At 41.5% G+C, this 144,179-nt stretch overlaps 6 protein-coding genes, 1 long non-coding RNA gene and 1 pseudogene across 10 annotated transcripts; 7 read left to right on the plus strand and 1 right to left on the minus strand.

The window, feature by feature from the left end:
- Window positions 1–25,820: 25,820 nt before the first annotated feature.
- Window positions 25,821–26,781, plus strand: LOC115746248 (annotated as a pseudogene).
- A 2,376-nt stretch (window positions 26,782–29,157) lies between these two features.
- Window positions 29,158–33,406, plus strand: LOC115746250 (transcription factor bHLH61-like). Its single transcript, XM_030681952.2, is given in 6 exon segments — window positions 29,158–29,224; window positions 31,928–32,475; window positions 32,477–32,620; window positions 32,736–32,900; window positions 32,988–33,155; window positions 33,278–33,406. Coding segments are annotated over 6 exon segments (1,179 nt in total). The 3' UTR covers window positions 33,365–33,406.
- A 2,096-nt stretch (window positions 33,407–35,502) lies between these two features.
- Window positions 35,503–70,484, plus strand: LOC115746246 (phosphoglycerate mutase-like protein 1). Of its 3 annotated transcripts, none has more exons than XM_030681949.2 (10): window positions 35,503–35,762; window positions 36,174–36,232; window positions 65,796–65,903; window positions 66,311–66,390; window positions 67,122–67,284; window positions 68,529–68,603; window positions 68,717–68,805; window positions 68,972–69,091; window positions 69,958–70,002; window positions 70,090–70,484. In XM_030681949.2, the coding sequence occupies exons 1-10, from the start codon at window positions 35,597–35,599 to the stop codon at window positions 70,181–70,183; spliced, it is 999 nt and encodes a 332-aa protein (XP_030537809.1). In that variant the 5' UTR covers window positions 35,503–35,596; the 3' UTR covers window positions 70,184–70,484. The 3 variants fall into 3 exon arrangements, with proteins under 3 accessions (XP_030537809.1, XP_048130916.1, XP_030537808.1); XM_048274959.1 differs by having other exon boundaries at window positions 35,718–35,818; XM_030681948.2 differs by lacking the exons at window positions 35,503–35,762; window positions 36,174–36,232 and adding exons at window positions 64,783–65,094; window positions 65,638–65,696.
- On the plus strand, window positions 57,395–58,969 carry LOC115746245 (transcription factor bHLH61-like). Its single transcript, XM_030681947.2, has 4 exons — window positions 57,395–58,066; window positions 58,183–58,347; window positions 58,435–58,602; window positions 58,725–58,969. The coding sequence occupies exons 1-4, from the start codon at window positions 57,395–57,397 to the stop codon at window positions 58,809–58,811; spliced, it is 1,092 nt and encodes a 363-aa protein (XP_030537807.1). The 3' UTR covers window positions 58,812–58,969.
- LOC115746251 lies at window positions 70,289–70,701 on the minus strand. The gene is made up of 2 exons (XR_004016011.2): window positions 70,632–70,701; window positions 70,289–70,564 (listed from the first exon to the last, which is right to left on the minus strand). It is a non-coding gene; the product is annotated as an uncharacterized LOC115746251 (long non-coding RNA).
- Window positions 70,702–76,462: 5,761 nt separating this feature from the next.
- Window positions 76,463–79,305, plus strand: LOC115746242. 2 transcript variants are annotated; one of them, XM_048274958.1, is made up of 3 exons: window positions 76,463–77,922; window positions 78,209–78,337; window positions 78,981–79,305. In XM_048274958.1, exons 1-2 carry the CDS (start codon window positions 76,598–76,600, stop codon window positions 78,312–78,314), a joined length of 1,431 nt encoding a protein of 476 aa, XP_048130915.1. In that variant the 5' UTR covers window positions 76,463–76,597; the 3' UTR covers window positions 78,315–78,337; window positions 78,981–79,305. The 2 variants fall into 2 exon arrangements, with proteins under 2 accessions (XP_048130915.1, XP_030537800.1); XM_030681940.2 differs by lacking the exon at window positions 78,981–79,305 and having other exon boundaries at window positions 78,209–78,471.
- A 4,610-nt stretch (window positions 79,306–83,915) lies between these two features.
- LOC115746244 (pentatricopeptide repeat-containing protein At4g14850-like) lies at window positions 83,916–93,866 on the plus strand. The gene is made up of 16 exons (XM_030681946.2): window positions 83,916–84,558; window positions 85,296–85,358; window positions 85,462–85,533; window positions 85,641–85,748; window positions 85,830–85,904; window positions 86,007–86,060; window positions 86,175–86,300; window positions 86,724–86,813; window positions 87,535–87,657; window positions 88,368–88,487; window positions 88,626–88,742; window positions 89,027–89,083; window positions 89,171–89,245; window positions 89,602–89,700; window positions 90,694–90,999; window positions 91,169–93,866. The coding sequence occupies exons 1-16, from the start codon at window positions 84,400–84,402 to the stop codon at window positions 93,359–93,361; spliced, it is 3,837 nt and encodes a 1,278-aa protein (XP_030537806.2). The 5' UTR covers window positions 83,916–84,399; the 3' UTR covers window positions 93,362–93,866.
- A 44,118-nt stretch (window positions 93,867–137,984) lies between these two features.
- LOC115732076 (oligopeptide transporter 4-like) lies at window positions 137,985–141,413 on the plus strand. Its single transcript, XM_030662744.2, has 6 exons — window positions 137,985–138,532; window positions 138,902–138,999; window positions 139,141–139,722; window positions 139,832–140,084; window positions 140,179–140,361; window positions 140,482–141,413. Exons 1-6 carry the CDS (start codon window positions 138,017–138,019, stop codon window positions 141,106–141,108), a joined length of 2,259 nt encoding a protein of 752 aa, XP_030518604.1. The 5' UTR covers window positions 137,985–138,016; the 3' UTR covers window positions 141,109–141,413.
- The last annotated feature ends 2,766 nt before the right edge of the window (window positions 141,414–144,179 follow it).

Genomic DNA, 144,179 nt, shown 5'->3' on the forward strand with positions numbered 1-144,179 from the left:
TCTCCCAATCTCACAGCACAATATTTCATTTTGTATAGTGTTTTATTTCCCACATTGCTTCGATACAAAATCAGCCCTGTTTTAAGTCTAGTACTCCCATTACTCAATGAGTGATACCGTCCACTCCCGTCTCTTCAGCATCCTCAAAGTCAATCATCGAGCCACACCTTGTCCATCTCTCATACTCCTCTTCTCACTCCCCATGCTTATCGGTTTGGCATGCAATCTGGTCTATCCTTGAATTCTATATTTCCAGGAGAAGGTCATACTCAAATTACTTATGACAATCTAACTCAATTCATGTGAGTCACGCATTACAAAAAAACATATACCAAATATGACCAATGATCATTTAGGAGTGAGTCACAACTTAAGAAGCGAGCCACAGGTCATCATTCATCCTGATTTAAGAAATAAGATTGTTACCAAATTAGCATAATCTAGGTAACACAACTTTTTCTGAGAGGGGAAATACTTTGGTTTCCCTCTTGGTAGGGGACAAGCACAGTCAACATTATTGACTTGTTCCTAGGGTTTCCTCGTTTTTTTTTTTTTTTGGGGGTCAAAAGGGTTTCCTCGTTGGCATGCCCACATAATTCTCTACCCCCACGAACAGAGAGGACCACAAAAGAAGAGCACGCGAAGCTAAAGAGAAACAAAAAAGTCGCATCACGATGCATGTCCCATTGTCCCGTGCAGCGTGGGGTCCTCCTCCTCGCTCATAGTCCGAGGGTCTTCCTATTAAAATTTCCATGCAAGTACGGCCGAGGAAGATGGAGGAAGGAAAGCTACTGCTGTCGCCGTCCTTGGTGCAGAGCGCGGTGCGTGTGCGCGTGTGTGGTCATCTTTCACTGATTCTGCTCCTGGGCGATAAACGTCGTGGAAATTAATGAGAGACAATGTCGCTTTGCAAGAAGAGAGGGACATTCATTCATTCATCCATTCGATGAACAGTTCTCGCAATGAAGAAAACGTTAAGGATCCTGACAGGGCCAGGATCGTGCATGAGCGGTTCAATCTAATTACGGAATGCAGATGCAGTTTCTAGGGTTTTGGGTCTGTGCTGCTGCTACTCGATTCTCATATCATGTCCAAATCAACGCCGCAGACGCATTTACATAGCCTGGCACATCCACGGACGACTGCTGCTGCTAGTTACCTAGCGGTGTCGAAACCGAACTGCTTGTCTGAATCGAACCACAAATCGATCCGAAATTCTCAGGTACTTTAGGTTCGGTTCTCGCGCCATGTTCGGTTATACCTAGAGTATCCTCATCTTTGACATTTCATCTCCTTCCTTCCTTCTCGCGCTATTTGAAAAGTCAACATCTCTCCATTTACATAACGACAGAGAACTCATGAGATAGATCCGATGGGGCAACCGGGTCCGGTCACGGCGGGCGTGTGGAGGTTACCTTCCCGATGGGAGCGCATCGCAGTGGGAAGAAGTCACCAGTCTGCTGAGCACCTGACCTCTAAATGTCGTCGAAACCAGTCAATAATTCCGACACCCCACGCGGGCCCCGCTCTTTGACATTTTAATACGTACGGCGTGCTAAGGCCTTAACCCCCTGCGATGCTGATAGTGATGACGACGGTTTGTGGCCTTTGTGTCCGAATTGTCAACTCCCTTGTTGGAATCATAAACCCGATTATGGTCCCGAAATCTCAACCTAATTACCCCCTTTTCTGCTCGAGTTAGGCAGGGTAAGAAGGCCGAGAGGGGTGGCTTTTGGGTTAACTTTAGTTGTTGTTGTGGCTAAGCACTAATCGATTTCATTATCCTCTTGTGAAGAAACTTGACTTCGTTTGGATTTTGGTCTTGGGAGGTTAGGCTTACTGACCTGTCGCCTGAACTCTTTTTCCTAAAGGGGGTGAATTCTTAATTCCATCCCCTTGTTTGGTTAATGACCTTTAAGATTGCGTGACGCGGATGGGTTATGATACGAAGAGCAATACAAAGAGCACGTAATTAACAAGTAATAATAAGATTGATTTTCATTACATTCAGACGCTGCGTATTTAGAATTCATTAGTTATATTTTTAGTGTCGTTATGAGTTTTGACCCTACTTTGTTACGATTTTCTCGCAACCCACTGCAAATTATTATTATTTTTCCATGTGTTTTGACATGTCAAATGAGCACTCAAGTACCTACCCATGGAAATCACATCCACCGGATTGATTGCATGATGACCGTTGATCTTATAGGATCCACATGCGAGGTTCAAGTAAATCCCACAAAATAATTTTATCCTAAGCTAACCGGTCTAGTAGACTTGGGTCCAAGGGCAAAAATTCCATATATATGCTTGTCGTGACCAAGGTTTAGAATGCATCTCCCTGTCTATGTTCAAGTTTCGAACTCAAGAGAGAGTTAAAAGTACGCACATCATTTCTCTCATCAGTATATTAACTCCAAAGCATGGGTTCACTCCTCCTGTTAAAATAGAAAAATGTGCTCGCATGTTGTAGCAAACATTGGCTTCGACAGCGCCAGAATCCTCAGTGTCATAGATGTAGTTTATTAGAGCATTGGCTTATTGTCTATGGCCTCACTTTATAAGTCGTTTTTTAGTAATCGACTTTAATTTCTTTGGTAGGTATTTTTGATGTCCACAAACAAAGACTAGCAAGAGCCTCTTGGTACAATTTTGATACAACAATAGTAAAAAAGATGGCACAAACTTTTTTGAAGTGTTTGGCAAACTCTTCAGAGTTACAATAACTTTTCAAAAGTTGTTCCACCCATATTTAAAAAAAAAAAAATTGGTAAATTGTTCCACCCAGTTTTAAGGTATTGTAGTTATAAAATATGTATCAACAAATGGATGAGTAATTAGTAATAGAATTATAGAACTTCATAACATAGTTACGATTTGGGTCTAGATCTTGGAACCTACCCACATAGGGTCAGTTCCCAAATTTTGAAACATAGAACCAACCCTGTAGACCCATGTATCAACTCTACCAGAGGAATCGGCCCATTTTTTTTTTTTTTTTTTTTTTTTTTTTTTTGATTTCTTGAAATGAGAAACTTATTCTTTCAAAGCACATATCCATCAACCACAATATTTAGAACTGCGATACCTAGCAACAAAATACCGATACTTAACAGCCCATAAAAGACAAACATGTAAGATAAAATAAATAGAAAAAAGTTCAAAACACACAACATAAAAACATAAACCATTGAACTTCTTTCCTCATTCATTCATAAAAGATAGCTCCAAATTCTAACAAACCCGGGAACAAAATAAACAATAAACATAATTAAAATGGGTTCAGTCCAAGATATCTAGGTCGGTCTGCCGTTCGGTTCAACACCCTGGCGATGGGACTGCATAGTGCATGGTGCCCATTCCTAGTGTTAGGGACTGAGGATTGGACCGTTTCCCTCATGAATTGGACTGCACAGTGCCGATCCTGTTTAGGGTCTACCTTGAACCAGTGCTCCCCTAGTCATGATGCCCAACAGCTACTATATAATCACATTTCTACCAATCCGGCACTTTAGACGATTGACATTATGACATGGTAGATCCTTCTGATTCGCATACTTTCTAACAGGATTTTTAGCTGGACGGTAAATTTTCCTCATCTTTCATCAAATGGAGAATTAACGGACGTGTTATGTATACTTTGTGGAGTTCTTGCCTCTGTATCGTCTTGCAGGGAGACAGATTCCCACAACCCTCATAAATTCATGCTCAGCAATCGCTGCAATCGACAAGGAAAATTCGCAGGAACCAAAGCGTCGCATTACTGCCGGCGTTCAGTAACGCGAGAAGGTTTTGAAAAATGGAGGAACCTGGAGAAGCAAGAACCTTCAGAACGAAGCGGTGCACGCACGCACATGCGAAGGAATCGCGTTTAAAGTAAATGCATCGCAGCGAGGAGCGAAAGTACATCTTTTAGAGTGCCAAGGGAATCACTTGCTTCAGCGGGTGGATCGTCATTTCCCCAAGTGAAGCGCCACTGTGTGCTTTTTAACCCCTAAAAGAGGATAGAAGACTAAAATAATCGATGTTCCTTACGAGTTCTCGTAGTTATTCGTTGGTTCACGATAAGATCGCATGAAACACGGTTTAGACTGCTCAATCAAATCTCACGAAGCGATTCTTGATGTTTCAGTTCAATTCGAGAGTTCAGGAGAAAAACATTCACAAATCGAACAGAATCTTTCTACTTACTCCGCGGATAATTTCGAAAACTTCGATTGTCTGCATGTGATATGGGAAGCAGATAACCCTTGACATGGCTAGCTAGCATCCTAGTCCTACATGCATTGTGGTAAGGAGAACTTTTTAGGCTTAGGGGTTGAAATGAAACCAATACTTGTACCTAGAAATTTCCATATGTCACTTTTTCTTGAAAGATTCTAACATATCATTATCATGTAAGTGTTGCTGATAATGTGTGACATTCGATATTCTAGAAACTCGATAGAAAGGTGTGGATGAGCGATCCATATAGCTACAGGTACATCCCTAAAGTGTAGGCCATGGATTGGAGCAAACATTTGAAATCAGACAAGGGCATGAGGAATGTTTCTTTCCCCTAATCCTTAGCTTCAGCTAAGAAGCCGGGGCATATTCCTCTCGCATTGAATCGAATTCAATGGATTTTCCCATTACATATGCTTCTCGGCCAACACTTGGGTTTCTTTGTCTATACTAGCAAAAACACACACATGTGCCAAAACAGAGATCGCACAAAGATAGTCAACGATGTTCTGTTATTTATGGTTTTTGTGTCGATTTTATGATGATACAAAAATACAGGTCTCCTTAATAGTAAGTACAGGTTATTAAGAAACTTATTTTAGGCAAGTATTCTTATGGTTGAAAACCACCTTGAAGTTAATTTATGCATACGGTAGAAGGCATCTAATTACCGCGATCTCGTTCTTGTAGTATAAATGTTTTTCACTCTGTTTAGCTTGAAGAAAGAAAGAGGAACTCCGCGAATGCGAGAGAGGTTTAAGAGCCTAACACGGCAAATTCAAGAGGTCTAGACGGCAGCTTAGAAGCAAAACCAAATTTATTTCCTACTATTTAACTTGATTAATCTTTGTAGGGTTTATATCAAATAGAAATCAGTTAATGCCCATCAAAGAAAATCAGCATATCCCACTGTTTTTCAAAACATTAAGTAAGCTAGGATTAGGGTTGGGAAGAGACAGATCAAGATCCAAGTTCCCATTTTCTTCCAAACTCCTAAAATATTTGAGAGCACAACAAATTTCTTCCTCCTCCCCCCTCGAAAATCGAGACGATTGAGAGCTCCAAATAACTAATCAGCGACTTTTGTTCAAACCCCCTAATATTAATTTAATACCGCGCCATGATCAGAGCCCACTCGAGTCCAAGCTAGGTAGCTCCAATGTTCTTTATTAACCTAATTAACCCATCATTAAAGAAATAATAATGCAATCATCTGCCGACGATCCTGATGATTTGGCGGCCCTTAATCAAACCTAACTTAAACAAATGATGATTGCCAACCCCAATCATGTTGGCTGAGTCACCATGATTAGAACCCAGGATTAAAATAAGAACCCTAATCTCACATCCGAAGCTCCATGATCTGTGCAGACTGGTCAAGACGTTGATGAATTGTGTGCGCAAGTGATGTTCTGTCCGAAAAGAGATTTTGAGCAGATGGCCTACGTGACATTATTCTAATGGGTCACCAGCAGTTGGTCGTTGCGGTCACATGGATGATGGGCTAATTAATGTTAGGTTTAAATCTGATGCGCTATAGAATTAATTTCTTTTTATGGAAATAAAAATAAGAAGCCTGGCCTTTCTGGTTTAGTTCATTTGTTTCGATATGGAGATAGTGTCTTGCATTATTAAAGCACATGTAATGGGGCTCAATAGAGCTTCCTGGGATCTCTGACAACCTTGTCATGTTTAGTTAACAGACCAGATTAACGTGATGCACAACAAGCAACGTAGTGGGAAGAGACGACCTAAGGAATAACGAATCATACGATTCTTGTTCGTATCTAATCAGAAATTAGTGGGGTCGTAATCTTGTTTATTTATTTGTTTTTAACCTTTCCATGTTATGTACTGTTAGTCTTTTTCTTTTTAATTTTGTTTATATTCATTCAGTGAATTGGCGAGCGTACTTTGAGCCAATGATCGGGCAGCGTTTCAAATGAACATCGTCGTGGGTCGGGTGGCTCCACGAACTCGGACTGGCCCGCCAATTCAGTGGGCGGGCTAGCCCAAGCCCGATCATTGGGTTTTTGACAGGTGGCTTTTCTATTAGTCAAAGGTCGGCCATGTCGTGCGGTTCATGACATAACTTTCCTGAGCATATATCAATCGAAAATAATCGGATATTTCCATAACATTCGCTATTAGTTTGTTCATAGTCAAAGTTACAAAATGTAACGGGCAAAAAGAGTCCTTAGGCCATGTTGTGAAGTGATGCAATTTTCATCGAGCATACATCAATTGAAAATGATCAGATATCTCCAAATTTTTCGCTATTATTTTGTTCATAGTCAAAGTGACACAACATTTAAGGGCGAAGAATTGATCGTACTCACGGGTTGTTGCCCGATAAAGTCAAGGTTTTGGTCGTCATATCAGGTCAAATCCACCTCCGGATTCAGAAGTGATAGAGCGACAGCATTTGCAAGCTTGAAAGCTTGAAGATCGGGAAAAGTTGGAGACATTGTAATCAGGAGGAGAAGAAATATAGGGAGGACGGACATGTCATGGGAGACATTTGTTTCGAATGACTGGGTAACTGCCCAGAGAGAGACCGACCATGACTTGCATATGTCCCATTTGATGCATCCGTTTTCGTTTGAGAGCGATTCTTGCCCCTTGTTTCTCTGATGCTGCGCATGCCTATGGTTAACAATTTATCCACAATTTTACAGAAGGCAACTCACGGGCCGATTATTTAGCAAATTTGGTCGTTCACTCATGTCATGTGAATGACACCTTAGCTTTAAAATGGGTCACCAATAGGTTTGATTCCTTTATTGATAGAAGATCGGGTAGGATCAAATTTCGTTAAACGAGCTCAAATGTATTTGGGCTTCGCTCCTTTCACTACCTCCAAAAAAGAAAAGAAAACGAATTTATTCTTATTGGTTAGACCTGTCAAAATGGATCCAAAACCTATTTAATAGCCCACAAGTATTTAAATGGGCCATAACAAACTTAGCAGGCCAACAAAATGAGTCTACAAAATAAAGAAGCTAAAATAAGTGGATTATAAACTCACTTAATACAACCCCTTTAAAGGCCTTTAGCCTTCATTTTACTTTACTTACTTTCTTTTTTCTTACGAAGACAGCCAGGGTTGTGCCGCTGCCCGGTTGCCGGTCGCCCGCCCCGTCCCCCGCCGATATTTTGCGTGGTCGTATTGATCTATGATCTGCACCTCTGAACTTTTGAACCGAGCAGTGCAGTCGCTCATCACCGAACTACCACCGGATTCACCTATCCTTACCACCTGGGACTGTCGGCCATCAATACCAACCTCTATCATCAACTGCTTTAATATTCACACCTCCACGGCATGGATACGTAAAGAAGCATGACTTGTACGATTCAGCCTCAGAAGATTACATTAGCATAGATGTGCTGTATGATTTGGCAATGGACTGCAATCCAGTTCCTAATCAACTAGCCTATTGTACTCAATAAGAAGGAGCGGAATGTATTTGCTGCGCCTGAAATAGCTAAGTGAGAATACTTTTGATGAAAACAACCACATAATAAGCGGCACAAATAAATCAAACAGGCAGACTTTGTTCATGCATTTCTGGATTCAATTAAAAAGGTTACAGCGTAATCGAGTTAGAAATGCATAGAGCGATTCAAAACGAAGAACCAACAAGAATTAAGGCAGTTCAGATCGAACCGAGCCCGAATCACGGGGAGAATGACTCGGCTTTACTTCAAGAACAAAATTGCAGTGACGTGAGAGGAAAATGCGAACTCAAAGAGAGTTTACCCTTGGGTTGGCGCGCAAGGGAGAGGACCGGAAAGTGAGACGGAGGAACATGGAAGACCTTGCGCCACAATCCAAAAACTAATGCGTCCTAGAAGAGAAGAGAATAGGGAGAATCGTCTAAGGAAAAACCAATGCGCCCAGCGGTCCGATTGCAACCGGGCGGGTGGCGATGGCGATGGCAATGGCGGGCGGGTGGGCAGCGGAGGGGGAACCCTCACCCACGACACTAGACCTCGCCTATGGTCAAACGAGGTCGGGTGGCTCTCGTTTGTCTTAGGAAAAAAAAATCAAAATTTTTAAAAGAAAATAAAAAATTAAAATTTTAAAAAACACATTTTTAAAAAGATAAACAAACAAGAAAATTCAGATTTTTTTTAAATTAGAGAAAAAATCTAAATTTTTTCACAATGATTAGATATGAAAGTGTTTTAATAATATGAGTCGGGTTTGATATAGATCGCATATGGATCGGGTCGGGTGTAGGTCAAGAATTTGCACTGCGCATAAATGGATCATAAATGGGTTAATGCGTCAATTTAGGTCGGACCATTTATGATCCAACCCAACCCACTCGTTTGACAGGTCTAAGACTGATCGGTCCACGTAATTTACACGTAAAGGGTTTTTGTCTTGAAACTCTTCCGGATTCATCGCTGTAACTTTGAGGATAGACTTCACTCTCGATAAGGTTGCTGGCCAAATGAATGGGGTGACCAAGGCAGCTTTGGGAGGAGCTTCCTCTCATCCACGACATCTCTAATCAATCAAAATTAAATTTTTTACGTATGCCGATGAATTTTTTGTATGGGCCCTTCAAGGACACTGAACCAGAAGTGAAGACCATTTTTTAGCATTCAATGTGTATCATTAGCTTTCGTTCGAAAGCTGTTCAGTGCACAGACCAGTTCGTGGGGAAAAAAGTGCTTATCACCAAGGCCCGTGACCGTTGGCCCAATTTACAAATTTACCTCTATCCCAACATGGAAGAGAGGTTAATAGAGTTGCGACCGATCCGATAACTGCCATAACCGGACCGAACTGACCAATTCGGTCCGATTTCGGGAGGCACTGGTGTTGTTCCTAGTTCCTAAAAGCGGAGCCAATGTCTGGGTGGTTTGGTTCCCAATTTCAAGGGGGAACCGAACTGCCCGATCGGACCGATTATGTTTTATTTAACTGTTTATTTTCTAAATGTAAATCTAGTAATCTAAAATTTCACGGACGCCTCCTTTCGGTCTATCCCTGATCGGGTTCTCTTTCTATCATTCGTATGAGAGCTTCATATGATTCAGATAACACACCTGTTCTTCCATCTAAAGCTGACCTAATATTAGACTTCGACAAGATTCATTGGGAACAAATAGGGCAAACAAAAACAGCAAATTGCATAGACAATGTCAAGATGTGAAGAACTGAAGATGTGAACTCTGAGCTCGACCGGTTCCAATGGGCCATGTGGGAGCCGGACTGGCCGGTCTGGTCTCCGATTCCGTAAACTGTGAACGGGCCCTTGATTTTTGGATGGGACCGGATTGGACTGGGAATTAATCACCCCTATTATTCTCTACAATCTATCTAAACATTTTCTCCACTAAAATCTTATAAACTATCCACGCAAATCCGCCAAATCCCATCAAATCCTTGCCCATGAACCCGCCGAGTTGTTGCTTCCTTTTTGAGTCGTGGACGATGATTGCTCTCGCATCACCAATCAATGCAAGACAAGCGCTTTCCCTTGGATGTTTGCTGGGAAAGCTCCCAAGGAGACTCCGTTGCTGAATCCATCTTGGACGAACAAATTGAGGATGGGATCATCAGCTTGTTCACAAATTTGGCGATGAGCCACCGTCCATAGCCGACTACTCGAGCCCCCGTTGCGAGATTCAAAGATGAGCCGCCATCCATGGCCGGCCGTTACTCCACCTCTCTAGATTCGTGGACGAGCTGCCGTCCAGATTTCGAGGAGGCACAACTTCGAATTTGGACCAATGGAGTTGCCGGCCTACTTGGAGTTCGACGTTGAATCGAGCTTTACGACCGGAGGCATAGGCGTTGCGTCTAGGTCGGTCGCTTTGTCGTAGGCTCAATCAAGAAAATATGGTGAAGGTCTATCTTGTCACGTTAGTGATAGGCCACTCTTTTCATCTCTTGCCACACGTGCATACGGGGTTGTCGTGAAGCTCCCAAACGGGTTCCAAAGAAAGCCAGGTTTAGAGGCAATGTCGAGTTGGGAACCAACCATTCTCAATTGGCGCAAGTTTTCCCAAACTCTCGCCTCACACGACATTGAGATTTACATTTTAATTCGATTAGCCCTATGCGAATTCCATATAAGGAGTCACTATTAGCCTATCGATATCTGCTAGAAATCAAGTGACTGTACTTCACTTCCTACGCAATCAGAAATTTAGGATCGGAACTTGATTACACTAATAATCTAACCAGTGCCATTTCAATATCTAAATTTTTTTAAGATGTCCACATAGTCTTTTGACTAAGTTATGAATCCTAAGGTTCTCCTCCCACTAAGTGTTCATGCAATATTCATGTTTATTATGGTACTAAAATGTAACTTAACTAGGGGTGTTAACGGGTTGGGTCTTAGCCAGACCCGAGCCGGTCCGAAATTGAACAGTGCCAAGCTCAACCGGACTCGAACCCTCTTCGGGCGGGGTCGGGTTGGGTCGGTTACTTTTTTTTTTTTAATCAAAATCACTTGACATGTTCGTCAAATGAAAGAATAAAAAAAATTAAAATTAAAATAAGATAAATTAAAAAGAAAACATGGGTAAAAAAAAAAGCTAGAACCCGGCCGGCCCAGTCCTATCCTAATAGTACCAAGCAGGCCTAAAAGGCCTGAAAATTAGGGTGAATTTTCGGACCAGGCAGGATCGGATAGGGTCGGGCCGGCGTGGACTTTTTTGGCACCCCTAAACTTAACCATTCAACTAAAATAGTCAAATCACAACTCGAAAAAAGCAACATAAAGGAATCACAAACAATTGATCAAATGTAATAATGAAAGAAAGAGTAAAAAGTAAATTGTAATAAAATAACCTCATAGAAGTCGAGTAAACGACATAACACGGCTTTGTCATTAAGGTCTAGGATGGCAACCCCAGTAAGCTTGACTGTAGAAAGAAACTATCCTATCTTAAAATGGCTAATGTAGGCTCCCAAAACTTTTGGAGAAACGAGAAACCTCGGGATTGCCAATTTGTCATCCTAAGTCGGGATCCTAATCCGGCTGTAGGATAGTAGGCATTTGTTTTGTCCTTTTCAAGTTTCTCTTAAGTTATGATACTTCCTCACGAATCTTAAATTCAACTAAGCTATTTACCATTATTTTCTATTAGAATTAGATTATGTTTGTTAAACTAAAGCTATTGTATTCATTAGGTTTATTAATCAGCTAAATTGGTTCTAGGCGTTCCTAAACTAAATTAAGGCTCCATTTGTTTCGCGAAAAATACTTTTTAGGAAATAGTTTTTCGGATTTTTGTGGATTTGGTTCGCGAAAAAATAAGCTGGTCAAGAAATACATTTTCCACCTATAAAAAAAATTTCTTCAAAAGTGGGGTCTCATCTATGCTCTCTCAACTCCTTTACATTTTGACCAAAAAAAAAAAAAATCCTTTACATTCATTTTTTTTTTCTGTCGATTAAAAAATCATTCCAATCTTTTTTCAATTTTTTAAAAATATTAGAAAAAATTAATATTTTCCTTTTCTTTTTCTTTCTCTGCCATTCATTAACTAGCCACGGCCGATCGTCGAATCGGCCTCACCAGCATCGAGACCGCCCGCCTCTCTATGGGCGAGTAGCCATGGTAGGTTACTAGCCGTCGCCGTGGCGGGCGATCGGCAGAGAAAAAAAATCACAAATAAATTAAAATAAAGAATAATTTTTTAGTCGAAAAACATAAAAAAAATTTAAAAATTTGAATATTTTGGTAATCTTTTCTAGGAAGATAAATTCCTTGCCAAACGACGGAAATTATTCTCTAGTTCATTTTTAAGTCTTAACCAAACACCAAAAAATATCATCATTTTCCTAGAAAACAACTTTCCGCAAGACATTTTCCAAAGCATCACATTTTCCGTGAAACAAACGAAGCCTAAGAATTCACAATCTAATTGAAAATGAATACGCAATGGAAAATCTCTTGAAGACTTGATCTTCACCAAGGTGATCAACGAGCAAAGGCTTGGCCACGGGCTCTCATGCACCTGGCCTTATTGTATGCCTATTCCTCCAAGACAACATTAGGTTCGAAATCGGGGTCAAATGCACCCCAATTCACTGCGAACACCTCTAAAGCAATTGATGGAGAATAACCCTTGCTCTTGGACCTCCCATTTGCTTCGAATTGGGCCAGTGACGCTCCTTAAGCTTTGAAGTGGTAAACAGTTTACTCGTCGAAAGGACTCAATATCGTCCTTTGGCACTTAAAATGGAAAACTGCCGTTAATCGCCACGCTCTAAGCGCTTATGAATATGATATGATGTGAGTAATTCCTAACAATCATGATTGAGGAGTAATAATAGGGACATGCCCGCTAGTTCGTGCAAAGAGGCCAACATATAATTTTGATGATAGACTCCGAAGGTAAGAAAAAGGTTTAGACGTTAGCCAAAAAAAAACAATTCTCGATTGACGACAAATACTTCTTTTGAATAATTTGGAATACTCAAATATTTTCTTTGACTTATTCCACGAAGGCATGCAAACCACCCTGTCCACGTAAAGGACAGGAATTTTGTTCGTGTAGGAGAACCATAATCTCGAATGAACTTGACATAACGATTATCATAGAAATTACTACATTGAAACTATTGTCACAAACATGCTGATTGATTTCATGATGTGCAGAATCCTTGTAACTGCTAAATGCTCATGCTGCTATATCTGGCAAATTAAAGTCGATGCATATGGATTTATTACTATGATACATGCCCGACAACAAGTAACTATATCGTGCCGATAGAGATTTGAAAGGAATGGAAAGAAACTATAGATAGTTTGAAGATTGTCATGCAAGGCTACGGCTTTGAAATATTTGAAAATGCATAATACTTAACTTTGAAAAATTAGCAAAGTAACATAGCTACGCGAAGTTTACGCACGACAATTACTAAGGCCCCGTTGTATTAATAGAGACGAGAGTGGAAGATGTAAATGCTCTTATTTTCGCGTTTCATTTTCAAATTCCTTTTTTTTTCTTCCTGCATTTGTTAATTTCTCCGAATAATTTCTCTTTCTTTCTTTTTTCCTTCAAAAAAATCCAACGCCCACGTTCTCACCTGCTTTCCCCTGCATTTCACTCTCTTTTTGGGCCTTCAAATCTTGAAATTCAGTCACCACCCCCTGCTTTCCCACTTGAGCGAGCCAGTTTGCACGGAAAATGGGATTTTTTGCCGTGTCTCTAGAGATTGGAAACGAGCGCAAGGAATCTCTTTTGCTGTTTGTTTTCTCTTCTGGGGAATTTGTTCTTGAGACAAAGTAAAGTTCTGATTTTTCTCTGACTACGCATGGGCTCAGAAATCAAGGTTCTTGCTCTTTTTTTTTTGTGGTTATCTTCATTCGGTTCACGTCTCCTGGGAGTTCAACTCTTGTGCACTAACCTGGGACTGAAGTGGTCTTTGCGAAATTTTGTTATTGGGAAAGAGGTGAAGCAGCTGCACCAATCGTGATCGATTGACGTAGAGGAGTGAAAAGGCTCTGCCTGGAGAGAGACAAGATGGTGGTGAGGAAGGTGGGGATGCACGAGGTGGGAAGGACGATCGGAGAAGGGACGTTTGCGAAGGTGAAGTTCGCGCAGAACACCGAAACGGGTGAGAGTGTCGCCATGAAAGTGCTCGATCGCAGCACCATCATCAAACACAAGATGGTGGACCAGGTCTCTATCTCTCTCTCTCCCTCCGGGGTTTCATTTAATTGGGTCTTGAATGGTGAGAAGATGAGGCATCAAGTTTGAAAGTATAAGCTTGTTAGAGATGATCAATCTATTCGGTTGTGCAAATGCTATGTACTTGATAATTGGTATGCGTGTTCTATCAGGATAAATCAGCTTGGAGACTTGGGTTTGCGTTTATTTTTATTTTTATTTTTGGGTCACAGAAGCCAGCATTTCTATTCCATTCAAATCCTCAACTTGGAGAGGCGGAAAACTAACGCTAAAGAGATGATCATTAGCATAATCACTATGACGTCCTTCAAAATTTCATAACCTTGACACCTGACCGATTTGTGCTCTACGGTGTGGAAACTGGCACTGATTAAATCTTACCGTATGCTCTCTCTGAAGATACATAAATCCTACGTTTATTCATTTATGCTGCAGAATTCAATGATTTAAGGGAGGGAGTGGCAAAGCCAACGTACCTTCCCCTGTTCGATATATGATGTGATTGATTTTGCTTGTCATCCACGTGAAAATCCTGTGGCTTGACTCTCGCGTGATTTTAAGCAGTATTTTACCGAAAGTCTTTTGTGGATATACGGTGCAGTGTTTTTCTCTGCAAGGCCATGGAGACATAATTTTCTGTACCTACTTATATTGCTTATTTGGTTACCTAAAGCAGTCCTCTGTAATTGGTGAAAATTTTCTTTTCTTGCACTTCTTCATGATAAATTGTTCAACTGTGCAGATTAAAAGGGAGATATCGATAATGAAACTTGTGCGGTATCCCTTCGTTGTTCGTCTCCACGAGGCATGGGATTTTTTTTTTTTTTTTTGGTCGGACGAGGCATGGGATTCAACTTACTGAGAAAGTGAGAATCTTAGGTGCATGGTGCTTCTCTACACAGCTAATCTGATGCTTTTTTCCGCTATTGGTTTGTGAATTTGCTTTCTAGGTTCTTGCCAGCCGAACCGAGATGTGTCATCTCTTTTTATTTAATGAATGAAAAACTATTGTTTATGTAGGAACAGCAGGCTAATGAGGAAGGTGGGAATGAGGACACGCATCCACTAATCCTTAATGCATTTGACTTAATAATCTTTATCTCAAGGGGTAAACCTTTCATCCATCTTTGATAGGGGTCAGGTACACGATTTAGCTTAATAAAGTATACTATTGAAACATATACATTGCGGCTTGTGGTATAATTTTGTCGATGCTCTTTCGTATACTGGCCTCTTCTCGTAAACTTTGCAGAACTTTGATTCGCTCCATCTTCAACAGGACTCTGTGAAGCATCAAACTCGCTTTATATCGCAGAAGCCTGCAAAGGTGGTTTTATCCATCATGGAAGTTGTTGCACAATCTATGGGTTTCAAGATACATATTGGCAATTACAAGGTACAGATTATAGAAATATGTTGCTTTAATTTTAGCATTGGTTCTTTGCCCTCTTTTTTTTTTTTTTTCTTCATTGACAAATCAGTAGCAACTAATTCTTCTCACTCTCTCCTTCAGTCTCCATATTTTTGAGGTTGCTCCAACTTACTTCATGGTTGATATTCAGAAAGCAGCTTGAGACGCTAACGAGTACGTTAAGGTGTCGTTCATGTTATTTTTAAGTGTTCAATTCTGTACCATTCCTTGTTCCTGTCTTTTGTTTCACCACCATTCGGGAAGCTTATTCACAAGCAGTCCGTAACAACAGAAAAATAGGGGCTAATCGCCCATGACACCCCTCCACTACTTTTGTGTGTGTAACCACCCCACGTTTAGGAGAGAGAGAAGAGAGAAACATGTGTAAGTTCTTTAGTTTGAGAGTTTTTCTCTGTATTTTGCATCAATGGTTTTTGGGGGTCTCGGATCTCTTGTGAAGGGAATCTTGGGTGTGCAATATCTCTGGATTGTGAGAGTTGTATCGTAGAAAGGTTCGCTATTGAGAGTGCGACCCATTGTTTGATGTTTGTTGCGTTGAGAGGTGTGCGTTGTAATTTTTCCTAGTCATCAAAGAGAGTTCCGTGTGATTACCTCGTGGATGTAGACAGGCCAACCTGTCGAACCACGTAAATCTGTGTCTCTCCATCTTTACTTTGTTGCACTTATCTTGTTTATCGTTTTATCCAACGCAAGCATCGATTACGTGTGAAGAATTATATCAAGTGGTATCCATTTCACCATAGTCTAATGATTTCAACCCGGATGTGCCATGTACTTACCGATTGCTCCCACTATTTGTGCAATGTCCGGTCCGGTGTAGACCATGGCAAACATAAGACTCCCTACCGCCGATGCATATGGTACTCGAGCCATCTCTGTCTTCTTTGCTTCTGTGCTAGGATTCTGTTCAGAAGACAATTTACAACCAATAGGAAGTGGGGTATTAACTGGTTTGGCGTTCTGCATATTGAAGCGGAGTATATTACAGCAACGGATGCATGCAAGGAAGGCATTTGGTTAAAGAGATTGCTTGATGAGCTAAGAATCAAACAGAAAGTGATTGCTATTCATTGTGATAGTCAGAGTGCGTTACATTTGGTTGTTAATCCAATTTTTCACTCGCGTACGAAACACATTGATGTCAAGTATCATTTTATTCGTGATGTAGTGGAAGATGGAGTCATCTCTTTGCGGAAGATTCACACAACGACAGCGTAGTAGATGTGTTGACGAAGCCCGTTGCGAGAGAGAAGTTTATATGGTGTAGAACTTCTCTTGAGGTTGCGATTACTGATTGATTGGTGACAATTGGGCAAATCTGAGCTGTTGACGAAGCCCATGCGAGAGAGAAGTTTATATGGTGTAGAACTTCTCTTGGGCTTGTAGTTACCAGTTGATTGGTGACAATTGGGCAAATCTGAGCTGTGAAGCCTATTCGAGAATAGTCTTCAAATGGGGGAATGTAACAACAGAAAAATAAGGGCTAACTGCCCATGACACCCCCAACTACTTTTGTGTGTGTAACTACCCCACGTTTAGGAGAGAGAAGAGGGAAACATGTGTAAGTTTTTTAGTTTGGGAGTTTTCCTCTGTATTTTGCTCTGCGTTTTGCATCAATGGTTTTTGGGGGTCTCAAATCTCTTGTGAAGGGAATCTTGGGTGTGCAATATCTCTAGGTTGTGAGAGTTGTACTGTAGAAAGGTTCGTTATTGAGAGTGCGACTCATTGTTTGGTGTTTGTTACATTGAAAGGTTTGCGTTGTAATTTTTTCTGGTCATCAAAGAGAGTTCCGTGTGATTGCCTCGTGGATGTAGACAGGCCAACCCGTCGAACCACATAAATCTGTATCTCTCCATCTTTACTGTGTTGCACTTGTCTTGTTTATTGTTTTATCCAACGCAAGCATCGATTACGTGTGAAGAATTATATCAACACAGACCTCATCGTGGGCTCGCTCATATGGTTTTACCGACACACCGGCCAATTGTATGGGCAGGCTAGACATAAAACCATCGGTCCATTGGGCTAAGGCGAGGCCTTATATTTGTGGGAAACGAGGTGTTGCGGCCTTAACTATTAGCTCTTGATTGCATTTCTTTACCCAAAAGTGGGAGGTCATGAGCGAGGCAAGAGTTAACAAACGGCTTTGTACGGCGGATTTTCGGTTCATAACTTTTTGTCACTCATCTGCATTTGCAATTCTACAAGAGTTTCTGCGGCAATCTTGAGGACATCATCCGGAAGCCTCCCGGTGAATCGGCGAAATCAAGGATCACTAAGAGCAAAAGCAAGAAGCGCTGAATCTTAAGTTAGAGGATACCGGGCGCCTCTCGGTGACAAGAGTATCGTTCTAATTATTTGAACCAACTGTGCTTGGAGTGACTAGGCCCTCAACATCTTGGAGGTAGTAGTTAGTGTAACTTAAGTGCTCCTGAATCCGCCTGAAACGAAGATCTCTCCTTTTGTTTTCTCGTTTCTTTTTTTAGGGCGGGGGTTGTGTGTATAGTTATATTTTTGTGGAATGGATGCTTTATATCGGTGTATTGATTTGACGCAAGGCACGGCTCTGTTAAGGACCATAGTATTATCCGGAAGCGGCTTGGAATGGGCCAACAGTTTTCTCGATCCGACGGCTTTTCTCTCGGGGAAATTGGAGTTCCCACATTCTCGACCGAAATTTTCGGATGCACAGTAGCGGGGTTAAGATTTATCAAGATTAGATTTCGGAATTTGTGAAGATGCAAAGGGTAATTTCTAAGTAGCATTAACATGCGACACGACACGTTATTTCTAAAACAATAGAGGATTTCGACATGCTGGGACACGTTATATATTAAATATATATTTTTATACATACATTCTTATATAAAAATATTAATGAGTTTTTTATTCTTTTTCTGTTAGGGATTCATGAGAAGGCTTTTTTTTTCCCCTTGACTGATTATATTAATTTTGAGGTAACTTGATATATATTAATTTTGGGCCAGAAACGGGTAAAGAGTTGGGCCGGTTTTAAAGAGACATGGACTAGAAGATGAAAACTTGTCTAGGCCATATGTATTGATTAATAGATTGGAAAAATAGAGACTTGGCCCAAAACCTAAACGGAAACCAGCCCAGCCTGAGCAATGTGGTGGGCTCATGCACGCCTCTTCAGAATTTTTTTTTTTTGTTGGTGATTTCTACTGATTGATTTGACTTTTGATCTTTACATGATTTTATTTGGCATTTTTTAAAAAATTTTTGGATGGGTTAGGACAAGAGAAATTTAAAAAAAAAATTCTGGAAATTTATTTTTGGTTCAAAAATGGACTGGCCAAAGATGTCAAAGTTGATTTTCAAATTTTGTGAATTTTTATTGAATTTTAATAATTAAAAAAAAAAGACTGATAAAGAATCAAGTGTCAATAATATGTTGATCTTTGTTTAATAAGAACCAAAAAACAAAAAATTGGTAGAGACCGGCTCATCTCAAAATAATGCGGGTGATCACGGTTTTTAATGTGCCACTAAATTAGAAGTTGCTATCACAGGATCAAGATTGCAGGGAGAAAAAGTTCTAAATTCCTCACTATCCCAATGTCGCGACCTAAAATTTGAAAACTCTAGGCTAATAGATTATTAAGTTAATTAATTAAATGAATTAACTAATATAACTCGAACTCTCCTAAGTTCATACCAAATCGCAACTTAATAAGCAAAGATTTTTGAATTCGAATCGCCACTAATCGTTTTTGATAGGTCGATTAGAAACCTAAGTAAATTAGCGGGAGAACTAAATTACTTCTACAAGCCAGAGATTCTAAGTCCGGAGACTTGATTACTCTAGATTACTCTAACGCCCTTTCGATACTATTTTTTTTTTCATGAAAATGAATTTTGTCAAGCAACATTAATTGATTTTAACCTAAGTCACAAACGAAGGTTATCATGCGGGTGCACAATCAATCGATGAACATCGAGAAATCAAATAAACATGCATCACAGAATCCAGTGTTTCTTTCTTTTTTTATTTTATTTTTTACGCATGCATATGATATATGAATTCTACACTAAATGATGCAACGTTGTGATGCAAATGCAAAACTAAGCTGGATGACATGCAAATTAAATTGAACTAATGTGCGAGCGATGTTACAATCTAATTAAATCGACTACATGACTTACAAATTAATTGAAGACCTAAACATGCAAATTCTGTATGATCTAGACCTAGCATGCAAATGCCATAGCAAGTTCATTTTATTTTTTTTGTATTTTTGGATTAATGAATGACCGTAAATAAAACTATGCCTAAAGATAATTACCTTGCATATTTTAGGGTTTAAGTTTGCCTAATCCCTAACATATTAAAGATAAATTATTTTAGACATGAAAATCAATTCACATATGCAGATTCTATCCTAAAATGCAAATCTAAATTAACTTATTCTAAAAATTAAACGTGCAAATATCTACGTGATTCTAATTCTAAGATGCAACTTTTATCTAAAATGCAATGCAATATCTTTAGAATTTTAAATATCACGCAAGAGATTATTCATTCTAAAGATATTATGCCAATCGAATCAAGTGGATATATTAACCGATTTTTGAAAATATTTCGCGAATATTTGAGTCAATCTTTAATTCGTAATCCTATGATTAACGATTGAACTCAAATCCTTACTCGTGTGGCAAGTTGCGGATTAGGAGATTTTCCTAATCGATCACATTTTGAAAGATTTTTGATATATTGAGTATTTTGTATATGTTCAAAAGATTTTTCAGATTAACCAGATTATCACCAAGACTCCAAAACAAATCTCAATCAAATCACAATTTTCAAATTTTGCCAAGTACAGGATATATCGCAAGATTTATTTAGAATTTTGGTTTCTAAATTTAACATGCAAATCTTTCAATCAAGGCCATCGAATATTCAATCACGCAAAACAATGTTCGAGATATGCAACCATTACATTTTAAGCACATAATTTCTGAATCAAAGATATGCTACTAGTTTTGGATAATATACTTGGATAATATACTTGACAGTGCAAAATGTGGCATCATTCAAATACAGAGCATGCAACCTAAGCACTAAATCAAGCAAAAACGAGCAACATCTTCGGGATATTAAATCTAGAGATATACTGTTGTTTCCCGAATTTGAAATTTGTCAAACTTGTAGGCGAACTTCGAATTTGCAAACGGCTTGGAGAATGACTCTCGTACGGATCACTTATTTTGTGAAGAAGGTGATTTTGATAACTTATTTTATTTTATTTTTTGTTTTGGTCAGAGATTTTGATAACCTTGACTATGCCAACTATCGCAATCCAGAGTGCAAGTTTATAGTCGACTTACTAACTCGGCTAATCCCTTGAAGTTGGAATTTCTTCTTACCCGTCCCATGATATCTAAGGAGTTTATCAATGGAAGAAGAAAAACCCTACCTTGGTGGCCGATGACTCTTGAAGGTCCGGTGGTGGATTCGCCATTGATTGATGGATGAAGGAAGAGCAACAAAGATTGACAGGAGTTGATGGATGATAGAAGAGCAACAAAGATGAAAAAGATATCTTCAAAGGATGAATGAAAAACAGCGAAGAAAATCCTGGTGAATTGAATTTCAGTACAAAAAGACTAGAAAAGATGCAGACACGGAAAGAAGAGCAATTTCCAAAACCTACAATGAAGAACAAAGATCCTCCACAAAAAAAAAAAAAAAAAGTAAGAAAATCTATGCAAACGTTAACCCCTCTTCCTGTGATCGTACCTCAGCGCGGAGACGAGCAACACCCACATCAGGACGTATTCGATGAGGAACGACCACAATCCCGTGCGCGCCATTTTGCCATAGCCGCACGTCCATCCGACCAGCAGCAACAACAGACTAACAGATGCCCACCCGGCGAATAAAAATGCCAAGATTTTGACAACAGTACTGGGATGGTTGAGCGCAAAATAAACTAGGGTGGGGGAGATAAGAAGTACGGAGAGGACGATGCTTCCGGCCCACGCGGCCTTGCAACATTCGTCAGAGAACCACCAAAGCTGCGCCATGATGTGCTGGTTGAGGGGCATTTAGGTCTCCTCCTTGGTGATCCATCGGCCTCGGTATGACCGATTCTAAATCTCCAACTAGGGTATCTCCTGTTCTTTTGGCCGGCTCTTGAAGGTCTGCTGGTGGATTCGCAGCCATTGATGGATGATGGAAGAGCAATAAAGATGAAAAAGATACCTGCAAAGAATGAATGAAAACAGAGATATAGCCTTTGTAAGTTGTTATAATATCAATTACAATGAATTAGAATCGGATAGGCACGATCCTAATCCTATAGCTATAGAGAGAGAGTGTGTCTATTATTTGAAACCAACGACGATTTCTGCTTTTCTCTAATCCTCTAGAGAGAGAGAGTATCTATTATTTGAAAAACATTATCTACAACAACAACAACAACCAAAACCCAAAAAAAAAAAAAAAAAGGCAAAGAGGTTAAGTTTCTTCCCTTTCGAAAAGTGTTTTTTGCCTCGACAACGGAAGCTTTTATCAAGCATCTAAAAGATAGCTACGAGCTGGCCAAGGGAAAATAGTTCTGAGGAGAGAAGAATGCTGAAATGACCTGGTCACGTAGAGTTGTGATTTCCAACCCAATCGAGAAAGAAAACTTTGATGTTCTGCCGCAGACGAAAGCAGCACCAACGGAGAAGTGGCGATTATCAAGGCTGACAATTTCTCTGAGCACCCCCCCTTCCTTCTCGAACGTGCTCCCCAAATCAAGTGATGAAACCCTCTTGGATCGAATCTCCACCGGGGAATAGAAAGACGACCGCGAGAGCTGAACGAAAGTAGGCTAGAATCGCAATGAGGGACGCGACTGGATCTTCGGGGAAATCGCGGCCAAAGAGGAGGAACCGCGACGGAGATGGAGGCGCGGCGAAGACCGAGGTGACGGTTAAGGTGATAATCTTTCCCCAGTCGAGTGATAAATCATCCACGACTCTCTTCCATGAATGGGCTCTGTTGTGCTTTTGGGCCTGTGGCCATGGCGAAATGACTGGCGTGTGGGCCATTAAATATTGGGCAAGAAACAGAAAAGCCCTCCATCATACCCTCTAATTCATTTTCTTATTGTATGTATTCGCCAATTTATTTATGAGATATGTGCGCTAGAAGTCCTGAAAATTTTCATGAAAGTTAAATTGCCGCATAGATGTTAAGAGTATGCGACGCCACTTGATACAAAGCACATTACAATTCATGTACGCGGTTACTTCGCTTTTTACGGGTAGTCGATTCGAAAAATGTGGCCATCGACCATTAACCTACGGAACGAGCTTATGATAAATCAGCAAGTTCGATCGGGAATTTGAGAGATAGAGAGAGAACTTAAGCAAAGGAAATTCTCTAATGCGCTATACCAAGGAAAGGAAGTTTAGTGGGTGCTGGATACTTAGGAAAAAGTCCAAAAAAAAAATTCTTAAACCCATTGCATTGGTACCAATTCGGTCCTAAACTTTTCAATTTGACTAATTTAGTCCTAGACTTTTTTGCATTGGTATCAATTCAATCCATCAAGCAAATTTTGATCGAAAATCGCTAACATAGAGACCGACAGTGTCACATAGAATAATGCCATGTCGTTTCTCAAAATCCGCCGCCCGAGCTCGGTGGCAGCACTTATGGGTCCGGCTGCAACGGATGGGAAACGCCGTCATAACACCTAGGGTCATCGATGCTACGAACGCTTGGACCACGACCACGACCACGACCACAATCTATTGAACATTGGAGATCCCAACTTTATATAGGTGAAGGAAAAGGTGGAAACGATTAATGCATTTGTGATTGCGATGAGGATTGCGTTATATGTTTGGGAGTTTTGAATTACGTCTTTTGCAACCAAAAAAAAAAAAAAGAATGCTTTTTTTATAACTTCCATAATGAAACCGACCAAAAAAATATCGCAAATCTATTGCATAATTGCATTGATGCCAATTTTGTTCTAAATATTTCAATTGGACTAGTTTCGTCATAAATCTTTTCACATTAGTATCAATTCAACCTATTGGCCGGAAATCGTTGATGTAAGCACTAGCCATCCTATAGGGCATGTCCACTTCAGCATCGATGTGGACTTATTTAACTATTTTTTTAAAAAAATTATTTTTTCTCTTTACCCATAATGGCCATTGGGCGGGGCAAAGCAAGACCGAATTGGTACAAGTGCAAAATGTTTATGAATGAATTGGTACCACTATAATCTCTTTAGGACTTTTTTTTGGTACTTTTCCCGACTTCCATAACCTATGAATGATACAGAAGAGGAAACAATAGCGATACTAACAATAAGTGCCACCTCATATTTGATTGCAATAAGCTAGATTAAATTAAATAATCTAAGATTAAAATATATTCCGGGTTTTAAGCAGGCGGACTTGCGGGCATTGCATGGGACTTTGTGGCACTAGAGGAAAGGCGTCCGGCCGGCCGACATTGGGAGGAAATCTTCCATGTAACATCTTTGCAAAATCATCACCTAATCAATTTTCTTGACTCCCCTATTATTCACGAAAATTTCCTCGACAACCTTTTTTTACAATCTTATCAATAGGCGCTATTTAAACTGCGAAATTTACAAAATCGCCATTTTACAGTAGCCTACAAAATAAGATATAAGATCTAAAACTTTTAAGATCTAAAACCCTAATTTCGAGCCTCCTCTCGTACATTATTCCTTAACGGACCTCCATGGCGACTCCCGTCACCGTCTCGTTAAGACCCTTCATCGAGCTCTTGAGCTTCCCCTTGAGCCCACTGACCTGATGATCATCGTGACGGTCATGATGTTCGCAATGATCTTCTTCTTCTTCTGGCGATGGCGATGAGGAGGAGAAGTTGTAGCTCTTTAGGAAGGCTTGCCTCGCATGCCGGTATTCGTGGCCTCGGCGGTACTCGTACTTGCTGACTACGATTCCTTCGTTGCGGTATCATCGGCTTGGAAACTGTAATCGTGATGGTTGAGCTGATGATGGCGATCATCATCAAATGGTTCACGTTCACTACTTATGCGTGGTTTTGTACTTTGGTGCTTCGCATGACCTTTTTTTGTGTGTGATGATACTAAGGTTCGCTCGATGTGTCATGGCTTTATATGGACTCAAAAAAGGATTAAAAGAGAAAAGCAGAAGAAAAAGGCTGGGTGGTTGTGGAGATTAAGAAAATGAATGTAATAATTAGTGGGCGAACCAAAAAGGAGAATGGGCACTTAGGGCTGTCAGCTTCTGTGGCACCCAACACATATCCACCCCGTAGAAAAGAGAATGTTTCTTAATGTTAACTGATGTTTATTTAGGTTGTTTATTCCGCTCGCTAGTGTGTCATCACTGAATCAAAAAGTCAGAACTCTTCGATCATATTACAATATTACAGTATCATTGACGTCACATTATCATGTGTGATTATTCATGTCTTATCGCACGTGCCATTATGGCGTCATATTGTCAACATGCGATGTCTTCGATACTAAATCACAATTCTGATCAATGTTGCCATTTCTCAAAAGAACATGGTAGAGTGTTAATCCTTCCATATTCGTTATCAAATCTCAGGTTTCAATTAATAGATGACTTCAAAATAACCCCTTTAAGCAACCGCGTTTTCTGCAATGCCTAGTATTTCATGTCCTATCATTCATGCCATACCTAAAGTCGTGTCATTATCGTGTCATGTTGTCAACACGTTGTCTTTTGGTCCGGATCACTGTTTCCATTTGACCGAAAGATGACTTCGAAATGACCACTATAAGCAACCATGTTTTCCATGATGCCTAGTATTTTAGGTTTTCATCATCATATCTGATCATTCATACAATACCGTGATGTTGTATTATTATCGCATCATGTTGTCGATACGCGACCACTTCTGTATTAAATCACAGTTCCGATTATTGTTGCCATTTCATTGAAAGGGTATTGTACAGTGCTAATCCTTTTCTATACATTGCCGAACCTCGGGTTTGAATTGACATGCAGACTTCAAAACGACTCTTTCAAGCAACTATGATATCCTTAATTCCTAGTATTTTAGGTATTCATTGACAATGTATTAATTCAAGAAGTTAATCACCTTAGTCGATGATATGAACACGTAACAAAGCAGACTTTAAGAAGGTTGATATTTGTTACGTATGCGGAAACAACATAACCTCGGATAATGCAGAACTCTCAAAGGCCCTTTCTGTTCTCGGAAGCTCGTGTCCACCGATTGGCTTGTGTCGTAAAGAAAACGAAGCCCATTTAAGATTTGGCCCAATGCTCTCTGCTTCATGGAAATGAAGGGCGATCTCCCCGAGTTCTTATATACATCCACACGCAAGCGAGGGTCAAATAGACGGCGCGCGGCGATCCAGTGGGTAACCCGGTTATATCTAGAATTCGCCAAGAACGGAGAGATTTATTATCACTCGACTTGAAGGTGAGAAGTTACTACTACTAATCGGTCTTTCGAGGTGAAAATTCATATCGAATTAGCTTGGATTCCTTTCTTGAGCCCAAGATATTTGTTGAGAGGAATCTCTACTGGAGGACGTCGCTTTGACTGATTCTGAAAAGCCAAGTTTCTAGTTTGGCGTCTCCTGGCAATTTTGTTGGGTATTTTGATCTGGGGTTTCTCGATATTGCCGAATAAGTCGAGAGCGAAGTTGAGCAAATCTCGTGCTACTTCCAGTCGTGAAAGTTCCAATGCGTGGGCAAGTGAGAAGGTAATTGAGGTATCTGTCGATGGGGGAGCCTTTGTTTTATGAGATCTTGGAGAAACCTGCGACGAGCTGCGTCGTAGGATTGTGCTATGCAATATGGTTCTACATTCAGAAGAAAGGGATTGGTTATTCGCATGTTGGACTGAGCTACGACGGGGCCATGGAAGGGCACTATTGGCGGATAATTACCTCGGCGTTCTCGCACATTAGCGTCTTGCATCTTGTTTTCGATATGAGCGCGCGTTGGAGTCCTGGAGTGGTAGAACAACTGGGGCTTATGGGTCTTGGCGTGGCGTATTAGCTGGAGTACACCCTTGTTCTGGTCATTCTGTCAGGGGTGCTTGTGTTGGGAATTTACCATGTGTTGATTCATCGATTCAAGATAGGAGTCTTTTCGGAGAGTCACGGCTGTTGGGCATTCCTGTGTTGTCTTTGGGGGGATGGCGATTCTTGCTGTGAAGCAGGCCTCGTCGAAGCTCTCGACCTTTTCGAATTCCTTTCACTTCCCATCAGTTTTGCACCTTTCGAGTCCCTAATTTTCACTTCTATCATTGTTCCCCAGGCAAGTTTTCTTGGGCATTTGTTGGGTATGTTGTTGCTTGTGGCGTGGTTCATCTAATGAATAGTTATTGGGCTGTTTCAATGCTGGGATGGGTTGTGCTTGTGTTGATATATAATTTGAAGCGATCCGGGGCCTATGACTAAAATCGCTCGCGTCTGAATTTAACTGTGAAAGGACAAAACATACGCTCGCGTATGAATTTCACAAGCGAAAGTCTTAGTAAAAACAAACGTCATCAACAAAACTCACAGGTCAAATCAAAACCATTCGTAGCAAGCCAAAGCAACCACAGGCCATACAGAGACTTCCTAGCGTACACAAGAGGTGTAGCACATCTTGTTCTACTGTGCATGTGCAGTTCCCTTTCTCAACAGTCGCCATAAAGCCCACCACCACCAAAACCATGATGTCCAGGAACCCCGAGAACCTCCCCGCCCAAATTATTTTGGGCCAACCACGCCAAATGCCCACACCCAGCAGTGCTATGGTAAGAGCTGCCGTCACGATAAGACCAATGACACCATCTTGCACCGCCTTGGTTGGGGCTATCTGGGAGTCATATATCGTCACTCCAGTTGCCACCACTGTCGCCACAAACGTCAGAATGCCCATATCGAGGATGGCGGCGGCGGCGGGGTCGGCGGCGAGCTCATCCATTTGCTCCTTTGTATCATAAAACACCTCTAGCTCTCTATCATCCATGTCTAATGTGGGAGTAGGATCCCGCATATCACAAAAAATTTATCGGTTGTCAATCGGAAAAATGTTTGACCGTGAGTCTTTATTCATTCAAGATAGTGGATCATGTGCAGAATCTCTTTTTTTTTTTTTAAAGGTGCTAAATAGTTAGGTTTTACCTCGAGAATTTTCGGAATTCTTCTGATTTTTTCAACATTTTTTAGATTTCTTTTTATGATTTTTTCATTTTTTTTTTGGGATTTTTTTATTGCTTTCTATTTTTCTTGATTTTTTTTATTGAAATATATTATCCGGACCAGGTCAGGTTGACCCAGCCTAGCCCATATGAGTAGAGGGTCGGCCTAAACCAAAACGACGTAGTTTTGTTTTTGAATTTTGGAATTTCTCAATTTTTTATTCTTTTTATATTTTCCAGCCCATTTTAAGACCGACGCCCCCATATTGTGCCACGTGTCAAGATCATGACCGTCCGATAAGAGAACGAGTATTTAATTTTCAGAAAAAGAATGGACGGTTGTCATAATCGACCTCCTCGAAGGAGACAATTTACTCTTAAGGGGTAAAATTGTCATTTTTAAAAGGAATTGAGAGGCGAAAACTCAAAAATAGGATTGGTCAGTCAAAATGACCCATCTCCAAATTTTTTGGATTTTCTGGAATTTTTTTGGAATTTTTCTTGATTTTTTTTCCATTTTTTTTTAATTTTATGATTTTTCTATTTTTTTGGATTTTTCCAAATCATTTTCGGATTTTTTTTATTTAAAAGAAAAAGTTATCCGGACCGGGTCGGGTTGACCCGGCCCATGCCTCACCGGCGTCCGGCCCGGACTGTACGGGTCCAAGTCGGCCTAGACCAAAACGACGACATTTCACCAATTTTCGAAAAAAATTTCGAAATTTTTTATTCATTTTTCAAATTCTCACCAATTTTTTATCCTACGTCCGTGTTAGGACGCATGGCACGATACCGACCGTGCGATTCAAAAAAAATTTTGGAAAATTTTTATTTTAAGAAAAATATTGACGATATAGATTGCGACGTGTGGCCAAACCTGGACCACACGATCGCAAAAGCTATTTTTTTAGAAAATCATTTTTAATTCGAAAAAATTCATTTTTATTTTTAAAAAGCTAGATTTTGACACGTGGCTTTCGTGAAACCGTCGGATCTTCTTTTGGATTTTTTACAGAGTCGGTTGTAAAAGCCCACTGACGTGGTCGCCACGCGGCTACCACGTCATCACCACGTTGGCGTTGACCAAGTCAACTATCGTTGACCGGTCAACGCATCGTCGGGGAAGACAATCGGCGCCTCGCCGGAGACATGATTCCGACGTCCAAACGGCGGCCAAACTTTGCGATTTTTCTACCAATCGACTCCTCAGTCCATCCTCATCAACATACATCTAATTTCAGCCTCAACTGAGCTAAAACTAACCTAAGAAACTCCGGCCGAAACTATTTTTCCGGCGGAGCTTCATCCTGGCAGTTTCTAACGCGACTTCACTAACCGAAACTATCAATCAACATCACTAGGTTCTATAGGAACTTATCTGATGATCGCGACGCGTCGATTCTATGTGTAATGAGCACAAGAGCTCAAGAGGAGTTTTCGGTTATAGGATTGACTCAGAGGTTTTCACGCAAGAAAAACGCAAACGAAGCATGGAAACAAGAGCAGCAATGTAGAAGGAACGATTTAGCCTAAGAATCTCGAAGAAAAAGTGATCGGATCGAGCTAAACCATTAAAGCCCGAGCTCGGTATCGGCGATGAAGCTTACCTAAACAAAGCTCGAAGGTCTTGGGCGGAGCTCCACTAATGGCCGCGCAAGAGCTCTCTATTTCTCTGATCCCCTCTCAGTCCGTTCGTTCTGTTATCTGTGAAGGTAACTGTGTGAAATTCTAGAAGCCATCAGTCCGTTACCTGGCCCTGGGCGAAAATAACAGAAAGCAAAGAAACGACCCTCCCTCACGTGCACGACGCCGGAGACAAGTGCTATTAGGCACATCGGCGTCGGACGGGATCCGGCGAAGGCGCCGGAGTGCACGTTTGCCCATGGATGTCGTGAATTTCTAGCTTCCTGGATCGCGTGGGTGTGCTGCTCGCGAGAGAGAACCAACGGGGAAGATGACGAACAAAAGTCGGGTGGCTGGGTTGGATTCGCCCAGCTGGGCTTGTGTAGTCACGTGTCGAAAATTTTTATGATACGTGGGAACAATGTTTGTGCAAAACTTCATTACCAAAAGAAAACACATCTCTTAAGGAATTTCGGTTATACACGCCAGTAGTTGATGCAGAGGGTAGTACTATGTTAAGAGATCTAATCTTGGACATAAAAAACGAAACAAGACAATTTTTGTAAAAGAAGAAACCGAGACGTAGAATGGAGAATTCAATGGAGAGCCCCGAGAGGAGGAGGAGGTGTTGGGGTTGTGTGGTTGTGTTTGGGGGGACGTAACTACGCTGGTCTGTCAAATGATTCAACTGTTTCGACCAAAAAAAAAAAAAAGACTAAGTCGTTATATTTGAATTATGTGCAGAGTCAAATGAAAGAGGCAATTGTCACGGGCCGGGAGATTGTGATCGACCCGCGCGCGACTCGGGCTATTCTTTCTAACCTGGATCGCGTAGAGAGAGATGATCGAGAGGGAGAGGCTCTGGGGAGGAATACTTTCTATTTCTTTCTGTGGATGATCAAATGAGAAGGAGGACTCCCCTTTATATAGGAGGGGGCCTCAAATTACAACCGTAGATCTAGATCTCATCTAACGGCCTAGACTTCATCTACCGACTCCCCAACCACCGACAATAAATAGGAAGGTTCCAGAACATTGCCAAATTACCGACTCGCCCGCCCCTGGAAACCTTCTAGAATATTATAGAAAATAGTAGAAAACCCTAGACAAACCCTAGGGACCAAGACACAGCAAGTCTTGGGCATCTCTCGGCCATCCGCACTACCGTTTGGGGCATGAAAACCTCGGCCCGTGTCACAATGCTCATATCACTGCAGTTGGAACTAGGAACACAGGGTTAGAAAAGAATTAATGAGTTCTAGTCATGTAGCAATCTGATTAATTTGATTGTAGTCTATTGACTGGCTTCCATTAGATGGCCCTCGCCAGCTACTAGTTTCGAACTAATGGATGACAATACTACCTCAGTTTTTGTCTTATTTGGTCATCTTTCGTTAGAATTACAGTAATGTGCATGTATCTAAAATAATCTTACACTTTTTAATTTCTACTTTTTCTTAAGTCGCACAAGCTCCACAGTAAAGCGTCATATATTCAGTTAACTCATGATTGTCTTGTAAAGAAATGTCCCTAGTTGCAAAAATTTAACGTGAAATTTTGGAAATGTTGATTTATATTGCAGTGTAAGTTGTGTGAGTAGTGCAGTACATATAACTCCTGTGAAAGTGGCACTCAAATGGCTTATAGCCAGTGGTATGGGCAAGCGTTTGGCACTCTTTTGAAGTAATCTGAATCCTGCCGAATCAGGAAAGTTAAACAGGATCTCATTCCTTGAAGGGCTTTGACATAAGTACATACACAAACAGGCCAATACAGGGCATTATCACATAATGTATAGTTTCAGCATGTGGTGATGTACTTGAGCCCTAATTCATATTTCATGTCCCCATCACATACCCACTTGACTGTTTGGCAAGAGAGATAAGAACGGAAACATGTCATCGTTCCTTCATCCTGGAACAAGAAAACAAAGGATATGCAGTTAATTTGGATGGGGGGATTCTTGTCCTGTCCAGATCAAATAAACTCACAATATATTTGGTATAGTTGTGGTTATATTGCGCTGTTAGCTTTGCGGTCTAGAGCGGCCACTGAATCATTCATGTTTTAAGATGCATTACCTCAAATATGTGCAGTTTCCTGCGAGATGCTATAAGCTGCAACATTTGTGGGAGTGCTGTAGCTGTGAAGAATATACCAGATACTTCATACAAACTGGAACGCTTCTTTTTGCAATTGCAGCTGCCGTCGAAAAATTGTTTCTGTTTTGTGCCAATGTTATAAGGTTGAACGCAATCTGTCATGTTTCTGTTCTAATTATACTAGATAGGACAAAAAAAAAAAAATCGACTGTCATCTTTCGAATTCTTACTTTTGATAATATTCGAGGAAGAGATCAGATTTTGTTTTGTTTATTTGTTGGACTCTTGAGAAATGATAAAATGATGAACTTAGTTTCATCATATCGGCAATGTAATTGGCGCATAAAACATTTTGTCACGGTACACTACGAACTCCAATTTTTCTGCGTTTGGACGAACATATGTGTAGTCAAACTTCTCAGGGAAACAATATGAAATAAACAATGAGTTTGTACGATTCAGATTTCGGTGAAAAGGACATCAAATCACAGATGTGGAATGGGGGAAGAGGGTGTTGGATAGAAGACAGGACTCTCTTTCAATCTCAAGACTTGGCTGCTGATAGATACATATTAATGCCCATACACTTTCAATAAAATCTCATTATTATAACTACAAAGACTGCACTTTTGTACTATATATTTCGCATCGCTGCAATTAGAGTTGGCATTCTCAACACAAATTACATAGGGAGAGAGAGCGAGAGAGAGAAGGAGCTTTGGGGGCATGGCTACTTGGAAGACTTGTTCTTGGCTCATCAAAAGAGAAACCCTCCTTCGGAAGCTAACGTTGCTCCCGTGGAGATGAATGAGCTCTTCTCAAGCGATTGGAATTTTGATTTCTTTGATGATTATCAGATTCCTTCTCCATCCTCCCATTTTCCAAACTATTTTTCTTCACAAGAACCATTGCTCTCTCCTCCTACACACCATCCAGACCAGAACATCTTCACTGAACTTCATCACTATCCACTTAGCATTGAGTCCTTGGCTCACCAACTCCTCAATTCGCCAATCTCGCCCCCGCGGATCACCTGTTTGTCCTATAGCCCGCGCGATGACGTTCAACTTTTCCCAGTTCAAGAAATAACACTTCCCTTGTCCATGACAATGGAGGAAGGAGAAGCCGCATTTCTTCATGCAGATGATTTTAATCAGGCCCTTGGGATGCGAGGAGATTGTGAACCAGAATCGATGGAGTCTCCGAGTAATCAGGTTCCAGGATATTTCGAAGCAGGTCTGCTCGTTGGGGACAAAGAACAATCGAGCTAGCAAGAAGTTGGAGGGACAGCCGTCGAAGAACTTAATGGCCAAGAGGAGGCGAAGGAAGCGGCTCAATGACCGGCTCTCGATGCTCAGATCCATCGTCCCGAAAATCAGCAAGGTGTACAGATATTTTCAGTTTGTTGGGTCATTATCTGATTGCTGAACTTCTTGTGTTGCTGAAAAGTTCTAGTTGGGGTTCTGTTCTCATCCATGTTATATATGTTGTATGCTAGATGGACAGAACATCAATCCTAGGTGACACAATTGACTACATGAAAGAGCTGCTTCAGAAGATCAACCACTTGCAATATCACAGCTTCGGTCCCTATCACTTGAACATAGTGGACATCATAAAAGACATGAAACCCAATGAGATGCTGGTGAGAAATACACCAAAGGTAAATTTTTACCGAAACTTCCTATAATTAGAATCAATCATTTGTCGACAGAATCTAAATATAGAGTTTGGGCCATGTCTTTTTCAGTTCGACGTGGAGAGAAGAGACGTGGAGACGAGGGTCGAGATCTGCTGTGCTGTGAAACCGGGTTTGTTGCTGTTGACAGTGAGCAAATTGGAGGCGTTGGGCCTTGACATTCAGGAGTGTGTCATTAGCTGCTTCAATGACTTTGCCATGCAAGTTTCTTGCTCAGAGGTACTAAAACCAGCAATCATGTGAAGTGAGGATAGCTTTTTCAGCCTCATGCTTTTTCTAGCAGAGTTCCGAGTCATAAAATATTTAAATTTGTAATGTGTTCTTGCATCTGCGGGCAGTAGGAAGTGCAGCAGAGAAATCTCACCAGCACTGGGGATATAAAGCAAGCGCTGTTCAGAAACGCCGGATACGGAGGAAGATGTCTGTAATGATTTGAAGAGAATTAGAAAGTTTCCTGTTTACTAGGCCTTAGATTGAACTCTGCATATAAAATGCTTTTTCTTTATTTTCTCTTGCTGAACTGAGGAATTTCTTGAATTTTACTTCATGTGGGGTTGAAACGTTGACCATCGGGGAGAAAAGTGTTCTCTTCTTTATCTTTTCGTGTCAACCTTCGAGTTAAGTTCAACGAGTCTCGAATTTACGCAAAATGAAAATGCATGGGTCCCATGGTTTAGATTAATCGAGAAATCAAAAGTGAAAATCAATCCAGATAGGTTGTTAAATTATCCCATTCAAATCATAGCAAAAGCAAGTTGTGGTGTATCTGAATCTGTAAGCTACATTCTGCAGTAGAAGAAGAAGTCTCCGCAGGAGTCAGAAGAGAGAGGAAGCAAGGACAAGTTTGTGGGTTTTAAGGTCGAGATTTTGCTTTCGGTTCTTCCTTTTCATATGGTTTGCTTCCTTAAAAGAAGATCAAACCTCCATAAATGGTTTCTCAATGTGCACCTGAATTTCGATAAAGTTTAGTAGTACAACTTATCCTGAAAAATCAAACTGTCAAAGTCACTCTCATGTTATGCGATTCCTAGACATCGAGTTGGCTCATCATAGTAAATAAAAGAGTTAGACCGATCAGGTGATTCTCGCACTATATGTGTGACCAAAACAATATCGATTGAACCCGATACATATAAGTTGAATTCGAATTACTAAGTGTGACGAGAACCATGTGAGTCCCACCGGTTTCGGCGGTCTAGATTTATCTTGGTTCATGTACTTAGTTCGTGATAATCTTTGCATACAATCATGCATTTATCTATTGACATCATTTTTCCTTTTCTGTTCATGGCTAACTATGCTTGACATCAAATTGATTTGATCTACTCATGGATTTGTTTAACATTAAGACTCCATCTGTTTAGTAGAAAATGAATGATTTACCAAATATTTTCCTAAAAATAATTGCTTATATAGCTGAAAAATACGAGTGAACAGAAAATATTTTCATCTTTGACTAAAATATTTAGATGTAAATTTTTATTTTATAGCGAAAATATTTTTTATTGACTAATTATTTCGAGTAATACAAACGATTGTTTTAAGAAAAATAATTTTCGAATCATTCGTTTTTCAAAAAAGAAACTAAGCCTAAGTATTGATTTTAAAATAACCATGGATTTTTTTTCTATGTAACTTGTTGATAATTTACCAATGCCATTAGAAGATTACCATAGTAGGCAAGTTTACCAATTTTGTACTAATTTATTAACTTTTATTTGCATAATTTTTACCTTGTCGGATATCTATTCAATTATCAGAGCACGAAATAGATCAGTTTCCGATGACCAGCAGAGAAGAAGATGAACGTAGGTAGGGAAAAAAATATAAAAAAAAAAGAATAAAAGAAAAGGTAAAACTGAAACTTTTTGAAAAAAAAAAAAATTTCTATTTTAGCACGCGGTTGCATCACCTAGACGGTTGTAGTGCTAACTAAACCACCGTGCCGGCGATTTGCAATTAAAAAAAACAACTAGTCAAATGAATTTCATTATAAAATTTCTGACCCCCAAAAAAAAAAAAAACTTCATTATAAAATTGTTAAAAGGTCTTAACCATCGCACAGCGAGAACATTAGCATAAGCATCATGCTCGGCTGCCGACTGTGGTATATCCACATTCGAACAACCATCGGTGACGCAAAAATGGCGGGCATCATGAGACCCTTATAAAATTTGTCGGACCGGGGAAACGGCGAACAAAACAGAAGGCATCCCGCATCCGGGACAGATACGGAAAACCGGACCCTCCTACCGACGCGATCCGTCCGAATATTCCCCCCGGTTCAAGTTCCAAAGCCTCCCGCCACGTGGCATCCCGTTTTGCGGGAGCCGACCGGCCGCTACCAAAGGAGCATCGCCACGTGGCTCTATGGATGACGTTATTCGGATTCGGGTGCCACTTCTTCTTCTGGCGGCGCGCCACGGTGGTTGGTCGGTTGGTCCCAGCCAACTTGCAGCGAGAAATCGAAGACGAAGCTTCATTTCTTTTTTCCCCCCGATTTTTTCCTTTTCCGAAGAATAAATTAAAAAAGGAAATAGAATTATTATTTCGAGGTGTGTGGAATCGGCGGCCGGGGGAGTGGGGGGTGGGTGGTGGTTTCGATTCGCACACGGCGCACGCAAACGCTACGACTGTGGTGATCCACTGTAGTGCGCCGCATGGTGGGTGTACAAGTAATGCCTCCTCATTATGCCCTGCCTCCTTACGCAACAGCCCTTCGTTTGTCCTCCTCCCTTGCAATTCGCAACCCCTCCGCTTCGAAGCCGCGGCGGCGACGACGTCTCGACCTCCCTCTCCGTTCTTGTCTCTCCCCTCTCCCTTCAGGTAATCCACATTCCCCGCGAATCTGCGTTTCGGTCTTGTGATTGATGATTCCTAGGATTGCTCTTCAGTTCTTTTTTGTTTTTACTCTCTGCGTTGCTGTTTGTTTTGGTTGGTGATGGATTGCGTGGGATTCGATCCGTTTCTACTGAGAAAATTGATTTTTTTATGACAATTTCGTCGCTTGGATTTTGGGGGTTGGTTTGTCGAGTTTCGATTTAGGTAGTGAATTTGTGCACGAGACGGATCCCTTTTTCCCCTTTTGCAGTGTCAAGAGCTTGGGCGCTGCGCATCATGAATGTCATCAAAAAGGATTCGGCTTTCTTGAGATGTTGGAACATGTGTCCTCTTTTTTGTCTGATGATGATATGATACGTAGAGTGGGATGATATGATCCATTTTCTTTGGTTTTAGATATGGATGCTGCAGTGACAGGGCTATATCCATTGCACCGATGCAAGACACTTCACCTGGTATGCAGCATTGCCATGTTTTAGCTTTCTTTAATCCATGTAATGGCATATTCATAATGTGGAAGGAGAAAAGAACCACCACGCATATTTGTCTTATGATCTCTTTGATGCTCACCTCAACCCTCTCGGCTGGCAGCAGGTGGTAATTTTTTTTTCCCATGCTGTCTTCAAAGGGTAATTATGTTGAGAGAGGAATTTATAAAAGAGACTGCATTTTAGTGGATTTCACATTAGGAATGAGTTGCTTCCCTGAAATTGACAAACGGAATATTCTTGTCAGAAGAACTTCATTGAAAAAACAAGTTGGTCTTGGATAGGATATTAATATAATAGATAGGGCAACAATTACATAGCCAACCTAAGTTAGTGTGAGAATTGAGAAGGCTTTTCTGTTTTGTTCTAGTTATAATGCCCTGAACTCTATATTTTGTACGTTTTTGGACCTTCAGGAGATCTATTAGAAAAAGTCCACGATACCTTTTCTTTTTTCCTATGCAGTTTGTTTGGACCGGTTTACTCTTTGATGATCTCTTGATGCGGTTGGTAACTTGCGCAAGCATGTCCGAGCTTGCGGACTTTTCGAGAAGATTGATCTTGTTATCACTTCCCCTTTGACGAGGTACTGTGATTTGCTTCGAATTTGTTTCTTGCCTTATCTTTTCATATGTTCTTACAGATTGCATCGTCTTCAATACTTATTTATGTGAATTGGTGTGTTAGATTGTTGAGGACCTAAATTCTTGTGTACCACTTGTTCTCTGTTGCATAGGATGCAAGTTTTAGTTGTTTTCGTTACGCTTAACTGCTTTACTCATTTAATCATTGATAATAAGTTAGTATGGCTTTGATATAAGTCCTAGAAATTGGTTGCTAGAGGTACCTCTGACATGAGGTCCTCTATCTTGAATGATTGCATTTAACCTTGCAACGGGACAATTTCGTTCATAACATAAGAGGAGTGTAATTGACGTAAATTTAGGATGGCGTTTTCTTTTTCATTTGATGAAGAATGGCCAATGGCGCAAAGTGTCAAGATAATGAAAATAGTAATATTTTCTATTAACTTGAGCATTAGATGGATGCTTACTCAGTTCAACATATATCAGAATGTCTATGTTGAATTCCTCACACTTCCTTTTTACCATTTATGAGTTTTTGTTCTTTACACGCTATAGTTTTAATCATTCTTTTGTCCACATGTTTCGGGTCCGCATACTTTAAGTTGTTAACTTGACATTCTACTAGCCTTTGCATGCGGGGCATGTTATGGTACACAATTTCGATTTCAAGTTTGTTCGATTTCCGTTTTTACACCATTTATGTGATCACTTGCAAAACTATGCAAACAGCTGTTGGAGTTTTCGGTGGTGAAGGCTATACAGATGGAATAGTTGCACCTCCCTTGATGGTTGCAAATGCAGGGAATAGTAATCATCCTGCTATTTCAAGTCTCAATTGCCCACCATTTACTGCTGTAGAACTTTCTCAAGAACATTTGGTAAGTGAATGCTTGTGTAATAAAAAGATCATCCTCTAAGTCCTGAATGTTGGTTTATTTTACACAATATTATTCGGTGGAAGCATGGACATGCCCCTAGAGTAAGTTTTCTCTCTGCAAAATGTTGGCACTTTTCTTCTTGTCAATACCCATTTCTAAAAAAAGGAGAATGCCCCTGTCTAAATGATTGCACATTGAGTTTTAAATGGGCTCGGTGCACTTGACAGATTGTAGTGCATTCTATTCAAGCCTACAATATTTAATCTGTTTGCTCTTAAAATGCACTAGTATCTGTAGTGGACAAGGATTGCGTGACATAAGAAAAAGAATTCGCCTTTCTGTCCTTGACTAGTATGATAATTTTGTGAATTGAAAAGAGGATATCATGTGGAAGTACTGCTCTTTATATGACCGGCTTTATTAGGGTCATTCTTCGGAGTTTTTTTTTTCTCCTTTATTCAAGACTAAGGCCTGCAATGCTATACGGAGTTGAATGTTGGCCAGCATAGAGGCAACATAAACATAAAATGGGAATAGCGGAAATGAGGATGTTAAGGTGGATGTATGGTCATACAAAGATGGATAAGATAAGAAATGAAGATATTCAACGAAAAGTTGGAATAGTACCGGTGGCAGAAAACATGAGAGAACATAGATTGAGATAATTTGGGCATATTCTTCGAAGATCCCTAGATACTTCGGTAAGAACAGCAGTTTGTTACTAAGAGCTGACATAAAGAAAGGAAGAGGTCGGCCGAAACTTACCTGGGGGGAATGTAGTAAAACAAAATTTAATGAAGTAGGAAATAGATTGACGTACGATTTGTCTTAGGACGGAGTGGAGGAAAGCTATTAACGTTGTGGAGGGGCAAAATTCCTATGTTTCAGATTGTCCTTTTTAGTCCTTTATATATATATATATATATATATATATATATATATATATATATATATTGAGGGAAAAGAAATAATTATATAAAAATAAAAATTATTTTTATTTTTATATAATTATTTCTTTTCCCTCAATCGGTTTTGCTTCTATTTTATTTATTTTTGAGTTCATCGACCGCCGACCCCAACTAGTTTGGGATAAAGGTGATGTTGATGTTGATGTTGATGTTGTTGTTGATGTTATTCAAGATTAAGGGATGCTTTCTTGTTTACTTACTAATTCTGAAGGAAGCTCATGCATATTAGGAGAGTTCTGGTTATTCTTTAGCAATTCACTAAACTTGCTTAAGTTCTAGTACTCAACCCAAGGACTTCTTGTCTTGTTAAGGATGACCAACCATTCCATATTTGTAGTTAAAGAATGATCAGTTTCTTCATGTTGCATGGTTTCTCCTTTTAGCAGTTAGAACAGTGGATAACAGGATGCATCATTCAGCCTTCGCCAATTTTCATTTGTGCAGCTGAAATTCGGCTTACCTTATGGCTATCACTATAGAAAATCATTTGATTGCTACTGCTCTCTTTGTATTTTATTTCTATTTTGATGCAAAATAGATGTGTTAGCACAAGTGGATGACCTAACATGATGTGGCATGATGGTAACCTCACACAGCGATCTGATTTTCGCCCAAGCATCAAAATCCATAAGATTGGTTGCAGATCTTGTACCATGGATCATGCTGTCCTGTTGAAAAATGACCTATTTAGCTTGTCATGTCGTGTATTTAGTGAGTCAGATGTTCTGTCAAATTGAGTTTGCATATTCTATTGAAAATCAGGACAACCTAGAAACAGAGTAGTGATTATTACATGACTTTGCAAAGTATAGTGTTAAAACCCCAAGCTGAATCAACCGTTATATAATTAACCTCCCTTAGAACTACAAGAAGGTGTTGCAAGACAAAGATGCAGACATTTTGCTTCTAGTTATTGTAGAATTTTTTTGCTTCTAGTTATTGTAGAATTTCTCTCTTTCCTGAAGTTTTGTGGATCCTCTTATATTGATTTTGAACATTCCTTGCAAAGCTTCAAGTTACTAAAATTTTACATTTTTGTCCATAGGGAGTTCATCCTTGTGACAAAAGACGAAGCAATTAGTGAAGTATCGGTTGCTCTTTCCTGCAATTGATTTTTCATTGGCAAGTGCTTTATTTCTTAAACTCCTTTGTTTTACGGGCATTTGCTTGGAAGTCTCAGCATTAGCTAATCTCGGTTTTTAACTTTGATATTAACTTTTCTTTAGATTGAGAATGAAGACGACATCTTGTGGACGCCTGATGTTAGAGAAAAGAATGAGGAAGTTGCCATTCGAGGAATGAAGTTCTTGAACTGGTACTCCCTTACTTCCTGCTCGGTGCTTCACAGTGTAAACTACAATGCAAAATAGAGTTGAAACTTGTATGATCTTGGAAGAAAATAGCTGAAAAGCTATGTCAAAATAGAAAATCTGAAATCAGCCATTTGATTCTGCATCTCAAGGTTTTGATTTTTCTTCAGGTTGTGGACGCGGGAAGAGAAGGAGATTGCAGTTGTTACCCATAGTGGATTCTTGTTTCATACCCTCAGCGCCTTCGGAAATGATTGTCATCCGTCGGTGAAGAGCGAAATGTGCAAGCAGTGAGTGTCTCTTAGTTCATATTTGGTTGATTGGTTCTAGTCAATGGTTTTATATTTCTAATTATGATTGGGAGCACAAAAATGTGTACTGCATTATTATTATTGTTTACATTTGGTCCTTCATATTGTCTCCCTTCTGAATGTATGCGTAATGAGTGAATGACATGAAATTAAGGTTTTTCTCAAAAAAGTACTCTGAAGGTTTTATGGTATGCTAGATTTTCTGACTTGTACACAGTTAGCAGTTACCACTGGTTATCCACTTTTGAGTGTGTTGCTTGATCATCTTACCACAACTGGTTGTCAATCAGAAAAACTTGATTGTAGATGGGTGATGCCCATCAGTCTATAGGGACGTTGATAGCCCTCCACACTCTTATTGCTTGACCGTGTGCAAGACCAGACTGTATATTTCAACTGCAAATAGAGCAAAGAGATCAAATTCTTCTCCAACGTGTGCCATAGTCAACCTTTTTCGGCCATTTCTCCTCTCTTTCTTAAATCCATCCAAAAATGCTGATCGGGCCCTTTTTTGGCACGGGTGGGCTTGAGCCAGACGCATCATTAGGTCCAGTTCTAATGGAGAAGCCTCGGTATCATATGGAGGGACAGTGGGGATGAAGTTACTTAGGCTCTGTCTGGCAGTGATTCCGTTCTCAAAAAATGATTTAGATCAAAATCACTTTTTTTTATTCTGTTCCTCGAATGATTTTTTGAGAATCAGAACGCGTTTGGTAACTATTTAAAATTTTTGTTCTTGAGACAGAAACACGTTTGGTAGTTGCACAAAATTTCCGTTCCCAATTTTTCATTTAAATTAAATAATTATATAATTACATTTGATGACAAAGAATAGGGAAAATAATCAAATAGTGATTATGGAGCAAAAAAAAAAAGAAAAAGCAACAAAATTTCCGTTCCCAATTCGTTTGTCGATTTATCATGAGTATGCAATCGTTTATATTGTTTGAAAGTAATTCGTATTACATTTGCAGAATTTGTCTAAATCATTTGTTTGTTATTATTTCTTGTGACTTTTAGATTCATTACCCAAAAAAAAAAAAAAATGAAAGAAAAGGTCCTCATTGTGCAACCGCCTATAGTTTTGCACTCTTGTAATTACACATCGTACAAGCTTATAAGACCCGCAACTCAACTACATTGATTTTTTTTTCACCCGACTCGACAAATTTTTTGTGCGGCTCAAAAAATAGAGATTTAGTTTGCAACGCGGAGGGTTGGGTCCAGTCTTTAATTAAAAAAAAAGATAAAAGTTGAAAAAACATAATAGGAAATAAAAAATACAAAATTAATTAGAATAAAAAATAAAATAGCTAAAAATTAAAAAAAAAGCATGCGTATTAGAGGTCCCTTAACATAAAAAATAAATTAGATTTAAAAATATCTAAAAACTAATTTTTAAATATAAATATAAATTGAATTTAAAAATAGGCTTAAAAATTTACAAAAAAAACTATTTTTTTTTTAAAAAAAAAAGGGGAGGGGAAGAATCTGGTGACGAGAATTTTTTTTTTCAAAATTTTAGCATTTTTCAATCTTAATTTTTTTATTTTTAAATTATTAAATTAAAAATATAAATATTTTTTATTTCCCCCATTTCTTAAATTTTTAAATTTTTTATTAAATTTACCTTAAATAAAATTTTTAATTTAAGAAAATTAGTTTTTAGCAATTTTTAAATTTAAATTTAAATTTATTTTAATTTATGTAAAGTTGAAAATCCACGTGGACTTTTTTTTTTTATAAATAATACCATTTTATATTAAAAATTTAATTATAAGTATGAGGGATAAGTCATAAATATGTTGTGCAAAAAAGTGATCTCCAAAAGTATTCCAAAACACTAGAATCATCTTTTTTTTGCTTCTGAAAAGTAGTCCAAAAGTATTTCCGGGACTAGAATCAAAATCATTTTTTTTTTCATTACCAAACATGTTTCTGATCCTTTTTTGTTTCTGGGAACAAAAATAAAGGATCAGAATCACTGCCAAACATAACCTTAACATGTGAACTTCTAGCCTTTGATACGCAAAGAAGCCATTATATAGAAAAAGTCAACCATAGCTAGAGGTAGAAAATGAAGACACAACGAGCAAAAGACGGGTCGGACATTCCACCGCGATCCTCCCTAAAAGGAGAATGATTCCTTCCTTCCCTTCCAAGATAAATCACAAGAAAAGGCCCCGAGATTAATAGCCAGGTCATGTAGGGCAAATCGCTTGCTCTTGATGGCTAGTACGTCCTAAGCGGATTAAACCCGATCTTCTATGTTTAAGATTCTACTTGTTTCGAGTTCACCCTATATATTTGGAAAAATTACCAATAAGGATCTCTAAGTTTTCACAAATAAGGATTTAAAGTGGGCATTATTTCAAATAAAGGTTTAAAATGTCATAATTTTCTCAAATGATGGCCTGAAATGAAGATTATTTCAAATAAGAACTTGAGGTGCTGCATCAATCTCAAAGAATGGTCTGACCTTCAAACTAGTTAAGAACATCTTCATCCTTTTCTTTTTTTCTAAAAGAATTCTTTTTTTCCTCTTTTTTTCTTTTGTTTTCACCAGTGATCAGCTACCGGTAATTTTCATAATGGTAATTTTCATGTATGACTATGTGAAATAAAAAAAATTGCGAATTTTTCCATAATGGTAATTTTCGTCCCAAAGTATGTTTTGTGGAGATGGCCAGATGAGAGTGGAAAGACTTTCAGCTAGCAAGAACTCTCATTTCTCCGTTATTTTGGAGGTAAGCATTAACCTCATTGCGTACCTTTTTTTTTTCTTCATTGACAAATCAGTAGCAACTAATTCTTCTCACTCTCTCCTTCGGTCTCCAGATTTTTGAGGTTGCTCCAACATACTTCATGGTTGATATTCAGAAAGCAGCTCGACGCCAACGAGTACCTTAAGGTGCCGTTCATGTTATTTTTAAGTGTTCAATTCTGTACCATTCCTTGTTCTTGACTTTTGTTTCACCACCATTCGAGAAACTCATTCACAAGCAAACCTCATCGTGGGCTCGCTCATACGGTTTTACCGATGCGCCGGCCAATTGTATGGGCAGGCTAGACATAAAAATCGTTGGTCCATTGGGCTAAGGCGAGGCCTTGTATTTGTGGAAAACGAGGTGTTGCGGCCTGAACTACTAGCTCTTGATTGCACTTCTTTACCCAAAAGTGGGGTGTCATGAGCGGGGTAAGAGTTAACAATCGGGCTTTGTATGGCGGATTTTTGGTTCGTAACTTTTTGTCACTCGTCTGCATTGCAGTTCTACAAGAGTTTCTGCGGCAATCTCGAGGGCATCATCTGGAAGCCTCCCGGCGAATCGGTGAAATCAAGGATCACTAAAAGCAAAAGCAAGAAGCGCTAAATCTTATGTTAGAGAATACCGAGCGTCTCCAAGTGACAGGAGTATTGTTCTAATTGTTTGAACCAATTGTGCTTGGAGTGACCAGGCCCTTAACATCTCGGAGGTAGTAGCTAGTGTAACTTTGAGTGTTCCTAAATCTGCCAGAAACGAAAATCTGTCTTTTTTTTTCTTTTTTCATTGGGGTGGGGCGGGGGGCGGCATGTGTATAGTTATATTTTTGTGGAATGGATACTTTATATCAGTGTATGGATTTGACGCAAGGCACTTTCTGTTAAGGACCATAGTATTATCAGGAAATTTATTTTTGGTTCAAAAATGGGCCAAAGATGTCAAATTTGATTTTCAAATTTTGTGAATTTTTATTGAATTTTAAATGGAAGAGATCGACTCGTCTCTAAATAATGCGGGTGATCACGGTTTGTAATGTGTCACTAAATTAGAAGTTGCTATCACACGATCAAGATTGCAGTGAGAAAAAGTGCTAAATTCCTCACTATCTATGAAGTTTGTGAAGAAGGTGATTTTGAGGACTTATTATTTTTTTTTTTTTTTGGTCAGAGATTTTGATAACCTTGACTATGCCAACTATCGCAATCCAGAGTGCAAGTTTATAGTCGACTTACTGACTCGGCTAATCCCTCGAAGTTCGAATTTCTTGTTACCCGTCCCATGATATCTACGAGTTTACCAATGGAAGAAGAAAAACCCTACCTTCGTGGCCGATGACTCTTGAAGGTCCGGTGGTGGATTCACCATTGATTGATGGATGATGGAAGAGCAACAAAGATTGAAAGGAGTTAATGGATGATAGAAGAGCAACAAAGATGAAAAGGACATCTTCAAAGGATGAATGAAAACAGCGAAGAAAATCCTGGTGAATTGAATTTCAGTACAAAAAGACTAGAAAAGATGCAGACACGGAAAGAAGAGCAATTTCCAAAACCTACAATGAAGAACAAAGATCCTTCCTTTTTGAATCGTCGACGATGATTGCTCTCGGATCACCAGCCAATGCAAGACAAGCGCTTTCCCTTAGATGTTTCCTGGGAAAGTTCCCAAGAAGACTCCGTTGCTGAATCCATCTTGGAAGAAGAAATTGAAGATGCATGGGATCATCAGCTTGTTCACAAATTTGGCGTTGAGCCACCGGCCGTCCACAGCCGACTACTCGAGCCCCCGTTGCGAGATTCAAAGGTGAGCCGCCATCCATGGCCGGTCACTACACCACCTCTGTAGATTCGTGGGCGAGCTGCCCTCCAGATTTCGAGGAGGCGCAACTTCGGATTTGGACCAACGGAGTTGCCGGTCTACATGGAACTCGACGTCAAATCGAGCTTTACCACCAGAGGCATAGGCGTTGCGTCTAGCTCGGTCACATTTTGGTGTCTCAGTCAAGAAAATATTGTGAAGGTCTGTCTTGCCACATTAGTGATAGGCCACTCTTTTCAGCTCTTGCCGCATTTGCATACGGGGTTGTCGTGACCCTCCCAAAGGGGCCAATGAAAGTCTGGTTTAGAGGCAATGTCGAGTTGGGAACCAACCATCCTCAATCGGAGCATGTTTTCCCAAACTCTTGCCTCACGCGACATTGAGATTTACATTTTAATTCGATTAGCCCTATGTGAATTTTATACAAGGAGTCACCATTAGCCTATCGATGTTTACAAGAAATCAAGTGAGATATAGAGTGTACTTCACTTCCTATGCAATCATAAATTCAGGATTGAAGCTTTGATTACACCAGTAATCTAATTAGTGTCATTTTAGTACCTAACATTTTTTAAGATGTCCACAGTCTTTTGACTAACTTATGAATCCTAAGATTCTCCTCTACTAAGTGTCCATGCAATGTATCCGTTTATTACGGTACTAAAATGCAACCTAACCATCCAACTGAAATAGGCAAATCACAAATCGAAAAAAAGGAACATAAAAGAATAAAAAGGAATTGATCAAATGTAATAATGAAAGAACAAGTAAAAAAGTAAATTGTAATAAAATAACCTGGTACAATTCGAGTAAATTGGAGAAGCGAGAAACCCCGGGTTGCCAATTTCTCATCCTCAGTCGGGATCCTAATCCAGCTTTAGGATAGTGGGCATTTATTTGGTCCTCTTCAAGTTTCTGCTAAGTTAATTGTGATACTTCCTACGTTACCTATTCAATTATTTGAGGTGAATCTTAGATTCAACCAAGCTATTTACTATTAATTTTGGTTGGAATTAGATTATGTGTCTTAAACTAAAGCTAATGTATTCATTAGGTTTATTAATCAGCTAAATCGATTCTAAGTGTTCCTAAACTAAACTAAGGTTCCATTTGTTTCTCTAAAACCAATTTCGAGAAAAATGGTTTCTGGATTTTTCTGAGTTTGGTTCGCGAAAAATAAGTTAATCAAGAAAAATATTTCCACCTATGAAAAAAAACTCCTTCAACCGCGGGGCCTCATCTATGCTCCCTCAAGTGCCTTACATTCATTTTATATTTTTAACTTAAAAAATTACTCCAATCTTTTTATAAATTTTTAAGATATTAAAAAATTAACTTTTTAAATTTTTCCTTTTCTTTTTCTTTCTCTGCCAATCGTTCAACCAGCCACAACCACTCGCCGAATCGGCCTCGCCATGGGCGAGTAGCTATGGATGGTTGCTGGCTATCGCCGTAGCTAGTGACTAGCAAAGAAAGAAAGAAAACCATAAAAAAATAAAAAATAATAATTTCTAGTCGAGAAAATAAAAAATATGTAAAAACTCAAATTTTTTGGTAATTATTTCTATGGAAATTAATTCTTTGTAAAACAACGGATATTGTACTCTAGTTCATTTATAAGTGTCAGCCAAAACACTAGAAAATATCATCATTTTCCTTGAAAATGAATTTTCGAAAAATATTTTTTGAAATCATCACATTTTTTGCAAAACAACCAAAACCTAAGAATTCACGATCTAATTGAAATTGAACACACAATGGAAAATGGATGGAAAATGTACTTCATTTAGCTTTTTTTCTTCTTCTTTTCCTGGCATAACTAAATCTAGAAAATACCAAATTCGCTCAATCGAACCAAATGCATTATGGGGGATACGAGCGAAAAATCCTTAACCAAAATCCCAAATGTCAAGCCCTTCCACTTGCAAGTCTCTTGCATTCTCTTTACCCAAAATACGACATAAGAAGTAAGAAAAATGAAACAGCCACATCTATAAACTACAGTAAACGCACGTGACATTCATATTTCAACTTCCATATAATAGTACATGCATCGGGAAAATTGTTAAAAAAGTCTTAAACCTGTTGTACTTTTGTCAATTCAGTCCTAAAACTTTTTTTTTTCATGCCAATTCAATCCTAAACAATTAAGTCTATTCGACAAACTTTGGCCGGCCAGCGCTAACGTATCGCTGACATTGCGATTTTTAACAGTTATTTAATAATTATTTAATTTTTTTATTCTTTTCTTTATTTTTCTTTTTGGTTTTGAGTCTTCTCGTCCGGTCGTGGAATCGCCGATGCAATAATCACTCGGGAGATGTTCGAGAAAACCCATGATCCTTTTCTTCAATGATGATTCCAACGGTGACTCCTCGCCACCCCGAAGCGGCGGCGTCTTGAGGCTCCCTGTGATAGGCTAAAGAAGGGGAAATCTTATTTGTACAATAGAGATGACGATAAACCAGCCTGTTGGGATCTTGAGTGGAAGATAACCAGCGGGTCACAAGTGCCGACGCCGGCGCCGCCAGGCAAGGCTCGGCCTCACCGGATCCGGGTGAAGCCAAGCTCGTCCGACCATGGTGTTGATGTTGCCGTCGCTGTAACGCCATGGCTAAGGGAGCTCGACCCGCCCAAATTTGGCGAGGCCCGGCCTCGTCACCACACAACCATGGCATTGTCATCATTCCGATTCCTTCCTCTGACTCGTTTGAATCTCTCGTTTCATTCCAAGCTAGCCAATGTGCTCTCTCTCTCTCTCTCTCTCTCTCTCTCTCTCTCTCTCTCTCTCACTTTCTCACTCTCTCTCTCTCTCTCTCTCTCTCTCTCTCTCTCTCTCTCTCTCTCTCTCTCTCTCCCTAGGGGTCGCCATGGCTAATCCGAGCCTCACTAGATCGGGGTGAGCTCGGCCTCGTCTAGCAGCGATGGCGCCGGTGGTCCGACCCCCTCTTCTCTAGCTGGTCCTTGACTCCATGGCTGGAGGAAGAAGAAGACCCTAACAAAAAAAAGAAAACAATTTTTTTTTAAAACCATTAAAATATTATCAAAATTTGCTTTGTCAAAGCCGACCAGCGTACACATCGGCGTCGATCGGCCAATATTTTTTAGATGGGCTAAATTGGCACAAATACAAAAAATTTAGAACTGAATGGACACAAATGCAAAAAGTTTAGAATTGAATTGGCAAAATTAAAATGTTTATGACTAAATTGGTAAAAGCACAATAGGTTTGGGACTTCTTTGGTAACTTTCCGTACATGCATCTAAAATGTACTTATTCATGAGTTTTTGCAATTTATCTAGGTAATTTTGTCCTGCGAAATGACAATGTCGACTGACGCAGGCATTTCTTTGGACATGCAATCCACGAGTTTAGCTCTAAATCTCTTGAAAACTTGATTTTCACCAAGGTGATTAACGAGCAAAGGCTCGGCCGCAGCTCTTGTGCACCTGGCACCTGGCCATATTGTATGCCCATTCCTACAAGACAACATCAAGGTTGAAATCGATGTCAAATACTCCCCAATTCACTTTGAACACCTTTAAAGCAATCGATGAAGAATAACCCTTGCTTTTGGACCTCCCATTTGTTTCAAATTGGGCCAGTGATACTCCTTAAGTTTTGAAGTGATTGACAGTCTACTCCTCGAAAGGACTCAATATCATGCTTTGGCATTTAAAATGGAAAACTACCATAGTCCTTTGACACTTAAAATGGAAAAGTACCATTAACCACCACGATCTACGTGCTTATGAATATGATATGATGTGAATAATTTCTAACAACCATGATTTAGGAATAATTATAGGGACATTCCTGCTAGTTCCGATAAAGAGGCCAACATATAATTTTGATTATAGACCCCAAAGTTAAGAAAAAGGTTTAGAAGTTACGAAAAAAAATTCTCGATCGACGACAAATACTCTTTTTGATTAATTTGGAGTACTCGAGTCTTTTCTTTGACTTATTTCATGAATGCATGCAAACCACCCTGTCCAAGTAAAGGATAAGAATTTTGTTCGTGTGGAACCACAATCTCGAATGAACTTGACATAACGATTATCATAGAAATTACTATATTGAAATTATTGTCACAAACATGCTGATTGAATTCAGAATGTGCAGAATCCCTCTATGGGTGATTTAGAAAATACCGACTATTCACCGTGGTAAGTGCTAACTGCTCATGCTGCTATATCTGGCAGATTAGAGTCGAAGCCAATGGATTTATTGCTATGATACATGCCTGACAACAAGTAACTATATCATGGTGATAGAGATTTGAAAGGAATGGAAAGAAACTATAGATAGTTTGAAGACTGTCATGCAAGGCTACGGCTTAGAACTATTTGAAAATACATAATACTTAACTTTGAAAAATTAGCAAAGTAACATAGCTACGACAAGTTTACGCATGACAATTACTAAGGCCCCGTTGTATCAATAGAGATGAGAGTATGGGAATAAAAACAAATGGAATCAGAATAAGTATTGCGGTATAAGAATGGCAATCTATCTCTAAAATGCCGTGTTTGCTAACACTTCGAAATAAGATCCATAGATTGAATTTTAGTTGGAGATTGCCATGAAACTATAGGCAACATATAGACCTTGAAAGCAAGAAATGTCAAGATTGGGATTGTGATTGTCCAAATTAATTTTGGATGATGCATGGTGAAATTCTGGAAAAGTTTAAGGTTGAAATCTTTTTTCGAGTTTGCCTTGCAAAGATATTGGATGTCTAAAAGTAGCAATAAAATTCATAAGTTTTTTAAAAGCTCGAAGAAGAAATTTAGTACAGTGTACTTTCTTAGCCAATATCTCCAACTATTTAGGAAATCTCCCCCTGATTCCTTGGACAGCTAACCAGCATATCTTCAACTTATAATGGACTAATTGCAAGTTGGGCTATCTTTCTTCCCTGGAATTCAGTCCTCGTTAGGTAGGGTGTAAGAGAATGAAAAAGTGGGTTTAGTCAAGTTCCTATGTTCTAGGACAGAACGACGAAACTGGGTTCAAAGACCAATCTTTGATCTTGATTTTCTAGTTTAGTTTTCTTGAAAGCCCCCACATAATCTGAATATGAATCATTTAGTGAGAAAGATAGTCACTTGAAGATGATTCCATGTTGGTACGAAGGTATGACTGGACAAAAAGAGTGAAACTGAGATGGGCGCATCATCTGCTGTTTGCCTAAGACTTTCTTAATAACAAGACAGCCTAGGAACCAGATCTTCTAGATTAAAGAAACCCTAATTCAAAGGGCTTGCAAGGGCTTGCATATTGAGAAACCCTAGTAGGTAGCTAGCCAGACAAAAAGGTGTCCACAAGAATTGCAGTATTATTTGACAGCTGCACCTAACCTAATAACCCTAAAGGCAGATCTAAGGAAAACCATCATTAAGTTCTTCTTACTTACCCGCAGATTTAAGACCACTTAGTTACCTAGCATTAGATTAAAGAAACACCAGTAGAAGTGTCAAAGACGTGTTTTAAAGAATAGCTAGCCGTTACTTGTAATTGATAGTCAAGGCATCATTGATCAACGGTGGATATTATATGTTTTGTGAAAATGCATTTATGAAATTATTACCGACCAAAAAGAATTATGAGATTATTCACCGACAAGGAAAGCAAAACATCTCCACGAGATCGTCGTACATAATAAATCTTGCAAGAACAGGTATGTGCTCAATCTTTTGAGGTTTATGGTAAATAAGGTCGAAAGATGCAAATGCTTTGGCATCACAATTATCTTATTGTTCTTCGTTGATATGGGAAATAATAACACATTGCTTTCTTCCGATGGATATGATACCACAAATCGTTTCTCTATGTTGGATTGCTAGTATAGTATCAGAGTACATGTCAAAGGTTCCACTTTCAATCTTCCCCCACTTGTTATTCCTTTCATTTTGCTCGTTCAACCGCTCCACCTGTTATGCTGTTAATGCGGCTCGGTCCCCTGTCTTACACATGTTAGGATCGACTTACATGCGAGCGAGACTAGTAAGTCTTATGATATTATACATTGCTGGTCCATTTCCTAACAAGTTGAACTTTTAAAAGTTTAAAGCATTCGAAAACGAGTCAACAATATACTTACGGTATATGACTTAACACTCCCCTCGCAGGGAAGTCGGTCCTGACGTGCACAAGGCAAATTGTGAATGGAACTACATTAACGGGATAACCGATGGAACATAAAAACAGACAAAATGTCTAGAATAGCAAATAGGAGACAATCGAGAGGGCGTGTTAGCATTGGAATCTTTGGCCATTGCTCTGATATCATGTTGATTGATCTTTTTTTCCTAAAAGCTTAACCTTGGAAAATTACATGATAAAATCGTTATTCAAAGCTGCCTTCAATATCGTTTTAATTAGTAGTGAGGTTGGATATTTAATATCTATTCTTATATGCTAAATCTTTAGAAAGACAAAGACCTGGATTTAGCTGTAGTGAGACTCGCCAACAATTGCTCAATTCCGTATAATCATTCATGGGAGGACATCCTCCAGAAAGATTGCCATGTACTGCATTTCAAAGTAGGATCTTGATGGTAGGTAATGCTTGGTTCCATATAAGATCTCTATATGATCTTAATGGTAGGTAATGCTCGTTGCGATATTGGATCTGTTCCCCAGCCAAATTATAAATAATCTACATTATTTTACCTAATTTTGCTTGTGTGGGCACTTGAAGAGAAAAATAAGACGTTAAGAGGGAGTTGTTGCTTAGGAAGCTAGATGAAATCAAATCCAGTGGTTTCCTGAGATCTGTGAGGTTTCCAATAATGCACATCGCATTTAAGATATTGAGCCATGCACCTCGTTTTACAACACTCCGACCACAAGAATGGAGGAGGAAGATCTTTCATGGCCATGTGATGCGCCTGAAATAATAATAGAAGCACAAGGGATCTTGTAAACTCAAGGCTTAATCATTTATACTCAGTCAACAGTGTCCTTTTCCTTCGGTGCATAAAAAGAAATTATTCATGCACTACATGCTACCAAGGAAAAGATTGCGATGTTTGTTCATCATATGAATCGAGGTATGAGTCTTGGACGCGTACAGTGATTATTTACGATCTTTTTCATCGTTAATAATAAGGTTTTTGGACCACAAGAAATGAAAGATTGGATCCTTTCCCCTTGATTTTTTTCAAGTGAACATGGTACGTTGGTAGCCATTATAAAAAAAGACTACCATCCATCATCAATTCAACTCTTAAATATTTCCAATCCCCACTGTCTTGCAAGTCATCAAATCTTAAACTCCGCTAATCAATCACGAGATCTTGGAAATGTGACTTGAAATGGTTATTAGTTTTATCTTAAGGGAACGTGGAAATAAAGTGACATCACTCATGAGATCACATAGAGGTATAACGCGAGAAATATATACTAGGGTAAATCAGAAACAGATGATTAAAAGTTGAATACTTTCAGGAGAGAGGGTAAAGAGGAAGATGTAGATTTACCTCCTAAAATTAAAGGATTTCATTTTCATGAGATGAAACTCTCATATGTGTTGAAGATCTATCCAAACATAAATTCTGCTTTCAGGGTTTTTTGAAGATGCGACTGATTAAAGGGATTTGCACCTCTTTATCAACTTCTGTGATTAGGGTTGTTCAAGAATGCCAACTTGAAAAGAAAGGAAAGAAAAATGATCTTTTGTTGCAGCATAAAATACCCTATTTTCTCTCTTGGCATCCTAACAATGGGAAAATGCTGAGCTGACCATCCCCTACAGATTGACAATTCCATGCGAAAACTTAGAAAAGGGATCGGATCAAAAGATTTGTGAGACTTTCTCTATTATAACCTACACTCTCCATTGACCTGTGTGGCAAATTTACTCTCCATTACTTTGTTATTCTTCAATATGATAGCAATGGTTTCCAAGTCGTAAGGATTATTATACAGACGACTATCTTGAATTTTGGTCATATGAAATTAGCATTGGATTCTTATTCACCACTTGAAAATCTGGTGTGATCCCTAGTTCTTTCGATAAAGAATAAATGACCCAAGTTGTCATATTCCTTAATCTTGGCAATGGCACTTTCACACCCCTCACTATATAAGCCCTGTCTATTCCATATCAACCGCTAAATCTTCATGTATGGATTTTTGTAGATCATCGAGCTAGGCGTGGCTCCTATTATTAGCGACATTGTGTGTAATTTTTTATGGGCTTCAACTAGGAGCTCTTGTCCTTGCGCCTCTTTTGTAGCGTTCAGCAAGTGGCATTATTAAGCCTTGCTTCACGACTCTAAGATGATATAACCAGGATAACAGGATTTTCGGTAGAAACAAGCTTGTTGCAGATGAGTTTCTGTTCTTTGCTTGACCGCGCGTTCATTTGAGACTTCGCCGCTCAACTTTTTTTGTTCTACACTTCTAAATCTCTTGCGAATTTACTTCAGTAAAATGTGTGGTCCATTGCATGATCGGTCGGTTTTTGAATGAGTTACTTGAAACAAAGGGTACATATTCAGAGACAATAATGGCATGAAAAAAAAAAAAAAAAACGAGACAATAATGGCTTGAATTTGGACGAAACCAAGGAAGCAGGGTTACTGCTAAGAGAGGCAAAAAGAAGCCCATCTCTAACTAGGTAATCTGTCTCGAATAAAGAATGTTAGAGGCCCCTCTTGGGAAGCGAAATCCGTACTGCTCATGACTTAAAAAAACAAGGGTTAATACCATGAAAAACCCTAAACTGGTACACCCGTGACAAATTTACCCCAAACTATTTTTTTGACCACGAAAAACCCCAAACTGGTACATATGTGACAAATTTATCCCAAACTATTTTTTTTACCACCAAAAATCCTAAACTGGTATATTTGTGACAAATTTACCCTAAACTAATTATTTTGACCACGAAATATCCTAAACTGGTACACATGTGACAAATTCACCCCTATTAAATCGTCACTTTGTTTTGGCTTTTGGTCCGCTACGGTATGGGAGGACACAACCCTTGGTGCTCCACCCATCCGTGCGCTATGGATGGTGTCATCGTACAAGAAGAGACTACTGAAGGAAGGAGGTTCACGATTTGACATAAATAGATAAGCCTTAGGGGCAGCCAGCGGCGAAGATCCCGACCATGGGACCATGGGGATAACCTGGTAACAATGATACAGAAAGCAAGTCTTCGATCTTACAAAGAAATGCGATGGCTCGAAGACCTCGTCTCTAATGCTTTTGCCTTCCACGAGACCGTACACGTCGGATCCGAAGATCGCCTATCTCAAATTGATAAACTCGTAACAAATAGAGGGTTAAAACCCCATATTGGTATACCCGTCAACTATCACATGTCACTAAATCAACAATTTGATAGTTAAATTTAATGAAAATTAACGGAGGGTAAATTTATCACATGTGTACCAGTTTAGGGTAAATTTGTCACGGGTGTACCAGTTTAGGATTTTTTGTGATCAAAAAAATAATTTGTGGTAAATTTGTCACAAGTGTACCGGTTTGGGGTTTTCCATGGTATTAACCCAAAAAACAAAGAGAAAGAAGACAAACCACGTTATACAAAAATATATTGAGCGGCCATAATTTTTCCAGACGTAATACCTGCACTTCCATTGCAATATTGTGGGCGGGCAAACTGGAGAGAGAGATCCGACCAAAAACAAGCAAAAAAAAAGCTGGAGAGAGAGGGAGAGAGGTTCATGTAAAACCGCTCTTCTGTGAAGGGTGAAAATGGCCGCGGTTTTGCTTTGTCTTGCTACTTTTCTAGGGTTTTTTTTTTTTGAGCCATGCAATGTTGTCCTTTCATTGACTTCTATTGGTCTGTCCAAACAAGATGGTTTTGCATACTTCTGATACATTTTCACTTCTTGGTATCAAGCACAAATGTTACTGTTAAAATTCCATCCAGATACCTGGAAGGAAAAACGACAGAACCCTAGAAAACAAATGAAGCGGAGAAGGAAAGGGACAGAAACATGGAGAATCTATGCTTGACTTATGCTTTAAGCTTCTCTTCTTGTTATGTGTTCAATGATTTAGCCTGCCAAAACCTCTTGCTTTCTTTGCTCAAAATTGACGAGACAAAAACCTTAGACCCTAGGCAAAATAAAACACATCTCTTAAGAATTTCAGTTATAAAAGCCAGTATTCGATGGACAGGGAAGTACTTTGTTAAGAGATTTAATCGTGGACATAAAGTATGAAACGAGATAATTCTGGTAAAATAAGAAAACGAGACGAATAATGGAGAATTCACTGGAGACCGCAGGAAGAAAGGGGGGGGCGGGGGGGAGGGGGGCAGGTACGTAACTGCAATGTTCTGTGAATGATTCAACTGAGGAAAAAAAAACCAAGTCGTTATATTTGAATCTTGTGCAGAGTGAAATGAAACAGGCAATGAATCATATCACTGCACAGTTGGAACACGACGTTAGAAAAGAATTAATCAGTTCCAATCATGTACCAATTTTATTGAGTATAAAGTTTAATATCATTGTAATCTATTGACATGCAACACCCTATCATGGGCTCCCACTAGATGGCCCTCGCCAGCTACTAGTTCGGAACCAATGAATGACACTACTGCATCAGTTTTGGTCTTATCTGGTCATCTTTTGTTAGAATTATAAAATGTTGCGTGTATCTAAAATAACTTTCACTTTTTAAATTTCTACTTTTTCTTAAGTCTCGCAAGCTCTCGTAGCAAAGCGTCATATATTCAGTTAAATCCATATTGTAATGCTAAGAAATGTCCCTAGTTGCAGAAAGTTAACGTCAAATTTTCGAAATGTTGATTTGTATTGCAGTTTATTTTGTGTGAGTAGTGCAATATTTATAACTCCTGTGAAAGTGGCACTCAAATGGCTTATAGCCAGTGGTATGAGCAAGCATTTCCCACTCTTTTGAAGTAATCTGGATCCACACAAAAATTGAAATTGAAATTGGCACCGAATTTTCTTATATGGCAACAAGCATCGTGCCGAATCGGGAAAGTTCAACAGGATCTCATTCCCTGAAGGACTTTGACATAAGTACAATACACAAACAGGCCAATACAGCCCATTATAACATAATATATAGTTGCAGCATGTAGTGATGTACTTGAGCCCTAATTCATATTTGATGTCCCCATCACATACCCACTTGACTGTTTGACAAGTGAGATAAGAATAGAAACATGCCATCGTTCCTTCATCCTGGAACAAGAAAACAAAGGATGGCGAGGGATTCTTGTCCTGTCCGGATCGAACATACTCTCGACTTATTTGGTGTAGTTGGGGTTATATTGCGTTGTTAGTCTCTTAGCTTTGCGGTTAAGAGAGGCCACTGGATCATAAATGTTTTAGGATGCATTACCTCAAATATGGATACCGTAGCTTCCTGCAAGATGCTGTAAGCTACAACAGTTGTGGGGGTGTAGTAGCTGTGAAGAATTTACCAGAAACTTCATACCAATCGGAACGTTTCTTTTTGCGATTGGAGTTGCGGTCGAAAAATTGTACCAAACAGGCTCTCTAACACAGGCCGAGGTTTTCGTGCCCCAAACGGTCGTCCCGATGGCCGAGAGATGCCCTAAGACTTGCTGTGTCTTGGTCCCCTAGGGTTTGTCTAGGGTTTTCTACTTATTTCTATAATATTCTAGAAGGTTTCCGGGGACGGTCGAGTCGGTAATTTGGCAATATTCTGGAACCTTCCTATTTAATGTCGGTGGTTGGGGAGTCGGTAGATGAAGTCTAGGCCATTAGATGAGATCTAGATCTATAGTTGTAATCTGAGGCCCCCTACTATATAAAGGGGAGTCCTCCTTCTCATTTGATCATCCACTAAAGAAATAGAAGGCATTCCTCCCCAGAGCCTCTCCCTCTCGGTCCCGGCCTGTGACACTCTCGGTCAACTACTATCGTTCAAAACAGGAAAGTAGATAGGTAGAGCATATACTCACATGTTTTTGTTTAATTATACTAGATGAGACTGGCAAAAAAACTTCGGACTGTCATCTTTCGAATTCTTATCTGTATAAACTTTGATAATAGTCCAGAAAAAAACCAGATATTGACAAATATTATCCAGTTATCTAGAAATATTGTTCATTTGCTGGACTCTTGAGAAATGATAAACTTAGTTTCTTCATATCCGCAATGTAGTTGATGCATAAAACATTTTGCCACGGTACAGTACAAACTCCATTTTTCCAGGATAGTACGAATATATGCGTGGGTCAACCTTCACAGGGAAACAACATGAAATAAACAATCAGTTTGTAGATTCAGATTTCGGTGAAAAGGACATCAAATCACAGATGGGGAACAGGACACTTTCAATCTCAAGAATTAGCTGCTAATAGATAATATTAATGCACATACCCTTTCAATAAATCCCATTATTATAACTACAAAGACTGCACTTTTGTACTATATATTTCGCATTGCTGCAATTAGAATTGGCATTCTCAACACGCATTACATAGGAAGGGAGGAAGCGAGAGAGAGATGGAGCTTTGTGGGCATGGCTACTTGGAAGACTTGTTTTTGGCTCATCAAAAGAGCAACCCTCCTTCGGAAGCTAACGTTGCTCCCATGGAGATGAACGAGCTCTTCTCAAGCGATTGGAATTTTGATTTCTTTGAGGATTATCAGATTCCATCTCCATCCTCCCATTTTCCAAATTATTGTTACTCACAAGAACCATTGCTCTCTCCTCCTACCCACCATCAAGACCAGAACATCTTCGCTGAACTTCATCAATATCCACTTAGCATTGAGTCCTTGGCTCGCCAACTCCTTGATTCGCCAATCTCGTCCCCGCGGATCACCAGTTCGTCCTATAGCCCGTGCAACGATGCCCCACTTTTCCCAGTTCAAGAAATAACACTTCCCTCATGCATGACGATGGAGGAAGGAGAAGCCGCATTTCTTCATGCAGATGATTTTAACCAGGCCCTCGGGATGCGAGGAGATTGTGAACCAGAATTGATGGAGTCTCCAAATAATCAGGTTCCAGCACACTTCGAAGCAGGTCCGCGTGTTGGGGCAAAGAACAATCGGGATAGCAAGAAGTTGGAGGGACAGCCCTCGAAGAACTTAATGGCCGAGAGGAGGCGAAGGAAGCGGCTCAATGACCGGCTCTCGATGCTCAGATCCATCGTCCCGAAAATCAGCAAGGTATACAGACATTTTCAGTTTTTTTGGGTCATTATCTTAATGCTGAACTTCTTGTGTTGCTGAAAAGTTCTAATTGTGGTTCTGTTCTCATCCATGTTATATATGTTATATGTCAGATGGACAGAACATCAATCCTAGGTGACACAATTGACTACATGAAAGAGCTGCTTCAGAAGATCAACCACTTGCAATATCACAGCTTCGGTCCCTATCACTTGAACATAATGGACATTATAAAAGACATGAAACCTAATGAGATGCTGGTGAGAAATACACCGAAGGTAAACTTTTACCGAAACTCCCTCTAATTAGAATCAATCATTTGTCGACGGAATCTAAATATAAAGTTTGGGCCATGTCTTTTTCAGTTCGACGTGGAGAGAAGAGACATGGAGACAAGGGTCGAGATCTGCTGTGCTGCAAAACCGGGTTTGTTGCTGTCGACGGTGAGCAAATTGGAGGCGTTGGGCCTTGACATTCAGGAGTGTGTCATTAGCTGCTTCAATGACTTTGCCATGCAAGCTTCTTGCTCAGAGGTACTAAAACCAACTATCATATGAAGTGATGATAGCTTTTTCGGCCTCATGCTTTTTCTAGCAGAGTTCTGAGTCATAAAATTTATAAATTTGCAATGTGTTTTTGCACCTGCTGGCAATAGGAAGTGCAGCAGAGAAATCTCACCAGCACTGGGGATATAAAGCAAGCGCTGTTCAGGAACGCCGGATACGGAGGAAGATGTCTGTAAAGATTTGAAGAGAATTAGAAAGTTTCCTATTTCCTAAACCTTAGATTGAATTCTGCAAATAGAATGCTTTTAATGATTTGCGCATTTTCTTTATTTTCCCTTGCTGAACTGAGCAATGTCTTGAAATTTTCACTTCATGTGGGTTTGAAACGTTGACCGTCGGGAGAAAAGTGTTCTCTTCTTTATTTTTTTCGTGTCAACCTTAGAGTTAAGTTCAACGAGTTTCGAATTTACACAAAATCGAAATGCATGGGCCCTATTATGGTTTAGATTAATCGAGAAATGAAAAGTAAAAATCAATAGATAGGTCGTTAAATTATTCCACTCAAATCATAGCAAAAGCAAGTTGTGGTGTATCTAAATCTGTAAGCTGCATTCTGCGGTAGAAGAAGAAAGCTCTGCAGGAGTCAGGAGAGAGAGAAAGCAAGGACGAGTTTGTCAGTTTTAAGGTCAAGATTTTGCTTTCGGTTCCTCCTTTAAAATCACTTTTTTTCGTTATGTTCCCCGAATGATTTTTTGAGAATCAGAACGCGTTTGGTAACTGTTTAAAATTTTTGTTCCTGAAACAGAAACGCATTTGGTAGCTACACAAAATTTCCGTTCACAATTTTTCATTTAAATCAAATAATTATATAATCACATTTGATGACAAAGAATAGGGAAAATAATCAAACAGTGATTATGGAGCAAAAAAAAAAAAAGCAACAAAATTTCCGTTCCCAATTCGTTTGTCGATTTGTCATGAGTATGCAGTCGTTTATATTATTTGAAAAGTAATTTCTATTACATTTACAGAATTTGTCTAAATCATTTGTTAGTTATTATTTATTGTGACTTTTAGATTGATTACCCAAAAAAAAAAAAAAACTCCTCATTGTGCAACCGCATATAGTTTTGCACTTTTGTAATTACACATCGTACAAGCTTATAAGACCTGCAACTCAACTACATTGATTTTTTTTTCACCCGACTCGACAAATTTTTTGTGCGGCTCAAAAAATGGAGATTTAATTCGCCACGTGGAGGCTTGGGTCCATTTTTTAATTAAAAAAAACATAAAATTTGAAAAAACATAATAGGAAATAAAAAATACAAACTTATTAGAATAAAAAATAAAATAGCTAAAAATTTGAAAAAAAAAAAAACATGCGTATTAGAGGTCCCTTAATATAAAAAAATAAATTAGATTTAAAAAATTTCTAAAAACTAATTTTTTAAATATAAATTGAATTTAAAAATAGGCATAAAATTTTACAAAAAAAAACTATTTTTTTTTAAAAAGGGGAGGGGAAGAATCTGGTGATGAGAATTTTTTTTCAAAATTTTAGCTTTTTTCAATCTTAATTTTTTTAAAATTATTAAATTAAAAATCTAAATATTTTTTACTTCTCCCATTTCTTAAAATTTTTATTAAATTTACCTTAAATAAAATTTTTAATTTAAGAAAATTAGTTTTTAGCAATTTTTAAAATTGAATTTTAATTTATGTAAAGTTGAAAATCCACGTGGACTTTTTTTAAAAATAATACCATTTTATATTAAAAATTTAATTATAAGTATGAGGGATAAGTCATAAGTATATCGTGCAAAAAAGTGATCCCCAAAAGCGTTCTAAAATACCAGAATCATATTTTTTTTGCTTCTAAAAAGTGGTCCAAAAGTGTTCCCGAGACCAGAATCAAAATCATTTTTTTTGTTCATTACCAAACATGTTTTTGATCCTTTTTTATTTCGGAGAACAGAAACAGAGGATCGGAATTATCGCCAAACAGAGCCTTAATGTGCTCCCGAATTTCGATAAAGTTTAGTAGTACTACTTATCCTGAAAATTCAAACTGTCAAAGTCACTTCATGGTGTGTGATTCCTAGCCATCAAGTTTGCTCGTCGTAGTAAATGAAAGAGTTAGACCGATCAAGTGATTCTCGGACGAAATGTGCAACTAGACAAAGTATTGAATGAACGCGATACATATAAGTTGAATTCGAATTACTAAGTCCGACGAGAACCACGTGAGTCCCACCATTTTCGGCGGTCTAGATTTGGCTTGGTTCATATACTTAGTCCGTGATAATCTTTGCATACAATCTTATCTAAATGTAATATATACCTAAACGACAAATAATATGAAGTGTGAGCGCTTGACATTATTTTTCTTTTTCTGTCCATGGCCAAATGTGCTTGATATCAGATTGATTTGATTCTGCTCATGGATTTGTTCAACATTAAGACTTTGTTTATTTTGTAGAAAATGAATGATTTAACAAATATTTTTCTAAATATAATTGCTTATATCGCTTAAAAATGTGAGTGAACGAAAAATATTTTCATCATTAACTAATTATTTCAAATGATACAAACGATTATTTTAAGAAAAAAAATTCAAATCATTCATTTTTCACAAAACAAACAGAGCCTAAGTGTTGATTTTAAAATAACTGTGGACTTTTTTTCCTGTGTAACTTGCTAATAATTTTCCAACGCCATTAGAAGATTACCATAGTAGGCAAATTACCAATTTTTGTACTAATTTATTAACTTTTATTTGCATAGGTTTTCTCGTCGGATGTTATTCGATTATTTGAAGCACGAAATAGATCAATTTTCATTTCACTTGTGATGAACTTGGTACACTTTTATGAAATTACTAGCTTAAATTAAGGTGACTTATAAACTTTTATCGGATATAAGTTACCATCTAGTTTTGGTCAGTAACTCTTTTTTGAATAAATCGCCAAGCTTTGTTTATCTTATTTTGTAGTTGACCGAACTTTTTACTAGGGTACCAATTTTTATTTACCATTTTAGTTATCCCTTAAGTTTGCCAAATAAGTTATCAAGAAACCAGGTCACCAATAATTGTCTTTACTAACGGTATTTAACTTTTTTTTTTTTGGTCGAAACGGTCTTTAACTTGTATGCACTCTTATCTACCATCGGGGGCAAAAACATTGTTTTTTTTTTTTTTTGGGGAATAGAACGGTAAAATAGTCCTCAAAGTCAAAGTCAAAGTATGCCACAGAGTAAACGATGCATGGTAAGAGCGGTCTATGCAATTCGTATACCTAGTAACTTGGTAGATTGTGTTTCTGATTGATTTTGATCGTAATTGCTTCACACAAGTTTTTATTTTGAGGTCTTGGGTTGGTTTTGTACTTTAGTTCAGGTACAAGCCGGCCCGTTTGCATCCTCAATCACAATAAGACAATACTTAAGGCGGAAACAAAACTTGAGTCAGGAAAGCTGAAAAAAAAAAAATTGGCCATGGCAATCGAGTGCCTCATGCCCGAACCGATCCAAATTCAAGTTCTGATCGTATGAGCTCAATTGAACGAGCCCGCGATGCGAAATCTATAGATTGGAGCCAAGCCGACGAAGCTAGTTGATCCGATTGATATTATCACTCATTTCGAATTGTGCGTCAAAACATGGCACTAAATCTATATACGATTAAAGACTATGATTTATGTAGAAATATTCATGTCTACAAGAATAAGAAATTCGCATACTAATGCATTTGTTCCGATTCGTTTCAGGTTTTTGTTGATTATTTTGATCAAACGAAACTAGATAATCAAGTTTTGCTTAGCAAAATGGTAAGCCAGCCAACAAAAAAAAAGGAGTTAAGTTTTTACCCAAAACCGATTTAATTGGAATATATCCCTTCGATTTGGCTAAATTTTTTCTTCGTTATGATTTGGGAAAGCTCCCTCCGATCGAAGCGTGATTCATTGTGACAAAACAGAATTGTGGTCAATTACGAAACGTCAAGTCATAATTAGAAAAACGTCATTTTCCTGTCTCTCCAGCCTCTGCCCCTCCCTAGCTTCAATAGATGTCGGCAACTAAAATCAGTCAAGGAAAGTGACTGGTTTTAGAGGAAAACACGACTCTTAGGTTCCATGCATCCGAGGATGTTATGCATATGTAATTGTAGTGTTGTCTTCCCTTCTCCGGCTATTTCGTCAAATGGCCTAATACCCTTGAAAAAAAAAACCCCTAAACTTTAGGTCTAGTCTTAAGTCTGTCCCGAACTTTTTCTTTGTCTCACAAAAAAATTCCTGAACTTTAGGTCCAATCACAAATCTAGTCCGAATTTTAATTTGTCTACAAAAAGAAAAATACAAATTTTCAATCTATTATAATCTACCTTATGGTATAGTATCAACTTTGATGTGACATTTTCACGCCGATAAAAAATCAACATCAACAAGGTCACATGAAAAATTATTGTCAGAATGAAACCATTCTAGGACATGAAAATTATAGGCGACTAACGACCATTTTTGGACAGGGCGTTCATGGGGGCAGATTCATCATTAGAGTAAAAATTTGTAATTTTTCTCTTAGACAAAAAGAAGTTCGAGTAGATTTGAAACTGTACCTAAAGTTTGAAGGTGCTTTTTTCAAACAAGAACGAGTTCGGGACAGATTTGGACCGGACTTGCAGTTTGAGACAAATACAAGTTCGGGATAGAATTGAAAATAGACCTAAAGTTGAGGATTTGTTTTTTAGGAAATTAGGCATCATCAATTATCAAAAGCTCCTTTTTTTTCTTCAACCCCTCTATCAAATAAGGGCGGTGAGTGGAGAAGGAAAGCCAATGGTGTTGCCGTGGCTGTTCACATTTAGAAAGTGGTGACGATGTTTGCTTCTACACCTTTAACTCTCTTTGGTTGGAAAGACTAAGCAAACTTCTCGCTGCGGCTAGATTCATTCGAAAGCGATGTCTTAGACATGATCCGTTTGGTTAGCTTAGTATAATTTGCTTGTTGATGAAGTAACTTCTAATGGAATATCCGGAGATAACAAAAAAAAGAATTCTAGTTGAATATTTCATCTTTTAGTCAATAGGGGAATAATCATAATAGTGCACAGATGATCGATGATTGCGATAACTTACGTTGGCATCCGACTCGCACTCAGTCAATCTTTTCAACTCGGCTGAAGGCAAATCATCCATGTCGGAATTGGAAGATTCGAGAACAATTGTTGTAATCTTTTTTGGGGAAAGTTGTCCAAAAAGTCGTAAACCCATGGTATGACCACCGTTTCGATGATAAACTTTTCAATTTGTCCTTAATTCTAAATATTTTGACGATTTTTTACCGTAGCCCATTCAGTCAATTTTGATTGAAAATCGTTAACACGGCGGTCCGATCGGTGTTGGCCGTCTATGTGGCATAATCGACGCCAACGTGAATTATTTTCACGATTTTTTAAATTTTCTGATTTTTTTTTTCCTCTACAAGTCCCCTGCCACAAGCAAGGGTCGCAACATTCTCGCCAATGACGACATATCTAGGTGAGGCAACGCTTGTCCGGGTATAGACGAGCGTGGCCTGCGCCTATGGCCGATGACTGATGGTGGAAGAAGATGTACGGTAGACGAGGAACAAAAGGAAAAAAATACATTATAAATCGTTAAAAGGCTCATGATTATTATTATTGTTGTTGTTGTTGGAGAGATTGGTCTTTGGGAGAACATTAGCATAAGCATCGTACCCCGCTACCGACCGAGGTATATCCACATTCGAACAACCATCAGTGTTTTCGATCCCAAAAATAAAAAATAAAAACAACCATCGGTGGCACAAAAATGGCGGGCACCACGAGGCCTAATGAAATTTGTCGGGCTTTTGGGATTCCATTCTATGACCTCGTGAAAATGCCATGAAACGGTGACGCTGACGTCGGACCGGGAAAATGGCGAGCAAAAGGCATCCTCAATCCGGGAAAGCATAAGGAAACCGGACGCTTGTGCCGACGCGATCCGTCCGAATTTTCCCCCCGTTTTGCGGGAGCTGACCGGCCGCGACCAACGGAGGATCGCCACGTGGCCCTATGGATGACAGGATTCGCGCGTGCCACTTCTTCTGGCGGCGCGCCATGGTGGTTGGTTGGTTGGTCGGTCGCTGCCGACTTGCAGGGAGAGACCGAAGACGAAGCTTCAGTTTCTTTTTCACCCCCGATTTTTTCCTTTTCCAGAGAATAAATTAAAAAGGGAAATCAAATTATTGTTTCGAGGTGCGTGGAATCGGCGAGCGGGTTCGGTTCGCACACGGCGCACGCAAACGCCAGGACTATGATGATCCACTGTAGTGCGCCGCCTGGTGGGTGTACAAGTAATGCCTCCTCAATGTCCTCATTATGCCTTCCCTCCTTACGTTGCAGTCCTTCGTTTGTCCTCCTCCCTCGCAGCCCCTCCTCCTCTCCGAAGCCGCGGCGACGACGACGACGTCTCAACCTCCCTATCCGCTCGTCTCTACCCCCTCTCTTTTCCGGTAATCCAGTCCCCGCGAATCTGCGTTTCGGTTTTGTGATTGACGATTCCTGGGTCCCTCTTCAGTTCTTTTGCGTTGCTGTTTGTTTTGGTTGATGATGGATTGCGTGTGGTTCGATCCGTTTGGTACTGACAAAATTGAATTTTTAATGACAATTTCGTCGCTTGGAGTTGGCGGTTGGTTTGCGAGTTTGGATTTAGGTAGTGAATTTTTGCACGAGACGGATCCCTTTTTTTTCCCTTTTGCAGTGTGAAGAGCTTTGGCGCTGCGCGTCATGAATGTTATCAAGATGGGTTCGGCTTTCTTGAGATGTTCCAACATGTGTCCTTTTTTTTGTCTGACCATGATATGAGACATAGAGTGGGATGAAATTGTGGAGTACTTGTCCGTTCATGGGTGATAATGCTTATTTGTTCCTACAGCTGGAATTTTATTAGACTCTGGCGATGGCTTTTCGGTTTCTGGTGCCGTGAATTTTGGCATGATTGTCATTTTTGTTAAATGAAACGGCTTTCGTGGATGATGCATTTTCTTTGGTTTCAGATATGGATGCCGCAGTAACAGGGCTATATCCATCGCACCGATGCAAGACACTTCACCTGGTATGCGGCACTGCGATGTTCTGGGTGTCTTTAATCCATGTGAAAGGCATATTCATAGGCGTCAAGCATATCGGGTCTGACTTGATGATTGACATACAGGTGAGGCATGCGCAAGGAATTCATAATGTGGAAGGAGAAAAGAACCACGACGCCTATTTGTCGTATGATTTCTTTGATGCTCACCTCACTCCTCTCGGCTGGCAGCAGGTGGTAATTTTTTCCCATGCTGTCTCCAAAGGGTACATATGTTAAGAGAGGAATTTCTAAAAGAGACTGCATTTTAGTGGATTTCACATTAGGAGTTGAGTTGCTTCCCTGAAATTGACAAACGGAATATTCTTGTCAGAAGAACTTCATTAAAAAACAAGTTGGTCTTGGATAGGATATTAATATAATAGAAAGGGCAACAATGACATAGCCAACCTAAGTTAGTGTGAGAATTGAGAAAGCTTTGCTGTTTTGTTATAGTTATAATGCCCTCAACTCTATATTTTGTACGTTTTTGAACCTTCAGGAGATCTATTACAAAAAGTCCACGATTTTTTTTTTTTTTTTTTCCTATGCAGTTTGTTTGGACTGATTTACTTTCTAATGGTCTCTTGATGCGGTGATAGGTTGGTAACTTGCGCAAGCATGTCCGAGCATGTGGACTTTCCGAGAAGATTGATCTTGTTATCACTTCCCCTTTGATGAGGTACTGTAATTTGCTTCAAATGTGTTTCTTGCCTTATCTTTTCATATGTACTTACAGATTGCATCGTCTTCAATACTGATTTATATTATGAATTGGTGTGTTAGATTGTTAAGGACCTAAATTCTTGTGCACCATTTGTTCTCTGTTGCATAGGATGCAAGTTTTAGTTGTTTTCGTTACACTTAACTGCTTTACTCATTTAATCATTTATAATAAGTTAGAAGGGCTTTGATATAAGTCCTAGAAATTGGTTGCTAGAGGCACCTCTGACGTGAGGTCATCTATCGTGAATGATTGCATTTAAACTTGCAATGAGACAATTTTATTTATAACGTAAGAGAAGAGTGTAATTGAGGTAAATTTAGGATGGTGTTTTCTTTTTCATTTGATGAAGAATGGCCAATGCGGCAGAGTGTCAAGATAATGAAAATAAACTGTGTTATTTTCTAATAGCTTAAACTTTAGTTTTAAACAGACGCTTACTCAGTTCAACATATATCAGAATGTCTATGTTGAATTCCTCACACTTACATTTTACTATTTATGAGTTTTCGTCCTTCATAGCTATGGGTTTTAATCATTCTTTTATCCACATGTTTCAGGTCCGCATACTTTAAGTTGTCAACTTGACACTCTACTAGCCTTTGCATGAGGGGCATGTTATGGTACACAATTTGGACTGTAAGTTTGTTCGATTGCCCTTTTTTCACTATTTATGTGATCACTTGCAGAACTATGCAAACAGCTGTTGGAGTTTTCGGTGGTGAAGGCTATACAGATGGAATAGTTGCACCTCCCTTGATGGTTGCAAATGTGGGGAATAGTGATCATCCTTCTATTTCAAGTCTCAATTGCCCACCATTTACTGCCGTAGAGCTTTGTCGAGAACATTTGGTAAGTGGATGCTTGTGGAATAAAAAGATCATCCACTAAGTTCTGTATGTTGGTTTATTTTGGCCCCTGAATAAGTTTTGTTCTCTGGAAAATGTTGGTACTTTCCTTCTTTTCAATACCTATTTCTAAAAAAAATAAAATACCTATTCCTAAATGAGTGCACATTGAGTTTTAAATGAGCTCAGCGCACTTTACAGATTGTAGTGCATTCTATTCATGCCTACAATCTTTTATCTACTGATTCTTAATTTGCACAAGTATCTGTAGTGGACACGGATTGTGAGACATAAGCAAAAGAATTCGCCTTTGTCCTTGACTGGTGTGATAATTTTGTGAACTTAAAAGAGGATATCATGTGGAAGTACCGCTCTTTATACCACTGGCTTTATTAGGGTCATTCTTCAGACTATTTTTTTTCTCCTCGATTCGAGATTAAGGGGTGCTTTCTTGTTTACCTTACTGAGTATGAAGGAAGCTCATGCATATTAGGATGAGTTGTGATCATTATGTAGCAATGACTAAACTTGCTTAAGTTCTAGTACTCAACCCAAGGACTTTTTAGATGACCAACCATTACAAATTTGTAGTTAAAGAATGATCTGTTTCTTCATGTTCATGGTTTCTCCTTTTGGCAGTTAGAACAGCGGATAACATGATACATCATTCAGCTTTTGCCAATTTTCATTCATGCAGCTGAAATTCAGCTTATCTTATGGCTACCACTATAGAAAATCATTTGATCGCTACTGCTCTCTTTGTATTTCATTTCAATTTTGATGAAAATTGATGTGTTAGCAAAAGTGAATGACCTAACATGATGTGGCATGATGGTAACCTCACACGGCGATCTGATTTTCACCCAAGCACGAAAATCCCTAAGATTGGTTGCAGATCTTGTACCATGGATCGTGCTATCCTGTTGGAAAAATGTCCTACTTAGCTTGTCATGTCATGTATTTAGTGAGTCAGTGTTCTGTCAAATTTAGTTTGCATATTCTATTGAAAGTCAGGACAACCTAGAAACAGAGTAGTGATTATTACATGACTTTGCAAAGTATAGTGGTAAAATCCCAGGCTGAATGATCCCCTACATAATTAACCTCCCTTAGAACAATAACTAATCTTGCTACTAGTTATTGTAGAATTTCTCTCTTTCCTGAAGTTTTGTGGATCCTCTTTGTATAGGTATTGAAAACTCCTTGCAAAGCTTCAAGTTGCTAAATTTTTTACATTTTTGTCCATAGGGAGTTCATCCTTGTGACAAAAGACGAAGCATTAGCGAGTATCGGCCACTCTTTCCTGCGATTGATTTTTCATTGGCAAGTGTTTATTTCTTAAACTGCTTTTTTTTTTTGTTTTGTCGAGCCTTTGCTTTGGAAGTCTCAACATTAGCTAATCTCAGTTTTTAACTTTGATGGTAACTTTTCTTTAGATTGAGAATGAAGACGACGTCTTGTGGACACCTGATGTTAGAGAAAAGAATGAGGAAGTTGCTGCTCGAGGAATGAAGTTCTTGAACTGGTACTTCATAACTTCCTGCTCAGTGGCTTAGAGTATAAACAACAAATGCAAAATAGAGTTGAAACTTGTATGATCTTGGAAGAAAATAGCTGAACAGCTATGTGAAAATAGAAAATCTGAAATCAGCCATTTGATTCGGCATCTCAAGGTTTTGATTTATCTTCAGGTTGTGGACACGGGAAGAGAAGGAGATTGCAGTTGTTACCCATAGTGGGTTCTTGTTTCATGCCCTTAGCGCCTTTGGAGATGATTGTCATCCATCGGTGAAGAGCGAAATGTGCAAGCAGTGAGTGTCTCCTAGTTCATATTTGGTTGATTGGTTCTCATCAATGGTTTTATATTTCTAATCATGATTGGGAGCACAGTAAATGAGTGAATGACATGAAATTAAGGTGCTTTAAAAAAAAGGTATTCTGTGGGTTTTATTGTATGCTAAATTTTCTAACTTGTACGGAGTTAGCAGTTGTTACTGATTATCCACTTTTGAGTGTGTTGCTTGATCATCTTACCACAGATGGTTGTTAAGCAGAAAAACTTGACTGTAGATTGGTGATGCCCATCAGTCAATAGAGAAGATGGATCTCTATCTTCTCTTCATATTATCTTCGGTTTTGGTAATGAAGTTTTGCACAAAACATTCTTCCTACTATGCTGATAGCCAACGAAGTCCCACCTTCTGTTCTTTTCGTCTTGCTTCGTGTTTGCATTAAGTGATGCAGTGATATATAATCCATGACAGATATTAGAGCTAATAGGATTTGATGGAGAGAAAATTTTGATAAGTACACACTGGAAGTTGTGTACCCTTGTGCAATGAGATTGTAGCTTCTGGGTTGTCCATGTACATGATATTTTTAGCTCTACATGGGTTTTAATTGCTTCACTAAAATGCCATCACATAGCTTTCTCTTTTTCCTTGGTCGAACTTTCCAATAGTAACAACCACTTCCAGTTTCAATGGTGGTACTTGTAGCAGATTAGGATGATGAAAATGACAATATGGTTGTGACGAATGAATGAATATTGTTGGCAGACCGCACATGATCCTAGCGGCTTGGCAATGGAGTTGATATGATGTAGCGCTTTATTTTTAGAGTAAGTGGGAGCTTTTATGTGCCGAACTGATTGGACATATATTATCTGTGGTTGCAGCTTTGCAAACTGTGAACTCCGTTCAGTTGTCATTGTGGATAGAGGGTAAGCATGCCGCACTCAGATCATAAAATTAGATATTTCTCGAAACATATATGCAGGTCCCTCCTTGATTCCATTCGCTGTTTGCAGGATGACAGGATCAAATGCCTCGAGGACCAACTATCCAGGAAAAATTCCTGATGGACTTGATCTTCCAAGTGATGTTGCCAAAGACAAGCACTAAAGGAAGGTCCATGGAGGATGCTAAACCATTCAAGACTACGAATGGTTTAATTAGTCTCCCACGCTCTTGATTCAATTAAAGATTTGAGATGTGCAACGTGATACCTTGGTGGGGATCAGTTGCACCACACCATTGACTCTGAACTTGTTAGCTGTCCTAGGTTACTTCAAAGTGCATTCTTTTGGAGACCAGGTAGGATATGAAGCCAGGGAAATATTTATACTTAGGTACCAATTCATGACAACAATAAAAGGATGCCGTGTCATCTATCTTCGCGCAATTGAGGTTGCATTTCGCTTCATCCGGTTCTACCCCTTGCACATTGTTTATACCTGCTTCCAGCTTCGAGCGTGCATCATTGCTGGCATTGCAACATATTAACTGAAAAAAGAAACATCTTGGTCGTAAACATAGGCAGTGGGTTTTCAAGTTTCACAATGGTTAGGACTTGAGAAGTTGATAGTCCTCCAAACTCCCACTGCTTGACCGTGTGTAAAAACCAGAACCGTATATTTCAAACAGCAGAAAGAGAAAAGAGATCAAAGTCTTCTCCACGCGTCCTGTATTGAACCTTTTTTTGGGCCATTTCTCTTTTTCTTAAATCTATCCAAAAATGCTGTTCGGGCCCTTTTTTGGCAAGGGTGGGCTTGAGCCAGTCGCATGATTAGGTCTAGTTCAAATGGGGAAACCTCAGTTTCATGTGAAGGGACGGTGGGGATGAAAGTTACTTAGCTTGTCAACTTCTGGCCCGTGATACGCTAAGACGCCAGCAAATAGAAAAAGTCAAACATAGCTGAAGGTAGAAAATGTAGAGACAACGAGCAAAAGACGGGTCAAACATTCCACCGCGATCCTCCCTTCCTTCCTTCCCTTCCAAGATAAATCACAAGAAAAAGGCTACGAGATTAATAGCCCGCGTCATGTAAGGCTAGTCGCTTGCTCTTGTTGACTAGTACGTCCTAAGCAGCTTAAAACCGTTCTTCCCTCTTCATGATTCTGCTTTGTTTCTGAGTCTTCCTATATATTTGAAAAAATTGCAAATAAGAGCCTCAAGTGCTCTTATTTTCTCAAGTAAGGCTATGAAAGTGGACATTATTTCAAATAAGGATTGAAGTACCATCATTTTCTCAAATAAAGGTCCAAAATGGATATTACTTCAAATAAAAATCTGAAGTGCTGCGTCAATCTTAAAGAAAGGTATAACCATCAAATTGGTTAAAGGCATCTTTGTCTTTTAACTTTTTTGAAATTTTCCTTCTTTTTTTCCTTTCTTATTTCTTATTTCTGTTTTTTTTTTTTTGTTTTGTTTTTGCCGATGGTCGGCCACCGGCGATGCACGGGAGGCCCTTGCCCTCGCTTGCCGTAGCAAAGAAGAAAATGAGAAAAAAAATTATAATTAAAATTATCTTTGGACGAAAGCGTCATTGATCGAACGGAATATTTAGCCAATCGGTATCAGACTCTCATTTGAAATTATCATTGTCGGTTCAGACCTTTATTTGAGATTGATATGATCAACTCTATGTCCTTATTTGAAAAGATGATGGCACTTAAATTCTTATTTGGCTTTCTAGATGCGCAGAGTGCGTGGAACACAAACGATCACGTTTGACCCCAAACCACATGAAGCATTGCATTGTCCAGCAAGGCAGGCCAAGACTTTGCTCGACGTAACTCACGTGGTCCGGCTGGTTTGACTTCCACGAAGGCCCAGACCATTTCAATTCATTCCACACACACACACACAAAAACAAAAATTCTCCGGTTAATTAAAGTCATAATCCATCATTTTAAAGCTTAATTTGATTAGATCAAAGGAATGGGAGATTTAGGGCAGGAAGCGCTAAAATTGTCAAAGTGATTGTCGAGGCGGGAGAGCACGTGATTCCTTCCTACTCGGGACTTTGCTCTGGCTTGACGTTGTCGTTTCATGTGATTTAGCAGATGATAGTGACAGCACAGATGCCATGCCCAACGTTAAAGCACGTGCCCGTGCACTGGGGATCGCCATACGGCGCGCCGTCTCGGGCGGTCTGAATGCGGTGGGGGCGCAACGGCGTTGCGTTTCGCACGTGGGGGAGTGCCAGCAAGGCCGCAACCATTCCTGCGAGCGATACCGCCTCACAAGCAAAACAACGGTTTGGATCAAAACTCAAAAAAACTATCCAATATGTACTTTCTCAAAAGGAAATATTTTTAGAAAATTTATTAAAAAAAATGAAAAATCCTCCATGTCGGCGATTTCTATCTATGTTGCCGTACGATAGGTTTAGGACTTTTCGATATCCCTATTAAATGATTGGTGATATGCAGTGAAATGTTAATGCAGGACGGTAATAGCAAAACATAACTTGAGTTTTTTTTTTTAATGAAAAAAGCATAACTTAAAGTTTGTTCATCTACTAAGTGCACTTAGCTCCGTTTGTTCCGCGAAAAAATGGGTCATTTTTGAAAATTTTTTTCGAGAAATCAATTTTCAAAAAAATGATTATATTTTTAGATATTTTGACTTAACTATGAAAAAGACTCGAAAAATATTTTTCGTTGTTTGATATGAAAAATTGGATTTGATTTTCCTCCGCACACTCCTTTTAATAATTCTTTTCCCGTTTTTTCTTTTCATTTTTTATTTTAAAAAATGAATTTTTTGTGGTTTTAATTGTGTATCTTTTTCTTTTTCCTTTTTTTCTCTTTTCTTTATTCTTTTTTTTTAAATTTTTTTCTTATTTTACTATTCCCGTTTTCAACTCCCCTTGTTCCGATTCTCCTCCTCCATTTTCGGCGCCTGCAACAAAAACAAAACCGCGATACTGTAACGCTCAACAAAGAGACGAGCGACGACTCGCACCGTCATCGACCCATTTGAACTTGTTCGCTGGCTGACCAGAAAGACGACGCCTGTTTTTCAAACTCCGGTCCTCCGACATTGTAACACTCTCGACACGGCTATGAAGCACCGACACGCTCAGGGGTGTGCGTGTCGGATGCTTGTCGGACACCGACACGTAGTCAACGTGCTGGATACGCAGGCTACACACGTGTTGGGCCTCACTCGTGGCCAGCCGCCGATCGTGGTCATGGCCGGCGACCATCTGAAGTAGGGAAAGGAAAAAAAAATTAAAAAATAAAGAAAATATTAAAGTTTCAAATTTTCAAATTTTGAAAAATAAATGAAAATGAAAAGAAAAAATATGTAGTTGGTTGAGAGCGTGCCCTTCTTTGTTCGTGTCGAGGGTTTGAAACTCCCGACCACGTTTTGTGATTTAAGTGGGGGCCCCGGTGGTGGGTTGCTGGGCTAGTCTCCCTGAGGTATAGTCACGGGCGTACGCCGTGCGGATCCTCGGATACAAGAAAAAAAAAAAAGATGTGAAAGAGAGGAAGAAGGAAAGATGAGGAAAATGTTTTCCTCTTATCAAAGTGAGCAAAACATTTTCTCCACTTTTGAAGAAGTTTTTTTCATGGGAAGAAAATGTTTTCCTAAACTAGTTTATTTTTCGCAAACCAAACGGCAGATAATCCGAAAAACGTTTTCCAAAAAGTCATTTTTCGTGAAACAAACGGAGCCTTAATTACGATATAAGGCGGATCTTGATCTTTGTACTGTGACTATGGATCCAAACTTAGTCGTGATTATTGTGGAATAACGCTGAGAAAATCGTTTAAATCAAACGCGTTGCTACGAGGTTTTTAGAGTAAGTACGTTAGAAGTTAGGCTTCACATGCTATACGTATGACTCCTATAGTTCATGGCAAATGAAGGTTTCATCTTGAATGTAGTATAAAAGAAAAAAGTTCCTTCTCTAGCTCCATATTGATTTAATGAAGTTGACTTGAATATTGAAGTGTCACTTAGTTTGAAAAAAAAAATGAAAATGAAAAAGGAAAGAGAAAAGAGGTAACTAAATTCTCTATTAGATGCAACTCACCAACTCTCACATGGTTCAAATAATCAAAGATTATATGTGCTATCGCCGGTCCATGTGCGACAATCTTAGGGTCCGTCTTTTTCGCGAGAAATGGATGATCTGCAAAACATTTTTCTTCAAATGATCACTTGTATCACTTGAAATAATCTGTTAATAAAAAAATATATTTTCATTATCTACAGCCATTCATATCTAAACATTTTCGTAGGCGATGAAAATAGTTTTCGTTCATTTGTCTCTGCAAAAGACACAAGTAATCATCTTTAGAAAAACTTCTTCTCAAATTATTCATTCTTCGCGAAACAAACGAAACCTTAACCACGGCTGTCTTGTCCGGCCACACGCACGTGGGGTGGAGAGATGACGCGGTTTGGAGCTTTAGAAGTAATGTGCGTCCATGCGCCTGCAGTTATGTTGCTCCATGTGCCAGGGGGTGTTAAGTTGATTGCCCCCATTAAATAGAGGGATGGACCATGCTTCCACATCGCTACGGTGCATGACTTGTCCTTCTCATGGGAATAGGACTTTACAAAAGCTAGAAAGGGTGTCGACGACTTGGACCGGTAATCTGTAAACTCGATAAATCGACACTTTAGCGGTCGTACTCTTCATTTTCTCTCGATCTATCTCTTCCTCCTTCATATATATATATATATATATATATATATATATCTCTCTCTCATCTTTGTCTACTCGATCAGATCCATCAAGCATAGTTACAGCCGTTCGACAAGATAATTACCAAAAAGTCATAAACTTATTGTACGGATTCCAATCCAATCCCAAATTTTTTTCAATTTGACCACCAAGATAGTTATGGCCGTTCGACTCAAGGATAGGCAACAAATATAAATCGCAAAGTTTATGGGTCGAATTCTTTGTTAAGGCTCATTCTCTGGTTGCTTACCTCAAAAAGAGAAAAAAAAAACGAGGAATAATTAAAAAGAAAGCTCATTCTTCGTTGCAGCATGGAGTTGCAAGACAATTTTATCATCTGTTAGGATAAACATGTGAGTTGTGCTAGATAAATTCTACATCGGAGAACTAGTGTGGTGTAGAGCAACCGACATATCATTTGATTTAAATAGTTGAGTGAAGGCAGGTTAAACTAGAGATATTAAAGGCTTGGATTTGGTCTCTCTCTTGGCGATCTCCTCGAATGAAGGTATAAGGTTTCTATTGCGCACTCCAACATGATCCATCCAACTATTACTCGTATTTTAATTGTTATCTCTCGAGGATTGACCGTTAATTTCTTTTAACTAAACAGCCTAGATTTTGCACGGCCGCGTAAAATCGCAAAATATCATCAGCATCTATTTCATTAAACTATATGTGACGGGATTTCCACCTTTCTTTTCCCCCCACTACACATTGCTTTGTTAACTTCAAGTTCAATGCATCCCCTTGCTATTGAATAGTGCAAATCAAAAGAAGATGGCCAAGATGCATTTGGACAAACAAAAAGAGAACCAAAAGTCTCCCTCCAAAGCAAAGAGGACTCTCTCCGTTATCTTCCCCACTTAGACCCCGTGGATGAGGACCGACAGGGAACATACATCACTTTCGCTAGAGGTATCAAAATCGAATTGAATCGAATTGAATTGAATTGAAAATTAGTGCATTTCAATTCGATTTGATTTTTAATTTAGATAATTAAAAAATAATCATTCTTTTTTTTTTCAATTCTATTCGTTTGAAACGCATTAAAATTTTTTAAAATAACAATTCTTTTTTTTATTTTTCTTCCTTTCTTTTTATTTTTTAGGGCAAAGGGCCGGCGATCCGGCATTGACGAGAGCTAGCGGCACTCGCCCAAGGCTTGCGAGGGCTTTGCAGCCCTCGCTTACAGGCCAGCAATTCCGCCGAATTTGAAAATAAAAAATAAAAATTAAAAATTAAAAAATTGATCCAAGTTGAACCATTGAGCCCGTAACTTCCCCCGTCGTTGCCGCCCGCTCTCGCCTGCCGCGGGGCGATGGGGGAGGACGAAGAAGGACGTGAATTCGGTATTCTTGAGACGAGGGGCAGTTGGGTCTTTTCGCTTTCAGCAAGAATTCGTGAAGATTCGTCGGAACTAATTCCTTAGGGAAAAAAACAAAAAAAGAAAAAGAATATCATGATGATGACATGATCCGTTTCCAACTGTCGTCGGACCTTTCTGGGCGTCGGTCAAACCCGTTTTGCCTTTAAGAACCCCGAACCTTCGCTCCCGCTCCACACGACACCGCCAGTCCCAGTCCGGGGGCCCCACCGGAAAATCCCAAAAAGCGGAAATAAAATAATAGAAAAATAAGGAAATAGCATAAATCTATAAATCGTTTTTCCACTCCCATCGCTTCCGGCGATTACTTCTCCCGCTCTCCGCACGCTCGACGCCATGCCTCCTCCATCATCGTCTTCCTTATCTTCGTCTCCTTCGAAACCCTAGTTTCACCTCCCACCTCCGCCATTCCCCACTCCCAAAACCCTCGTCGACGATCAGACCATGGACACCCACGCGCCTCCGCCCCCCTCCTGCCCGGAGTCCCGCGACTCCTCCCCTCGCTTCCGCGAGATCGACTCCGACCCCAACCTCTCCTTCGACGAGCCCCCCTCCTCCGCCAAGGTCAAGCTCCTCTGCAGCTACGGCGGCAGGATCCAGCCCCGCCCCCACGACCACCACCTCGTCTACGCCGGCGGCGACACCAAGCTCCTCTCCGTCGACCGCTCCGTCCGGTTCTCCGCCCTCGTCTCCAAGCTCTCCTCCCTCACCGGGGCATCCGAGTTCTGCCTCAAGTACCAGCTCCCCGGAGAGGACCTCGACGCTCTCGTCTCCGTGATTAACGACGAGGATTTGGAGCACATGCTGCTCGAGCACGACCGGTTGTGCTCCGCTCCTGCAAAGCCCGCGAGGTTGAGGCTCTTCCTCTTCGCGTTGAACTCCAGGTCTCTGAGTTCGGGCTCCAGCGACCCGAAGTCGGAGCGGCAGTGGCTCGGGGACGCGTTGGACTCGGCGCAGGCCGTGAATTTCCAGGCAGCAAATCCCGATTATCTGTTTGGCTTCGACAACGTTTTCTCGGCGGTGCCGCCGCCGGTGAACTTGCAGGATTTTGTGCGTGTGCCAGTTGTCGCCGATTATGGGTTGGAGGATCGGCGCGTCGCTGGAGAGCAGGTTGCGCCGGCGGCGGAAATTCAGCAACAGATTCGGGCGTTGGAGAGAGCACAAATTTCCGATCAGCAACAAGAGGCCGTGACGAATGTAAGTGGCGACGTAGTTAATCCTGGCGTTGGCACTGGTGAGTACCTTGCTGCTCCGGTCAAACCAGAGAAATTGGCGACTACAGCACCAGCTACTGTTCAGGTGGCCCCGCCGGTGCAGATACCGGCGGCGACGTACTTGCCGGAGCGGCCCGTGACGGGCGGAGGTTTTCCATTGGCGGTGAATGGGGGCCAAGCAGCATACTACATTCCTGCTCCGGGCGGTGGTGGCTACTTCGCTGCCGTTCAACCGGTGACCGGACCTATAGGTCAGGGTTTCTATGGAGTGCAGAGACAGGGGCCAGAGCTTTACCGGGAGCAGGCACTTTATAGTGCGGTCCAACCTCAGCAGGCCAAGGCCGGTGCTTACAGTGAGGGGATTCAGGTGGTGCAGCAGTCGGTCACGATGACCGAGACAGGTTTCCCGCAGGTGGTTTACTACACGGCAGCCGGAGGGGTGGTTCCAGCATATCAGGCGGCGGCGGCCGCGGCGACTGTCAACGGGATGCAAAGTGGTGGCGCGTTGACGCAGGATGGTAAAGTTGCTGGTCAGATGCCGCAAACAACTGCCGTGTGAGTTCAAAAATAAAAAATATGGTCGGGTTTGTTAAAAGTTTCTTTATTTTTTAATTCGATTGTGGGGAAACATGCGGTTGGTTTTGTCAAGAACGTGCATCCTTTTCGTTCTTTCTGTTTCTTACTGTGTCTTTCCTTCGTTGGGTTCTTTTTTGTTCATGTACATGCTTTAGTTTTGTCAATTGATTGAGGTTAATTTTGCAAGTTGTTGGCGATTATCATGCTTCCCCTAGACAAGTCTCGTTCGTGAGTATATATGAGTTATTGGCATGACCCATTGCAGCTCTTCGGAGATATTCCAACAAGAAAAATTAGCAAAGAAGACTCTGAACTCAATTCAGGCAATGAAACATGAATTGCAAGTTGGAATTCGAGGATCGAAAGTTTGATAAAGCTTCTAAAAGTTTCTAAGGTCGATTGATTATGCTCAAGATGTTGCAAACTTGATTTTGACCTTGGTTGACTGGATCCTCTTTAATTCTGTGACTTCTCTTTCCGGTTTTAAATGGCTGAAGCATATGGTATCATTCATGGTAATTTGACATTTCTTTTTAGCATCCAAGCCGAAAAATAAGATGCCAAGTAGTTTTGCTTGCTTCTGTTGTGTCTCCCTCAGGAAGCAGTAGTTCTACCAGCAAAACTAGTAATCTAAGTTAGGTACTAGTTAGGACTGTGAAGCTTGAAGACTCTGCTTTTACACATTTACTGAATTGTTGGGACACCAGGGAAACACCCTTCCCCTCACAACAAGTCTTAAGTCGTAGGATGGTCCTCAGACCACTTTATTTGTGCCATCATTTAAACCTTACTGCGCGTGATTTGGAAAAACAGTTTGGTTGTCTTGACACAGATGCTTTCTGCGGAATTTATCGTGTCTGGATTTGCTATGGTAGTATGCCTAGAAGTGGTAGCTGGACTTGCTGTGGTGGGGCACGACCGCAAACATGAGTGCCCTTCTTTTAGGCTATATGCTCACCGTCCTCGTTCAAAAAATTTCTTGCCCCCTTGTCTTAAACTTCAGTTGGAGCGACTCTTTTCCTGTACCGTGATCGCAGGTTGATCACTAGGACTTGAGGGCAGATAGGAGTACAACTACAGCTCATTGAATAGGTGATTTGGTTAACTATATATCTCCTACTTGCACTTGGCTAAGGGCTTGGTGCGTCTGCAATAGACGAGCATTCCTCGTTAGCAAACTGAGGCTCTCTTCCGATCTGGCCTGAACTTTGAGATGCAAACTCAACTGCGGTTATAACATCTGCAATATAGCTAGTTAAGAGCTCACCATCAGATGAAGTAACTAAATGTTCCAAAAAAGTAATGGAATCATCAGAATTGCTACATCTGTTCCTTAGATCCTAATGGTGGGATCAGTAGTTCGGGTTCCCGGAGCTTCAACCTTCCCTAAATAGGTACTATCTTCTAGGTAGTGTTTCTGCGTCCGGTCTTCATGGCAAGGCAGTCACACGATGCCTGATTTCTGGCATTCGCAGCATTCTGAAAGCACGTCGGATATGTCTAAGCCTTCCAAATTGAAGAAAATCTCTCGAGGCATTTGACACGAAAGGCAATTGACACGATGCATTGTTCATTTTTAAGAATGAGATGTCCTAGATGTGATTCTCCCTATTTCATTCCTCTGCAACTGAGTCGTGGTTTTGGATCAAGTTTCGTGGCCGTGACAGCTCAAAGACCCGTTTCGAAGATTTTTGCGATTGATCGAGCTTTAATGAACGATTAGGTCTTACTTAGCGGGCCGCTGTGTGTGCTCTGGGAGTCACTTATATCTCAAAAAGAGGACGGTGCTTCAATTAGGAATCAAGAAACCCGCAAAATGGTCGAAAAATTGAACATGTGCAACAAGTAGCTGCCAACCACTCGCGCTCTACCGTGGTAGTTTCAAATTGAGGCATCGGCTTTTCCATTCGGATGCAAACCTTTCAGTCATCGTATCCCACGTATTAGACGGAAGGACGGCCCCTATCAAGCCCTCAGTTTGTCATGTGTAAATATTTTCTTACTTGTCTTATGAGTCGATGGATTCACCTCGAGTTCAACTGATCGCCCCCACTAAAAGAGAGTTTTAGACCAAGAAAGGAAAAGAGAAGAAAGATAAAAACCGAATGTGCGCAAAAGAGAACTTTCGTTTCGTACCATGAGAGCATCACTTTCTTCGAGCATATACTCGAGAATAATGCGAAAAATGAAGATATAAAATTTCTATGCATTTCGATATACTATAATAAAGATCATATTAGTCTATTCATAGGCTTTATGAGAACAAAATCTAAATTAATATATCAATCAAGATACAAATAATCTTGAGAGATATCGAGAATAAACAAAAAAATATCTTTAAATAAAAATAATTTTAGAGAATCTTTAATTATCTCTAACACAAAATCGACTGTGTGCTCGTGCCTGCCGAAAGCCAAAAAAAAGAAGAAGAGAGAAATCTTTTTTGCATTCTTTAGATCAAGGGAAAGAAAAGTGAAAAGAAAAGCCCTAGTTCTTGACTTTTTGCACGCCTACCCCCAAGGCCCTTTTTCACATTTCCAGAAACTTAAGAGGACGAGATCGAAGCCAAAGCAAATCGGGATTAGCGACGCGTGCCAGCTAATCCCAGCCTGGCGTTGCAATGTTGGAATTTCATCTTCTGACAGCTGATTAAAGTAAAGCAGCTGTGATTATCTGTCGGATAAAGTACACAGAGCGAGCCTGGAAGGAGATGAATGATTTGATTTCAGGATCGAACATTCTTTGCAGCTGCCCGAAAGACTAGGGACGATTCCGGCGAGCTACACGTTCCACGGCTGTCGTCGTTCGCTCACCGTAACCCAAATACCGACGATGAAATTCGTGGAAGCCGATGATAGAAAAATTACTAAATCGAGATGGGCGTAGGAGTTCCATTTGGAGTTTTCGACTATGAATTGTGGTGCGAATCAGAAAACAAAAGAAAAGGGCAAAATTCGAGAATGCGGTTAAGGTTATATATTTGTTAGTGTGTGTACGCAATTGTATATGTCTTATTAAGCCAATTTCGTTCTTTTGATTATTCTAAGTTTTCAAAATTTGGAAAAAAAAAGAGTTGTGAACATCTTTGAACGTCTTACGGCGTGTGGTGAATTCATGTGAAAACGCATGGCCCCATCATTCTACGGTGGTAGCTACGAGCATGACAATGACAAATTTACAAAAAGGAAACTTTTTTCCACGGTACTTTTCCAATTGAAATACATGCGCACATTAAGGCGATTATACAATTTAGGATTACTAAGAAAAATGCATAAGATAAGAATTGGAGAATTTCGTGCGTCTATATACACACACATCAGTTTATTTATAAGTTTTGTGAGATCATTATCGAAGAAAATATATCCCAATCATCATAGGCACAATTAAAGAAAGAGATACGCGTAATCTTCAAAAACATATAAAATCAAGAGGTTTATCAGATATCTCTAACCCATATCGTATTTTCAATCACTAAGTGATTGCTCCACCGAACTCCATCTATTTCACCTTTGTCCGTGCCCACGATTATCACCTGTCTTCTCCATTCTTTTCGTAAGTCAACTTGGCAAATCACGGTAATTAACTGGATAGATTTACTTAACTAACCAATCAATTAATTAATCAATTTTAATGCAGCTCAAGTGAATCCTCTGGTGGAAGCAAGCACTAATCGAGACAGATGATAGTGGAAGGAACAGGAGTAGCTCCACTTTTCCCTTCCAAGTTTCGTGTCGTTGCGTTCTTCTTTTCTATCCTCTTTAGAAGTACAGACGTCATCATAGGTCCAAGCAACTTTCATTTTCTTAATGGTCGTTGTCTTTTTTTCTTTATTTATTTATTTGTTTTATTTTTTGTACTTTTGCCATCTATCGCATCATCTTATTTCCATTGTTATCTTCCTTATGGCCGACAAGATTTCTCGGCCTATCTTGAACTTGTTAGGTGCTCTTACATCGCTTTCCAGACATTGAGTTGATGACCACGTCGAGTTATGAATGTTCGGATTCGGCGCAAAATTACAATCGAATAAAATGTAAAAGTAAGGAAGAGAAATCGAGACACAATATTTTATCCCGATTCATCATTAAACTAAAGTTATGTCCAGCAGAAAATTCAATTATAATTACAATTCCGTACTTCTCCTTATATCGCTCAATTACAAACAAAAAAAGAATAAGACCAACGTGTTTTTCTACCGATGGGGAGACACCCTAACAGTGAAGTCCGAAGAGAAGGTTACGAAATATTAGTATAGTTTTAGAAACGCTCGGCACGCTAGACATATTATTTAGGATGCACATGCATTAAGTGATACAGTTCTAATGAGAGAGAAGTGCATTTTCGAAAGGATTGAATTCAAGTTCATCAGGACTCTCCGAGGAGAGATAAAAAAAAAAAAAACAAAACTTAGGAGGGAAACAATCATTTACGTTCACATTAATGGACAAAGATCGAAAATCATACAGATGGTCAAAGTTCTTTTCTCTCTCTCTTAATCTTCTTTACTCATACATGTGGGGACAATACTTAAACTAAGGCCTTTTTTTCACGAAAAAAAAATAAATGATTTGAAAAATATATATTTTTTAAATGATCGCTTTTTTTTGCTTACAAAAATAAGTGAACGGCAAATATTTTCACGATTCAAGAAAATGTTTAGACATAAATTGTTTCATCGACTAATTATTTCAAGCGTTGCAAGCAATTTATTTTTAGAAAAATATTCTTCAAATCATTCATTTTCTACGAAACAAATAGAATTATGAAATACACTAGTAGATAAGTGCCTTGTAAATTGTCGTTTGGCGAAAAAGTGCCTTCATCTCTTTCGATTCGCGATGTCAACGAGGTATTTCACGGAGTGGAGTTTTATCTATTTAAAGTGGAATTAGTTGTCATGGAAAAAGCTATGTAATATTAAATTTCAAGTATTTAGCGGGGAATTTCCTATGCTAAATTTATGATACAACCCACGTCACTTCATCGTGGAACTCCGATACCAAATGTATTCAGGTGAGACAATCTTTGCGAGGTGTGGCCTTCTTTGCACCAATCGGTTGCATCTGCTTTCGTCGCGCCCGCCGCGACGCCATGTTATCTCCGCCAAACTCCCGCCGCATTGCAACAGTCGCTTGCACTGGATTCGGCCGTAAAGAAATAGACTGAGAACATCAATTTATCTTAGGTTTCTAGTCCTCTATCTATATATATATATATATATATATATATATATATATATATATGACCACACGCTCCTCGGAAAATTGAAACGAGAAGAACAGTATTCATGAGATAAGATTAGCAGGAGTTAATGAACAAACTAATAAGATAACGTAGGCAAACTCGGGCTTCAGGCAAGATGATCGTCATGGGGTCACTCGGGATCTGTATGGTAATACTCTAGAAACATGTGTGGTAAAAAATTGTTCCAAAAGTGTTAGAGAACACTTTTGAGAAGTCAAAACACTTTTTGGAACAAAAATGAGGAACAAAAAAAACTTATTTTTGGATTTTGAAACACTTTTTAGAAACAACTCAAGGACGAGTTTGTGCAAGCCATCACCGCCCATCATCGTCGGCGAGGAGTTGAAGCGGTCGCCGCCGATCGCTGGCGCCTGCCGCCGTCCGCCCTCGCTGTACGCCACCAATCGCCGCCGATTGTGGCCGCCCACCGGTTCGCCGCCGGTCGCCGGTTGTAGATCCTTCCTTTCAGAAAAAAAAGTATTTTTTTTATACTTATCAAACGCGTTTATATTCTCGAAAATCGTAATTGGAAGTAGAAACACAAAAAAATATTTCTATTCCAAATATGTTCCGAGGAACAGAAATGTTATCATATACAGCCTCACTTCCTGACGACAAGATTGAGAGAGATTAAGGTCGCCAGTCAACGAGCACTCAAACCGGTTTTCATGTTTCATTTTCCCATTTATTAATTTCTCCGAAGAATTTCTCCTTTTTTCTTTCTTCAAAAAAGTCGAACTCCCACTGTCTCACCTAATCCCCCTCCATTTCACTGTCTTTCCCAACTTTTTCCTCTTTTTGGCTTTCAAATCTTGAAATTCAGCCACCACCCCCGCTTTCCCACTTGAGCGAACAAGTTAGCACGGAAAATGGGATTTTCCCTCTGTCTCTAGAGATTGGAAACGAGCGCAAGGAATCTCTTTTGCCTTCTGTTTACTCCTTTTCTTTTCTGGGAAATTTGTTCTTGAGACAAAGTAAAGTTCTGATTTTCATCTACGACGCATGGGCTGAGAGATCAAGGTTTCTTGCTTCTTCTTTTTTGTGGCATCTTCATTCGGTTCACGTCTCCTGGGAGTTCAACTCTTGTGTAATAACCTGGGATTGAAGTGGTCTTTGGCGTGATTTTGTTATTGGGAAAGAGGTGAAGCAGCTGCACCGATGGTGATCGGTTGATGTAGTGGAGTGAAAAGGTTCTGGCCGGAGGGAGACAGGATGGTGGTGAGGAAGGTGGGGAAGTACGAGGTGGGAAGGACGATCGGAGAAGGGACTTTCGCGAAGGTGAAGTTCGCGCAGAACACTGAAACGGGTGAGAGTGTCGCCATGAAAGTGCTCGATCGCAGCACCATCATCAAGCACAAGATGGTGGACCAGGTCTCTCTCTCTCTCTGAGTTTCATTTAATTGGGTCTTGAATGGTGAGAAGATGAGGGACCAAGTTTGAAAATATAAGCTTGTTAGAGATGATCAATCTATTCGGTTGTGCAAATGCTATGTACTTGATAATTGGTATGCGTGTTCTATCAGGATAAATCAGCTTGGAGACTTGGGTTTCTGTTTATTTCTATATGTTTTGGGTCGTAGAAGCCTGCATTTCTGTTCCATTCAAATCCTCAACTTGGAGAGAAGAGGAAAACTAACACTAAAGAGATCTTAATTAGCATAATCACTATGACGTCCTTAAAAATTTCATAACCTTGACACCTGACCAATTGGCGCTCTAGGGTGTGGCAACTGGCACTGATTAAATTTTACCATATGCTCTCTGAAGATACATAAATCCTACATTTATTCATTTATGCTGCAGAATTCAATGATTTATGGGAGTGAGTGGCAAAGCCAACGTGCCTTCCCCTGTTCGATATGTGATGTGATTCATTTTGCTTATCATCCACGTGATAATTTGGCTTGATTCTCTCGTGATTTTAAGCAGTATTTTACCAAAAGTCTTTTGTGGATGTACGGTGCAGTATTTTTCTCTTGTAAGGCCATAGACGCTTAATTTTCTGTATCTGCTTATATTACTTATTTGGTTACCTAAAGCAGGCCTCTGTACTTAGTGAAAATTTTCTTTTCTTGCACTTCTTCTTGATATATTGTTCAACTGTGCAGATTAAAAGGGAGATATCGATAATGAAACTTGTGCGGCATCCCTACATTGTTCGTCTCCATGAGGCATGGGATTTTCAACTTACTGAGAATCTTAGTTGCATGATGCTTCTCTACACAGCTCATCTGATGCTTTTTTCTGCTATTGGTTTGTGAACTTGCTTTCTAGGTTCTTGCCAGCCGAACCAAGATCTACATAATCTTGGAGTTTATTACAGGTGGAGAACTGTTCGACAACATAGTAAGTAGTCTGGCCTATAAGATCAATGGTCCAGTTGCTTGGAGTGTATAACCTTGTTTGTGTGGAATGTCTTTGCTATCACTCAAGTGTGAGTCAAAACTGCATAGGTCCATCATGGGCATCTCAGTGAAGCTGAGTCTAGAAGATACTTTCAACAACTAATTGATGGGGTAGATTTTTGCCACAGCAAAGGAGTCTATCATAGAGACTTAAAGGTGATGATTCCCTATTGTCTTAAAGCTTCTATTTGTTAGATAGTTGAAGAAACTCTGATTCTCATTTCCGCCATTGTACAGCCTGAAAATCTACTACTCGACTCCCAAGGAAACTTGAAAATCTCTGATTTTGGTCTTAGTGCATTGCCTGAACAGGTAAAATTTATTTTGATCATTGAAGTTACATTAGTTTGATGAAATCATATATGAGGAAAAAGGATTGTGGTGACTCTCTTTCCTCTTGACATCTATTTATAGGGGGTTAGCCTACTTCGGACAACATGTGGAACTCCTAATTATGTGGCACCAGAGGTAATTATCAACATAATCCTATTTTAACTCGATGCTTCTTGAGCTAGGGGGTTGCATATCATGTACTTCATTGTGCTCCAATTTTCGATAATATTCCTCTTTTCTCTTTTCAAGGTACTTAGTCACAAGGGTTACAATGGAGCCCCGGCAGATGTTTGGTCTTGCGGGGTGATCCTTTATGTTTTGATGGCAGGATATCTCCCATTTGATGAACTTGACCTCACCACACTTTACAGTAAGGCACGATTTCATTGTGCTTTATTTACTTTTTCCCTGCATCCATGTCTCGATTTGTTTTCACTTGAGGTTGAGATGAATCTTTCTCAGCCACAAATTGGTGATAGGCTTAATAATGGACTCGTGGCAGCTAGCTCAAGTCTATCACCCACTTTTATTGTAAACTAGTAGTTTTGAACGTTGGGCTTTTTATATTGTCGTGCTTATTGATTTTGTGACTCTCTTCTAGCTATATATTCTTTTAGGTTGTGGTCAACACTGCTAATTTAGATTATTTTGTCACTTTAGGTGTAATATCCGGAATCAAGTGTCATAGTATTTGTAGGAAGTCCTTCAGCATATTAATCAAAGATACAAATGTGTGTTACTTTGTTTAGATATTTCTCCTTTGGTCAAATGAATCTGAACTTTCATTTTCGTCTGCAGATTGATAATGCTGACTTTTCATGCCCATCATCGTTTCCCGTGGGAGCTAAGTGCTTGATTAAGAGGATTTTAGATCCAAATCCTGAAACTGTAAGCATTGAGAATACCCTTGGATGCAAACTTCTTGTCTGCTTGAATCGAGCATCACATGTTATGTTGAGGCAAAACCATATTTTCGGTTTTGATACCACATATTAATATGCATCTATTTATTACATCGTAATTAGCATGTTGAAAATGGATTTGCACGCAAAGAATGAAAATTTTACATGTGCATACTTATTTCATTACAATTAACTTGGCGTAATTGTCACTGTACTATGCTACTGGAGGAGGAATTTTGCAGTCAGTCAGCTTTTTATTTGTGGCAACTGTTCATGGTTGAGGAAAAATAATTTCAGCTTCTTGGCTAGGTGATGCTCTTGTTCTTTGTGGCGGTCTTGATAACTTTGTCTTGAACTGAGGAGGGATGTAGGTTTATCCTGTTACGATTGTGGAAGCTTGAATCCATGCACAATTGTATAAACCATCCCAACGGCGAGATGGAGATGAATAAGATTGTATATAAAGGATTTACTTTGTTTGGGATAACATTCTATCACACGTTTTCCTATTTTCTCCATGGTATTGAAAAAAATGTCCCGTCCTTTTGCCGTCACTTTCTAGCTTCTCCTGTGGAGGATGCTAATAAGGGCTTACTTCTGCTATTCCTTGGCAGCTATTCATCATGTTGACGGAGAATTTTATTGTTACCATATGAGAGATTGGCTAATCCATTTTGTCTCTGAGAAGTTCCTTTCTTTGTTTTCAGCGTATTACAATAGAGCAGATCAGAGATGACGAATGGTTTAAGAAAGGTTATAATCCTGTCAGAGTCATTGAATCTGAGGATGTGAACTTGGAAGATGTAAATGCTGCCTTTGACGATGATGAGGTCCGTGAGTCTTTCAAGTTCATAGTGCTTGATCTCTTTTAGTATTTTAAGGACCAGGTTTGGTCAAGAGATCTTTTTTATTAACTTTGCTCTCAGTACTTCTTATTTAATGATTTGGGTAAAATAATTAGCTCGTGCTGGCTGACCTTAAACGGATAGTTATAAACCATGTGTTCTTTCTCTTCCCTCAAATTTAAAGAAATGAAGTTAGCCCTTTTTGCTTGGCAAGGGATTACTTCACGAGCATTAACTGTGTTTATTTCAGCTCACAGAAGATATGCAGTCGCATCTAATAGTATGTTTCAATTGACAAAAATGTTCGTGAACTTATATTAGCTATAATCCTGGTGATCAACTGTTCTCTGATATGTTTTGGTGTTCTCTCGACTTAGCATCCACATCATGTTCACATTTTTATACTGAGTGATAAAAATATTAATATCAGTGAAGTAATTTATATTGCTGCTTGGCATACTTCTGAGAGAGTGGGAGATTGCTCCACAATGTTATCTGAAATGAAGCCTTATTATCTCATAATGAGATAGTATTTATGAGTCCCACTTTAGTATAAGATTGCCGTCTGGTCTCAGCTCTCAGGAAAAAAGCTGTGGTGCTTCAATGATCGTCCTGCGTTGTTGCAATCCTATTATCTGCTGTTGGCATTCCACGTCTCTTTTTATTTAATGAATGAAAAACTATTGTTTCTGTAGGAACAGAAGGCTAATGAGGAAGGTGGGAATGAAGACACGCATCCACTAATCCTTAATGCATTTGACTTAATAATCTTATCTCAAGGGTTAAATCTTTCATCAATCTTTGACAGGGGTCAGGTACACGATTTGGCTGAATAAAGAATACTATTGAAACATATACATTACGGCTTGTAGTATAATTTTGTTGATGCTCTTTCTTATACTGGCCTCTTCTCGTAAACTTTGCTGAACTTTGATTTGTCCCATCTTTGACAGGACTTTGTGAAGCATCAAACTCGCTTTGTGTCGCAAAAGCCCGCAAAGGTGGTTTTATCCAGCATGGAAGTTGTTGCACAATCTATGGGTTTCAAGACACATATTCGCAATTACAAGGTACAGATTATAGAAATATGTTGCTTTAATTTTAGCATTGGTTCTTTGCCCTCTCTCATATGCACATAACCACATGCGTATCTTCCTTAAGATTCCCTATACATGTGTTTTTGGTTTCTGGTTTCATCCCAATTGTTTGTCGTATGACTATGTGAATTAGAAAAAAATTGTGAAATTTTTAATGATAGTAATTTTCGTCATAAAGTATGTTGTTAAAGAACTTAGTTTTGTGGATCCAACCAAAAAAAAAAAAACATAAGCTCAAGTTTTGTGGTGATGGCCAGATGAGAGTGGAAGGTCTTTCAGCTAGCAAGACCTCTCATTTCTCCGTTATTTTGGAGGTAAGCATTACCTCATTGGGTACCTTTTTCTTCCTTCATTGACAAATCAGTCGACTAATTCGTCTCACTCTCTCCTTCGGTATCCAGATTTTTGAGGTTGCTCCGACATACTTCATGGTTGATATTCAGAAAGCAGCTGGAGACGCCAACGAGTACCTTAAGGTGACGTTCATGTTATTTATTAGTGTTCACTTCCGTACCATTCCTTGTTCTTATCTCTTGTTTCACCACCATTCGAGAAGCTTATTCGAAAGCAGACCTCATTGTGGGCTTGCTCATATGGTTAACCGATGCGCCGGCCAATCGTATGGGCAGGCTAGACATAAAAACTGTCGGTCCATTGGGCTAAGGCGAGACCATGTATTTGTGGGAAGCGAAGTGCTGCGGGCCTGAACTACTAGCTCTTGATTGTACTTCTGTACCCAAAATTCGGGGTCTTGAGCGGGCAAGAGGTTAACAATCGGCTTTGTATAGCGGATTTTCGGCTCATAGCTTTTTGTCACTCATCTGCATTGCAGTTCTACAAGAGTTTCTGTGGCAATCTCGAGGATATCATCTGGAAGCCTCCCGGCGAATCGGCCAAATCAAGGATCACGAAGAGCAAAAGCAAGAAGCGCTGAACCTTGCGTTAGAGGATACCGGGCGTCCCCCTGCAACAGGAGTATTGTGCTAATTATTTAACATCTCGAAGGAGGTAGTAGCTAGTGTGATTTGAGTGTTCCTGAATCTGCCATAAACGAAGATTTCTTTTTTGTGGTGTGTATAGTTATATTTTCGTGGAATGGATACTTTATATCAGTGTATTGATGTGACGCAAGGCGCGGCTCTGTTAATGACCATAATATTATCTGGAAGTTGAGTCTATTTTGAAGAAAAGCAGCTTGGAATGGGCAATGGTTTTGGAATCAAGAAAGGGTCAGCTGAGCTCGAAAGGGGTAGCCGGTCGTCGGCTAGGAATCTAAGAAATAGTGAGTATTTTATCTCTCTCAATTCGAAAATCCAGGATTTGAATTGATGCAAACGAGGTAATTTCTAAGTAGCATCAATATGTGACGCGATATGACACGATAAGATACTCAAACACGTCATTTCTAAAAAAATGGAGGATTTTTATATGTTTAGACACGTTGTTTGTTAAATGTATATCTTTATATATAAATTATTATATAAAAATAAAGTGAGTTTTTTTCTTTTTCTGCTAGATATTCATGATTAGGATTTTTTTTTTGGCGGACTGATTATATTAATTTTGAGATAGCTGGATATATAACTTAAATATATGTATTTTTTATAAATATATATTTCGATTCCTAATTTATTGAAAATACTTAAAATTGTCCCGTGCGTGTTTAAATGGCGTGTTGAGATGCTAGATTCGCGTGTCGCTGTCGGGAGAGCCGACGAATCGCATGTTGGAGAGCGTCGGAATGTCAAACATAACACGGAGGCCTTCGTAAAGTGTCGGGTGTTTCTTAAGGTAATTCTGCAAAAATGAAAGTGGGTGATGTATAATTTCGGAAATGGGCTGCTCTGCTGCATGAATATTTTGCTTTTGTAGGAATTAACCAACTTTCCAAATTGAGATTATTTTTTTTTTTTTTTTTTTCAAGAAACGAGCCTTTCGGGCAAATGATCCGTCATCTCTTCCCTCTCCCCAATTGTGTGAAAATAACGACGAAAGAAGAACATCATCGTCGGTCTTATCATATTCTCACTCCTCCTTGCCTCGTCCTTCTTCTCCAAGAGCCCTTCTCCCCATGCAGCAACGATCTTGCCAGTGCTCCTCTCCTCTCTGTCTCCCACGGTCCTCATGGCGCGTCTGCCCTCGCTCTCTCTCGCCACCACGCTCAGGCTCGCCCCTTCTTCGCCGCGTTCGAGAATCTCCGGTTGCGTCTCTCCTCTCGCTGTGGAAAAAGGTATTCTCTTTATCATCTTTGGGACACGTTTCTCACTGCGGATAGCTCAAGTTCATTAGATTCTTGGTCTTTTCAAGGGAATAGTAGGACCAATTTGCGTAGAAAAATGTTTGCCAGTCAGTGCGATTGAGCTTCTGGGACTGACTCTGAGCTCCATTTGTTCACTCAGCCTCCGGGCATTTGTTGTGGAACGAGTAAAACCAACAGTAGCGCAAGCGCAACTCTGGAGGGTGAGTCTTTAGACTTCGGAGAAGGGCTCCCTGTGTTAGAAGATGAGACAGGACTCGGACCCTTTGATTATGTTCCCTTTTTGCAAGAATGCATGGACAGGCGTTTCGTTTCAGATGTGGAAGCTGTTCATGCCCACGTCATTAAAACAGGAGCCCATGCTGATTTGTTTGTCATGACGTTCCTTGTGAATGTTTATGCGCAATGCGGAGCCATGGTTGCTGCCCGTAAGGTTTTCGACCATTTGCCGAGGCGAAATGTCGTTGCTTGGACGACCCTGATTACGGGTTACGTCCACAGCTCTGAGCCGGAGGTCGCCATCCGAGTCTACCTGGAAATGTTGGAAGCAGGATCTTACCCTACCAATTATACCTTGGGAATGGCTCTGAATGCGTGTTCCTCTTTGCAATCTCTAGAACTGGGGAAACAAATTCACGCCTACATAGTTAAGTACAGGATTGAACATGATACGAGCATTGGCAATGCGCTTTGTAGCTTGTACTCCAAATTTGGCAACTTAGATTATGCTGTTAAAACTTTCAGAGGTATTATGGAGAAGAACGTGATTTCCTGGACTGCTATTATATCTGCTTGTGGCGAAAATGGCGAGGCTGCTTCTGGGTTGGGTTTTTTCAGTGAGATGCTTTGGGAGAATGCTGAGCCCAATGAGTTCACCTTAACTAGTGTTTTAAGCCTTTGTTGTACAGTGATGTCTTTGAGTTTAGGGAAACAGGTTCACTCCTTGAGCATAAAGCGTGGTTATCAATTGAACCTACCGGTAAGGAATTCTGTGATGTATTTATACCTCAAATGTGGGTTGGTAGATGAGGCATACAAATTGTTCAATGAAATTGAATCCTCCAGCTTGGTCACGTGGAACGCCATCATCGCAGGGCACGTGCAAATTATGGATCTTGCATTTGACAATCTTTCTGCATACCAAGGTGGGACAAGAGCTCTGGAGATCTTTTTAAGAATGACCCACTCTGGCCTGAAACCTGATCTTTTCACGTTTTCAAGTGTCTTGACGTTGTGCAGTAAATTGGTAGCACAGGAGCAAGGGGAACAGATTCATGCACAGACTATCAAAACCGGGTTTTTGTCTGATGTGGTTGTGGGGACTGCACTGGTTAACATGTACAGTAAATGTGGGAACATTAGAAGAGCGAGTAAAGCTTTTGTGGAGATGTCTACCAGAACTTTGATATCATGGACTACCATGATCACGAATTTCGCCCTTCATGGTAAAACTCAGCAAGCCCTGCAACTCTTTGAGGACATGAGACTTGTGGGTGTCAGACCCAATCAAATTACTTTTGTTGGCGTCCTGGCAGCTTGTGGTCATTCTCTAATGCTAGATGAGGCTCTGAATTACTTTGAGGTGATGCAGAAGGAATATAGAATTAAGCCTGTGATGAACCACTTTGAGTTGCTGGTTGACATGTTTGTGATGTCGGGTAGCTTAGACAAAGCCTTTGATTTAGTCAAGAAAATGAATTATGAGCCGAATGAGTTTATCTGGTCGGCTTTAATAGCTGGAGCTAGTATTCACGGAAATTCGGAATTAGGTCTTCATGCAGCTGAGCAGTTAATCAAGCTAGACCCAAGAGATAGCGAGACTTGCATCTTATTATTGAGGACATACAGAGCTACAGCGAGGTGGATGGACGCATCGAATGTGGAAAAATTGATGAGAGAGGAGCAACCCATTAAACTAAGAGACTGGAGCTGGATTTGCATCAAAGGCAAGGTCTATTCATTTGAGCCAAATGAGCAGTCCTGTCCTGGTAATGATATGGAGATGCGCATACTGTTGGAAGACTTGCTTGGCCAAGCAAAGACACTTGGATATGAATTTTGGGGGAGTTCAGAGCTAAGGGATAATGAGGAAGCCGACTTAGCCTCTAGGATTCACCAGAGCGAAGTATTAGCTCTTGCTTTTGGATTATTGAACACGCCAAATGCAGCACCAATGCAGATTATCAAGAATACTAGTATGTACAGAATCTGCCATGATTTCATCAAATGCCTATCAATTCTAACTGCTAGGAAAATTGTCATCCAAGATCGGAAGCGGCTCCATAAGTTTGTCGACGGAAAGTGCTTGTGTGGAGACTTTTGGGGCCTTCTTTGAAATTCTTAATTTTCCTTACACCAATATGATCTGGGTGGCTTGCTATAATACAAAAGCTACCTGGTTGCTAAACAGGAAGAATCTGTCGCTCAGCAAATATGGAATTAACATAAGACATATTCTTCTCAATTCTTTCACACAAAAACAGAGCACAATGCAGAGCAAAATGCCGTGCAGAAAATTCGATACTTAGACGAGAATACAGATACAATTCTCAACGGATCAAGTAATTTCTATACAATTTTGCATCAGCTCCTCTTTATTTCTGGCCTTCTTGGATGCAAACTGAAAGATATATGCTTTCTGCGGACTTCAATTACATGAACTTGTTTAAGGAACAGCTTTTTGTACGTAGATATTTAAATTTTTGAGTAACTATACATGAGAAGTATAAGGATGCTGGCTTTAGGATAACTCAGAATTGGCCATATGCTTCTCTTGAATGACACTTGGTTTTGGATAGAGTGATTGAATGAGAACCTAACCTACGCAAATGGTAATTAAACCTTTTTGTTCCACTTATTGAACAAGATTCTATGGTCGGTCCTTAAGTATTAGATCTATTTTTATATGTAAAAGCAACCTACGTATTTGATGCAGATAATTTAGTGGCAACATCCGCTTTTATGTAGAACCTATCCAATTGGTAATTAGACCATTTTCTTTTGGTAAAAATATTAGATCTAAGTTTAGGGAATTCAATTCCCTAAGACAACAATCAAATCTAGACCTATGGCGTTCTAAGTCATAAGTATAGGAATGCCCTTATGTACAGATCCTATTTCGTAAAAATATTAAAATATTCTCACCTCACAATTATATATATAAAAAATTATATGATATAATATTTTCATAACTTTATCACATTTAAGAATAAGCGAGTATTTTGAATGCCTAAAGAAGAAATAGACATAAATCAAATAGAAGTTATGGGTTACATTACAAATATGACATGTTTGGTAACGTTTCTGTTCCAAAAAAGTGATTTTGATTAGAATCGAATTTTTTTTATTCGGTTTCCTGGATGAGTTTTAGAGAATCAGAACACATTTGCTAACTGCATAAAATTTATATTCCCGGAACGGAAACGCGTTTGGTAATCGCACAAAATTTCTGTTTTGAAAAATTATTTCTCTTTCCAATTTGTCATTTAAATTAAATAATTACATAATTATATTTGATGACTTTCCTTAGACCTCACAATTGCGATCCTCTTGCACCATGACATCTTTTTGGCCAAAATAAGGATGCTTCAAATTTGTTTCTTGGAAGAATAATATGCTAAAATTGTTGTTTTCTCATGTTTCTCTTGAGTCTATGCATCCGCCAAGGATGAAAGAGGTAATTCTGATTATCTTTTATTGCTCGGAATGAATAAATTCCATCTCTGCCACATAGGTGGCTCGGCTTTACCCTTGGATATCATGCGGATAGTCACCGATGCAGCATGGTACGCCGACAACAAATCAGGCAAGTATAGGAAAAATAGAAAGGCAAAATCACCAAAAATAGGATTGGCTAATTGAATGGACCCATTTTCTACTTTTTGAGATTTTTTTTTTTTTGGAATTTTTAGAATTTTTCTAATTTTTTTTCAATTTTTTTTTGTGAATTTTCCATTTTTTGGAATTTTTAATCATTTTCTGATTTTTTATTTTTATTAATTTTCAAAATTTTTATTTAAAAAATTATATATCTAGATCGGGTTGAGTTGACCCGGCCCTCGCCTCGTAGGCGCTCGACAAAAGTGAGAAAAGACTATCATTGTCTTTTTTTTATTTTCAAAAGTGTTCTTTTTTGGGATAACTAATTTTTTTTTATTCAAAAGTGGTCCTAAGAACGTAATCAGAATCATTTGCATTACCAAACATGTTTCTGATTCTTTTTTGTTCTAGGGAACAGAATCAAAGAAACAGAAACGTTACCAAACAAACTCACAGTATCTAAATCATACTCGATCGAGAGATCGAGAGAGAGATGATTACTTCTCACCGATCCTAGACTGCAAATGGAAATTTGGAAGGGGAGAGAGAGAGTCATGATTACTTCTCACCAACCCCAGACTGCGATTGGAAATTTGGAAGGGGACGTACATGCAGTCTATCTTAATTTAAACTTCTATGAAGATTTTGCATCATAGTTCAACGAAATAAGGACAAACTACTTTGCGATCATAATCGCAGGATTTTGGGGGGAAAGGAGAAGAAAAAGCCCTGCTTTAATTTCTCTCACACCTAATCTCAGCAAAATGATAGCTCCATTTGCTGACCATCAGGTCCTCCAAAATTCCGACGTGTATATTTATCTTGGATGATGCATCGATGATTAAATTCCAACGTAGCATCTTCACGTTCTCAAGCTTTCTTGTCGATCAAATTTCAGCATAGTGCATTTATGTTTGATCCTACTTGTATTTTTCAAGCTTTATCATATAAATTCCAGCACAGTTTGTGTACCCTTAACCAAGCCATTGCCTATGGGTTGCCGGTTAAAAGACCCCCCATCACAAGATCAATTCCAATCCTTTAAAGCCAGATTGCTCATTTTAAGGAACCCTTGGAGCCAAGAATAGAAGACATTGACTAATGGAGTGAATTCCAATTGCCCAAAGAAGCGCTTGCAACCGGTAACGCACTAGAATTCTTATTCACGGCGAAGGAAAAAAGCATTTCAACCCAAAATCCCGACTCAAAACGAAATTATTGTTGTTTCTTGTTTGCTTGTGATGTCTGAAGTCGGTACAAAATCTATCTCTTGTAGTAAAAACCAAAGAACAATATTCGATGAAAGAGATCTATTTCTAGCAAAACAAGCACAAAGATATCTTACGAAAGTATCTCAATGATGAAATCACCAAAGGGGGAAGAGAGAAATCTGAACATACCATTACCATCAAATGCATTTAATAGCACAAATATATTTCGCGACGGCATCACATTGAAGAGAGATATCTGAACATACCATTAATATCATCCATGAAATGCTTTTAAGTAGCGCGCATGAACTTCATTGCATAGGAATCTCTGTTTAGCATAACCAAACGATCAACCATTCATCACTCTATCAAAACCTAATCCCAAAGGGATCATGAAGCGTGCCTCCAAGTCGATGTTGATCTTCCTCTTGGTGACTCTAGTTTGTTATACTCTCTCTCTCTCTCTTTTTCCATTTCGATCTCGGTTATGAATCCCTAACGCATGATTTTCTTATGTGTTTACGCAATTGATCTCATCTTGTTAATCGTTTGGAGGGTACTTAAAACATTTTTGTTTTCATAAGCTAACACGAGGCTATGGAAGTTGTTGACACTTAAAATAATCCAAGAGAGACTCGTGACAAGCACGTGAGGAAGCGATAATCAGCTACGGGAAGAAACACTGAAGCAAGGAACGTTTCAATCAGAAAGATGCCACGTGTCGGGATAAATTATGGCGCCACTTCCTTCTAGAACAAGAAAAGCGCGCGGAGGGAGGACACGATCAAAGCGGTTGGCGGTAATCCCCACGAGGTAAAAGAAAAGGCGCGAAGACTAGGAAACCGTCATCCACGTGGCTTATGGAAAAAAGCAAAGCGTGGGGCCAAAGGAAGAAACCGCTCAGCGGTTACTAAAGAGCTTGCCTATAAATACCTCGCAATAGCAAAGGGACACACACACAACAAATCCAAAACACCTGCATTATCAAACTAGCTCTTAGCTCTTAACCTTTAGCCTTTAGCCTAGCCTAGCTGTAGCTTTGAGATTCCCGTCGTCGATTCAATTCCGGCGAGTATCATATCCAGAGTTAGGTGTCGTCGATTAGATTCCGGCGCGTCGCTCGTTAGGTTCAAGCACCGTCGATTAAATTCCAAAGTGTTGCACCCTTCACCCATCCCGTCCAATACCGTCGATTCAATTCCGGTATTGTGTCCTATAATTCCCCGTCCGGTCTTTGTCGATTGAATTCCAGCATTGTGTCCTACGTTATTCCCGATCCTGTCGATTCAATTCCGTGGTCACGTCGAAGTCTGTCAACGTCTTGTCACTATTGCGCATTGGGCCGTCGAAGTTGTCGAAAGCCCGTTTGTAACGCGCCCTTTACGTGTAAATCTATTGCATTTGACATTCTCTGTCCAAAATCGACCCGAACTCCTTTTCGGAAAACGAACGAATTAAGTTTGATAAAAGATTCTCGCGCAAGCAACCTTCTTTGGGCTATAGTCAATCCGGGCCTAGAACCCATAACCAGCAAAGCCTTGTCGAAGGATTTTAACGCGCAACAATCTTTTTTGGCACGCCCGGTGGGACCTTTGGTGTCGGTTCGAGAGAAGTGCTATGCTACGCACACGAGGACGTAACAACATAGACGGTGGTGGAGACGAGCCCCGGGAAGAAATACAACGAATGGAGTCATCCACGGCCCATCAAGAGGACGTCGAGGTCTCTCGACGTAACGTTGAGGAGCCAAGAAGAAATCCCGAAATGACGCCTGTCATGCTAACATCGATAAGGCGGACCATCGAAGAAGTCCGTAACGAGTTTGCTGATCACATGGTACGGCGGATGACCGAGGTTGTCGGGCAATTAATCATCAACACGTATCACGAATGTGTTGCAGGACAACATGGGATTACAATTAACAAACCTCATGCTCGGGAAGGGAATGGTTTCGTACCAGCAGCAAGTGGCGGTTTACCAAGAACAACACCGCCAAATATAGGCCTTGCGGGACAGAATACTCGGCCTTTAGCACCTCCGCGGATTCTACAACGAGGAGAGGCGTTACCGGCCAACGAACCCGCACCCCGGTAAATGCGAGACACGTGTATGTTCCCTAGACATCCTATTCAACAAGATATACCTGTGGATCTTGTTATGCTTCCGGGACACCCTGTTCGACAAGACGAGAATATTGCTCGTCGGGAAGTAGCCGCCCAACATAACCCCGTCCCTATCAATGAACAATCGGTACCCATGATTGTCGAAAATCAGGGGGCAATACCCTTTAGGGGGCAATGGCGAGCTAGGGGGCAAGATCAATTACCCCAAGCCAGGGGGCAAGGACAGTATGGACACCGGGCCATACGACCTGGATATCGCCAGATGAATCAGGCCCTTCAACCACCAGGTCCTAAGCCAATGTTTCAGCCCGTTGTGCAACCCATATATCATCCTCCACAACCTGGATATCAAATGCCATATCAACCGCAGTACCATCAGCCGGTGTTTGACCAGGCACCCGTATACATTGACCCAATGGTAGGATACCGGGCTAATGTTTACCGAAAACCGTACCCGGATTGGATGGATACGATCCCATATCCAAGAGGGTTTAAAATACCCGAGTTCACACTTTTTTTTGGGGAGGATGATCAGTCCACGTATGAACATATCAACCGTTTTCTAGCACTATGTGGGGATGCTACACATGCGGACCACTGGAAATTAAGGCTCTTTCCATTATCCTTGTCGAAAACAGCCTTTACATGGTATACCGCACTACCACCCAATTCGGTGTTGACATGGGAACAGATGGAGCGTTTGTTTCATGGCCGGTTTCAAAGAGCGGTGTCGAACTTGTCAGTAGCAGATTTGTCGACGATGAAGCAAATGACAAACGAGACGGTCGACCGCTTTGTTGCAAGGTTTAAATGGGCTAGGAACAAATGTTTAGTTCCTTTACCGTAAAAGACATTCGCTGAGTTCGCTTTCAACGGGTTGAAATTCGAAATACGAGATAGGATGGTGGGACATCCATGTGCGGATCTATTCGAATTATCCACGATGGCAACAAAGCACGAAAGTCTGCTCAAGGAAAAAGACAAAAGGCACACCCGAAGAGGAGATGTAAGTTTTGTCGAGCCACCCGATTTCGACGAAGAATCAACGGAGCCCGTCGAAGTGGCCATCGCCCAATTAACCATCGACAAGCCATACACTTGCCAAGCACTGAAGCCAGCAAGGATGAAAGAAAAGTCAACTATAATGGCTAAAGCAAAAGAAGCAGTGTATTATTCATTCGATGCGAATCGGGCGGAAGAAATTTTCGATATATCGCTGGCCGACGGACAAATCAGGCCGACGGAAGGGCGTAAGATACCGTCCAAAGAAGAATTAGCGGGGAAGAAGTATTGCAAATGGCATCACTCATGGAGCCATAACACATCGGATTGTCTAGTCCTTAAAAAGAACATTCAAGAAGCGATTCGACAAGGACAGTTCAAATTTGCTGAAGACAAAGGGAAACCCCCGATGGATGTAGACGCGGATCCTTTTCCAGTGATGACTGGAATGGTATCTTTAAAGCAATCGAGTAAAAGCCATTACGTCAACAAATTTATGCGCTTATTGCAGGCGAAAATTGGGAAACATGAGTACACCCGAGGAAGGGTACCAAAAGAGCGGTCGAACCGGTCATAGCAATAAGACGCCTTTTCACATTGAAAGTGCCGGACCTCGAAGAAGTTCCAATCATCGGAGAGTTTATAAGTCGTTTAAGCAGAGATACGATGAAGGGGACCCTACAATTGGTACTTTAGGTGAGCCAAGTGGCAAGTTTGATTATTACGTAAGCTATGGTCCATCAACCCCACATCCCCGGGAAAGAGTCCACTATGGATGGGGAAAGGAGTTCGACAGAGATTTTCGACAAGGCCTTCATGAGTCACATCGTCGACGCACTCTTAAGATACCAAGCAACCCCGTAGAAGGGTCATGGTATGAGGTGACGGAAGATCAAGAAAAAATTTTGACCCGAACTCAGAAGAGAAGGGTGCAAAGAAAGAACAGGAGTCGCATACTACGGCAACAGGAGATTCCGACCAGTCATGACTCGATGGCAGCAGCTCCTAACCACACCAAACTGCGGAGGCCGAGAAATCTGGTTTGGCGACGACGACCGAAAAAGACACACCCAGCTCAAGAAAAAGAGGACAAGGGTACAAAGACACAGAAAACATCCGCATCCAAATCTCGATTTAAAACCCCCGCTAGCGTGTCGGTTTCCCCCCTAAGCTCTTGTATGATACGAGTTAAGTTACCACACGAGTTTCAACTCGAGTCGACCTCAGCTGACGGCGGCTATAAAGAAACCACGCAAGAAAAGGAAGGGGCTCGGTTTTGCTTCAGCGATGAAGAGACCATGGAATTCGAGAAACCCATGGAAGATCTCTCAAATCACTTGAGGTCGCTTAATATAAATGCCAAGATCAACGGGCGGCCGGTAATGAAAGTCTTGGTGGATGGCGGTTCAACGTTAAATCTCATTCCATACCGCTTCTTCAAGAAAATTGGGAGGAATGATGACGAAATAATCCCATCGAATATACGGTTATCTGATTTCACCGGCGAAATTACTCAAGTAAAGGGAGTATATGTCGCTGACCCGACCGTCGGATCTAAAACATCGAGGACGTCTTTCTGCGTTGTCGACGCCGACGGATCTTATAACTTGCTGTTGGGACGGGATTGGATACATGGAAACCAATGTGTCCCATCGACACTTCACCATATGCTAGCATTTTGGAATGTGGACAAAGTGGAATATGTAAAAGCAAATCCCGGGACTTGTGTTACCTGGACCCGTATATCCCGCCGGGACAAAGTGATGCCGGATGATTGCCTTCGCATATCTAAGCCGCCTGAAGTGGACCCAAGAGATATTGCATTACGCCGTTTCGACAAAGGGAGTACCGAGTGGATCCCAAGAAAGGAACCGGTGGAACCGATCGACCGGTTTTCCGATGGAAAGTCAGTCATTTGCGCAAAACCTCGCCGAGAGGTATGCGGCCTACGGGGCCGAGCAAAGTGATCAAGCCCGACAGCTTGCAGACGGCATTTTAGATTTTGAAGACTCACCAATTAAGGAGGACGACAAGGTAATTCAAGCTCAAGACCCATTGGAAGAGGTCAATCTCGGAGATGAGGCCTGTCCTCAACCTACTTATGTAAGCCAACTACTCGATCGGAGATACAAGGTTCAAATGGTAAACCTATTGAAAAAATATAAGGATTGCTTTACCTGGAATTACCATGAGATGCATGGACTCTCGAGGAGCATAGTTGAGCATCGATTACCAATTAAAAGAGGATTTCGACCACACCAACATGCCGCTAGAAGATTCGCTCCCGAAGTGATCCTTAAAGTTAAGGAGGAAATCGAGCGTCTCCTTTCAGCCGGATTCATAAGACCAGCAAGGTATGTCGAATGGTTGTCAAATATCGTGCCTGTCAAGAAGAAGAACGGCAAACTCCGAGTGTGCGTTGATTTCCGAGACATTAATGCGGCCACCCCTAAAGACGAGTACCAGATGCCCATCGCCGATATGTTGATCGATTCGGCATCCAATAATGAAATGATGTCCCTCATGGACGGGCATTACGGTACAATCGGATATTCATAGCGGCGGAGGATGTTCACAAGACAGCATTTAGATGCCCCGGGGCCATTGGTACGTTCGAATGGGTCGTCATGCCTTTCGGTTTGAAGAATGCTGGTGCTACGTATCAAAGGGCAATGAATTATATCTTCCACGATATGATTGGGGAGTTTATGGAGGTCTACATCGATGACGTCATCGTCAAGACAGACCGGGTAAGTCATCTGGATCACTTAGAGCAAGTTTTTGAGAGAATGCGCAAATTTAAGTTAAAAATGAATCCTTTGAAATGCGCTTTTGGGATAAAAGCTGGCAATTTTCTTGGCTTTTTGGTTCATCGGAGAGGTATAGAAGTAGATATGAACAAAGCTAAGTCTATTTCAGAATTGCCATCTCCCGATAATAAAAAACAGCTACAAATGTTAATCGGGAAATTAAATTTCTTGCGGCGTTTTATAGCTAACCTCTCGGGAAAAATCGAAGTTTTCTCCCCGTTGCTCAAATTGAAGAATGAGCGAGAGTTTATGTGGGAAGAGAAACATCGGGTGGCTTTCGACAGGTTAAAAGAGTATCTCATCAAGCCACCGGTGTTGACGCCACCAAAGGCGGGACGGCCATTAAAGTTGTATTTATCGGCCGCCGATACAACGATCGGGAGTATGCTGGCTCAAGAAAACGACGAAGGGAAAGAGCAGGCCGTATACTACCTAAGTAGGATGCTCAACGATGCCGAGACAAGATACACGTCCATCGAAAAACTATGTTTATCACCGTACTACTACGCTTTGTACAAAATTACGACATTATATGTTGCCGACTACGGTACATGTAATTTGTAAAACAGACGTGATTAAGTACATGTTGTCCAGGCCAATCATTAGGGGTCGGATTGCAAAATGGGCGTTTACTCTGATAGAAATCGATCTGATTTATGTGCCGCTCAAAGCGGTAAAAGGGCAGGCAATATCCGATTTCATTACCGAATACCCTTCGGGTTTAAAAGTCGAGGATGATGAAAATTATCTGGGTATTGCGCCTTGGATATTATATTTTGATGGGTCGGTGGCATCCGGTTCAGCAGGCGCGAGAATCATGGTCATATCACCTTTTCGACAGAAAACAAAACTCATATTCAGGCTTGACTTTGAATGCTCAAATAATCAAGCCGAATATGAAGCCCCGATCGTGGGTCCGAATGTTTTAATTGACATGGGGATCGGATCAATTAAAGTGAAGGGCGATTCTCAGCTGGTGATCAAACGGCTAAATGGTGAGTATCAATGTTTGAATGAAAACATTATTAGGCATCACCACCTGGCAAAAGAATTGTTGTCGAAGTTCGTCGAATACAAGCTAATCCATGTCAAGAGGAGTGAAAATTCAGAGGCTAATGAATTGGCTCGGATGGCGTCGGGATATCGTATATCGAAGGAAGTAGCGGACCACATCATTACTCGGGTAAGGACCTTACCATCAATAGATGCCCGGGTAATGATGATTGAGCGATCCGAAAGCTCGGGAGAAACCAGCGGCCAACAAGATTGGAGAACCCCTTTGGTAAACTACTTGAAGAACCCGGGTTCTGGCAGTAGGGACTTCAAAAGGAAAGCCTTAAAATATTTGTTGATCGACAACGAGTTGTATCGAAAGACAATCGACGGACTGCTTCTCAAGTGCTTAGGGCGGGAGGAAGCAATGCTAGTCATGACGGAAGTCCATGAAGGGATCCCGTGGTGCACATCAGTTGGATTGAAAACAAAGTGGTTGTTAAGACGACATGGGTATTTTTGGCCAACAATCACCCAAGACCGCATCGATTACGCGAAGGGGTGTCAATCGTGCCAAAGGCATGGACCAATCCGGTAAGTACCTGCCGCACCGATGAACCCAATTATCAAGCTATGGCCATTTCGAGGTTGGGCAATGGACATAATAGGGAAAATTTATCCTCCCTCGTCGAAGAAGCACGGTTTCATTTTAGTAGCCACGGATTACTTCACAAAATGGGTTGAAGCGGCGTCATATAAAAGCGTGACACAAAAACGGTTAGGGAGTTCATCGAAGAGCGAATTATTCATCGATTTGGAATTCCGAGAGACTATCACCGCCGACCAAGGGACAGTCTTCACAGGCCAAGAAATACGAGACTTTGCTAAGTCGAGGGGTATCAAGATGATTCATTCGACGCCCTATTACGCTCAGGGCTAATGGCCAAGCAGAAGCCTCCAACAAAATAATCATCGGATTGATTAAAAAGCATTTGGAGGACAACCCAAGGGAATGGGACTCATTGTTGTCGACGGTGTTATGGGCTTATCGAACTTCCAAAAGATCAAGCACTTGGAGTCACTCCTTACATGCTAACGTATGGACAAGAGGTCATGTTACCCCTGGAGATTACGATGCAATCATTAAGAGTAAAACTCCAGGATGGTATGGCTAAAAAGAGCAAGACGATGAAATGATGTACATCAATATTGATGAATTGGGAGAAAATCGAGCCACAGCACTGGAAAAATTGATGGCTCAGAAGCGAAGAGTTGCCAAGGCTTACAACAAGCACGTGAAAGCCAAGCGTTTCGACGTGGGAGACTTGGTGTGGAAGACTATTTTGCCTATGAACCTCGACAGCGAAAAATTCGGCAAATGGTCGTCGAAGTGGGAAGGACCATACTTGATAGTAGACGCCCTCCCAGGAAATGCATATCGAGTAATGGAAATTGATGGAAGAGAACTACAACGCTCAATCAACGGAAAGTATTTAAAAAAGTTCTACCCATCGATGTGGGAAATGCGGGAAGCGTTAGAGGACAAGGAGTGAGAAAATCCAATTCATTCATAAAACTTCAATACATCCCTCACTCTCTCTCTTTTCCCCTCTTTCTCTCTTTCTCTCTCTTTCTCTCTTCCTTCCTCTCTCTCTTCCGCTCGCCCCAAAGCAAACCTTCACCTGGAAGTGCTCCACGAAACGAACCACGAAGCCCCGCAGCCCGGCACTCCAACTTGGCGTTCTCTTCCCGCGCGGTGATGAGCTTCAGCCAACTCTTCCCGATGTCGCCTCCAGCTGTCCTTCTCGCCCTCCAGCCGCTGAAGGTGCTCTTTCTGACCCTGCAGAAGACCATTGGTAGAGTCCAACATGGCCTTGAGATCCTCCAAAGGGGGCCCAATGGAAGCCAAGGAACGGGTCTCACAGGCTTCAGCCGGTTCATGTTCCCGTTGCTCGGTTTCCTTCAGAGGCCTTCGCAGTGTCGCCGGGCCGGTAGTCGGGCGGTCGGAACCAATGTTCCGCAGTTGAAGGACGCTAGCATGAGAGGCATGGAGGGCTTCTTGGACGTTGCAGAGTTCCTTGTGCACCCCTTCTCCGTTCTCAATCTCTTCGATCTTACACCAAACTTCATGTTCGGTGAGATTATGCTGAGACATGGTCGCGCGATTCCGGCGAAACTTATCCAGCCCGTAGTCGAAGAGCGTGACAAACTCTTCGTAGTCCGACTGGAACGGATGGTCGGAGGGAAGATTTTGAGGCGCAGAACGGTTGAGCAGGTTGTGAAGTTTATCGAGGGCTCGCGGTTTCACCACCAGCATGGTGTAGGTGTAACTCGGAAGGGAGATAATCTCCCTCCGGATAGCCGAGAACTCACGGCTGAAGTATGTAGGGGGAGACGAAGCCGTAGAAGAAGAAGCACGCTCCATTAAGGCTTTGAGGAAGTTTTCTCTAAGAATCAAAGGACAGAAGGGTTTGGATGAAGACGCACTCCGGGCAAGTAACCCTATTTATAGATGAAGGCCAAGGAACGGTTCGCCCCACGATCTTTGAGTATCCGCCCACGACCTTCTGACGATCGAGGCAGTAAAGGATAGTGGACGGTTATCGAGGCGAGAAGGTATATCGCGATTGGTGAAATACATAAGCAACCATAATGGCGCAAGTGGCGGGTTTTCCGCTGGCTATTAACCATGACGAACCGTCATGACGATTTGAATTCGTAAGAAGAAATCGGAAACGACGCCTTTCATTAAATGCCGCATGGAAAAAGGGTGATCCTGAGAAGATCGCGTCATGATGAACTTTGGAGAATTGACACTAAGACCGGCAGTTCAATGATAGAACAAGATGATAAGGACATGTGGCATTAATATGGAACTAGCAACAGCGGACTACAATACGTGTTGTTCAAGACTCAAGACGAAACTATGAAGTAGCATTTCACCGTTGCGGTTGGCGTCAACAATTGCCTCCTTTCGATGACTGGCTTGCATCATATCAAGGTGCGGTGATTCGCAAATTGCCTCTTGCTGTTTGATTGCCTTCAATTGTGCAGATAGTACTTGCGGGGTGGTACAACCGTCACTTTCCAGGGTATCAAGAACACTACGTCGATAAGCCGGCTCATTGTCAGCAAGAAGGGAATCTGTTTTCAACTTGTCGATAATCGCTAGTTCACGCTGCCTTATCCTGAAGGACCGTAAAGTCGAGCTAAATGTGAGGAAAAGTTCATTAATGGCAAATCCAAGGGCACGACATTGGACCGGATAGGGCAAATGGGCCAAAAAAGCAAGGAGAGCTTTGATCTCATCCTCGACAGGCGCTTGGTTACATATGTAGGCATATCCTCCTCCTAGTAAGTCATGCGGGCGTGACCACTTGCCGCGAAGGTATGAATAGTCGCAGCGAAGAGTATTCGATGGGCCAGCCGAGGCACTCGCCATGTTCATATGAACAACCCACGATTTGTTGGGTAAGTCATCCGTGCGGCCATCAGAAGCCGGTGAATCATCTGGGAAGAAAGTCGGATCAATAATTACATCAAGCAAGAATGCGGGGAGTACTCACTTTCATTATCAGATTGCTTATAACAACAGAGGGTTTACCTTCATCAATTGGTTGTTCAAGTATAATGCTCGGAATAATGAAAGAAGCGGTCTTCTTAGAGGATGCAAGTAAGCCCAATGAGTGTCGACAGGACTTTCGAGAGAACGTCCATCTGACCTTGGTTGAGAACAAAGAGGAGCGATAGGAGAGCCACCACTTGTCGAAAAATGAGGTGCTACAAGGATGGTCAGAGAAGCGGACAAATACAAAGTGCCCGAGAACGGCATGAACAACTTCGATATGGCCCATCATGTCGGTTACCTCTTTCTTGCGGCCGGAGAAAGGGAAATTCATGGAATACACCACCGGCATTGGAATCCCCCGAGTAAGCCCGAATTGGCGAGCACAATAATGAGGATTATAAATCTCAAGTCCTGATGAGAATTTGCCCCCACCGGACAAATTCATAGCTAAGTCGGCCGGGGCTAACACGCTCATCCGTAAAAGACAAGAATCGGGATCTGCACTGGAGGAGCTATAGATATCATTATCGACGTGCAGCATGGAGAAATCAAAACTGGTGAGAGACAACGGTTCAGTAAGGAAGTCATCGAAAGCGGTAAGATTGTCGGGAGCACAGCGAAGGGCCCGATTGAACGCCATGGGTACATCACCCCTTTTCGAGGATTCAATCGTCGAAGTGAGCGCTTGATCAAAAAACATATGAGGAAAGTACACTCGGACCCAATGTTGTAGAATCCATAAAGGACCCGAAAAGGGGGCGGGATGATTATCCATCAGCGAAGATTGAGCATCCGACAATCCCCGATATAATGCAGCCGGGAACATTCGGCCTAGGCCAACATCAACACCACATGCCGGTTCATAGGCCATATCAAGAAAATTCGAGAAAATTCGACATGTGGGGAGACAAAAGACATATTTGCAAAGCCAACATTAAATGAAGGCTGTATGTTCCTCGAGAAGAATGGGTCCCGAAGGTTTAGCATGGCGATCCATGAATTCGCCATATGGCGGGTTAAGGCGATAGGACATATCAAGGGAAAATTGGTCGTCCGGAGGTTGAGGGTCACCATCGATAAATGGAGAAAGACCAATCGAAAACCAAATATCAAGAAGGGTAGGGGTCACTTTGGACCAATAGGCAAAAAGAAACAGTTCGATGACGGTGACCAAAAGCAACACAAACTACCGACGAGGCCATACTCCGAAGGATCAATGAATGTACCGCAAAAGGACAGTAGGACATCTATCCTGGCCTGTGCCCACGTGGTAGCCGCTTCTCCTTCTAATCGTTTGTACCGGTTGTAGAACCGATGGTCGAAGCTTGGGTATGAAGAAAATCTATAGTTACTCGACGACCAAGCAGAGGCACGGATAATAGATTGCTCGAAGGGTAAGACTTCTTGAGAGAAGCGGGGAAAGCAATTAATCGGTGAAGAGGGAGGTGGCAAACTTGTGAAATGCGGACCCAAAATTATGTGACCATTGCTGGGTTGGTGATCCATGAAGGATAAGGAAAGTTCCCTTTTGGCCTCATTGTGAGAGAAGGCGTCGAAGCGCGACAAGCGGGGAGCTGCGCGAGTACTCATGTGAACTTGATAGTAGAGTTCATTTGGAGGCAATCATTATTTATAAGGGATTTTGAAGTAACCGACTCGGGATTGTGATGGCGGTTACTCGGACGTGGGCAATTACATGGATCGTGGCGGAATGCAATACGGAAAATAAGGAGAAAGAAGGGGAAATTTTATTGACAAAAATCAGGATACAAAGTCGCATTGATTCCCTCAAGCGGTTCACAGAGTAAACATTCAAACTTCTTATTTTTATCTATGTACATATTCCTAGTATGACGTCGGTCTACTTCTGCCCGCATAACCCGAGCGCAATCGGCTCGTTTCCTCTCTTCTAACGAAGCCGCGAGCGTTTTCGGTTGATCTTCTATAGAGGATCGACGAGAAAGTACTGTCGATCGCTGACTTCGAGTCTCCTCTAGTTCTCTCTCTATCGCCTGCCTTTGTTGCTCCAGGGTAGCCTCCTTCTTATCTAAAGCAGCAAGCTCGTCGACAGCGGATTGAAGGGACTGTTCTCCTTGAATTACAAGTTGCCTCGCCTCTTGGGTCTCAGAACCGGGAGAAAAGAGTTGATCGGGAAAGTTCGACAGAGCAAGCACCTTGTCCCGACACCGTCGAAAATGCATGAAGGGAGTAGGAAAGTGCTCCAAGAATGCTTTCAGCCGGCGGACTAAGCCTTCGGGAAGCTTCGCGCTGATTTCCTCTTTGACCGACCACTCCATCACGGATTGGATGTTTCGAATATTCGATGGGTTGTCAACAAAAGAGGCTACCCCTGAATGAACAAGGTCGAGGGAGCAAGATAACATGATTCCCGGTCTTGCTGAAAATCTCTGAGTCGGGTGAGCTGCTTGATTCGGGCATACTCGGGTGATCTCAAGAGCAAGAAGAGCCCGCGGGATGAGCTTAAACGTCTTCGATGGGCGACAGAAGAAGAGAAGAAGCAGGAAGATCCCGGATAATATCCATGCAGATGAAGGATCTTCAGGTGTTGAGGAACTTTCAGCTATCAAAGGAGCTTCGACTATCGGGGTCGGGACAATAGCAAGGGTCATCGAAATAGGTTCCCCTTGAGGCTCAGTAGGCGAAGGAGCCGCGGGTGCAAATAGATCCTCAGCAATGGCAATATTGCTAGACACCCCGGCTGGTGGATCAAGATCTACCAAAGGATCTTCGGGACAAACAGTTGGAGGCGTTTCGACGGGCCGAGGGACTATCGGAGATTCCACCGGAGATTTGCTCTTCTTCGCTATCATCTTTCGCCGTTTAAGAGAAGTGAGCGTCTCCTCATCAGCTCCGTCGTCGGAATCGTCACCTAACGGCGAAAATAAAGCAAAAATCACCTCGGGCCAGTACATCTGCGAAGACCAGGAAGAAAAGACCCACGCTTGGTCGTCGGACGTTTGCGACCACCAATCGAAAGGGCTCTGGTGGCACCCTTTTTCCCGGTTTTCTTCAAAGCATGACCGAAGGGTTGTATCCGATCGCTCCGGAGGATGGATGAGATGGCATCTTCGAAAGGGCTTTCAAAGGCAAAGGACGTCCACCAGGTCGTAAACTCGGAAGTCACGCCAGGGCTGGAGCGAAGTATTGTTGGGATATCCCCCGAAAACCGCCGATGCATCATGGTGGTAATTTCGGCATAGCAGATGAACGGCCCATCAATCTTGATGTTATAGATCTTCTTGTCCATCGATGGGAAATCCATGAGATAAGGGATGGGCATGAGTACTGCTTGTCGAAGGCCAAACCGCTTAGCGCAAGATTGGGGGGAATATGGTTCAAAACCTGGGATAGAACCTTCCCTTGAGACATAGCTTGATTGGAAGGTCCCGAGGGAAGAGGACAAAGGTCCAAAAATCACGGTGGTTGAACCGTTTTAAGGTTCGAGAGTTAAAACAAAAATCGAATTCACCCGAACGGTAAGGAAAGAAATCTATTCGATCAGCCTCGAGAGATAGAAGTTGTCGAAGAAAGAACCGAAAAGGTCGAACATCACCGGGGACCTTCAAGGGGACAGCTTGGAGTAGTCGTATGCCAAGCTTCAAGGGAACCATGTTGGGATTGAAGGAAGGGACGCTCTCAAACATGAAAGGGAAGTAAAATGCAATCCAAGATTGAAGAATCCAGAGCGGCCCCGACAATACACCATCCTCTTCGGAATTCGACATTAGCCGAGCGGCATAAGAAACACTCCTATACAGAGATGCAAGAGCAAGAGGGCCAAGGGCAACAAGATTCCCTTTTGCTAGAAGAAGGGCGAGATCGTAATAGTCCTTGGACACTTTGAGTGTTGGGCTAAAGAATAGATATTTCGACAACCGGAAAAGAAGGAAGGCTGTTCGTTCCTCGAGGGAAACATCCCCAGACGTTTTACTATGGGCATCGATGAACTTCCCATAAGCAAGAGAATCGTCAGAAATGGGGCAATCCTTAGTTTTTCCTAGATTCTTGACCGAGGCCCCAAAAGGAGAGAGACCAGCTATGGCGAAAGTATCTAGAAGGGTTACAGACATAGGACCCCACGGGAAGAAGAAGCAATTAGTGGAGTAGGACCAAAAGCTTGTAACGGACCCTAGCAGACCTCTATTCAAATCATGAGACAACATGCTGACCTCAAGTGCTGTCCCGATTTGCGCTGTTTCCCTGAGGCCAACTGTTGGAGTATCCTCTTGAAGCCTTTGGAACCAAGTATAAGCCATGTCATCAAATGACGGAAAACTCCTAAATCGCTGAGCCGGCATGGACCAAATGTCCTTTAGCGAAGAAGCTTGAATGGGAAGCTGCTCATCGGCCCGCATTGGAAAGCAAGACCGAAGAGATGATGGAATATGGTGGTGATCATGGAAACTAGGCCCGAGAATGAGACCGGCGTGCTCTCGTCAAGAGTTCAACAACTTGAGGAAACAATGATCAGCGTCATCACTATTAATGATCCCATCGAAGCGGGCGATGAGTTGGTGAGGAAGGAACTCGGGAGTTTCGGTCGCCATGAAAGCTTGGAATGCTCAGAGAAAAGGGTTTAGGGTTTAAGGGAAAACCGCCGATGAAGAAAGACGACAATTGGGAGCTTTTTTAAGATCCTTAAAAAGCAAGATGAAAAAGGGCCAGTGGACGGTACGAAGTCGAAAATGTTGCGTTTCGGGAAAAGAGATCAAAAGGAAAGCGTAATCATCATTTGTACAGTTGGAGATCACCAAACCGGAGGAAGATATTTTAAAAGAGGTAAATCTTCGATTTACATCTTTTAAGGGGGCATATGTTGACACTTAAAATAATCCAAGAGAGACTCGTGACAAGCACATGAGGAAGCAATAATCAGCTACGGGAAGAAACACTGAAGCAAGAAACGTTTCAATCAGAAAGATGCCACGTGTCGGGATAAATTCTGGCGCCACTTCCTTCTAGAACAAGAAAAGCGCGCGGAGGGAGGACACGATCAAAGCGGTTGGCGGTAATCCCCACGAGGTAAAAGAAAAGGCGCGAAGACTAGGAAACCGTCATCCACGTGGCTTATGGAAAAAAGCAAAGCGTGGGGCCAAAGGAAGAAACCGCTCGGCGGTTACTAAAGAGCTTGCCTATAAATACCTCGCAATAGCAAAGGGACACACACACAACAAATCCAAAACACCTGCATTATCAAACTAGCTCTTAGCTCTTAACCTTTAGCCTTTAGCCTAGCCTAGTTGTAGCTTTGAGATTCCCGTCGTCGATTCAATTCCGGCGAGTATCATATCCAGAGTTAGGTGTCGTCGATTAGATTCCGGCGTGCGCTCGTTAGGTTCGATACCGTCGATTAAATTCCGGTGTTGCACCCTTCACCCATCCTGTCCAATACCGTCGATTCAATTCCGATATTGTGTCCTATAATTCCCCGTCCAGTCTTGTCGATTGAATTCCAGCATTGTGTCCTACGTTATTCCCCGATCCTGTCGATTCAATTCCGGGGTCACGTCGAAGTCTGTCAACGTATCGTCACTATTGCGCATTGGGCCGTCGAAGTTGTCGAAAGCCCGTTTGTAACGCGCCCTTCTGTGTAAATCTATTGCATTTGACATTCTCTGTCCAAAACCGACCCAGAACTCCTTTTTGGAAAACGAACGGATTAAGTTCGATAAAAGATTCTCGCGCAAGCAACCTTCTTTGGGCCATAGTCAATGCGGGCCTAGAACCCATAACCAGCAAAGCCTTGTCAAAGGATTTTAACGCGCAAATGAAGTACAAGGAATACACATGTTTGATTACTGCAATCGCTTTCCTTCGTGGGTATGGCACATGCTACTTTACAATAAAAATCTTCTGAAAAGAAAACAAAAATAAAAATGATAATATCCTGAATTTTTATTTTGTCTTGTGTTTTTTTTTTTCTCTTACTTTTTTCAGTTGAGCAATGGACGGCAACAAGAGTCGAAGCATATTGCACCCGAGACATCGATTGCACTTCGCAATGTGAAGCCAGGATTCCGAGGTGCAATGTGGCATATCACAAATCTTTGTGCCTCCCGCCCATAAAACCTGGTCCCCCTAGTGTCCCTGTCGAAGCCCAATTGGCCTCAAATCCCTAATTAGTCGATGTGTGGAATCAAACTCTTGTCGTCGATGTCTCTCAATAATCGAATCGTCGATAAATTTGTCTGATCGTATGAGCTCGCATCAGTCCTTGTACCGTTTTTTTCATTTTTCGACCTTCCTATGTAACTTCAATTGGAAGGTGCTTCGTATGATCCGAGATTCATTCAAACTTCGAATTTCGACGATATCTAAATAACAGTGAACGGGGGAATATCGAATCATGAATCGCTACGCGGATTGATTTTGCTTAAGAAGAGGGAACAAGGATGTCCTAATGTTATCGCTACCACATGATCCTACATGATGAGCACATCATGCGTAGAGCCACTCATATGATTTTCTATGTGTTTTCTTCCATTTCTTGATGCAATCTTTTTGAGTTAGTATTTTTTTTATCTGTCGTATTTGTTCGTTAGTGAAATTAAATTTCATAAAAAAAAATGAAATTAAGAAAGAGCCTTTAGGTTTTAAATATCAAGTACTTTTAACCGCAATCCGAGAATTTTTGCGGTGAAATACTTATGCGATGGCCCTTCGGCGTTGATATAGACTTATTGAAAGTTGTTTACAACGATGTAAAAGACACTAGATCGAGCGATCATTGTAACTAAATTGCACTCGGGACGGGAAAATAAATAGATTTGCAAGAACCTGTTGTTAATGAGGCTATTAAACCGAAATAATTAACTACTTTTGAATAATAGTTTCTTGCACCAATGTGGAATTTTCTGAAGCAAGTTGCACCGGTTCAAGCTCAACTCAAGAAGAAGGAAAAGGGTACGATTCTTGTGAATATCCTTTTCGAGAAAATGAAACAAATGGTCCCCGAACTTTAGTTTGATTTGCAATATGGTCCGTGAACTTTTAATTTATACAAGGTAGTCCCCGAATTTTAGTCCAATGTGCAGTGTGATTTCTGAAATTTTAGTATATGTTCAATTTAGTGGGAAAAGTGACAAAAAAGTCTTAAACATATTGCATTTGTACCAATTCAATCCTAAACCTTGTACATTTATGCCAATTCGGTCCTAAATCTCTAATTTTTTAGTATTTTTTTTATTTTTTCTTACTTTTTCTTTTCTTGCACTTTTTTTTTTATTGGTGGCTAACAAAGGTCAGCTGGCAACCCGTGCCGGCCCCCGATAAAAAAGTGTAAGAAAAGAAAAAGAAGAAAAAAAAGGAAAAAACAAAACAAAATATTTAAAATATTTAAAAATGTTAAAATAAATTTAAAAAATATCCACGTCGGTACTAGCCATACCACGTAAGGCAACCGATATCCACGTAAGCGATTTTTGGCTATAATTGGCCGAATTCAATTAATTGGCACAAATGCATAATATTTATGACTGAATTAGCACAAATTAAAGGTTTAGGACTAAATTGGTACCAATGCAAAAATTTTAGGACCAAATTGGCAAAAATAAAAGTTTTAGGACTGAATCGGCATCAATATAATTGGTTAAAGACTTTTTCCACGCTTTTTCCGTCAATTTAGTCCTAAACTATATGAAAATGATCAATATTGTTCATTATCTTAAATTAATGGAAGAACGGCATTGAACATTTTTATATAGTTCGAGGGCTACATTAAACTTGTACCAAAAGTATATGGATCACATTAAATAAATAAAAAATTTAGGATCATATTATACATCGGACTAAAATTCGGAGACTGCATTAAACAATTTAAAAGTTTGGGGACCACATTATATTAGGCCAGAGTTCAAGGACCATTCAGTGTCATTATCCATATCCTTCTCCGTAGGTGAAATGTGAGAAATATAGCTCTGGAAACTCGTTTGTGCACTTGCATGCATGACATTCATTGATGCGCAACATCATAGTTTACTGCCTTGCGAGGCAGTTCCACTTTCTTTTCTTTTAAAGATGGAGCAATGTCGTCATGGTGGTGACTGGTGAGGGTACTTTTAACTATTTGACTACACTTATGCTCGGGAAGTTTAAGGCTCCATTTGTTTCGTAAAAAATGAGTGACTGACAAAATATTCTTCGCAAAAATGCTCGCTTGTATGACTGATTAAAAACGAATGAACGAAAAATATTTTCATCATTTATGCAAATGTTTAGACACAAATTATTATTGCCGATGAAAATATTCTTTCTTAAATAATTATTTCAAGCAATACATGTAATCATTTTTTAAAAAAATATTTTCCAAATTACTTATTTTCCTCGAAACAAACGTAACCTAAATTGCTGATTCTTCTTTTGCTTTCTGGTTAGTATTGCTCTCCACTCTCTTATTCCTCACCCATTGTTAATTTTGTAAACTTTCAAAAGGATGTTTCCAAAGGCAGTAAGAGTATTTAGGACGGTATCGTTTAAATATCCATTAATTATAGTCCAATTCCTTTTAATCTAGCTTGTGGTTGTTGACACCTGATTTTGTCAATTCGTTACATCATTCTTTCTTACAAAAAACAGCAAAAAAAAAGAAGGACAAATAGGTAAATTAAAAAATAATTTTCTTTATTAAAGGATATATTAAAAATGGTCCCCCCCTCTCTTTCCGTCGTGGATAATTACACAAATGGTCCCCGATTTCCTTTTCGGGGGTAGGCTAGTTCATGATGTTCTTTTTAGCAATCACAGGAAAATTCGCGGTGGCATCCGTTCGAGGCTGTCAAGCCGATTCACAATGTTCTTTTCAGCTATCACAGACGAATTCGCGGTGCCATCCGTTCGAGGCCGTTGAGATTGACGGGAAGACCCGGGTTATGATATGTTCATGCTTTTCATTTTTCCCAAATTTCCAGTGGTGATAGTCCTTATTGTGGTAGTCTTGGTTAAGCATTGATGACCTCTTTTATGCCTTCCAGCTAGGGGTGTCAAAACCGAACCGAATAACTGAATCGAATTTGAACCGAATCGAACCGAACTGAATTTTTGTATATTATCAATTCAGTTCGGTTAATAGCAAAAGAATTTGGATACCTTAACGGTTCGGTTCGGGTCGGTTGTTGACACCTAATTTTGGCGATCCCATATTATTATTATTCGTTAAATAAGAATACGTTTAATTTATTTTTGTCTTATTGCAAAATAGAAAAAGTATAAAAAAATATAAACATATATATAAAACGAATTTTTTTTAAAGAAAAAGAAGAAAAAATAAATGAGAAAATAAAAAAAAAGAGAGAAAAAGAAAAAGAAAAATCGAATTGGGCCAATCAAGCTGGCCCCTGCGAACCTTGGTTCACGCTTTCTTTTCGTCTCGCTCGGGGTAAGCCTACGCGGGCTTCTTTTCCCCCCCAAGCGAAGAGCCCATCTTGTCTTCTCCTTATTTCTCTTCAGCCCCATCTCTCATTCTCACCCCATTCACGTCACCCTTTTCGGCACACCCTCACGTCACTCACATTTTCACCATTCACTTCACGTGGCTATTCACCAACCCACGTCTACGTCGAGCGGATTTCACTCCCGTCCGCAGATTGAAACTTGGGGAATGAGTCAAGTAGGCATAAGAGAGGGAGAAGTGGGCAGGCCGAGGGTTCGGTTCAAGGAGCGACCAAAAAAAATAGAGAAAAAAAAAAGAGATGAAGCAGAGGGAGTTTGAGAGAAGTTGAGTTGCGGTAGAAGCCAAAACCGGTCGCGTCTTGGCCGGAGAGGATCGTCACCACATCTCCACCCGACCAGCAACTCCAACCGCCCGCCACCAACGCGGCCCGGATCGGGTAAGCTCGAGCTCCTAAGCCCGCCCCTGTTTGGCCGGAACGATGAACCGAACTCTATCTTCTAAGCTCGCGAGTATTATAGAATTAGTCGCATGCTCTTTTTCCATTAGGTAGCTTCGTTTGATTGTTGTCTCCGGCTTTTTAAACAAGTGATTAGCTCCCTTTTGGTCACCGCCCGTGCGTCTAGTAACTATCTGGGTTAGCACCGTTGATTTTCGATCCCGTACTCCAACTCGTTCGGTTTTCTCGATCGGTCCCTTACTCCATCTTTGAACGTGGTGATGTGGAGTGAAACCGGAGGGTGGGGGTCGTGAGAGTTGGTAGAGTCGATCGCCAACCGTTACGTCCGCTAGGATGAAGGGTCGACGGCTCGTGGGGAGTGTGAGTTAGGTCGATCCAGCAACGGTTGACGACACTAGGAAATGAGTGCAGACAGAGGCTTGGGAATTTGAGCGCAGATGATGCCCGTGACTCGAACCGGTGGTTGCACGTGAGGTCCGAAGGTGACTACGAGTTCGGACCGAGGCGACGCGAGCCCGAGCGAAGGCGACGCGGGCCCGCACCGAGATGGGTTGAGGCGACGCTAGATTGAGCTGAGGCGTAATCGAGCGAGCGGGCAAGTGAACTCGGGCTGAAGCAACACAAACTCGGATCCGTGGCAACGCGTGTATGAATGGCACAGTACTCGAACTCGAACCCATGACGACGCAAACGTGAGCAAAGGGACGCGCGATCTCCGAGCGGTGGCGATCCGACGTGGCGACGAACGCGGCTCGGCACTCGGTGAACAAAACCGGTTGTCCTCCGGGAGGTCCACTACAGACCGACTCGGCGGTGTGCTACGAACGGATTTCGACGGTGCGACAAGCGAGTCCCGACGGAAGGTGACGCGGGCAAATGAATGCTGGTAGTGGCGTCACGCTTGGTCACGGTCGCAAGTGCGGTGGCGAGGCGAGCGACGGTCGTTGGTGTTGAAGATGCTACGTCGCCGTCGGTGTTGCAGAAAAAAAGGCGCCGCTTGGAGAAGATGATGAACAGTAAAATGGGGAGGGCTAATTCACATTTTTGTTGGCTATTTCTGTTCGTAGTGGGCTGAGAGGTTGGACTGGGATTAAAAAGAAACAGGAGGCTGGGCTGGTGAATTGAAGAGAAGAGAAAGGAGAGGTTGGTTTGGCGTGGAAAGAAAAAAAAGTGGGCCTGTTTTATCTCTTGGCCGAGATTGAGCCCGAATTAGAGGCTGAAGGAGAAGAGAGTGGGCCACTCGGATGGGCTGGCATATAAAAAAAAAGGAGAGAAATTGCTGGGCTTGTGCTATTTTGGGTGTGAGGAAGCTGGGCCGGAATTAGGGCTGAAGCCCACTTCATTTAAAAATTAAAAGCAAAATTGGACTCGAACCCTTTTATGTCAATCGGGTCCGATTCGAGTTCCCTCTCCCGGGTCCGAGGATCCGACCCGGTCCTGGTCCCTTTTTAAAATAAAAAATAAAAAAATAAAAAATTAATAATAATAAAATAATTAAAAATAAAATAAAAAATTCGAAAAAATAAATAAAAATTTTAAAAAAAAAATTAGAAAAATTTCAGAAAATTAGAAAAATGGTTTATTTGACCTTTTTACCCCTATTTTGAATTTTCATGCCTAAAATTGGCGTTGATCGAAGACCGATGTCCAGTCCGGTCTGATAATCGTTGTAATTCGACCTTCGCGTCGAATTTGTTTGTTTAAATATCGCCATCATAGATTTGGTTTGCATGTGCTTATCCCGATCTTTATTTGGCATATTTATCTGATTGAGTGTTTACATACACTGTCTTTTGAAAAATTGCCCGTTAATCGCTTTCCCTATATGCTAAGTTAAGGATAAATAGGTAATTGCACGAAATGACAGAAAAACATTATGCATGATCATTTAGTACTGGTTAGATACCCGATGAGCTTAAAATGATATGCAGAATGTGTGGTCACCTTAGGAAATATCAACCGGTTAGGTACCGAAAGGGCGCTAATTATCTAGTTAGCGTAAACAAGTCCCCGAACCTAGAAGCTCTGGTTGCGTAGGAATCGAGATAACCCTCCCGTGTCTCGATTGGTTTCTAGCCGACCCTAATAGGCTAGTGGCGACTCTTAATAGCATTTTAGTTTGCTAATCACTAAAAGAAATCCAATGTCACGCGAGGTAGGACTTGGGAGAGTCCACGCCATTGACCGATGGCAATGCCTCTAAACCCCGCCGAACCCTCTCGGGAGAGGCCGAAGGCGAGGTCGCGACGACTTGGCGACTCCACTGGGGATAAATAGGTTAAAAATCTATGTAGACTTAGGCCGTAATAACCAGTTGATTGTTTCTTAATTTGATCACCATTTTGCCGTGTTGCTAAAAAATCGGATTCATCCGCTAATTTTGTGATTAGATGTTCTTGCGGGTTGGGAGTTATAAGGGGCGGAGTGACTTGTTGACATATCCGTTTTGCAGGGAGTTGTAGGAATGTATGTTTTCCGGATGTATATAGAAGCGGTGTTTGATATACCCCGCTATGCATGTTTTTCATACACTACACTTTTTGCACACACATCCAGTGGTCAAACCCGGACTGCGACCCCGGAAAATCCCTAGTAGGTGTCAGAAATAGATTGGGCCATACGCAAGTCCGCAAATGGCACGATCATTTCTGATCCCGCTCATCACCTCGAAATGTCTCGCCCGACCCGATTATCTTGTCGGCATTTTTGGGGGCGGTACATTATTTCGTTGTGGTGGGAGCCTTTAGCCATTAGTCTACCCTACCCTCTATGTGTCAAACCTCACTGTTAGCATGCGTGTGTTTATGTCATTGACAGATGTCATTCACCAACAACCGTAAGTATAATCTCTATTCTGTCCTATTTTTCACATGTCTCTTTCGGTTATGTTTTTGTTACATCCATTGACCGACTGAAATACTTATATATGATATAGACTCGATGGGAAAGCATGATATCACCGTTATCCCTATCCCCGAAAGACTTTTGATGACATGGTGGGAGAGTATGGATCGTCACAATCAATGATATGTCAAAGAACGAGTTGGCTACCCGATACATCTACTCTGGGTTCGTTGTCGGGCCCATGCCATCCAAGCCATGGCACATTTTTGGAATCCGATCACATCCACCTTCATCTTCAATGGTCATGAATTAACTCCCACCATCGAAGAATACTACCTCATAAGTGGTGTACGCCCGGAAGAAAGACTGATTGAACCCCCTTTAGGTCGTGATCCTGCAAGCACCCTCGCTGAATTCCTCGATACACCCAAAGTCGAGATCACCAAAGTGCTTAAAAGCCATGCTGGCCGTTGCCCTCCGACCTTTTTATTTGGGAAATTTTCGAAGCTGCCAAAGAAGGATGGCACCAAATCCGCCCGAGCTTTTCTTTTAGCATTTTTTGGTTTCATAATTTTCCCCGTGTCTACGGTCGCTATGAACCCTCTTCTTGCCCATTTTGTGAGACAAGTCTGCATCAAATGGGACTTCATCCCTATGATTCTTGCTGAATCCTTCTTATCCCTCAACAATTTCAAAGCTAATACCGATGGAAAAAAAGTGTTTCATGCGCCTGCTGGACTTTTGTATACCCGGTTTATCTCTCACATTCATGAAACATCCTTCCACATGGTATATTCTGATCTCAAGCATCGCACTCACCCACTTGAAAAGCTTATACAATTGCAGATGCAACCTTATACACGGTCATACCGCGCTTGGTTTCATTTTTTGAGGAGCTTAGCCCCGGACCAAATCCGATGGAAATTCAGGGGTTCCCAATTTCAAAGCATCCATCTTCCTGCCGCCCACACTGATCCCATACCCCTATTGGGATTCACTGGGGCTACTACCTGTTACCCATTGAGGACGTTCGGACAATGTGGAGCTCTTCAAGATATCCCGCCGCCACTAAGAGGGCAATTATTCAGGTTTAACCTCCCGCACAAGCAGATGGATGAGCAGGAAATCGCCCTTCGACAAGTGGATATTGACAATATCAAGAATGCCTGGGAGAGTTGTTTTAAGCAGACCATTGTTCAAGCTCCCGAACTAGAGGGCGAGATGGGACTCCATCAAGCATCATGGGCGTACATTCACCGCCCGAAGATCCTAATTGCCGAATCGTTTTACCTGTCATTCCCCCGGAAGTCATTCGTCCCGGGCCGCAGCGAGAGGATGGTCAATAAGCTAAAAAAATAGGAATAGGTCGTCCAAAACTCCCATTTTGTGATCAAGGGAGCAGACATTTTGATATCGATGGAACCGTTACCCATCGAGTTTATGTCATATTTTGGGTGTTTTTCGAGCTAGTGCTTTTGTAATCTTTTGTGAAAACCCTTCTTAAGCTTATTGTATAAAGCCTTTATTTCCTTATGACATTTCTTATTAATTTAATTATTACGTGTTTTTCCGTTTGAGAATGTATTCTTTTCTAAACGACCCGTGATAGAGTCTATTCTCTCAATTTAGATTTGCTGGAGAATTTACATGTCCCGAGTTCGTTGCAAAAGTTTATATTTTCAAAGGAAACCGCGTACATTTTTATTCGAAGTCACCGATGAATTTCACTTTCTTGAGGTAGATATTGCGGGTTTTACGCGTTCACCCATTCGCACTAGGTCCGTAAAAGCACGTACGGAAGCCCGTGCAGATGATGAAGCGCAGAATCGAAATCTAGGAGCCGCCGCCTTCGCGGAGATCCAAGATTTAAGGGCTATGTTGATCCGGTTATCTACCGAAGTCAGAGCGCTTTCAGGACAACGAAATCGGAATCAAGTGCAGCTTCCGCCACCGGTTGAGATGCCTGGTCTTGTTGATGACCTCCCAGCAAATCCAGTCGTTGAAGATGCGGTAACTCAAGTTCTTGCGCCCGCTCCTCTTGATCCCATTTCGGCAGCCATCTCGGCCCGATTAGAGGAGGAAACTAAAAAGCGATTTGCTGATTTGGAGCAGCAGCTCAAGGATAAACATGGACTCGAAAATGTCGGGGATTTGTCCCGATATGACAAGATCGACTTTCCTGATAAGTTTAAAGTTCCATACTTCACGAAGTACTGGCAAGGGCGATCCGAGGGCACATTTAGTTTATTATACCAATCGGATGGGTCGGTACGTCAAGAATGTTCCTTTGCTGATACAGACTTTCCCGAACAGTTTGGAAGACGCGGCGCTTCGCTGGTTCTTGGATCTGAAGCCGGATAAAGTTACAAGATGGGAAGATTTGGCTAAGGCATTCGTAGAACAATACCAATACAACACCGAGATGGCCCCAACAAGGGAAGTGTTGTCCCGTACGATCAAGAAGAGAGACGAGTCATTTAGGGTTTTTGCACATAGATGGCGCGCTTTGGCTGCTGAAGTTCGCCCACCTCTTGAGGAACCCGAGATGATCAGCATGTTTGTAAAAACTCTTCCAAATGAGTTTTATCAAAAGCTCATTGGAGCAGGATTTCAAAATTTTCCCTTGCTCGTCGAAGGCGGGGAGAGAATTGAGGGTGGAATGCACGAAGGAAGAATAGCGGAAGGTACCAGCAGAAGGGCACCAATCAGAAAGGAAAAGGAGGTCGAAGTATCCTTTGTTCAAGCTCCGATTACCCGATCGACGCCAACTTCCCAACCTGCCCCCAATCGGATGGCGTCCGCATCCGGAAGTTATCAGAATAGCGGATATCGGAATACTCAGCTCGGAAAGCCAAGACAGTTTACTCCACTACCGAGGCCATTATCACAACTTTTACCCGCTTTGTTAGGCAAACGACTTGTGACTAAAGAAGCTGCTCGAGCTAACCCCCCGAAGTATCGTGGGTTCGACCTTTCCAAATCCTGCGCTTTCCACACGGGAGAAAGAGGGCACGACGTTGACGGTTGCTACGTCCTCAAGCATAAAGTCCAGGATCTTCTAGAATGAAATCGTTTGTCGTTTAAGGACTTCGAGCCGAATGTGCAGAGAAACCCGCTACCAGGCCACGCTCCAAATGTTGCGATCATTGAAGAGGTGAGAAGCGTCACCAAGAAGAGATTCCGAATAGATGTCGTGGAAATGTATCAAGCACTCGTTTCGTTTGGACATTACGGTGGTACGGATTTAATCCCCATCCAAGAGAAGCGTGTACGCATTGCTGAGATGGTCCGAACCGGAGTAATTCGGGCTACCCCAAATGAAGTCATTGGCACTTCAACCCCTCATGTGGTTGGTATTCCCAAAAGCGCCCCTATCGAGCCAAAATTGGAGACGGCCGTAGTTGAGTCAGAAAATGCCTTTGTCGAGCCGGAAAACGTGAACATACACGAGGTGGCGTTGGCGCAGCCGGACGAAAATCACGATCTAGTAGCCGATGCCTCGTACAACTCGCACTACTGGGATCAAGAATTCCTGCGAAGCGCACATGCTGCAGGGGAGATCGTTGACACTTTGGGACAGCCCAGTGGTGGATATGATTTCCTCGTAAAATACTCACCACCGTCTTGGTTCTTTGAGGAGCCCATCCCGGAGACACGAACGTATTGGAATGAATGGGGAGATGAGTTCGATGCACCGGAGCCCACCGATAAAGCGATTGCGCTCATTGAAGCAGAACAACCTATCGATATCAAAGAGACCACTTTTGATGATACGGTTGCCCCTGAAGTAGTGCCGGATCCGAATGAGACACTCATCGCTATGGTAGAGCCTGTGGTAATAGACCTCACTGTCGTAGAGGATCTAGGCGATTACGAACTTGAAGATGAGGGCCATATGGTTATTGATCTCACTTCCGAAGAATTCATCCGTATGGGGGCTCGGTTGGATGCTAGCTTGGGCATCGTGGGAAGCGGCCTATGCCCAATCACGGTTGACACACCATCAGCGGTTGCAAGTGAAGGCGCACCTGTCGCCATCGACAATAAGGAAGTGGCCTGGGACTATGGGACCGAGGCGATTGATTCGGTCACCCGGACGGGTCGTTCTTATGCACCTCCGGGGCCGTCTCGGAAGAAACCCGTGACGGAAGCGGAGGCTGAACATCTTCTATCCGTTGTAAAAACTAGTGAATTCTCTGTGGTGGATCGGCTTAGAAAAATGCCGGCCCGTATTTCCATCCTCGAGTTATTCCAATCGTCGGAAAAGCATAAAGAAGCCCTTCTAAAGGTGCTTAACGAGGTGCATGTTCCCGATACTATCGGCGCACTCCGGTTGGAGGAATTCGTTGGCTCTATTCTACTGAATGATCAAATATCATTTTTCGATGAAGATCTTCCGTCTGGTGGTCCTTCGCATTGCAATGCTCTCCACATCTCCATTACATGCCGGCGAGAATGATTTCACGAGTCCTTATTGACAATGGGTGCGGTGAACATTTGCCCCCCGAGTACATACCGTCTTGGGATTTGAAGAGTCGCAGATGCATCCATCTAGGTCGAATGTGAGGGCTTTCGATGGTATGAGCAAGAATGTCCTCGGTGAGGCTAAACTGGAAGTGTTAATTGGGCCTTCCGGGTTCTCAATGACGTTTCAAATCTTGGACATTCCATCTTCCTTCAACATTTTTTGGGTAGACCGTGGATTCATATGGCTAGGGCTGTCCCTTCAAGCCTCCATCAGAAGGTTCGATTTATTGATAACGGTCAAATGATAACGGTTAATGGAGAAATGGACATGCGACTTCTCGAGGGAGTTGTCGTCTCATACATTCCGCCTAGAGCTGAAGAAGAAGCCGGTTATCATACATTCGAACCGGTATCAACAATACATGTCCCGGAAGATGCCGTCACTCAACCCCCGTCAGCTGTCGGCCCCGCCCTTATGTCTAGCAGAGTGTTGCTTCAATACGGACATATCCCTGGAGAAGGCTTGGGATTGTATGGTCGGGGCATCACTGAACCCATTCGCGTAGAACCGGATAATGGTCCTTTCGGACTTGGTTATTCGGGAAGCCGTAATCGATCCGACGGCCCCACGGCTCGTCTGTTTCGACGTAGGCGTCGTAATGCAGCTAATCCTTACCCATCTCCCACCTGGTGTAGACGATATGGTCGAGGAAGTCGGGGCAACCAGGAAGGTCGCATGGATAATCTTGCTCGCCCGGTAGTGGGTGAAAGTTACGGTAGCTTGCCCATTCGAAATCCCCTCAAGTTGTTTTTTCCCCGTCCGCCCAAAATGTTAGATGACACAAGCCTCTCTAACTTAGAAGGGATAGCACAACTGTTTGAAGAACCCAGTGCGACACCGTCATCACACTTGCTGATGTTGACGCCTTCTTTGAAGAACAGACTCCCAAGGTTGAGCCTACCGATTCTCGGAAGATTATCCTAGATGAGCCTCCGGCATCCGAGGACGTGGAGTCGTCGGGCGGTTCTCCCGACTCTCCGGAGTAGGATCATGGGTTTGTTTGTTTTTTGTCATGTACATATGTTTTTCCCGCTCCTGCCAAGGACTGTGTTTCTGATGTGCTAACTGTTTTTTGGATACCCCCAGGTCTCGAGCCGTTGGCTTGGGGGAAGTACATGTTGTAATGCGGCTCCCAGTTAAATAAAACGAGCACATGTTTATTAAGGACGTGTGAAAGTATACTGCCGGTCCCATGACGATGCAATTACGAGCCTAAGTATAAGCCTGAGGACCGGACTTTCACACGCTTCCTAGTTTTGGCTTTTTCAAAAAAAAAATCCGGATGACCCGATGATATGAGGGCATTTCCCGGGGCTTACCTATTTGAAAAATGTTTTTGTAAATCTACTTTCAAAAACACACTTTTCTGTTTTTTGTTTATATGTCATTGAAATGAATTAACCTTTCTGCATCATGTCTCGGGCATAGCATTCTTCATATTCATGATAAAAGCACATGTGATTCGGATTCGCTGCACGACGATTCTTCGGACTCGGGCAGCGATAGTGACGATCCGAAAGGGATTAAGATCGAATGGAGTCGCCATGAGGAGTCAGAGCCGTTGACTGGTGAACCGACGGTGACGGTGAATTTGGGTACCGAAGACAATATCCGAGAGACTAAAATCGGGGCGGGGTTACGGGAAGCGAAGCCGCTGATTGGTCGGCCTTCTTCAAGAGTTTCGGGATGTATTTGCCTGGTCGTACACCGACATGCCAGGATTGGATCCGGATATCGTGCAACATGCACTACCGACTAACCCGGATATACCGCCGAAGAAACAACGATTGAGAAGGACAAAGCCTGAGTTGTCTAAAAAGATTGAAGAGGAAGTAATGAAGCTTCTGAAAGTCGATTTCATTGAAGTCGCTCATTACCCGGATTGGATAGCGAATATCGTCCCGGTGATGAAGAAAGACGGGAGAGTCGGGGTGTGCGTTGACTACCGTGATCCGAATAAGGCTAGCCCCAAAGATGACTTCCCGCTCCCGCATATTGACGTGCTAGTTGATGATGCGGTGGGTTCGAACTTTTCTCCTTCATGGATGGTTTTTCCGGTTATAACCAGATTCGGATGAAAGAAGAAGACAGAAGCAAAACTTCTTTTATAACCCCATGGGGAACTTTTTGCTATAGAGTCATGCCTTTCGGCCTGAAAAATGCGGGTGCCACGTATCAAAGAGCCATGGTGGCCTTGTTCCATGATATGATGCACAATGAAATCGAAGTATACGTCGATGACATGATTGCGAAGTCAAGATCGGGCGAGAACCATGTTGCAATTCTTCGCAAGCTATTCGAGCGCCTACGTAAATACCGATTACGTCTCAATCCCGCAAAGTGCGTATTTGGGGCAAGGTCCGGGAAATTATTGGGCTTCATGGTCAGTAGTAGGGGCATCGAGATTGATCCATCCAAGGTGAAAGCCATATGCGAGCCGCGACCCCCGTCTTACGTGAAAGAAGTTCGCAGTTTGCTGGGGAGATTGAACTATGTGGCAAGATTTATATCTCGGTTGTCGGAGAGCGCCAAGCCATTTTTCAAACTTCTCAAGAAGAATGCAAAGATTGTATGGGATATTGAATGTCGGACCGCTTTCTTGAAGATTCAGCATTATCTGACCCATTCCCCCGTTGCGGTTCCCCTTGTTCTGGTGTGCCTCTAATCCTTTATCTGACCATCCACAAGGAGTCCTTGGGAGCTGTATTGGTGCAGAAAAGACCATCGGATGGAAAAGAATGCGCAATATACTATCTCAGCAAGAAATTCTCTGATTCTAAAGCCAATTACTCGGAGGTCGAGAAGACTTGCGTAGCTTTAGTTTGGGTATTACACGGATCGCGGCGGTATACCCTTCACCATCGGATCATGTTAACCACCGAATGTGATCCCATCAAATATCTACTGGAAAAGCCAGACCTGGTCGGCAAATTGGCTAAGTGGCAGATTCTCATTTCTGAGTTCGATGTGCAAACCATGACACAGAAGTCGGTGAAAGGTCGAGCAATAGCAGACATGTTAGCAGAGAATGCTGCGGGACCACAGGCTGGAGATGAAATAGACCCTCTTGATGATCGTGTTTTTCCGGGTTACTGCAGAAAAGTGGGTCATGTACTTCGACGGAGCTGTTAACTTATCCGGATCTCGCACAGGGGCAGTCCTTATCTCCCCGGATGGTCAACACTATCCAGTAGCCGCCAAGTTATTGTTTCCGTGCACCAACAACATCGCTGAATACGAGGCCTGCATTCTCGGACTACAGGCTGCCGTGGAGATGGAAATCCGGAGGCTGCGGGTTTATGGCGACTCTGCTCTCATTATCCTTCAGACGGAAGGCAAGTGGAAAACTCGTGACCCGAAGTTGATCCCATATCACGAGTTTCCGGAAGATATAATCGAAGAGTTCGATGAGATAGCGTTCGAGTATCTTCCTAGAGCTCGTAACCGGTTCGCAGACGCGTTGGCCACCCTATCCTCAATGTTCCAAGTGATCGTAGGTTCGGACATCGAGCCATTGAGAATCGAAATCTTGAAGCATTCACGCTTACTCCATGCTAATAGAAGAAGAGGCGGATGGAGAGCCATGGTATCAAGACATTAAGGTCTACCTACGAGACTAGAAAATTTCCGAGGGCGGTGAAAGCGGTGACGACAGAAATATTTGATGAAACTGTCTTCAAAGTTTTTCCTCAATGGCGATGCGTTGTACAAAAGGTCATATGACTCCATTCTCCCGAGGTGCGTTGATGCCAAGGAAGCCAATCAGTTGATGACCGAAATCCACGAGGGTGAATGTGGCCCCCATATGAATGGCCACCTGCTGAGTAAGAAGATCATGAGATTGGGATATTACTGGCTCACCTTGGAAGCCGATTGTATTCAGCATGTTCGTTCCTGCCATCGGTGTCGGGTCTATGGAGATAGAATCGCTGCTCCTCCCAATGAATTGCACCGGATGTCCGAGGCGTGGCCTTTCTCAATGTGGGGCATCGACGTCATAGGGCCAATTAATCCCAAAGCGTCAAACGGACATCGTTTTATACTTGTGGCAATTGACTACTTCTCAAAGTGGATTGAAGCGAGTTCATATGCCAATGTCACGGCGAAGAACGTGGCCGGGTTCTTGCGTCGAGATATCTTTGCCCGATATGGAGCGCCGGGAGGCTATAATCATCGATCAACGGTTCAAACCTCAACAACAAGGTGGTTGACGAGGTTCTTGGTGAGTTTCGCGTCCAAGCATTTGAATTCTTCGCCTTACCGCCCGCAGATGAATGGTGCGGTAGAAGCGGCGAACAAGAATATCAAGAAGATTCTATCCAAGACAGCAGAGAATTATCGGGATTGGCATGAGCGGCTCCCCTATGCACCGATGGCATACCGGACGTCGATCCGCACTTCAACCGGGGCAACTCCTTTCTCATTGGTATATGGTATGGAAGCGGTGCTACCAGTGGAAACAGAGATTCCATCACTCAGGATTCTGTCACGATTGAAACTATCAGAAGCAGAGTGGATTCAACAGAGATATGAACAGTTGAATATGATTGACGAGAAAAGACTGCGGGCTATTCGTCACGGTCGGTGTTACCAGAAGCGTGTGGCAAATTCGTTCAACCGTAAAGTTCGTCCTCGGCTTTTCGAGATCGGTGACTTGGTGCTGAAGAAGAGATTGGCATTTATACCGCACCCCGGAGGCAAGTTCACACCAAACTATGAAGAGCCATATCTGATCAAGAAAGTCCTCCCTGGTGGCGCGTTGATTTTAGTCGAGATGGACGGCCGGGTCCGGTCGAGCCCCGTAAATGCCGATATGGTGAAAAAGTATTTCCCATGAATAAAATCAAAGGCTCCGATGACCTTTTCCTGTGCAAATCCGAGTCACTGTGATCGCAAACATCATGCATATCATGCATACATGCATATCATATTTGTGCTGCAGATTTAGGTGTGATACTCAACGAATCCGAGCCAAATCATTGGATTAACTTAATCTGGAGTGCCTTAGGTAAAGGAAACCGGCTAGTGACCGACGCCTGAGGCCGCATGGAAAGCCATGCCCCGCCTCGGTGGGATCGCTTAAATAAAAACGAAACCCCCATCCAACGCCAATGGCGCCGTAGCCTGGTGGTTAGGGGAGTGAAGGCGGTCGGAGCGCCCGGGTTCGAACCCCGGGAATGGCATCCTAGTGACCCCCATTGTAAAATGGGGGGGGTCCCTTGTAAATAAAAAAAAAAAAAAAAAAAAAAAAAACTTTTTGCACTCGTTTATTTTTTTTGCAATAATAAGAACTTTTTGCCCTTCTTTTATTATTGCAAGAGGAGGAGAGCATTTTTTCCGGAACGAAATCGGGACATCGGAGTAGCGAGGAACCGTATCGCCATCCATCTTGAGAAGTGCCCTTGCCACATCAATTACTACCCTAATGCACCAAATTCTTTTGATAACTTCCGGGAATGGGACAGTTCGTAAAATTCCAAGATGCTCTGTTAGCACGGATCCTCAGAAGAGTGAATACAAAAGGTCAACCGGTCTTTGCAGCCCAAGTAAGTATCCTTCTCCTAAAAATGTTTCAGAAAGCATGACTGTTCAAATGTTTCATCCCCAGTTGGATTATAATAAATGTTCAATTTGCAAATCATTTAAAAAAAAAAAAAAAAGAAAAAAAAAGAAAAGGGCATTGACGTTCACTCAACCGGTGCGTCCATTTGTGCATACAGGCATCTTGCATTGAAATTTCCTGCAAGTTCATTTGATGAGATGATTTTACTAAATGAAGCGGAGGTATTGAGTTTGCCAGGTGAGAGTGCTTAAGACGAGTGGCAAACCCCACCTAAACACACTCCCGATACACTTTGAGATTGAGTGAAGTGAGAATAAGATTTGTGTCTTAGGATAGAGGATCCATTTGCAATGTATACATGGGTCGAAGTGACGAAAGGCAATTCCTTCTTTTCCCCATACACAATATATCCCTTGCTAGCCACTTTGAGCTTGAGAAAGGAAAAATTCAAAATACCCCTGTCAAGAACCATCCCACACCGGGGCAAATGCAGGAGATCGTAGTTGAAAATCAATTGGAGAAAAGGTAAGAAAGATTTAATTGTCTTCACTTGCGTTAACCTTTGTGTGCTAACTTCAGGTGAATCTTTATGGAGGCTCGAAGCGTCCCAAAATGAAGAAGAGCATTTCTTTCTCTACCCAAACACCAATATCCTTTGCTAGCCAAGTTGAGCCCGAAATCATTCATTTCTAAACCAGAGTGGTGATCATTTCCCCAAATTGGGGCAAGACATGTGATTTACCAGAAAATCGGTATCGATGTCAAATGTCTCGAGAGTTCGGGGAGCTCATGAAAATAGCAAAGAAGAGAAGAAAAGGAAAATGAAAATCAAAGGGCTAAAAAAGCAAAGTGCCTAGTAAAAGCAAGGCCAAAGCCCGGAGAGGAAAAGGCCAAATGCGGAAAAGCATTGAGCTTACCTCGAACAGAAACAAATGCAGAAAATAGAGAAAAACTCTTTTCTTGCCAAGCAAAAACAAACAGCTCATTGGACTCTCGAGGCGGGTTGTAATCCCCGCAGTCAGATGGTTTCCCCGGATGGAGCGAGATTGGTAAAAATACTAAGATGGTCACCAACTCATAAATCCCATGACAAAAAAAATCATCAAAACCTATAAGCCTTCCAAAACCGACATTACAACCCATCCGAAGACTCTTCCGATTGGGATGTTTCGAGTTGACATGAAGACTTTACAAAGAAGCTACCGCTTGAAGGAGTGGGGTCAATCATTTCTTGTCTTATCTTCCAGGTTCTTGACTTGTAAACCCGGTGAAGATAGTAATTTCAAATATTTCCCCAATGTGGCCTCAAAACAGGAGAAGCCCTTTGTGTAAGTCCATGACCAAGCCAACATTACGGTCCCCGAAAGACCTTTCGGATTGACAAAAAATGTATGCATTGCGAATATGTCCGAAACCTTAGACACGAAAAGAGTGCGAGGTCTCGAGAGTATTTGTTCCAGAAACCTCCAAGTGAGCGATTGGGATCAACGGAATATTCCCCAACGAAAGTGTGTGAGAAGCCCTTTCGGACTAAGGATTTTAGCTTGGCACGCTCAATAAACCCCTTTTCATGAAGCGAAATTGTTGTTTTTCATGAACCAAAGTTTTCAAAAAAAAAAAACAAAACAAAAAAAAAACAAAAAAAAAAAAAAAAAAAAAACAACAAAAAGAAACAAAACAAAAAAAAAAAAAAAAAAAAAAAATTTCGGGAACGACAGTTCTCCCTTCAATCAATTTTCCCCATGGAGTCTAATAGCCAGCGATGTCATCTAACCGAGTGAGAAGCTTTCGGTATCACGTTGTGCCAAGTAGTTTCCCCAGCAAGTAGATGTAGCTCTATCTGCCCATGTATTTAATGTCATACGTGCAGCATTCTAAAATTGCTTCGAAAGTCCTAAGTTGCATAGGGACCCGACCTGAGCTGTTCGGTTATTGGCGACAAGTTCCAAGCTATGAAGCGAACATATCACGGATGTTCATTGGCGGAGTTCCGATCGACATGCAAGCGCTAAGGTCGAGAGCTTGTCCCGTGCAATCCGGAGAATGTACTCCAAAAGCCGAAGTTGAGTTCAGCCTCGAGTAGCACTCTCTCCTCATTGAAATTATTATTTGTTGGAGCTAACTTTTTTGGACAGGCAAAGTGAACTTTAGCTTCCCAAAGCCCGTTTCATAAGTAGGTTTCCTCATTCTGGTGAGCATGATACAATGCTAAGCCTACTCTGTGGCTTTCCAATAGCCTTTTCACGGGTCAAAGACCCCGAACCGTGACTTTTTCAAAATAGCCTTTTCACGAGTCAAAGACTACGAACCGAGACTTTTCAATAGCCTTTTCACGGGTCAAAGACCCCGAACCGTGACTTTTTCAAAATGGCCTTTTCACGAGTCAAAGACTCTGAATTGAGACTTTTCATAATAGCCTGTTCATGAGTCAAAGACTCTGAATTGAGACTTTTTCAATGGCCTTTTCACGAGTCAAAGACTACGAACGTAGACTTTTCAAAACAGCCTTTTCACGAGTCAAAGACTACGAACCGAGACTTTTTAACAGCCTTTTCACGAGTCAAAGACTCTGAACCGAGACTTTTCAACAGCCTTTTCACGGGTCAAAGACTCTGAACTAAGACTTTTCAACAGCCTTTTCACGGGTCAAAGACCCCGAACCGAGACTTTTCAAAATAGCCTTTTCGTGGGTCAGAATACCATGAACTGTGACTTTTTCAATCGCCTTTTCACGGGTCAAAATACCGTGAATTGTGTCGTTCCCTTTGGGGCCAAGCCCGTATCGTTTTTACGGTCGTCCTAGAGGTGTGTTTGTTTGAGCTAACCTTGCACGAACAGGTACGGAGAGGCATGAGCCCCGGAGCCGGTTCCCCGAGCAAGTCCCCTCAAGTCTGGTGAGCCTTAAAGCCCATAGCAAACGCATTGCCAAGTGAAGGCCAAGCCCGTATCGTTTATACGGTCGTGCCATTTCCATCCGAGGCCAAGCCCGAATCGTTTATACGGTCGTCTCGTAGTTTTGTTTGTTTTAGTTAACCTTGCATGCGCAGGTGCTGAGAGGATTGGAGCCCCGGAGCATATTCTCTAAGCGAGTCTCCCCATTTTTGGTCTCGATAGTTGCTTTGGCGGTTCTCCCCAAACACTGTCGGTTTAGTTTATCGACAAAATTAGGTGTCATTTCGTCTTGGAATAGAACCTCTTCGAGCTCCCATTCCAAGAGGGGCAATTGTTGACACCTAATTTTGGCGATCCCATATTATTATTATTCGTTAAATAAGAATACGTTTAATTTATTTTTGTCTTATTGCAAAATAGAAAAAGTATAAAAAAATATAAACATATATATAAAACGAATTTTTTTTAAAGAAAAAGAAGAAAAAATAAATGAGAAAATAAAAAAAAAGAGAGAAAAAGAAAAAGAAAAATCGAATTGGGCCGGTCAAGCTGGCCCCCGCGAACCTTGGTTCACGCTTTCTTTTCGTCTCGCTCGGGGTAAGCCTACGCGGGCTTCTTTTCCCCCCCAAGCGAAGAGCCCATCTTGTCTTCTCCTTATTTCTCTTCAGCCCCATCTCTCATTCTCACCCCATTCACGTCACCCTTTCTGGCACACCCTCATGTCACTCACATTTTCACCATTCACTTCACGTGGCTATTCACCAACCCACGTCTACGTCGAGCGGATTTCACTCCTGTCCGCAGATTGAAACTTGGGGAATGAGTCAAGTAGGCATAAGAGAGGGAGAAGTGGGCAGGCCGAGGGTTCGGTTCGAGGAGCGACCAAAAAAAATAGAGAAAAAAAAAGAGATGAAGCGAGAGGGAGTTTGAGAGAAGTTGAGTTGCAGTAGAAGCCAAAACCGGTCGCGTCTTGGCCGGAGAGGATCGTCACCACATCTCCACCCGACCAGCAACTCCAACCGCCCGCCACCAACGCGGCCCGGATCGGGTAAGCTCGAGCTCCTAAGCCCGCCCCTGTTTGGCCGGAACGATGAACCGAACTCTATCTTCTAAGCTCGCGAGTATTATAGAATTAGTCGCATGCTCTTTTTCCATTAGGTAGCTTCGTTTGACTGTTGTCTCTGGCTTTTTAAACAAGTGATTAGCTCCCTTTTGGTCACCGCCCGTGCGTCTAGTAACTATCCGGGTTAGCACCGTTGATTTTCGATCCCGTACTCCAACTCGTTCGGTTTTCTCGATCGGTCCCTTACTCCATCTTTGAACGTGGTGATGTGGAGTGAAACTGGAGGGTGGGGGTCGTGAAAGTTGGTAGAGTCGATCGCCAACCGTTACGTCCGCTAGGATGAAGGGTCGACGGCTCGTGGGGAGTGTGAGTTAGGTCAGACCAGCAACGGTTGACGACACTAGGAAATGAGTGCAGACGGCGGCTTGGGAATTTGAGCGCAGATGATGCCCGTGACTCGAACCGGTGGTTGCACGTGAGGTCCGAAGGTGACTACGAGTTCGGACCGAGGCGACGCGAGCCCGAGCGAAGGCGACGCGGGCCCGCACCGAGATGGGTTGAGGCGACGCTAGATTGAGCCGAGGCGGAACCGACCGAGCCGGCAAGTGAACTCGGGCTGAAGCAACGCAAACTCGGATCCGTGGCAACGCGTGTATGAACGGCACGGTACTCGAACTCGAACCCATGACGACGCAAACGTGAGCAAAGGGACGCGCGATCTCCGAGCGGTGGCGGTCCGACGTGGCGACGAACGCGGCTCGGCACTCGGTGAACAAAACCGGTTGTCCTCCAAGAGGTCCACTACAGGCTGACCCGGCGGTGTGCTACGAACGGATTTCGACGGTGCGACAAGCGAGTCCCGACGGAAGGTGACGCGGGCAAATGAATGCTGGTAGTGGCGTCACGCTTGGTCACGGTCGCAAGTGCAGTGGCGAGGCGAGCGACGGTCGTTGGTGTTGAAGATGCTACGTCGCCGTCGGTGTTGCGAAAAAAAAGGCGCCGCTTGGAGAAGATGATGAACAGTAAAATGGGGAGGGCTAATTCACATTTTTGTTGGCTATTTCTGTTCGTAGTGAGCTGAGAGGTTGGATTGGGATTAAAAAGAAAGGGAGGGCTGGGCTGGTGAATTGAAGAGAAGAGAAAGGAGAGGTTGGGCTGGCGTGGAAAGAAAAAAAAGTGGGCCTGTTTTATCTCTTGGGTGAGATTGAGCCCGAATTAGAGGCTGAAGGAGAAGAGAGTGGGCCACTCGGATGGGCTGGCATATAAAAAAAAAGGAGAGAAATTCTTGGGCTTGTGCTATTTTGGGTGTGAGGGAACTGGGCCAGAATTAGGGCTGAAGCCCACTTCATTTAAAAATTAAAAGCAAAATTGGACTCGAACCCTTTTATGTCAATCGAGTCCGATTCGAGTTCCCTCTCCCGGGTCCGAGGATCCGACCCGGTCCTGGTCCCTTTTTAAAATAAAAAATAAAAAAATAAAAAATTAATAATAATAAAATAATTAAAAATAAAATAAAAAATTCGAAAAAATAAATAAAAATTTTAAAAAAAAAATTAGAAAAATTTCAGAAAATTAGAAAAATGGTTTATTTGACCTTTTTACCCCTATTTTGAATTTTCATGCCTAAAATTGGCGTTGGATCGAAGACCGATGTCGATCCGGTCGATACTTGTTGTAATTCGACCTTCGCGTCGAATTTGTTTGTTTAAATATCGCCATCATAGATTTGGTTTGCATGTGCTTATCCCGATCTTTATTTGGCATATTTATCTGATTGAGTGTTTACATACACTGTCTTTTGAAAAATTGCACGTTAATCGCTTTCCCTATATGCTAGGTTAAGGATAAATAGGTAATTGCACGAAATGACAGAAAAACATTATGCATGATCATTTAGTACTGGTTAGATACCCGATGAGCTTAAAATGATATGCGGAATGTGTGGTCACCTTAGGAAATATCAACCGGTTAGGTACCGAAAGGGCGCTAATTATCTAGTTAGCGTAAACAAGTCCCCGAACCTAGAAGCTCTGGTTGCGTAGGAATCGAGATAACCCTCCCGTGTCTCGATTGGTTTCTAGCCGACCCCAATAGGCTAGTGGCGACTCTTAATAGCATTTTAGTTTGCTAATCACTAAAAGAAATCCAATGTCACGCGAGGTAGGACTTGGGAGAGTCCACGCCATTGACCGATGGCAATGCCTCTAAACCCCGCCGGACCCTCTCGGGAGAGGCCGAAGGCGAGGTCGCGACATCGATACGGTTCGGATCAATTCACGGATACCAACCCAGTAGAGCCGAGCAATCACATCATGTCAGCACATTGCTCCTCCTTCACAAAGTTGCCGACTATATTGTCTGCCTCGCATTTAAAGCACCTCTCTCTCTCTCTCCATGACTTTTTTGCAAACGTACGATGAATCGGAGGAAAATCGGTGTGGCTTTTATGGCGTGGGCCTCGGCGGCGGAGGGAGTCGGAGGAAAATCGGTGCGGCTTTATGGCGAGGGCCTCGGCAGCAGAGGCGGGGCCTGGGCCCCGGCGGTGGTCGAGCGGCGCCGCGTCAAACGAGAGGCGACTAAAGCTGCTGCAGCTACCGTGGTAGCTGTTGCTCATCGAACCGGCATGGCTGGCATTCAAAGCCTTGACACTGTTGAGTTCATCGTCCGAGTCACAACGGTGTTCAATCATCCTCTTAAGAGAGAAAAGCCCAAGCCCTAACGCGCTCTCAAGAACTTGGTTCTCTCTCTAGAAGAGGAGGCAGAGAAGAGACTTGGAATTTGAAATCAAGATCAAAATCCAAAAAAGAAAAAATTGAGAATCAAACCAAAAACCGAACCGAAAAGAACCGAATTAATTCAGTTCGGTTCGGTTCACGACGAGTTTTGATTCGGTTTATTCATATTTCTTAATGGTTCGGTTTAGTTTGATTTTTCAAAAAATCGAACCGAACCGAACCATTGACACCCCTACTTCCAGCTCCTTTGACTTTGGTCGTATGGCTTGGGATAGAGAGTTGATGAATGAGAAACTACGACGGTAGTGATTAGACCTTCCTGTTTTGATGGATATCAAATCTTTTTTACGTGTGAAAAACAATTTATGTATTTGATGGAGGTTTTTAATTGCAAAAACCAATTTCGAATTGGACCTAGGGCAAATAGAAATTAGACATTCCTTCTTTCGGCAGATGTTCGATCTACTTTTATACGTAAAAAGAAACATCACTTTCATATTTGCACTGGATTATAGCGCTTTGTGAGCGGCTTTTTCTTGAAGTAATGTATTTATTTTTTAAGTAAAATGAAAAAAAAATTGACAAAAAAACACAAGGATCGAAATTCTCCGAATAAAATGCTTTGTCCCATTCAAAAAGAAGTTCCCGACAATAATTTAGCCGATGTCTATTTTGAACCGAAGCTCTTAATTCATTAAATATCAAAGGGATAGTAGGAGATATGATTTCCCGAACAGACAGAAGATCTCATAAGAGTGACGATCGATATCCGACAACTTGACTGCCAATCTTTTATTGGTAAAGATCGAATCAAATTCAAATGTGAGTTGAAAATTTTCAAATTTCTTGTAAACCACGTGGTTGAATTCGTACGAGATCGTTGTGCGGACAGATTGGATCGACCAATTAAAATTCGAGCTTCCTGTGAGGCGCATCACTAGATTTGGACGAGACGGAGATCGGTTCGATGACCACCGATTAAAATTTTGGAATTCATGGTGACCCGCATCGCCAAATTTGAACGAGATGCCGTGGAGATTGGATCGAGATACGCCCAATGGAACGCTTGAAGATGCATGAATCCATCTAGTCTCAATCCTTCTTTCTTTCTCATGTACAAAATAGATTTGCATCCGTCATGCATGAAAGTTTAGAGCGGGGAAGAGGGGTGTTGATTGGGATCAACTCCCTTCGCGAATCCTGCCAAAACAGAAGCAACTCAAATGTAAAACAACGCTTAAACTGCCTTTTAATCTAATTCCCTCGTTCGACCAAAAAATAAATAAATTTAATTTAATTCCGTTGTCAAATAAACTTAGAAAATTACATCTTCTCTATTGAATGGATCTCCGGATCAATCCCCTCGGACATGCGACACAATACGTCCACATCAATACCCTAAACAAAAGGACAAGGACCAATCGATACCTCTCTCTCTCTCTCTCTCTCTCTCTCTCTCTCTCTTTCCATTATTTTTGCCGAAATTCGGCTAATAAAACGAAGTACATGGTATTCATCTCGAAACTTGCTCCCGAACAAGAAGTTTTCGGCCAACACCTAACACGATCCGCTATTACAACTTCATGCCCAAAAAGTTAGAGAATATCAGTCGCCTTCGATGGTAACAATTAGCCTGGAACGACTTGTTTGTTTGCCGAGAATACAAGTATCACGCCACAAAAAAAAAACGTGTAAATGTTAGGAAATTAAAATGAGAATTTGGGTCGTTTTGGTGAGATGAAATTAAAAATTTATCTATTATCTAACATAAGATCATTTCGATACTTCTTATAAGAAATATTAAATTTATTAAATAAGTAAATAGGCTTTTATTTCCCAACGGTTTTACTTTTAAGGGAGTCTTTTTTTTATTTTATTTGCTTTGCTAACAAGGCTTTATAAAAGACGGATTCAGTTGCTCTGCCTTTGTCACTCCACAGACGACCCTCTCTCTTCACTGCTCGCACCAAAATATGGGGACTGCAATGGATGTCGAAGGGCCGCCCAAGCTGGCAACGGAGGATACACCCGCCGACGAGTCGGACCTCTCTCCGGTGGAGGAGGTCCGGCTGACGGTGCCCAACACCGACGACCCGGACCTGCCTGTGTGGACGTTCCGGATGTGGACGCTCGGCCTCTTCTCCTGCGCCCTCCTCTCCTTCCTCAACCAGTTCTTCTCCTACCGGAGGGAGCCCCTCGTCATAACCCAGATCACCGTCCAGGTGGCGACCCTCCCCCTCGGGCGGCTCATGGCGTCCGCCCTCCCGACCGCCACGTTCCGCCTCCCGGGGCTCGGCGGCAGGGAGTTCTCCCTCAACCCGGGGCCGTTCAACGTGAAGGAACACGTGCTGATCTCGATCTTCGCCAATGCCGGGAGTGCCTTCGGCAACGGCTCGGCCTACGCGGTCGGGATCGTCAACATCATCAAGGCGTTCTACGGGCGGAGCATCTCCTTCGGCGCCTCCTGGATTCTCATCAGCACTACTCAGGTTCTTGATCCTTAATTCTCTCTTCGTAACAAACAATGCTCTCCTCAAGATTCAGAAGTTCTGAATCTCAATTATGGACAGTTTTTAACATAGTAATTTGAATACCCTGTAGATTTGTCAGATATCCAGTAGATGATTTGAAGGGAATCTTTATTTCTGTCAAATTTTAAATCAAGTCTATCATGTTTATCGTGAATTTTACGTTTTTTCTGAATCTTTCGGCTATAAAGATCTGATTTTTATGGACATCAAAGGCCCGAAAGATTCCAAAACATACAAACAAGAACGTATAGATTCATTTGTGAATCACGTGTAGGCAGACATGTTCACTGAACTGACAACATTATCTAATCTTTCCTATTTTGGAAGGTTTTGGGGTACGGTTGGGCCGGGCTGTTGAGGAAGTACGTGGTGGAGCCGGCGCATATGTGGTGGCCCAGCACCCTCGTTCAAATCTCCCTCTTCAGGTCAACAGCTTCACCGATGAGTGTGTTGTGCATCATATTCATATGCTGAGGATGAATTCATCTCTTGTTCTTGCCAAATTCCATGCAGTTTAGTTAATCAAAGAGCTGCTTTTCTTTTCATGATGTGCCCGGAATTCGCAGGACGCTGCACGAGAAAGAAACAGAGCAAGACAAGGGAGGGTACAGTGTCTCAAGGGTCAAGTTCTTTGTGATTGCAATGGTGTTAAGCTTCTTGTGGTACTTGGTCCCCGGGTTCCTGTTCCAATCCCTGGCCAGCATATCGTGGGTCTGCTGGGCCTTCCCTAACTCCGTCACGGCCCAACAGATCGGGTCCGGCCTCAACGGGCTCGGTGTCGGAGCCCTCACTCTGGACTGGTCGACGGTGGCTTCCTTCCTGTTCAGTCCCCTGATATGCCCCTTCTTTGCCATAGTGAACGTCTTTGTTGGCTTTGCACTGATCATGTATGTTGTCATACCGATCGCCTACTGGGGGCTGAACTCGTACAACGCCAAGACGTTCCCGATATTCTCGTCGGATCTGTTCACCGCGCAGGGCCAAGAGTATAACATCTCCCTGATCGTTAATAAGAAATTTCAATTGGATGAGGTGGAGTACGCGCAGCAAGGGAGGATTCATTTGAGCATGTTCTTCGCGCTCACGTATGGCTTCGGATTCGCCACTATTGCTTCAACCCTCAGTCACGTGGCCTTGTTCTATGGGAGGTAAAAATTCTCTGATTCTTTCACAGATAATGTGTGTTGTACTTAGCTTGGCTATGAATTGCTTGTATTGCATTTCTCTTATTTAACGTGATATAATGACTCTGTTTAGAGAGATATATGATCGATTTCGAGCATCTTCGGAAGGAAAAGAGGATATTCACACGAAACTGATGAGGAACTACAAAGACATTCCGCAATGGTGGTTCTACATACTACTCGCAGTGACAATCATCGTCTCTCTGATACTCTGTACCGTCCTTAAAAAGGAGGTCCAAATGCCGTGGTGGGGTCTGCTCTTTGCGGCGGCCCTCGCCTTCATTTTCACCCTTCCGATCAGCATCATAACAGCCACCACGAATCAGGTGAAAGCCTAGCTTTCCGTGGTTTAATCAACTTAGCAGACCGGGTTGCTCTCTGTTCAAACAGTCCCTAATGCCGGTTCTGTTGTTTTCGCAGACTCCAGGGCTCAATATCATCACGGAGTACTTAATGGGAGTGATATTGCCGGGACATCCGATCGCCAATGTCTGCTTCAAGACGTATGGTTACATGAGCATGACTCAGGCAATATCCTTCCTCAGTGACTTCAAGTTGGGCCACTACATGAAAATCCCTCCAAGGTCGATGTTTTTGGTTCAGGTATGTCATCCAACCCTGGTAACAACCGAGCATGGGAAGTCAGCTTCCATGGAGACAGCCTTTTCTGTAAATTAGTACAGCAATTCCAATAATCATGTACTTCTTTTGGGGGTGTTACAGTTCATCGGAACGATTATTGCTGGTACGATCAATCTCGGCGTGGCGTGGTGGCTCCTCGACTCCATTGACCACATTTGCCACAAGAACCTCCTCCCGCCAAACAGCCCTTGGACATGCCCCAGCGACCGTGTCTTCTTCGACGCGTCCGTGATCTGGGGCTTGGTAGGCCCGAAGAGGATCTTCGGCTCCCAAGGGGACTATGCAGCCCTTAATTGGTTCTTCCTTGGCGGCTTGCTGGGTCCAGTTGCGGTGTGGCTGCTGCACAGGTCGTTCCCCAAGCAGTCGTGGATTCCCCTCATCAATCTCCCCGTCCTTCTCGGCGCCACCGCTGCTATGCCTCCCGCAACGGCTCTGAACTACAACTCGTGGATTCTCGTGGGGACCATCTTCAACTTCTTCGTTTTCAGGTACCGGAAGAGGTGGTGGCAGAGGTACAATTACATCCTCTCGGCTGCCCTGGATGCAGGCGTCGCGTTCATGGCCGTCTTCATTTACTTTGCCTTCGGGATAGAGGAGCGGAACCTGCACTGGTGGGGCTCCAACCCGGACATCGACCCCGAGCACTGCGGGCTCGCCACCTGCCCTACAGCGAAGGGTGTTTCCGTAGACGGTTGCCCCGTCTTTTGACGAACATGTTGTCTTGAATAGAACCATGAATGTCCATACAAGATGCTGCAGCATCCATCTCAATGCACAAGTTCCTCCGCAGTCTTTCCCTTGCTGGCTGAACAGAGTGCCAACCTGCAAGACCCATCACAGTTCATCTTAGATTAGACCACCCTCCGTTTTGCTCAACACGAACTCCATTCACTTACTACATCACCAATACAGGACTAGGGGCTTTTCCTTGAAATATAGCTGCATCTCTAGCTTCTTCCCATGTGAACCAGATGCTGTAAACATTCATTCTCAACAAAGCTCGTCTTTTTCTGCTATGGACAACTGCGTTATCTTCACTAGTAGGCCTGAAGCCTGGCAATGTGCATAAATTTTGCTCGGAAGTCCTCCAATTTTTCCGTGTTAGCCAAGAGAGAAATCGAGGAATCATCAGCAGAGAAGCGCGAAAGCACATGGTAATCTCTTTTAAGCTTAATGCCTCTAAGAACCCCTTCGCTTCTACCGCACCACTCAACATACGAGACTCACCATCACCAGATGAAAGAACTATGTGGCAGTTCGCATTTTGGTTACTTCGTGGCTACTAACTAGCTTGTGATCTCAGACGGATAACATCACCAAACTAAAGAACTCATTTTTTCACGTCATCTACAACTGCAAACCTAATGCAATTTCGAGGTAGAAAGACTTGCTCTCTTCGTTTCCAGTCTTAACCCTCACTCAATTGCTCGTAAATGAACATATCGGACGAAACGTAACAAGTACAGCGCAATTTCGAGCTGTCAAATGGGTGGTAGCAAACTGCGATTCATCTCTCTGGTGCACTCATCAGGCCCAAACGAATATAGTGCTTGAAACCGTATTAGGGTGGCCGCCGGCACAGATGAAGCCAATTTGTTCTTGGTAACCGGAATCATCTCTTCATGAAAGACAGCGCTGTTAATTTAAGTATCATGTGTTATGCTTACAACATAGAATCTGCCATCATCTCCTGTATCTGATTCATCCTCTCATACCATGAGCAGACAGAGAGGGTCAAGTTTGCCTTCCGAGGATGAACATTCGGATTGCCGGGCGCATCGAAAATCCCAACGGAAATGAATAGAAAAGACTTCTGAGTACCGCTCCTAATCTATAGGTAGGGCATATGGGACGTCAAAAGAAGGATCCTATCAACTTGTTTCCCTTTGACCAAAACAAAAAACACTTGTTTCCCTCCTTGTCCTGCTAGGATTGAAAATCCTGTTGAAACTAGATTGACGACTTGATTGGATGATGTTAGGCTCTTTAGCCATTCAAACTAACCTAGCGCGAGATCGATTTTGTTTAAAAATATTGGTTATGACAATAAGTCTATTTTCACGATATTTAATGGCGAGTCCAGTCAAAATTTCGGAATCTGATCTATCAATCTCGATTGAAGATAGTTGTTATCTTATTAATTTGGATACGCAATAGATTTGTCGGATATGATTTGGACCACTCATCAATTCCGTCGACCTACGGATTAACTTTTGCGAATCTTTCGACCATCACAATTTGAAATTTTTTTATCTATATAAAAGACCCTAGAGACTTCGAGTTCTCAGAACTCCAACATGGCCCGACAGATTGGGTTGGGCCTTAACGGGCTCGGGCTCGGAGCCCTCACCTTGGACTGGTCGACGGTGGCTTCCTTCTTGTTCGGTCCATTGGTATCACCCGTCTGTGCCATAGTGAACGTTGTTGTCATGCTAGTTGATAAAAATTGAAGCGGAAAAGAGAATTGTGGAATTTTATCTATATTTCAATGTGTATATTCTTGAAGAATACATTAATCTATTTACAGGCTTTTTAGATGATTATTCCAAGATATGCACGATCAAAGAGAGATATACGTACAATTTAAGAGGCACAGATAATCAACAAAAATATTATAGTTATCTCTCACATAGCAAAATATCCTGCGGGAAGTGCTAAATATCTCTAACAATGCCGATCGCGTATTGGGGGCTGAACGCATTGTCGCGACCTAGAAAAATAAATGGACGGGTTAATTTTCGGGCTAATGGATTATCGGGTTAATTAATTAACTAACCTAACTCGAACTCTCCCAAGTCCATACCAAATCGCAACTTAAGGTTCAAATAATTAACATGCAATGTGTTTTGAATTTGGAGTCGCCACTAATCATTTTCGGTAGGTTGATTAGAAACCTAAATAAAATAGCGGGAGAAAACTATCTTATTTCCGCGAACCGGAGATTTTGAATTCGGGGATTTGGTTACGTCAGATTTCTCTAACGCCCTTTCGGTACCATTTTCATGAAAAATATTTGATTTGGCAATTTTGATGGATTTTACTTGAAATTCAAAGATGCAATTTTTTTGGTTTTTTCTTCTTTTTTATGGGAATGTAAAACATGGAACTTTGTGCGATATACACAATGGATAATTTAGAAAGAAAGAAAACGCAGCCAATCACGAGTATTTACAAAAATAAATTAACACGTAATAATGCTAAATTTTGGAACACGTGGCATGTCTAAAATAAACAAACAAATGTTCAAACCAAACAATTACATTTTTGTAGATCGAGATGGAAAGGATTACCTTCTATTACACAAAATCTTACTCACATACACGTTATAGTTCCCTTCAAGATCTCGGAGTTTGGAAGAACGCGGCTGTCGTCGAAAATGGCAAGCAATGGCGTTGTTGGGTGGCGAGAGGTGAAATATGTGTCGGGACTCGTCGAAGATGATGCTCGACTAAAACTCTTTTCTTCACTCTCGAATTTTCTCTTCTAATTTTTCTCAAGAACTCTCTTTTTCCTCTCTAAAAATTCCTCTCAAAAACTCTCTCAATTCTCTTCCAATTCTCTTCCACTCTCCCCCTTCTACTCTCTCTCTCAATTCTCTTCCACTTCCTCCTTTCTTAAAACTCTTCTCAAGAGCTCTCTCTTTTATAGGCAAAGTTCTTCATCCTTCATTCTTCACCTTCATTTCTTCACCTTCCATCTTCATCTTCTCTTCTTCATCTTCATTTCTTCACCTTCCATTTTCATCTTCCCTTCTTCATCTTCATTTCTTCACCTTCCAT

The sequence above is a fragment of the Rhodamnia argentea genome, chromosome 2 (genome assembly GCF_020921035.1).
Source record: "Rhodamnia argentea isolate NSW1041297 chromosome 2, ASM2092103v1, whole genome shotgun sequence".
NCBI lineage: Eukaryota > Viridiplantae > Streptophyta > Magnoliopsida > Myrtales > Myrtaceae > Rhodamnia > Rhodamnia argentea.

What these genes read in the sequence shown, in the direction of transcription:
- LOC115746245 (XM_030681947.2), top strand. Translation starts at nt 57,395, where the DNA reads ATGGAGCTTTGTGGGCATGGCTACTTGGAAGACTTGTTTTTGGCTCAT. An exon ending in TGGTGAGAAATACACCGAAG is followed by an intron (nt 58,348 to 58,434) that starts GTAAACTTTTAC and finishes TGTCTTTTTCAG; the next exon opens with TTCGACGTGGAGAGAAGAGA. An exon ending in TGCAAGCTTCTTGCTCAGAG is followed by an intron (nt 58,603 to 58,724) that starts GTACTAAAACCA and finishes TGCTGGCAATAG; the next exon opens with GAAGTGCAGCAGAGAAATCT.
- LOC115746242 (XM_048274958.1), top strand. Translation starts at nt 76,598, where the DNA reads ATGGACACCCACGCGCCTCCGCCCCCCTCCTGCCCGGAGTCCCGCGAC. An exon ending in ATGCCGCAAACAACTGCCGT is followed by an intron (nt 77,923 to 78,208) that starts GTGAGTTCAAAA and finishes GACCCATTGCAG; the next exon opens with CTCTTCGGAGATATTCCAAC.
- LOC115746244 (XM_030681946.2), top strand. Translation starts at nt 84,400, where the DNA reads ATGGTGGTGAGGAAGGTGGGGAAGTACGAGGTGGGAAGGACGATCGGA. An exon ending in AGCACAAGATGGTGGACCAG is followed by an intron (nt 84,559 to 85,295) that starts GTCTCTCTCTCT and finishes TCAACTGTGCAG; the next exon opens with ATTAAAAGGGAGATATCGAT. An exon ending in ATTTCTCCGTTATTTTGGAG is followed by an intron (nt 89,084 to 89,170) that starts GTAAGCATTACC and finishes TTCGGTATCCAG; the next exon opens with ATTTTTGAGGTTGCTCCGAC.
- LOC115732076 (XM_030662744.2), top strand. Translation starts at nt 138,017, where the DNA reads ATGGGGACTGCAATGGATGTCGAAGGGCCGCCCAAGCTGGCAACGGAG. An exon ending in GTTCAAATCTCCCTCTTCAG is followed by an intron (nt 139,000 to 139,140) that starts GTCAACAGCTTC and finishes CGGAATTCGCAG; the next exon opens with GACGCTGCACGAGAAAGAAA. An exon ending in TAACAGCCACCACGAATCAG is followed by an intron (nt 140,085 to 140,178) that starts GTGAAAGCCTAG and finishes TTGTTTTCGCAG; the next exon opens with ACTCCAGGGCTCAATATCAT.
- LOC115746246 (XM_030681948.2), top strand. Translation starts at nt 64,896, where the DNA reads ATGATGATCCACTGTAGTGCGCCGCCTGGTGGGTGTACAAGTAATGCC. An exon ending in GATGCAAGACACTTCACCTG is followed by an intron (nt 65,697 to 65,795) that starts GTATGCGGCACT and finishes ATTGACATACAG; the next exon opens with GTGAGGCATGCGCAAGGAAT. An exon ending in ATCACTTCCCCTTTGATGAG is followed by an intron (nt 66,391 to 67,121) that starts GTACTGTAATTT and finishes GATCACTTGCAG; the next exon opens with AACTATGCAAACAGCTGTTG.